The sequence below is a fragment of the Hypanus sabinus genome, chromosome 17 (genome assembly GCF_030144855.1).
Source record: "Hypanus sabinus isolate sHypSab1 chromosome 17, sHypSab1.hap1, whole genome shotgun sequence".
Lineage (NCBI taxonomy): Eukaryota > Metazoa > Chordata > Chondrichthyes > Myliobatiformes > Dasyatidae > Hypanus > Hypanus sabinus.
This window is the reverse complement of record NC_082722.1, coordinates 38,745,197-38,889,375: the sequence shown is the minus strand read 5'-3', so window position 1 is coordinate 38,889,375 and position 144,179 is coordinate 38,745,197. Positions and strand designations below refer to the sequence as shown.

At 40.3% G+C, this 144,179-nt stretch overlaps 1 protein-coding gene across 2 annotated transcripts; it reads left to right on the top strand.

Annotated features, from left to right (window-relative positions):
• The first annotated feature begins 34,749 nt into the window (after positions 1-34,749).
• Positions 34,750-129,509, top strand: nkd1 (NKD inhibitor of WNT signaling pathway 1). 2 transcript variants are annotated; one of them, XM_059992876.1, is made up of 10 exons: positions 34,750-34,868; positions 35,244-35,276; positions 35,424-35,548; positions 86,008-86,065; positions 103,415-103,518; positions 114,454-114,549; positions 120,343-120,490; positions 122,227-122,311; positions 124,526-124,656; positions 126,455-129,509. In XM_059992876.1, the coding sequence occupies exons 1-10, from the start codon at positions 34,859-34,861 to the stop codon at positions 127,042-127,044; spliced, it is 1,380 nt and encodes a 459-aa protein (XP_059848859.1). In that variant the 5' UTR covers positions 34,750-34,858; the 3' UTR covers positions 127,045-129,509. The 2 variants fall into 2 exon arrangements, with proteins under 2 accessions (XP_059848859.1, XP_059848858.1); XM_059992875.1 differs by lacking the exon at positions 34,750-34,868 and adding an exon at positions 34,879-35,138.
• Positions 129,510-144,179: the final 14,670 nt, after the last annotated feature.

Here is a 144,179-nt window from a genome sequence, read left to right as displayed (position 1 = left end):
TGGGTTAATTTTTTTGGTAGAGCTAACTGCTTTTTTTGGTAGCCGTCTAGTTTTGGGTTGCGAGGGTGGGGTGGATTCTCCAGTTCTAACACCACTCACTGTTTCTTTTGCTTTCCTTTGTTACTCAGGACATGTTTATGTTTTGATTCTACGAATCTATGTTTAAATTTTTGCTCCCAGACTGTTATTGTACTGCTTGACTTTTTATATGCCTGCTGCCTTCTATGCATTAACAATTGATAATGGCTAGTACACTTAAATTTGTGAGCTGGAATATAAAGGGATTGAATCATCCTGTTAAAAGAAGGAAGGCATTCTCACATATTAAACAACTCAAAGCTGACATTGCTTTCCTTCAAGAAACTCATATTCGTTGTTTTGATAACTCCCGGCTTTTGTCAAAGTGGGCGCGTCAGCATTTTCATTCATCCTTTGCCGCCAAAGCTAGGGGGGGTCTCCATTCTTATTAACTCAAATATTCCTTTTGAATTCCATAATAAGATATCTGATACAAATGGCCATTTTATTATTGTTTCTGGTAAACTATATAATACTAAAGTTGTACTAGCAAACTTGTATGCCCCCAATTTTGATGATGTTAATTTTTTTGAACGTTTTTTTCCCTCACTACCAGACTTAAACTCATACTTTCTTATGCTGGGTGGTGACTTCAATTGTTGATTAGATCCTAATTTGGATCGATCGTCCTCTGTTATTAGACCACCTACTAAACCTGCCTTAGCTATCCAATCGTTTCTCTCTAATTATGGTATCTCTGATATATGGCATTTCCTTCATCCTACTGAGAGAGATTATTCTTTTTTTTCACATGTTCACCATACCTTTACTAGAATTGACTACTTCTTACTTGATAACCAACTCATTCCATTTGTCTATTCTTGTGATTATCAGAGTATACTGATTTCTGACCATGCCCCAATTACTCTGTCTTTAAACTTTCCTGGTCTCCCTCAGAGGAATAAACACTGGTGGTTTAATTCAACTTTATTATCAGATGATGATTTTCTAAAATTTATTAAGGATCAGATAACCTTTTATTTTAACACCAAAACATCACCTGAAGTGTCATCCCAGATTGTCTGGGTTGCCATGAAAGCATATTTGAGGGGTCAAATAATCTCCTATACAGCAAATCTTAATAGAAAGTCCTGTGCAGATCGATTAGACCTCATCAATCAGATTAAAGAATTGGATCAACTATATGCTCAAACTAAGAATCCTGAACTATACAAGAAGCGTGTAGAACTTCAAACTAAATTTAATCTTCTGTCTAATCAACCTGTCGAACGCCAACTTCTTGAAAGTAAGATTCGCCTATACATTCATGGTGACAAATCTGGTAAATTTCTAGCCAATCAGCTGAGGCGTTCCAAAGCCAAACAACATATTACAAAGATCCGGAAGGAGAACGGAGATTTTACATCAGATCACTTAGAAATTAATGACGCATTTAAAAATTTCTGTTCTCGATTCTCGACTTTATTCCTCTGAATCTTTGAATGACAATATCTCTGTTGATCATTTTTTAAATAATCTGAATATTCCTTCGCTTTCATCTGATTTTAAAGCCAAACTTAATGCACCTATATCATCAGAAGAAATATCTTTTGAAATTTCTGCATTGTCCTCAGGGAAATTTCCTGGACCTGATGGGTTCCCCGTAGAATTTTATAAATCATTCTCTTCACTTCTTTCTCCTCAGTTATTCTCAGTATTATCTGACTCATTTAGTTATGGCAAATTGCCACCCTCTTTTAATGAGGCATCTATTATTCTTTTCTTAAAAAAGGGTAAAGACCCAACAGAGTGTTCCTCATATAGGCCGATTTCTTTGCTTAATGTTGATGTTAAAATCTTGGCTAAAGTTTTGGCTTATAGATTAGAAACTGTTATTCCCTCTATTATTTCTGATGACCAAACTGGTTTTATTAAAAACCATCTTCCTTTTTTTAACATTCGGCGTTTATTTAACATTTTATATTCACCTCCAACTGGGATTCCTGAATGTGTTATTTCCCTCGATGCGGAGAAAGCATTTGATCGTATAGAGTGGAACTACCTTTTTGCAGTTTTAGAAAAATTTGACTTTGGTCAAAGTTTTATCTCTTGGATCAAATTGCTGTATTTGTGCCCTACTGCCTCTGTTTTAACTAATTTTCAGAACTCCCAGTTATTTAACCTCAAACGTGGCACCCGTCAGGGATGCCCTCTAAGTCCCTTTCTCTTTGATTTGGCTATAGAACCTTTGGCGATAGCATTTCGAAATTGTCCTGAATTGACTGGGATTTTGGAGAGGGGGTGTTGAGCATAAAGTTTCTCTTTATGCTGATGACTTATTACTTTTTCTTTCAAATCTGTCTACATCCTTACCTCCGATGTTTTCACTTCTTGACCAGTTTAGCCAGTTCTCTGGCTATAAACTTAATTTACATAAGAGCGAACTTTTCCCAATTAATAAAGAAGCACAAGAATTAACATTTCGTGATCTCCCTTTTAAAGCAGTTCATAATCAATTTACTTATCTTGGGATTACAGTCACGAGGAAGTTTAAAGATCTCTTTTGTGAAAATTTTGCCAATCTTTCATATACTATAAAACAGAGTCTGTTAAAATGGTCACCTCTATCTATGTCTTTGGTAGGTCGTATTAATGTTGTTAAAATGTATGTTCTCCCTAAACTTTTATATTTATTTCAATCAATCCCAATTTTTATTCCTAAATCTTTTTTTGATTCCTTAGACTCTATTATTTTGTCATATCTGTGGAAGAATAAGCGCTCTAGAATTAATAAAGTCTATCTCCAAAAACCTAGAAAAGAGGGTGGCATGGTTTTACCTAACTTTCATTTATATTATTGGGCAGCCAATATACGTTGTGCTACCTTTTGGTCTTTTTCCCATGACCAACCCAAGTGCCCTAATTGGGTGGCAATGGAGTTGAGCTCCACTAAAGAATTATCTATCTCTGCACTTCTTGGCTCTGTACTTCCTAGTAGCTTGTCCAGATTAATAGTTAGTCCTCTTGTTAGACACACTTTACGTATATGGGCTCAGTTTAGGAAATTTTATGGTTTCCATGGTTTTTCCGTTTCTAGCCCTATCTTACATGATCACCTTTTTTTACCTACTACGTATGACTCAGCATTCCATGATTGGTATAGGAAGGGCATTAGACATTTTGAAGATCTTTTTATTGATAACCGCTTTGCTTCTTTTCAACAGCTCTCTGCTAAGTTCAGTCTGCCCAATGGTCATTTTTTTAGTTATCTCCAAATTAGACACTTTATTATTCCTTTAATTCCTAACTTCCCTGAAATGCCTGAGAAAAATGTTACGGACTTATTTCTTTCCATTAATCCACTAGGTAAAGGTTTAATATCAATTTTTCGAGATAAATTAGCAGCCTTACAACATGCCCCTGTGGATAAAATTAAAATGGCATGGGAGCAGGATTTAAATACCTCCTTATCTGATGAGACTTGGGACTCAATTCTCAAATTGGTTAATTCAACCTCTCTTTGTGCTCGCCATTGCCTTTTACAGTTTAAGATTGTTCATTGAGCCCATATGTCTAAATCTAAATTATCTCGATTTTACCCTAACATTAGTCCGCTTTGTGATAAATGTAAAAGGGGCGAGGCCTCTCTCATTCATATGTACTGGTTTTGTCCTAGCTTGGAGAAATTTTGGAAAGATGTCTTCATAACGTTATCGTATATTCTGAATCACCACCTAGAACCAAACCCTTTAATTGCTTTGTTCGGTTTCTGGGGCGAGACAGATTTACGTCTGAGTTCGACTAAATGTCGAATATTATCTTTTGCCTCTCTCCTGGCTAGACGTTTAATCCTCCTTAGAAGGAGAGATGTCGCCCCGCCCACACATGCTCAATGGCTTAACGATATTATGGCCTGCTTAGACCTTGAAAAAATTCATTATTTAGTTCTTAATTCGGATTTAAAGTTCCATAAGGTCTGGGGACCTTTTATTGAGTACTTTCATAACCTTCCTCTTAACTAAGGTTTTTTTTTCGGTCCTCTGCTTTCAGCTCCTTTTTCTTTTGGTAGTAGGCATTAATATCTTCTGTTGCTAAGTGTATTTACAGCTTTGGGGGTTTGATTGTCCTGATTTATATTCTCTATATTGTGTTGTGGTTGGTCTGGAGTTTTTTTTGTGTTGCGGGGCTTGGGGAGGATACTAATTTTACTTGTCTTCAATTTGGGTGCTTTCTCAATTATCTTTCTTTGTATCATATTGTTATTGTATGTTTATTTTTGCACTGTATCAATGTTCTTCATTTTGATCTGGGTTTTTTTTTTATCTGTAGTTATGTAGAAAATGTATTAAAAAACTAATTTAAAAAAAAAGAAATGGCAAGGGTAAATGGACCCTAATGGCAGTTGTATATGAGTCTCCAAACAACAGCTGGGATGTGGATTTCAAATTACAACAGGAGATAAATAAGGTGTGTCAGAAGGGCAATGTCATGATAATCGTTGGGGATTTTAACATGAAACTGGATTGGGAAAACCAGGCCAGTACTGGACCTCAAGAGAGAGAATTTGTAGAATGTCTAAGGAATGGCTTTTTAGAACAGCTTGTCGTTGAGCCCACTAGGGGATCAGCTGTGCTGGATTAGGTGTTGTGCAATGATCCAGAGGTGATAAGAGGGCTTAAGGTTAAGGAATCCTTAGGGAACAGTGATCACAGTATGATTGAGTTCACTTTGAAATTTGAACTTTGAGGAGAAACTAAATTCCAATGTGTCAATATTTCAGTGAAATAAAGGAAATTACAATGCCATGAGAGGGGAACTGACCAAGGGTTGACAGGAAAGACACACTAGCAGGAAGGACAGCAGAGTAGAAAAGGCTGGAGTTTCTATGAAAAAAAGGGAAGTGCAAGACAGATATATTCCAAATAAGAAGAAATTTTCAAATGGAAGAAGGGCACTACCATGGCTGACAAGTGAAGCCAGAGCAAAGTAAAAGCAAAAGAGAAGGCATACATGGAATCCAGAGCTAGTTGGAAGATAGAGGATTGGGAAGCTTTTAAAAACTTGCAGAAGGAAACTAAGAAGGTCATTAGGAAAGAAAATACGAATTACTTAAGGAAGCTGGTGACTAATATCAAAGAAGATACTAGAAGTTTTTTTAAGTGTATAAAAGGTAAAAGAGAGCTGAAGGTAGATATAGGGCCAATAGAAAATGATGCTGGAGATATTGTAATGAGAGACGCAGAGATAGCAGAGGAACTGAATGCATATTTTGCATCAGTCTTCACAGTGGAAGACATCTGCAGTATACCGGACATTCAAGAGTGTCAGGGAAGTGAAGTATATGCGGTGAAAATCACGACTGAGAAGATGCTCAGGAAGCTCAATGGTCTGAGGGTGGATAAATCTCCTGGACCTGATGGAATGCACTCTTAGGTTTTGAAGGAACTAGCTGGAGAGATTGTGGAGGCATTAACAATGATTTTTAAAAAATTGATAGGTTCTGGCATTGTACCGGATGACTGGAAAATTGCAAATGTTATTCCATTATTTAAGAAGGGTGGGAGGCTGCAGAAAGGAAACTATAGACCTGTCAGCCTGACATCAGTGGTTGGGAAGTTGTTGGAATCGATTGTTAGGCATGAGATTACAGAATATCTGGAGGCACATGTCAAGATAGGGCAAAGCCAGCATGGTTTCCTGAAAGGAAAATCCTGCCTGATTAACCTACTGCAAAATTTTGAAGAAATTACAAGCAGGGTAGACAAAGGAGATGTAGTAGATGTGGTATACTTGGATTTTCAGAAGGCCTTTGACAAGGCACTGCACATGAAACTGCTCAGCAAGATAAGGGCCCATGGAATTACAGGGGAGTTACTATCTTGGGTGGAGCATTGGCTGGTTGGCAGAAAACAGAGAGTGGGAATAAAGGGATCCTATTCTGGCTGGCTGCTATTTACCAGTGGCATTCCACAGGAGTCAGTGTTGGGACCACTGCTTTTTATGATGGATATCAATGATTTGGATTATGGGAATAATGGATTTGTGGCTAAATTTGCTGATGATACAAAGATAGATGGAGGAACAGTTAGTGTTGAGGAAACAGAGAACCTGTAGAGAGACTTAGATAGTTTAGAGGAATGGGCAAAGAATTGGCAAATGAAATACAATGTTGGAAAGTGTATGGTCATGTACTTTGGTGGCAGAAATAAATGGGCAGACTATTATTTAGAAGGGGAGAGAGTTCAAAATGCAGAGATGCAAAGGGACTTGGGAGTCCTTGTGCAGGATACCCTAAAGGTTAACCTCTAGGTTGAATTGGTGGTGAAGAAGGTGAATGCAATGCTGGCATCCATTTCTCGAGGTATAGAATAAAAGAGCAGGGATGTGATGTTGAGGCTCCATAAGGCACTCGTGAGACCACACTTAGAGTACTGCATGCAGTTTTGGGCTGCTTATTTTAGAAAGAATATACTGACATTGGAGAGGGTTCAGAGAAGATTCACGAGAATGATTCCAGGAATGAAAGGTTTACAGTATGAGGAACATCTGGCAGCTCTTGGGCTGTATTCCCTGGAGTTCAGGAGAATGAGGGGGATCTCTTAAAAATATTCCAAATGTTAAAAGACCTGAACAGATTAGATATGGCTAAGTTATTTCCCATGGTAGGGGAGTCTATGACGAGGGCACAACTTCAGGATTGAAGGACGTCCATTTAGAATAGAGGTGTGGAGAAATTACTTTAGTTAGTGGGTGGTAAATCTGTGGAATTTGTTGTCATGCGTGGCTGTGGAGGCCACGTCACTGGGTGCGTTCAAAGCAGAGATAGATAGGCTCTTGATTAGCCAGGGCATCAAAGGGTATAGGGAGAAGGCAGGGGAGTGGGGATGACTGGAAGAATTGGATCAGCTGATGATTGAATGGCAGAGCAGACTTGATGGGCTGAATGGCCTGTTTCTGCTCCTATATCTTATGGTCTTATTATGGCAATAGGCAAGTTGCAATGGGTCCAGGTCCTTGCTGAGGTCCTTATTATTACTGACTTCATTGTTGTGAAGAGGACGTATTTTTATTCTTCACAAGATATTTTAAGATAGGTTTTTGATGACTGCAAGTGAAAGGGGAATTTATACACAACACCACATAATTCCCTGTGAGTGAGTATAATGCTTTCATTGTAAAGTAATCAAATGGGAAATTGCTCTTTAAAAGAAAAACAACAATGTTTGATTCTGCTATTTTTGATAACATTCCTGCATGCTCATGATACTCCCATAGAGTTCAGAGCATGTGTTAACTAAAAGAGTCATTTGGATCCATAATATCAAAGCATTGATCATAGTGTGGAAGGGGACAAGGAGAAGTCGCTTTTCATATGACACACTGAAGTTGACTATACTATGGATCTAAATATTGCTTTGGAGAGAGGCCTCACTAGAAACTTGGGTAAAGAACAACAACGAAGGAAGAACACAAGAAAACAACCTTGCACAGTAAGCATTGGCCAAGGTCTGGTCACAATAGTGAGACTATTTCATGAACTGGAATGGACACACAGGAGAGAGCAGATGCTGGAGTCTGCAGCAAACAAATTTGCTGAAGGAACTCAATCGTTCAGGTAGCATCCATGAAAGGAAGTGGAGATCCTTCATCTGCCAGGGGTATGGGTTTAATTTTATTGTTGTACATCCGGAATTTATAAAATGCATTATCAATTTAGTTTTTCATGAATTTGATGCTGTTTATCTTTAGTGTGTCTCTGTAATCGCTTCCAACATTCGGTGACTTCCTTTACTATTTATTTGGAACTTTTATTTCCCAAACCCTACCCCCGACTTCAATATTTCATGTTTGTCCTGTTATTTGCAACGTTCTTCCTAAACCTCTTCTTGTCATCTTGACTGAAAAAAATAAATGCCCTTTGTAAGTTCTTCATTTCTGGCCTGGTTTTGGCTTGGAACACGTACTTACATCAGGGAGGAAGCAATGGTATCCGACTGTTCTGTTAGCATTGGTGGTCATTAAGAGTGTGTATTTTAGTAAAGAAATACTAACTCTAATGTAACACTCACAGTGAATAGAGCGAGTGAAAGGGGATCAAAAATGTAGAGATCTGTAAATTAGGATAAATTGATACCAACTTTAAAATAAATGAAAATAAAAACTATATTCTGTGAATCTGAAATAAAAATTAAAAACATATAACCATATAACAATTACAGCACAGAAACAGGCCATCTCGGCCCTTCTAGTCCGCGCTGACACTTACACTCACCTAGTCCCACTGGCCCGCACTCAGCCCTTAACCCTCCATTCCTTTCCTGTCCATATACCTATCCAATTTTACTTTAAATGACAATAACGAACCTGCCTCTACCACTTCTACTGGAAGCTCATACCACACAGCTGCCACTCTCTGAGTAAAGAAATTCCCCCTCGTATTACACTTAAACTTTTGCCCCCTAACTCTCAAATCATGTCCTCTTGTTTGAATCTCCCCTACTCTCAATGGAAAAAGCCTATCCATGTCAACTCGATCTATCTCCCTCATTATTTTAAATACCTCTATCAAGTCCCCCCTCAACCTTCTATGCTCCAAAGAATAAAGACATAACTTGTTCAACCTTTCCCTGTAACTTAGGTGCTGGAACTCAGGTAATATTTCAGTAAATGCTAGAAACACTCAGCATATAAAATCTTCAAGGCTCCTGATAGAAGAATAATGCAAAATAAAACTGAAGCTTTCCTCCCTCACCTTGGTCATGTAGAGCAGATCTGCTGAGAGTGAGCTGGCACCATTGGCTTCAGATTAAAACATGAAGTGGGTCACCAGTTTACTACTGCAATCCCCACCATTCTTGACAGGATGATCTAAATTGATCTCCAATATTTTACCTTTGATTCATAACAATGGAGATAGGTCACATCATTTTGGTCTTATCTTCAAGAATTATGGATAGCCCCAGACATGGGCTGGAAGTTGAGTAGGACCCAGAGACATGTAAGATTTTGTACAGAGGACTAACATCAGCTATTTTTTTTTACACAGCAAGGAAAGACTTGTGCAGGGAAGTGTCCTGAATTATGGCCTATTGTCATGGTTACACTTGACAACCCAATTTTCATCAGTAATTTCTTACTTGATTTCCCATATGTGGATCACCATGTGACTAAGATCCATAAGTGAACTTTCTATTGCAAGCTTTGTATCAATGAATGCCTTATGGTGTCCCTGTTACTCTTTTAAATGTCACAACTTACTTTATTTTACCTTTAGTCATCATTTCACACCATTTGGCTACCTGATCACCAGAGTACTTTATTATTACTTTTTGCCTTGAATGATCATGGAACATGATCTAAATATATGAGAATGCTGACGTTTCAATTACCCTGGTTGCTAATTCATCTGTTCAGGGGCAGAGTTGACTTTCATCGTGATTCTTAGTTGTAAGATCAATCCTTTCAAAGTATTGTATTTATTTTAATCAAATCAATAGATATAATTTCTGTTATTTGAAAATTTATGAGTTGATTCCCTCAGCAGGACATACTGAGCTGGATTATATTGATCCTTAGCTGGTTATTCTTTAGAGGACTGCTGGTTAACTGTCGTGTGGAAACCGCGCCAGTAAACTGGAACAGACAAGCTGGAGTCACATCTGAAGCTGGGATAATTAGTGCAACATCATTCATTTCAATCGGGCCACCAGCCTTGATTTAAAAGGTAAGTTGTGGGTAGCTGTTTGAGTTATTTCACATTATTTTATATTTTTAATGAATTTCAAGCAGTTATTTTCAGTGACTGACATTTCCCTGGCATCAGTCACAGATGTAAATGATGTCATAAGTAATGCACTGTTCCTTTCTTATACCAACAGAAATTGAAATGTTTTGACCTGCGACCTCACTAAAGAACTAAGGCCTCTGCGCTGAGATCACCAACGAGGTGCCAATTAAAACCTCCCCACCCTGACATCGATGTCTGGTATATATCATGTTCAGTTTTCAGTGCTCATGATATTTGAAACCTTATCGCTGGCTGTTCCATCCCTCATGGCAGCTTTTTTATGTCAAGTAAATCAAGGCTGCACATTGTGAGCTCTGCACCATTGATCACCCTGCACCCCACAGTGAGGTGGGGTCACTCCAGGCACAGGCCTCAATCAGAGTGAAGGATCACATGCAGGAGGGTCCTTCTCTTTTCCCTCACCTCCAGCTGTTCCGTGGCTGCGGTGGCAAGATGTCCTTTAATGGCCATAAAGGACTCCAAGGTAGTGTAGCAGTTAGCATGACATCGTTACAGCTCGATGTTTTAGAGTTCAATTCTGGCGTCCTCAGTAAGGAATCTCTGTACGCCTGCTGACGAAAAGTGTGGGAATGCTTGGGTTTTCCCCAGGTGCTCTGGTCAGCAATTGCTGGTGCTGCACGGCTAGAAAGCCTGTTCTGTGCTGTATTTCTAAATGAATAAATAAAATAAAAACTGTTTGGTGCCTTTCTCAGTGATCCGTGGAGTAATAGCTGAGGAGGTGAGCTTCATGCAGCTCTCTATATAAATCCTGCCTCCAGGTGTGGTCTGCCAGTGTGCTGCATTATTGGAGGAACATCGGAAATGGGTAGACAGAAGCTGGGAGGGCAGGGTGCAGGCACTTTTAGGCTCGACATTGTGCGAGAAGGTTGCAAGGTTTTGACCTGAAACATCGACAAATCCTTTCTTCCCACTGATGTTATTTGAACCATTGAGACCCTGCAGCAGATTGTTGTTGCAGAGTTTAATGCTCTTTTTGTCAGCTTTGTGATGTTTAGACACCAGATAGGGTGAATTCTGATTTCTAGGTTATTGCAAGGTTTTAATCGACTGTCAGGGAGTTGTCACTGGAATCTACCATCTGCTGCAAACTTAGAGGGGAAAGTCTGTAATGCTGGGTGATTATTACTGTGGTGAACTACATATACCTGTCTGGACATGCCCCCCCCCCCCCCCCCGCTGACTGCTCCTGTGGCTCCTCCCACTGACCCCGGTATAAAGGCGATTGAGGCCTGAGCCCTGCAGGATGTAGTATGGTGGTCAACCACTGCTTGTTCTTTCTTCCAGTCAATAAAAGCTGATATTTCACCTCACGTTTCAGAGAGTTATTGATGGTGCATCAATTACAATGAATTAACATTTAATTGACGGGAGGAGGTACAAGAACCTCAATATTTCAAGAACAGCTTCTTTCCCTCCTCTATCAGATTTATGAATGGTCCACGAACCCATGAAAACTACCTCAATATTTTTGACCCATTCTGATATGTCTATCCATGGTCTCCTCTACTGTCAAAATGAATCCAAACTCAGGTTGGAGGAACAACACCTTATATACCGGCTGGGTAGCCTCCAACCTGATGGCATGAACATTGACTTCTCTAGTTTCCGTTAATGCCCCTCCTCCCCTGCTTACCCCATCTCTGACATATTTAGTTGTTTGTCTGTTCTCCATCTCCCTCTGGTGCTTCCCCCCCCCTTTCTTTCTCCCTAGGCCTCCCATCCCATGATCCTTTCCCTTCTCCAGCTCTGTATCACTTTCGCCAATCACCTTTCCAGCTCTTAGCTTCACCCCACCCCCTCCGGTCTTCTCCTATCATTTTGCATTTCCCCCTCCCCCCACTACTTTCAAATCTCTTACTATCCTTCCTTTCAGTTAGTCCTGACGAAGGGTCTCGGCCCGAAACGTCGACAGTGCTTCTCCTTATAGATGCTGCCTGGCCTGCTGTGCTCCACCAGCATTTTGTGTGTGTTGTCAATATTTTTGCTCTCTTTTTGCACTATATATAGTATATATTAGTTGTCCATTAATTTTGATTATGGGAACCTGTTGGGAAAACTTTTGAAGTGGAAAAACCCTTGCACCGGGGCTGTTCCACTTTCTCGACTCCAGTAACCACATTAAAGTGGTATGAGTGATGGGCTCAACTGGAGACCCCTTGGCTGCAGTGGATGCCCATGACTTCTGTGCCTTGACGTGCCCTTCACTCTTCACGGAGCACTGCAGAACCTCCTTCCTGGCTGTTGGATTTCACCGGTGATCTCACCTGCCCAGTCCATTGAAACTCTCTTTGCGTGCTAGAATAGGTATATTCCTATCTCACTGGCATTTGAGCCAAACAGACTACTCTTGCCTAGTTTAGACTGCCTGTTGAAGCAGTGTACCAGGCAGTGGTGCTGTCACATGCAAATTGTGTGAATATATATATATATATACACACACACACACACACACAAACACTACACCGTGTTTCATGGAAATAGTTAACAAGGTACAAAAGAAGACACCACTTAACTGCGTAACAAATTATGTATTTAAGTGAAATACAGAACAAATTAGAATGCTATCAATACTACTACAGTATGATAAAATTGTGTATTAGTTCCTTATAGTTAGTGATGGTGGAATTCATCTGTTCTTTAGAATGTAAATGAACAAAATCGGGTGCAGACACCCAGTGTAGATAATGGTTTCAAACAATGCTCTCGATGACTGCATCCTTCAAATCTTCATTTTCATTGTAACCTTCAAGAAAGTTGTTGATATCTTTAAGTTCTTCATAGTTCCTAACTTGTTGAAGTAGTGAAACCATTTCATTTTCACTTGCAGCCATTCTGGCACCATCAAGCCTGAAAGCTTTAAACCTCAATGAGCAAAACAGTTCTGAATTGTCTTGCTGTTTATTTCTCAACAACTATCAGTGACAAAAGATACTGCTTTCTGAACACAAACACACATGACTAAAAATTGTTCGCACTAAGTCCAGTGTATGGCTAATTGCCAGACAAGTACACACGTCTGACATTAGTTACAAACATGTACGTACATACACACACACACATATAAAAATTTGTAGTATATTTTATGTATTGCACTGTATTGCTGCTAAAACAGATTTCACAACACATGCCAATGACTATAAACCTGATTCTGATTCTGACTGATGGAAAGGATAAAGACAATGGCTGAGAAATACAAGGCAGATGATTATAAACACAAAGTACACTGCAGATGCTGTGGTCAAATCAACACGTACAAACAGGTTGGAAGAACTCAGCAGGTCGGGCTGCATCCATGGAAATGAGCAGTCAACATTTCAGGCCAAAACGCTTCATCAGGACTGAAGAGGGAGTGGGCAGGGGCCCTATAAAGAAGGTGGGGGGAGGGTGGGAAGGAGAAGGCTGGTAGGTGCCAGGTGAAAAACCATTCAGAGGAAAGATCAAGGGGTGGCGGAGGGGATGCAGGGAGGGGATAGGCTGGAAAGGTGAAGAAAGAATGTGAAGGGAAAGCACTGTGTGTAATAGATGAAGGCAGAATCATGAGAGAGGTGACAGGCAGCTGGAAGAGGAGGCAGAGTGAAAGCAGGATGGGGGAAGGGAGAGGGAGGGAAGTACCGGAAGTTGGAGAATTCGATGTTCACACCAAGGGGCTGGAGACTACCTAGGCAGATGATTGTTATGGGAGCATCAAGCATGTATGTGTCATATGGATTCTAGTAGCTTCCAAAGCTGACCTTCCATGCACTGACGTTGGGTACCTTGATCTAGGATAGGATGTGGTGATTCTATGCATGGTGAGTCCCTGAGCATGTGGCTTGTAGCTAGGCTGTTTTAGTGTGTACCTGGCTGCAAGTGTAAAGTACAGAAGGAAGGCAAGTTTGTGCTCCATGGAGCCACCACTTGGTGATGTTTTGGGTCGAAACGGTGCATCTGGTCCTTTTTGAGTTTCAATCCAAAAAGGCCACAATTCATAGATGCTGATCATCCTGCTGAGTTCCTCTAGCAGCTTGCTTATGGCCTCTGCTGAGATATTTTCAAGAAGTGGAGAAAGCTGTGGGCCGGATAACACAGTCATACACAGAGTCTTTGGAATTAGAGTTTCATCAAATGCCCCTCAGCTCTTATTCCTTTCATACATTTGTATATCATTCAGCACAAAGAGTTCTCAGAGCAGTCCCATCAAGCCCATTCCTCTGATTTATTTCCCTGCAATCTATTCCCAGTACTCTGGCCACCCACCTACACTCTAAGTAATTTACGGCAGCCAAGAAACCTATCAACAAGAATGTCTTTGGGTGTTGGAGATAACCAGACCATCTGGTGTCACAGGAGAACATGCAAACAGTATCCTAGTCAGGATTAAACCCGTGTCATCGGAGCCCACACTTCCTGATGTACCACTGTGCATCCCTTTGCTTGTTTTTTATTATGCTCTGAAGGCAAGGCCCACAGGAGGTTTGACAGCCTGAACCATCCATCAGATTCTAAGAGATTTTTGTTCACTTTCTATTACTCTCTTCTGATGTCTCCTGACCCATCAGCTAATTGATTCTCCACGAATCATCTTTCCTAGTCATCCCAGTCATTGACCTTATTTTCCTACTCATGCACTCCTCTCTCTCCTTAACTGTTCCACCACCAGAAATGGTGACAGTGGCCAATTCTATGGACCTCATGCGCAATAGAGCAACTAAACTGCTTGTTTAGGAATGATCCTCCTCAGAAGGTCGAATCATGCTACTAAACCTAGCATATGGTCCTTGGTTTAGGTGTCCAAGATCTGAATTATAATCATGTCTTTAACTAAGCTGTTGCAAATATAAAGATTGCGCATATTCATCTTTACTTTCCTCATATCGTTCTTCCACTGCCTGACTAGACAACTAAAGGAGAATGAGACAAGGGTACTGGTTAGGATGAGGGGAGAGGAGAAACTAACAAGTACATCAGGTAGTGGAAAATCCGATAGCGTGTGCAATTCGTCAAAATAAGACTGGGTATAAGAATAAAGGCAACTTTAGTTGAATCACGCATTGCTGGTCTTGGGCTGATCAGCTGACAAGTTCCTAGAGAAGACACGTGTCCACAGCCAGTTCGTTTATGTTGCCTCTGCTGAGGTACCATTTTGTGCTAGCCAAGGTAATTCGCCAGTAAAAGTGACAATGGATGTATGTGTGCGTCAGTGCTGAGGTGGTGCTAATGGTGGAGCATAATAATGTTGGCTGTGAATCTCAAACTGATAGTGATTGCTGGTGGATAAGCACTGGGCTTCCTGTGAACTGAGCAATCTTTGGGGCTGATGATGCAATTGTTAAGGTCAGCACTTGCCGTAATGATGTATAGGGTCATTGCATCTTTTGTGGCATTATACCCAGATCCTCAGGGCTGGATTCCTGGCCTTGTATTCCACAGAGATCTGCACCCATTGCACCTTCTACATGCTTCTGGGTGGCCTCCCAGGACTGAAAGGTACAGGACTCTCTGTGATTTTCACTTCGACTACAAAGGCTTTCAGCACAGCATTCAAACCCTTGAATGGCAATTTTTACCTTTGCTTTCTGCATGGCAGCTAATACCTGCTTCAGCAACCTCCCATTTGTGAGCTCCAGGCACATCTGAAGCAGTGCAGGCTAGCCTTATTTGGAGCTCAGCTAGTCACGCTATTGACCATTAGGTAATGTGTCCAGCAGTTGGGCTGTATGCTTTTGCTGTCAGGATATAGAAATCGTTCAAGGCAGCATCCTCAGGTTTGACCTGTTGCCTGAATTGCAACGCATGGGCATAGATTCATCACTCATCAGCATCTTATGTCTAAACTCGGGGGTGGGGTGTTGTATCAAATTTAGTTCCCTCAGTATTTTCAGTTACAGTTGCTGATAAAGAATTATTGTTCATAGCTTAGGTGCAACATGCAGTGCAGAACATCGGCACCAGTGACAGAAAGTAGAGCTACTTAGTTCACAGACATGGTTGAAGCTTTAATCTTTTAAGTTTTTCAAGACCCCTCTCTTTAATCACTGATTTGCATCTATTAAAGGTCCTTGAAGAAGCAAACAGTAACCCTCGAGAAATGGTGAATAAATTGACACATGAAGGTATTTTTCTCCTAGATTATCTTCAGAAGATGCTTTTGATTGGTTTTCCCCACACTTATTATGGGTTGGCAAAAAAAAAATTCTCTTCTAAGTAGTTCTAAGATTATACAAAACAGCCTCAAAAATCCTGTTGCAGAAATCCTTCTTAGATTTTGATTGTCGGTCTGATTGTTCTGTACCTGCACCTGAATTCTGGTAAAGTGGCAAATGGAGCTCTGATGGACTCCATCCAGTCTTTGATCAACTTAACTTGCTGAACACTATTGAGGGTGAGTAGTCGAGCCATTCAATAATCCCAGATGCAGGAACAAAAAAGGGTGGTAAAAATAATTTGATCTAAAGAGGATCAAGATGTTTAATAAGTTGGCAATATAAATAGCACATATGCAATGTTTAAAACTGTACAGTGAACAGAGGTTAATTACAGCCAAATATTAATTGTGATTACTGTATATCTACAAATTAAGACTCATAGCTACCCTACAGCTTAGTGCTTATTTGTAGAATGCTGTGATCTGCAAATGGAGAATTTTCATCCATTACATCAGCCAATAATGAATTTGTTTAGTGTTTTGATGGCCTATTAAAGGAACCAATGCCAAAGTCATAGATCAGAAAATTCAAAGTTTCTTAAAATAAAGACCATACATGTAGATGACTGCAATAGGAGTCCTTGAACGCATAAGTAAAATTGGCTTCACTCCAAACTGTGCCCGCACAAGTGCTATTCCAAGTACAACTCAAAAGCTTTCCAAACAATTTTTTCTGGCTTCTAGCACTAGCTGACATTCTTAATCTATTCAAGTGACATGGCCACACAGAACTACAGCTTTGGCTCTGTTCTCTCCTGACAACTGCCTTTGAATCCATGCCAGTGGAAACTTGGACATGAACTACAGAACAAAAGGTAAACAAGTGAATATCCATGCCTTCCTGTACGAAGCTGCTGATGTTATTTGCTGGGCCACATGTCTAACCTTATGATGAATAAAATTCAGCTATCCCTCCTCCAAGTGTGGTGGCTGCTAATATGAAATGCATGCCCACCATCAATTCCCTTTGTAGTGCTAACAGGGGAAGAAAGGGGCTGGGCGGTGACACTGATGTCATGAAAAATCTTTCAGTTATTATCGTTTGTCACCTGGAAATCCATTATTGATGATTGTGATATCATGAATTTTGGTGAGTAGTTTGAAGGAAGACTGAGAGAGTTCAAGCCACACACCAAGATTTTGGGCGGATAAATAATACTGGCCACCTCAATGTACAGAGTGAAAGGCAAAGGTTCTCTGATTAGATCTCCTGACATCCTTGTATATATTCCATCAATGCAAATGACAACTATTTGTTGTCATTTATCTTAAAGTCAATTGTAGGATCTTGGGCATATCAGGCTGTCAGATTTGCTGATAGAATCAGAATATCTACTTATCAAGTAATTGACTATAAAACCAGCATGAAGGTACCATACAGAGGGAACCTGTATGGTATCTCTCTTACCATACAGGGATGTAAGAGGTTGAATTAATGTAGGATCCTTTGAACTCCACATAGGATCCTTGGCTGTAACCTGTGCTCCTCTAAGAATCGCACACGGTACATTGGAAGCTCATGTAGAGTGACAGCCGGTGGTAGATGAGTCACTCCCAGTGCTATGTCACAGTACATCATGGTCAGAGAGTCTTGGAATCAAGCTATCTGCACTGCATCCTTGGTCCACTGATTGGCTCAGTACAATATCACATGGCATGTTTATCCATGGAGTCACTGAGAGAACCTAGCCACCATCATTTACAAAAAAATTCATCATGATAATAGCACTGAGAAAAGTATTAACCCTTTAAACTCATTTCATCTGACAGAACAAAGCCCCCAAAACTCTTTCCAGGTAAAAACAGCGATTAACTCGTTTGCCTTCAATTCAAGGATCGTGAACTTATCTCGGCACTTTGTTGCCTTTGGCTTGGGTTCAACAAATTCAGATAGTAAGCACTTCCGGTATTTTCTGTTTTTGGTTCTGTTCTTATTTTAGAACTTCGATACTATTGTCAGTTTTATTTTCTTTAGATAATCTTGTCCCCATTTACACCTCTTCTAAATCAATATTTTGTTTCCTCACACATCTTGCTGTCATCACCTTTCAACTTGCACTCTTCCTTTTGGGTGAGACAGCTGAGTGTTCCTTTGTACACAGTCTGCAGTCTTCTGTGCTGAAGTTCTATACACAGAATGTGTAAATCTACATGAGGCACAAAAGCTCTACAACCTGGCATCCTTGTCAGCAGTAATGAAGGGCAACAAGAACTAGAGGGCTTATCCCAAGTCTCCTTACAAGTCCGAATGCTGAGCAAGGTTTGCAAAGACATTATTGTGTGACATATTAATTATAAATTCCTCCTTCATAATGACAAAATGTTTTTTCCACTCTGTATAAAGATAATGACACCTAAAAACATGTAATAGCCGGCATGATGAGCCATTGAAAATTTGTTTTCTCTTTCACAAAAAAGAGCTTTTCCTACTAACTTGTGAACTACAATTCCACTTACCTCTTACTAATAACTGTGATGTAAGATCAGTTTCAGCACAAATTCCTCCTGCCCTAAACAGATTGTGGAGCTGAAGACCATATTTCCATTGATAGAGAAGTGAGCACTGTACCTAGGACATCAGATAGAAGTAGACTTTTCCTTGTAAAATTTGGTGGGGATTTGGAATATCTAAATGGTTGGTGGGGTCAGAAATCATCATCAGGTTTAAAATATACTCATTTTCAGGTAATGACTAGAACCAAGAGCTGGCTTGAAGAATTTAGATAGTCCCTTTCTTGCTGGCAAGTCATTGAAGAGCAAAATGGATTTTTTTCTATCTGATGAATTTCTTTGATTGTATGGCTCAATGATTCTACGTACATTCTCAGGAAAACTGATTATTTTTGAAATTAGAGGGAACGTTTTGTTATGAGTCAGCTTCAAAATTGCATGCCTGAAAGTGCGGCACTCAGATTTACCTAATTACTTTGGGAGCTTGCTGGTCCATACTTGAATTTTAAATACCACGTACATTTACATCATCCTTTTTATATGGAAGTAGTACCTCAGGCTTACTGCATGCATGAGATTTAACCCTTCGGAGCAAACTTGGAAAAGAATTCAGTTAAGTAGCTGTGGAAAATGATGATTCATCAAAATTCAAAGGAAATGTGAGATTGGGAGGCAACAGTGGTTGAAAACATGGATGAAGTAATCCAGTGAAAAGATCTGAAAACCTCGAAATCAGCTTGATGGTTTGTGGTACATAAAGGGCCAGCCGACTGAGCAATAATAGTAAAAGATGGGTGTGTTTTAGTTTATAAGAATAAGAACTGAAGTCGTAAAATGTGCAGCATAAGTGAAGTGGTGGAAATGGTGAGGCCATCAAATAACAAAGCTCTGTAATGAAATGTTGCTGTGTTGAATATGCAGGGAACAGTTGCCATAGTAGGTAAAGAAGCTGGGCTATGTTCTAGAAGTAGAGTATGGTTATTAACAATGTACAGATGTAAAATATATGTTGATGAAGACCTTTAGCTCAGTTTATTATAACATGTGCAAGGAAACCAAAGAAGAGATTGTTTTTCTTGCATTTTTCAGGAGGATGGTCATAATTTAAATTTTCCAGTAACCCATAAAATGGAAGCTTTGACCAAGTAAAATAAGTATCCTAACCTCAACTCTGGCATTCGACCTGAATAAAAAAAATTCTTAAGTAAAGGGATCGAATCGTAAAGAGTAACAAATGTTGCAATAAAATACTACTCTACAAGACCACTGTGGTCTAGAGGGGAAGTAATTCACAAGTCTAGTGGGCCCTTCTTCTTCAGAAATATTAATATACTTTGGCTGCAAGTTAATATTTTTGACATAAAATGTAATTGGCAAAAGAAAGTAGCTGAACCACTGGCCAGGTATGTTCCTACAGCCTTGAAAACCATTACTGAACTCTATTAATTAACCGGTATCAATACAGGGATTGCCTAATGAAAAGAGCTAGGAACACAGGAAAATATAATCTCAAATTAAGTAAGTGGAATTTGGAAGGTGCTGTGTTTCTACTTCACAGAAGTAGAGAAAGATATACTGCTCCTTGCAGGAATTTGGGCATAGACCCAAAGCTAACATCTGAGCTAATCTGTAGGCTTAAAGAAATGAAAGCTTCGAGGTACCCGACATGCTTGAGTTATTGTAAAAATAGAGACACAAAGGAATTACTTGTCAAACAATAAGTTAATTAAGTTCAATGTGAAATAAAAAGATACATAAAGGCCAGTTCTAGATTGGGTCAGTCATTTTGATAACTGAAATCAGATGTAACATTATTACATTAAATTACGATTGAGCGATTAACATTGGTGGTTGCTACATCATTTAATATTGAAATGCACTTTATCTGTTACCTGCATCAAATACTCTTTTTTTTTGTAATAAGCAATATGGTGTTCCTCAATTATCACTCATGATACTCTGACATAAGGTAACTGACATTAAAGATGACACCTACTTACTGAAGCCTTTACATGACTGCACTGATTGCAACTCATCACATGAAGAAAACCATGCTCATTCAATCAAAGGAGTGTATTTTACATATTTCTTTGAAAGTTTCAACATATTGAACGTATTGTAAATCCAGTAATTTCTGTGATAAAGCACTTCTTGCTTTTTCAACCAACTGTGGAAATGCTTAGACCTCTTTTGTTATATTACCGTACATGCCTTGAGCCTAGTGCAGCAGTAAAGTTGAGGAATAACTTACAGCAAAAATGAACTTTGGTTACTTGAAGGCAGAATGCTAGATCTATGTCCTTAGTTGCATGCATTTCACTTGCACGTTTATATGGTTCTGAAACTGAGTTTGTAGATGTAGTGTATATTTTGTACATTCCTGCATGGTGGGAGGGGGGCTTTAAATTTAGGCCTCAATATTCTCATCATGTTTTTCAGTTTAAGCATAAAGCTAGCAATTCGTTTATATAATTCTCACCATAACAAGGTAAAGTGCTTAACTTCCATGATTTGTAGTATGCTAGTCTGATTTTTTGGTTTGTGGAAATTAGGTAATGACTCAATCCCTTGGAAGTGTGTTTCATGTGTAAAAAAGCAACTATTTCCTTTGTGAGTGTGGGCTAAAGTTTTCACGTCAATCCTTCAACCATCACATTTACAGACTTAATCTTCAATATTTTTCTTAAATGTTAGTTGTTCAGCTCGCACTATTGGAGCCAACCGTGTGCTGTTGTATTTGCTTTCATTACTGTACTTCAAAAGGTATTAATTGGACTTTATAGGCTCTGCAAAGGCCGGAGCATAGAAATTGGTACGACTGTTTCCTTGGCATTAAATTAGAGTCAAAATAGGATAGACTCAGAACTGATAAAGCAGCTCCAAACTCCACAATCTTCAGGGACTGTCATTACACCAAATGTAACTATCCTTCACTCTATCATTAGTATCAAGCTAGTGGATCACCCCTGGTTTGTTGAAGACTCTCAATGGGCATGCTGGATGGATGATAAATGAGCCAAACAACCAAGTGAAGTGGTAGCAGAGGGCTAAACAACAAAAGGAACTTGCAAAAGACAGGGTTAATGATCACACAACCAATATATCAGACTGGAGTCCTGCATCTAGTCACGAATAGTGATAGGCACTATTGAAAAGTGAAAACTTACACTAGTGAAAACCCCATCCTCAGCCACAGTGGGGCTTAGCTTGTGAGTGTCACTCAGCCAGAATCCTGAGTCAATGATCCATCTCATTTTTTTCCTGACTCTCACAGAATCTGGTCTTTACCCAATATAACTCGCTCCATGTGTCATTAAAATGATACAGCAAAGACTATAAGACCAAACAAGATCTCAACCACAATACTGGAGATCTATGTTTCAGAGCTAGCCATATCTGCAGACAAACTGTTCCTGTATAATTACAAGACTAGCATTCATCCAACAATGTGGCATTGTTGAGTATTTCTTGTACAGAAAAAAACACAAAAAATACAATTTAGCTAATACCTGCCCATTCATTTTACTGCCACTCATCAATGAAGTGAAGGAAGGTGTAGCTGACCATGCTATCAAGCTGCATTTACTGACAAAATAAGCTGCTCACTAATGCTTGGTCATTGCCACACCAGGACTATTTGGTTCCAAAGCTTATTACAGCATTTCTACAAGCGTGAACCAAAGAGCTGAACTCTGGACATGAGCATCATTCCCTTTACATGGAGGAGAAGCTTTGGTGGGTCAGGAGGTGAGTCACTCACTGCAGAATACTCAGCTCCTCACCTGCTCCTGTAGCCATGGGTTTTAGGTGGGTTAGTTACTGGTCAATGGTGACCCCCCCCCCCCCCCAGGAAGATCATGGTGGGAGACTTGGCGATGCGAATACTGTTGAATATCAAATTTCCGTGATTAGACCAGTGATGTTGCCAGGTGCTTACTCCATAAGAGAAGGGATCTTGCAACTTAATGCGAGGAGATAATGGATCTAGAAAGAAATAGTATCACAATTTAAGTACAATGATGACCTGCCTGAACGAGGTACTATAAAATTCCTAACCAGACAATGATGCTTGCTTTCTTAGCTCATTGTTTTACTGTGGTCCTGAAATAAACAGGCTTCTTACAAGTCTGTCTTTGATATATATTGTTGTAATACAGGGAAAGATGCAGTTCCCTAAATACAGAGCATCAGGACCCTGCAGACCTGATGAAGGTTCTCGGTCGAAAACTTTCACTGTTTATTAATTTCCATGGACACTGCCTGACTTGCTGAGTTCCTCCAGCATTTTATGTGTGTTGCTTTGTATTTTCAGCATCTGCAGGCTTTCTTGTGTTTCTAATATCTCAAATCTTGTGTAAGCTTTATTTGGCCACATGTGTGCTTGTTCTTCTTCTCACACAGATTGATGATTGCATGCTTGTTTGGTTTAATCTGGTATTTATGCCCATTTAAACAATAGAGACAATTCATTCTGTTTGAGCTCTTGTGGTTTTAATCTTTACTACAGTTCTAAAATAAACTGAAAAGCCAATAAGTTTCCCAAAGCTTTTTTCTTACCCCCCCCCAGATGGAAACCCAATAAAACTAGTTAAGCAATATGAATCACTGAAGTAGATGTTGTGCCAATTTTGAACAGCAGCACAGAGACGTGCTTAGCTGAGATTTGCGGTATCAGTACTACTCATCGGGAATCTCTCTGCAAGTGTGTAGTGCAGCTGAAACGCTGCCCAGCATGTCGTACGTTCTTTGCTGCTACTCCTGGACTATCATGTCTGTTGATTGCCCTCAACTTGGTGTCAGTATCTGGCTGAGGAAGGTAAGGGTGTGGACATTCCACTCACATCCCGTGTGTGTGTGCGCGTCGGTCTGGTGAAAGACCATCTACCACGCCCACCACAGTGAAAGCACCTGAACTAGTAGCAATAGTGGAAGCCACAAGAGACTGCAAATGCTGGAAACTAGAGCAAAACAAAACAAGATGCTGGAGGAAGTGAGCAGCCTCAGTGGGAGGGACAAGGAATTGTCAACATTTCAGGTCAAAACCCCGCATCAGGATTGATGGTGGAGAAGAGAGATACCTGACATAATGAGGAGAGGGGCGAGTGATGAAACATGAGCTTAAGGTGATTGGTGGGCTGAGGAAGGGTACAGTCTGACGGGCAGGTTGAGTCAGGTGGGGAGGGGAAATAGGGGCACCTGGATAATGTCTGAAGGCAGGGAAACAAAAGGGAAGGAAGATGCTGCAAGGTGTGGGAGGGAAGATAGAAGATGGAGATAGCTGCTGGAAGGTGACGAGTAGAAACACAAATGCTACCTTAATTTTTCTTGTTCTTTAAATATAGTAATTACTCATTTAGATTTTCTTGTGTTTTTTCTCAAGCGACTCGTTCTTTGTAATGCAGCCACCTGGTGCTTTCTGTTTAAACTCGTTAAGTTTATGTTGCGTCACTTAAGTGGATGCCCAATTAGCGCTGATTGTGGGGTCCTAGTTTTGAGAGCCCCGAGCCACAAATGTTGTGTTGGAATTCCTCTGAGTACACCCTGTTTGCTGTTTATACTCTGGGGACTGTCTTTCCTCTGCACTTGGGTTCTGGCATCGCAGGTGCACATACATAGTGACAGTCACAGAGGGATTGGTTCCTGCAGTAGGTGGAAAGAGGTGAGAAGATGTGCCGCATACTGGAATCACATTAAAGCTGGCAAAAAGGGCAAGACACTGTGTGTTGAATGCAGAGGCTAGTGAAAGTTGAGGACCAGGGGAACTCTAACTCTGGCGTGAATGGTAGTTGGGTAGGAATAGCAAGGTCTGAGGAGGAGACGTCATAATTTGTCTGTTGTACATCTACAAGATGAGTGGAAGATTAAAGGTATAAATTAGAACTCTCAAAGGTTTTTTCATTAGTCAGATGATCATATTGCACTTGCTGTTGTTTTAATTTGTGAGTGAACATCGTACGTAATATGACAGAATTCTATCACGGAGCAATGACGGGGCTCTCATCTCCTGCAATGGTCAAGCATGCCTCTGTGTAGTTACAGCTAGAGCCCTGTCACTGCAGCTGTGAGTTGTCAGTGAACTGGTCTTAAGTCATCATCTTACCTTGCAGTTTGCCTTCTCTTCTACAGGGAGGGAAAGAAGTGAGGGTGAAAGGAATAAGATATGTTGAGCGGAGAGATGGAAAAATATAAGGGACAGGAAATATATTGCTTAAAACTGTGGTTATATGTCAGTGATGCTTGTTAGATGAGAAGGAGGCACTGCTTTACTAGAGGTAAATGGCAGTACATACAAGGTGATGTGAGGTGAGGAATGACCTAGTGGAGCGGATTCTCCAATCCCATCAGCACAGATTACTCTGGGCTCTCACAGTCCTCAGTACAGAAGCATTTTTTTTTGTAACATTGAGAGTTGTGACCTAAAAGGGGGCAGCCTCATATGTACTCTGGTAATCTCTGCAGCCGTATCAGGTGTCATGCTTGGAATGTTCCTTTAAAAGTGGGGTTTGAATTGAGACTTGTACATCTTTATCATGAAGCCCATTTCACGTGCTGTGTTATAACAGCTCCGATAAATATGCCACAGAAAATTCTGAGCCTATAGCCCGCTGTTGAAACCCTGCTTCCCACAACAGCACTGTTCCTTCAATCCCACCCCCACCGTCCCACTGACAATCACTGCCCTCTTTCGCCAAATCCCAAAAGATCAAATGTTACATTTAAGCCCTGTGCACCAAGCCATCAATCTTTAGGCTACTCTTTCCTGTTCTGGTAAAAAGAAAACATTGATATCCTTCTTATTGCACTGCCTTTGTACAATTCCTTTCATCCAAAAAGTGTTTCAGATATCACTCTTTGTTCTGTTGGCTAGAATACATTCCTCGCCCAATGAAAAATCCTTAGAAATATTGTTTTATTTATACCATTCCCCAAGGTTTCACATTGTGTATTATTTTCTCATGCTCACAAAAGCACTTGCTGCTATAAAAGACAAGCAAAAGGGATTACTCAGCCAACAGCCTACAGTTTTCTTCCAAGTTTTGGGTCTGTTGTGCTTTTATTTAAGTGTTGGCTTAGGGATTTAAGAATTATTGTAAACCATGGTAAAAATAACCCTTTACCATCTACACCTTACATACTTGGAAGGTTTGAAATAGTTTAAGTTATTAGCAATTGTAAGCTGTTTCTGCTTTGCCTCGATGAATTTTACATTCGCTCGCTATCTGCTTTCGTTTGGAACCCCTCATAATTCTTTTCCCTGCCTTGAAGCAGTATAACCAGCCTCTTTTGCTGATCAGTTCCTTGGGAGTGCAAAAGGTGGTATAAATTCTATTTCTTGCTTCTTAATTCCCCGTCGAAGTGAGCTGCTATTTTTGCCCCTTCCGCTTCTGAATGACTGGAATAGCCTGCCACATAGAGAAACGGAGCATAGCTCAGCAAATATTTCTAAGGAAGGATTTTGACTCAGGCCACTTTCAGAACACTAAATATCACTCAGGAGTCCCCATTAAATATTGGCTTGGAGCCTGTGGGATCTGTGTACAGTATCAATTGACAGATTAGCCTTTCTTTACTATGGAACATTGTCCATTTTGTTTGCTCTTAATAGTAAACAGCTAGTGTCCAGTATAAATATAGATATGGACCTAAAAGAGAGATTAACTTAATGAACCCTGGAAACAGATGCAGAAGCCACAAAACCTTCACACCCCTCTCTCTGTGTTTAGAGAGTGTTCATTTACTAATTGGTTTGCACCAGTGTATTGTGCCTGCACTTGGTCCTATTGGAGAGGGCTGCGGTGTGCAAGAGAAAGTCTTATCCAGTAGCCTTTAAATTATTTTTTATTGTTTGTGCTTTCAGGTTGACGGAGAGGCAGTGTCAGTGGAGGGCACTTGTGCTTCTTTGAAGTGTTTTATCACTCACCCAGTAATCTGAAAAAGGGGATTACATTTTGTCCATTTGTAGCACAACACATTTCAATAGTGAGTGTCATTAAAGTTTTTTTATATAGAAGAGAGGTTCTTTAGTAACCCAGGAAATTGCTATTTTGACAAATAAGCAAACAAAGGATTTGATCTGCGAGATGAAAGAGCTGCCTTAATGTCTAAAATTGCATCAAATGACACAACTGCAGGTACTTCTGGAAGATTTTCCATGTAAAATTGTTCACTTAAAAAAACTTTCCATTTTCCACCGAATTGTAGAAAAAAATACTCTGATACTATTTAAATACTTAATTTATTAAAAATCTTCTTTGATGGTCTTTGGGTTTGATGAATGAGTTTGAAACATGTTTTTTAAATTTTTATTGAGTTACCAAGGACAACACATTTTCTTCAGTATTCCCAACTGGACAGAGTTAAAACAGTCAGGATCCCCCTGCTCATCACCATTCAATGGATCATCATTAAAAATTTATGGATAGAATTTGTGAAGATAGGATTGCAGTATCTTCCTAGCCAAATAGCACATCAACATTCTATCTATGATCATGCATGAAGATCTGCACTTTGTTAACTTACTAGAAAGCTGCCAGTACCTGTGACATGCTGATCTTTGGAGAATGCATAAATAATATACTGGATGATGTCTGTTTGATGTTCAGTAGCATTGATTTTATTCCTCTTTTTTAGCCTTTATTTTAGTGCTGCCTGTCCCAAAATATTCTATATTTTACTAAGTTCAGAACATTGTTTAACAAAGTACATCTCTTTCTTATTTCATTAACTCATTAAACAAGTAGTTTGTTAGGAGAGATGCAGATGCCCCACTTTGTTTTGACTTTTCTATTTATTTTAATAGCATGGTTAGACTTTCCAGCCAAAGCATGCTTTATGTCTGTCAAAAGACATGGACTGTTTACTTATTCACAATGAAAACTGTGGTAATGGCTGAGCTTATTGTATGGATGTAAATATTTTAAAATGTGGAATAAATTTGGTACAATTAGGAAAATCTACATTTCTGTGATTAAATTGTATGGTTTGTTTATTAGAACTGTGATTCCATGAGTCATTATTCACTTCTAATTTAGAGACAAAGTACTTTCTAAATTTCATGTAATTGTCTGTTGTGATGATTGTTAACTAATCATATAAATCCAATGTAATTTAAACTTTTGTGATGCATTATAGTCAAGAATTGCAAGTTCAACATGGGTTGATCTAACTGAGGTTCTTTTTTTATTAGTTTTTTATACATTTTACAAATTTACAAAACCCCCAAATCAGAATGAGGAACATTAATACAGTGCAAAATTAAACATACAATGACAATATGATGCAAAGAAAGAGAATTTTTTAAAAAAGCACCTATATTGAAGACGAGTAAACTTAGTATCCTCCCCCAACCCCACAACACAATAAAAAAAACTCCAGACCAACCACAACACAATATAGAGAATATAAATCAGGACAATCAAACTCCCAGACTGTGAATACACTTAGCAACAGAGGATAATAATGCCCACTGCCAGAAAAAAAAGGGAGCTGAAAGCAAGGGACCGAAAAAAAGGAAAAAAACCCTAGTCAAGAGGAAGGTTATGAAAGTACTCGATAAAAGGTCCCCAGACCTTATGGAACTTTAGATCCGAATTGAGAACTGAATAATGAATTTTTTCGAGGTCCAAGCAGGCCATAATGTTGTTAAGCCATTGAGCATGAGTGGGCGGGGCAACATCTCTCCATCTAAGGAGGATCAAGCGTCTAGCCAGGAGAGAGGCAAAGGATAATATTCGGCATTTGGTCAGACCCAGACATAAATCTGTCTCGCCCCAGAAACCAAACAAAGCAATTAAGGGGTTTGGTTCTAGGTGCTGATTCAGAATATACGATAACGTAGTGAAGACATCTTTCCAAAATTTCTCCAAGCTAGGACAGAACCAGTAGATATGAATGAGAGAGGCCTCGCCCCTCTTGCATTTATCACAAAGCAGACTAATGTTAGGGTAGAATCGAGATAGTTTAGATTTAGACATATGGGCTCTATAAACAATCTTAAACTGTAAAAGGCAATGGCGAGCACAAAGAGAGGTTGAGTTAACCGATTTGAGAATCGAGTCCCAACTCTCATCAGATAAGGAGATATTTAAATCCTGCTCCCATGCCATTTTAATTTTATCCACAGGGGCCCACTGAGGTCCTTTTTAAAAAATCAGAATCAGGTTTAGTATCAGTGGCATATGTTGTGAAATTTGTTAACTTTACAGCAGCAGTGCAATGAAATTCATAATAAATAAATAAATATAGAGAAAAGACTGAACAAGATAAAGTATGTATATGTCTATTGAAGAGTTAAGTTAAAATAATTGGTGCAAAAAAAAAGTAGTTCAATGTTCATTAAGAAAATGGATGGCAGAGGGGAAGAAGCTGTTCCTGAATCGCTGAGTGTGTGCCTTCAGGCTTCTGTACCTCCTTCTTGATAGTAACAATGAAAAGAGGGCATGCCCTGGGTGGCGGGAATCCTTCATGATGGAAGACGCCTGCCTAGGGCACCACTTTCTTGAAGATGTCTTGGATACTATGGAGGTTAGTGCCCAAAATGGAGTGTTTAACATTTTACTATACGTTACATGGAAAGCAGATCAACTGTAACAAACAAGTTTTTAACAAATGGTCACAAGCTTTAGTAACATGACAAACTATTCCCCCAATGTTGAATGAGGAATTGAGGGTAATTTCTGGTACTGAATATTCTGACTTAACCAGCTAATTTAGTTGTGCAATTCAACATACCACTTCTGCTCTGTGAAAATAAATCAAGGTGAAAGTCTAAATTGTACGCCGGCAGAGTCCTAGCTGGTAGCACTTTTACCTCTAAGTCGTATAGTTAAGGTTTGAAGTTCCAGTCCAGATACATGAGCATAAAAATGTTGGTTGACTCTCCAATCCAGTACCTAGGAAGCACCGCATTGTTGGAGTTTATCTTCAGATAAGGTGATAAGTGAAAACCACGCCTGGTCTCTTGGATAGATGTAAAACATTTCAAGTTGTAATTTACAAAGAACAAGGAAATTATCCCAATATCCCAGCCGATGTTTATATTGAATACATTTTAACAAAACAGATAGTTAATTCATTATTATGTTACTATGTACAAAAGTCCAATTTCCCGATTTGCAGCAATAATGACACATTAAAAACAAATCTTCTCTCCCTCCTTCCCTGCTTCAGTCCTTAACCTCCATTCCTTTCTCCCTTCTTTCCATCCCACCATTTCTGAAGTAACCAAATCTAAAATATAAGATAATTTACTTGCCTAATTTTGAATGACAGCTTGGAGACAACTTGTCTATAAAACTAGGCCAAGTTGAATTGGCCTGGAAGTAAGTCAAGACACAGGACTTTGATCTATATGCTAATTAATTATACTTTGTCAAAGCATTAACTTTTCTTCTGAAACCAAATGCCACATGAGCATCTGCTTATCAACATTTTATGCAACAGTTTACACTATTTTGTCTTTAATTCCAAATTATTGAAAGCATCAAAAGTAGAGGGTTTTTGGAATGATTAAACATGCCTTCATAAGTTTTAGCTCTGGCTGAATTCCACGGCTAAAATGAGATTCACATCACACAGCTCTATGGCAAATATCTGCAGCCTTAAATAAGTCATTGTTTATACTCTGAAATTTAGTCCCCAATGTAGCCTTCCACGAGAAAGCTCTCAACACTTGGGTGAAGACCAGGACATTTCAGAGACTCTTTTAATCTAAGTGACTGGCTGTCTTTGGAAGGAGGCAAAGCCCCACCCTTGGCTAACTGACTGTCAAGAATGCCTTTTCAATTGAATGACTTTCATACACACTCAAAATCACTTGGGGGATGTAAAGTATATAAAAATAGCATTAAACTTAATAAGAATATCAAAGTAAAACGTTAAGATTTAAAGGCAAAATAACTTGCACAGATGCTCAAGGCCGTGTTCTTGTTCAGCGGATGCAAGGCTGAGCTACAGACTCAGAAGAGATTCTGTAGAGGCTGGAAATTTGGAGTTACACACTCAAAATGCTGGAGGAACTAAGCAGATCGGGAAGCATCTTTGGAAAGGAATAAAGAGTTGATTTTTCAGGCTGAGACCCTTCATCAGGATTGGCTTTCATCAGGATCATCAAGATCGTGGACTTTGGGACTTTAGAAAGACACTCCTCACTGTACATAAATGCTCCCCTGTGGAGAGAGTTAGGAGCACCAAATTTCTGGGAAAGCATAAACGGACAATCTCGCCTGGTCGCTTAACATATCCTCTTTAGTCAACAAAACACAGTAGTGCTCCAATACTTGAGGAGATTGAGGCCAGACTCATTCTACCAAATTTTTTACAGGAGCACCAATAAGAGTGTCCTGACCAGCTGCATCACCGACTGTTACAGGAATTGCAAGGCACCTGACTTCAAGACTCTACAAAGATTTGCAAGGACTCTGAGAGGGTCATCAAGGATCCCCTTCCAACTATTGAGATATTTATCAGGATCGCTACGTGCGTGTGTCCTTAGCATTGTCAGTTATCCTTCCCAGCTGTCCATCAATCGGTTTGACCCTCTACTACAAGCAGGAGGTACCTTAGCATTAGGACAACGACTGTTAGGATGGGAACCAGCTTCTTCCCCAGGACTGTGAAACTGCTGTACTCTCTGCTGCAACCCAGGTCTCACTATGTATGAAGCACCCGTAGTACTATATTGTTTACTTTTTAATGTGTTGTAAATGCACCTTATTATTTGTGGTAATAATACTTTATGTGTTGTGTGTTGTGCACCTTGGTCTGGAGGAACATTGTTTCATGGTATACATGTTTACAGTTGAAATGACAACAAACCTGGGTTTGAGCTCGAACTAAGTGGTTTGTTCCTTTGTTTATTTAATTAATCAATGTTTTTAATCAACTAAACATTTTAAGTGCATTTATTATTTTATAAAAATTTTAATAAATTACCCTTTAAAATAATATGATTGTATTTTACCGGTTTCCTTCGTATCTGGGTATTGATGTGGTATTTGGTGATAAACATCCTTCAGACCTCAATGCTGTAGCTGTGCCCCACTGCAGAGTGGCCCACCTGCAGTGACTAGTCCTCAGGACAGAGTAACATTAGAAGCAGAGACAGGGGGCTCTGCTTCACACCTTTGGCATCTAGGATTCAGACCTGACACTGAGCACTGTCCATGTTGAGTTCACATGCTCCTTCTGTCACTATGTGGGCTCCGCATCTTCCCTCCCCCCCCCCACCATCAAGGTGCTCAGGTTTTTGCCCACACCCTGATGATATATGGGTAGGTAATGGCCGCTGTAAGTTATCCCTAGAACAGTGTGGATAGTAGAATTGATGGAAATGGACAGAGAATAGGTTAAAGTGAAAATTAGTGGGAGAATGAAATTTCTCTGTAATCTGTCAGAAACATAATGGGTCAAAAGGCTTCCCATGTTATTATAAATACGGAAAACAGTGAATGGACCACACCATTCAGCTGCATATGCCTGCTCCAAGATTCAGTTAGATCTTCCTTGGTCATTTATTTTGGTGGCACTTTTTCCACACTAATTCCATTCTCTTCGTATCCAACAATCTATCGATCTCTGCCCGCAGTGACTGAGCTGGGACAGCCTTCTGAGCAAAGAATTTCAGAGGTTCACCATCTTCAGGGTGCCAGCATTTCTTCTCATCTCACTCATAAATATCCAACTCTTTCACTTTGACAGTGTGAGCACTGCTTCTAAATAGTCCAGGAAAGTGAAACACCATCTCAGGATCTTCCCTGTCAAGCCCTCTTTTAAAAGGTACCTTTTCTCTTGTATTCAAATCAACTTGCAACAAAGGCCAATCTATGGCTTGCTTTATAATTAGTAGTTCTACCGACATATTAAGTTCTGTGTAGAAGCAAACCCAGATCCAGCTGAACACCGAAACGTTTTAAGCACTTATTATTTAAAAAATACTTAACCTTTTAATTTTTATCTACCAAACTAGGTTATATGAATGGGCAAAAATCTCGGACAATGACCAAGATGTTTTTGGGTCCTGTGACATTACAGTATCTTCTGTTTTTGGCTGTGTTTTGAGTACAGAGTTAATTGTGTCCCTTTAATGACAATGGACACAGAAGGATGAAGCTGAGACAGATTATTCACTCAACATTTCTAGCCACTGACAACTGGCTTTGAATCTGAAACATTAATTGTTTCTCTCTCCACAGGTGCTGCCTGATCTGCTGAGTGCTTCTAACATTTTCTATTCTTACTGCTTTTTCCATTCATGCTCTGCGGTTTGTTGACACTGAACACTCTGTGGAAATCTCCCCTCACTCACCCCCACTCCACAAAGTTAGCTATTTAATTGTCCACCATCATTAATGATTGGTCGTGTTAGCACTGCTGAGCTTTGAAGTGATCCCTTGGTTGTGAGATTACTTACTCTGTCTATAGCTTGCCATTCCCACAGTGTAACGTCCAAGTGGTCCTGTGCTGTACCTTCATCCAGCTGGCACCAGGAATACCTCTTAGTGGTCATAGAACCTCCTTCAATCTCCTTTTTTTCACTAATATAGATTTTATTTCATAAATAAAGCAATAAGTGTAGAAATTGCAGAGGCCCAGGTAGAAGTATTTAAAATGCTCTTAACCACAGGTGAGGTGCTAGAAGGCTAGAAGACAATGTTGTTTTGTTATTCAAGAAAGTCTCTTTGAATAAGCACAGCAATTAAAGGCCAGTGAGCTTAGCATTTTTGTAAAATATTCTAAGGGAGGGGATACAGAAGTACTTGAAAGACAGGGCCTGATTAGGGATAGGGAATCTGACTTTGTGCATGTAGGTTGTGTCTAACCAATCTTATAGAATTTTTCGAGGAGGTTACAAGGAACACTGATGAAAGAAAGGCAGTGAATGTTTCCCACATGGACCTTAGCGGGGCCTTTGACAAAGTCCTGCATGGGAGGCTAATTCAAAAGTTTCAATCACTTGGTATTCAGAATGAAGTAGTAAATTGGGTAGGAGAGTGGTTGTGGATGGTTGCCTCTCTTACTGAAGGCCTGTGACTCACGGAGTGTTGCAGGGGTTGGTGCTGAATCCATTGTTGCACGTCATTTATTAATGATTCAGAATATAAACTAGATCAGCAAATTTGTGGATGACACCAAGACTGGGAGTGTAGTGAAGCAAAAGGAAGGTTATCAAAGCTTGCAATGTGATCTGGACTGGCTGGAAAAATGGCCAATATAATTTCATGCGGGCAAGTGTGAGTGATGCACTTTGACAAACCAGGTTAGAGCTTACACAGTGAATGGCAGAGCACTGAGGAGAGTGGTGGAGCAAAGGGAGCTTGGGAAACATCCATGGTTGCTTGAAGGTGGTGTCACAGGTAGACAGGATCACAAAGAGAGCTTTTGGCACATTGGCCTTAGTAAATCAGAGTATTCAGTATAGGAGTTGAGATGTTATGTTGAAGGCTTAGATCTGGAATACCGTATTGTGTGCATTTCTGGTCACCTACAAACAAAAAAGTTATCAATTAGATTGAAAGAGTACGGAGGATTTTTAAGATGTTTCCAGGACTTGAGGACTGGAGTTATAGGGAAAGGTTGAATAGGTTAGGACTTTATTCCCCAGAATGTAGACTGAGGGGTACACAAAATTATGAGGGTGATAGATCGGATTAATGCAAAAAGGCTTTTCCACTGAGGTTGGGTGAGTTTAGAATTAGGGGTCATAGGTTCAGGGTGAAAGGTGAAATATTTAAGGGGAGCCTGAGGGGGAACTTGTTTACTCAGAGGCGATGCGAGTGCGGAACGAGCTGCCAGCGGCGGCGGTGGATGCGGGATGATTTAAGAAATGTTTGGATCGTTCCGTAGATGGGAGGGGAGTGGAGGGCTCTGGTCCAGGTACGGGTCGATGGGACTAGGCGGAATAACTGGGTCCAGTCGAGATGGGCCAAAATGCCCGTGACTGCGCTGTAATGCTCTGTGACTCTAAAGGAAATTATGTAAAAACATATTTCAGTGCGCCTAGGACTTAAAAAAATCACAACAGTATTCTGGAGCTTAATTCCTACATGCATTAGGGGAGGGGATTTGCAAATTTAAAAATGAAAGTGTGTGCATGTGTGATGGGTGGTAACCAAATACAGCACCTGGAACGTTATTTCCTTTCTGTGCCACTGGTCCGGAGCCTCTCCAGCATTTTTTCCAGAGTTTGTTTTATATGTGTTAAAGTGTGCTCTGTCTCTGCGTGGATTGATGTTCCTCGATCCTTGGCTGCTACTCCCGCCTGGCTGGAAGTGCTTGCTGGAGCCCTTTTATTTTGGAGACTGCAAAGGAACCAAGTTTCCTTTCATCTGCCGCCCGCCAACCAACAGTAAAAGTGGGGCCGGAGCCAGAAGTGCTGTAATCTCGGGGAGGTGTCAATCATGTCCCCTGGTGGGTGAAGTTTCTTTTTGTTGCCGCCTCTCTTCCCTCTGTGTGTGAGTGTTGAGTGTGCAAGGGGGAGGGTTGCAGATCGGAGAGAAAGAGCTGGGAGCAGACCCGGGGATCAGTCGCTGTGCCGCAGGATGGAGCGAGACTCCATCTAAACCGCCCAAAGCACGTAGAGTCCAGTTGAAGCGGGACTATCCACCACTCCAAATGTCCCCTAAACACGGGCAAATGCAGAGGAAGCGCTAGATATGGGTAAACTTCACTCCAAGCATGGTAAGGGAGCGGTGATCAAAGCGATTATACTCGTTTTACTGTAAAATAGAAGTAACCCACATTTCTTTTTTTCCCTTTCCGCTCTTTTACACCTTTACCAAACAGCCGCCGTGTGTAAAGCCAGAGAAAGCCCTGAAGGTAGGCACCTCTTCCTCTTTATAACAACAACAAAAAAAAGTTTACGTGTTGCAAAAGTTTTTCTGGGGGGCAAAGCAAGTTCCGTGCATGTTTGGCTAGAGCTGGCGTTGACTGGCAGGGAAGTCACGGCTCTTTCTGTTGGTCTAGGTGACAGCTTTGTGGTGAATGCCTGCCTGAGTCGCAAGGGGCTGGAAGAGTGGATCGTCAAACAGAAGAACGTCCCTGGACATCCGCAGGGTTTCCAGCGAGCGGACTGCAGGCTCTCCACCACGGTAAGCGGCTCCCCACATCCAGCACCCCCCTCGCTCCTCACTCCAGCGCAGCCCGGCGCGGATACCCCTTTCAACCTGTCCTCAAGACCGAGGGAGGAAAGGGGTCCGGGGGAAGACATGTTCACCCCTATTCCCATTGTTAAAAACGCTCTCCTGGGATCCGCACTGCGTCTGCGCTCAAAGGATATTTAACACTGTGCAATAAACTACTTCGGAGCCAATATTTAAGGAAATAAGTGGAATTAAAAGTGGCTGTTGCCTACTTCACCAGGAAATCACGCTGCCAATGGCGGGGTTTAGGGTGTATTGGAAGAACGGGCTAAATGATACCAGTTGGTACAATGCAGATGTCATATGGAAAGTGTTACAAATTCCTATTTATACACGCCTGTTTCCTTTTAACAATCCGGCTGCTCAATCGATGTGTGATCTGAAAGATGTTATTTTCATTCCCCCTACCCACTTCACTCCACCCCCCGCCCCAACAAAATGAAAGTGTCCCGCAGATGTCTCCATCCTAGGTTTTAAGGGGAAGCCGGTTCTGTAGTCAGTTTCTTCCAATAGTTTTCTTGGGGCTGGGGAGGGAGAAAAGAGGGTTGCTTGAGAAGCTACGACAGGCGCCAGTAGATTGGGTAAAGTCCAGGTGATCTCTGAAGAAAATATTATTTAAAGAGCTTGCCTCGCGGTTTTATAAATGTACTCAAACTAGAGGATATTTTTCTTACATCAAAGGGACTGGATTCTGGCAGGATGCCTGGTAGATTGAGATGTACATCTCTTCAGAGATTCATGTTGTAACTAAATGCGATTTTAATGTCTAGTGTTTTTTCTGTGATAGGTTGTGTGTCCGGGGCATGTAGTAATTGTGTTGTTTCTTTTCAATATTCTGTCTTGCCTTTGTAATTTTCTCTGGGATGTTGGTACGTATTTTATTTTGCATTCAAGTTTCACGGGCCAAACTGTAAAAAAAATGCACATCATTGAAGTGAATGAAACCTTTGTGGGGGGGGGGGGGGGAAACAAGGAGGAGGCTCGGTCATTATCTGTGCAAAGAGGAGTGTTGAGCTGTGATTCCGATGTCATTGTCTCATTGTCTAGTGAAAGCTTTGAAGTTGTTACAATTAATCCTTCCAAAACTTGGAAAATGCGTTCGCGTTGTCTGAGTGCGTTGATAGCTGCAATATCAAAGGCAGCTTACTTAAAATGGCAGCTTGCTTTATTAGTATACTCTTACATCTGATACAATTAATAGTTTAATTGACAATTTTTCACATTTAGGTATACTTAAATTTGTTCTCGATCAGTTTTCTGCTTAGTGTGATGTTTATTGGTTGCTCACCATGGAGATTTATGACATGTAAAAGGCTAAACAGTTACTTTAAATGCCCGTATATTTGTTTTAAATTCTAAAGATTTCCAATCAAGTGGAATTTGCCCAGAATGATGATAATTGGTTGATAAACCTGGCGTCTCCAAACGGGTTTGAATGGCTATTAAATCTGGCTGTAATAAGGCTGCTTGGAATTTGCTCTAATCCTGCATCTGGTCCCCTTCTTGGTGAATGAATGGATTACAGGAGACGGATTCACAGGTGGAGCCAAGAGTTTCTTGGCTGCTGCACATTTCTTACCACTGGGAGAAGGGTTTTCTTTTTAAAGGGCCCTTGTGCCTCCTCCATTCCCCCCCCCATCTCCCCCATCCCCTTGCTAGCGTGCTAATAAAAGAAAGAAAAAGAGAAAATAATTCATCTGCTTGAACTGGGTTCTTGTGAATGGAATGAAACTGTATCTTGAGTTCCTGCAGAGTGTTGGATGAAAAGTAGCAGAAGCCACGAACAACAGCCTCCTGACAAGCAATCTGAGGATCTGCAAATTCCATTCCCCACTTTGTTAGCTTTGCCCATTAGTGGTGAATGCAATGATGCGTAATTTTTCCATCCATAGATGTGTGATGCATTTCAATAATAGAAGTCAGACATCAGCTTTCATCATTCCAAATATGTAAAACCAGGAATTCAAAATAAAGTGTACTTTAAAAACGGGAAAAAAAATCAACTTGTAGCCAGAACTGAATACTACAAAGAATTTTTGTACAACTTTGCTTTAACTCTTTTTGCGCAGGCTGAAATGCTGTCATTCTTACTTGGGAAATAAAAATCATGGCGAAGGTGTCAAACTATAGTGCTCTGTTGTTATTTAATGCTGTTGTAAGACTCCCTGGGGGCTCGGTGAGTAAATCTACACCACCTGGTATAGTGCTGGAGCAGGCAAGGCTTGAAAGTCCTCCGCTGTTTTTTTTCTTTCTTGTCTGTCTTGGATTAGCTGATCATGGCTAAGGCAAAATGGAAGCACCATAAATCTGTACTTCAGGGGTAGGGAGTTTCCAAAATCTGCGAAACTTTTGATCCCTTTCCAATCAGTCTTACTGCAGTCTCTGCATGTGGAAGGGTAAATGAAAGAAGGATCAGAGTTGGCCTTGATTGTTTGCTCATGTTCCACAAGCACAGGGAATTTGCTGCTTAAAGTTCAGACTTGTCAAATGACCACTTGGGCAATAAACTGAAAAGATAACAGTGAATGCAGAACCATGCCTGCCTTGCCATTGTCTCTAGGAGAAAGCAATGGATTTCTAGGCTGTTTCTTTCCACTGCTAGTGCAGTATTTTTATCATCTAGTTTGATAGAGATCCTTAATTATTGAGACCATGTGCACTGCAGAGCAGGAGAACCAGGTCCATGTATAGGTCCATGGATATGCATAGAAGGAGTGCACTTTCAGCTCAGGCAGTTCATGAAATTTTTAATATTGAAAGAGTTCTGAAAGATAAATAGCATTGTTGTGAGCACAGAGTTTTTAGTTTTATACTTGTTATGTAGTTAATTTGCAATATGTAAAGTGCTGACAAAGTGACTACTGTAAGGTCATATTGTAAGGGCTAAAGTGAAAATTTTTGTAATGAGTGGTGAAAATTGGGTGACACACGAACAGCAAATGGGGGAACTCGCTTTCCTTCTTCCAATCCACACTCATTTTCCGAATCCATGTTTGGGTCCGATATTGTGAAGCACTGCAGCTGCCTTCTATTAGTTTCTTGCAGTGAGCACTTAGTGTAGTTGTACAGGTTTATGGGGACATGTGACTTTGGACAACAAAACGTTGTTAATGCAGCATCGTGACTGTGGTAAGAAATGTTTGGAAGGTTAAGCTCCCAAGTAATTTGTTTGCAAAAATTGTGATGGAAAGTTGTCAGCTGAGTTCCCAGAACACTTTGTACTGTATCAAAAATTTCTTATTTCAAAATATTTCCTCCACCCAAACCCAAAAGTTATTCATTTGTTTAGCTAATTCAAAGATTGTTCAAACCACAAAGTAGTTATGATACAATTAAATACATATTTTTCTGCATGTATTTGACTTTATATACTCTATGATCCTTTCAATTCTGGATTAAAGCTGTCGGGGAATTAAATAACATTGTTTTCTATAATAGAGAGTACAGAGAAGATTTACCAGAATGTTACTTGGGTTTCAGCACCTAAGTTACAGGGAAAGGCTGAACAAGTTGGGTCTTTATTCTTTGGAGCGTAGAAGGTTGAAGGGGGACTTGATAGAGGTATTTAAAATAATGAGGGAGATAGATCGAGTTGACATGGATAGGCTTTTTCCATTGAGAGTAGGGGAGATTCAAACAAGAGGACATGATTTGAGAGTTAGGGGGCAAAAGTTTAAGGGTAGCACAAGGGGGAATTTCTTTACTCAGAGAGTGGTAGCTGGGTGGAATGAGCTTCCAGTAGAAGTGGTAGAGGCAGGTTCGGAATTGTCATTTAAAGTAAAATTGGATAGGTATATGGAGAGGAAAGGAATGGACTGAGTGCGGGCCAATGGGACTAGGTGAGTGTAAGCGTCGGCATGGACTAGAAGGCTGGAGATGGCCTGTTTCCGTGCTGTAATTGTTATATGTTGTCTTAGAAAGATGAACTTTATTTGTCAAGATGAGTATTGACTCATCAATGGTGTAATGGATTGTTTGTGACAATGACTAACACAGTCCAAATATGTGCTGGGACAACCCACAAGTATCGCAATGTTTCTGGTGCCAACACAGCCTGCCCATAATTTACTAACCCCAACTCATAAGTCTTTTGAATGTAGGAGGAAACCAGAGCACCTGGAGGATATCCAAGTGTTCATGGGGAGATTGTAGAAACAAATCATAGGCAGTGGCAGTTATTGAACCCCAGTTGCTGATTGTTGACGCTGTAAATCACTGTTCTAACTACTACGCCACTGTTGTTTTTCCATTTTAGTACAATTTCATTCAACCTCCAGATATTTTTACCATGGCATTGATGTTTCATATCCATGCTATGTGAAGGCAAGAGATTGATAGATAGATACATGACACCCATGTAGACCACCACATAGAAGATGGACTAGCGACAACTGACTGTTATTGATTCCAGAAAAAATTACAGGGTCACAGTAGCATTACAAGTGCACAGATGTACAAATATTATAAGTAAGGAAGAATAAAAAATAAGTTACTTCAAATAGACTAACAGGAGGGGGGGGGGTCGACATCACTTCCCCATTATCTATAGATTGACTCATTATAGAGCCTAATGGCCGAGGGTAAGAATGGCCTCATGTAGTGCTCTTTTGGAGCAGTGCAGTTGTCTCAGTCTATTACTAAAAGTGCTACTTTGTTCAGCCAAGGTGGCATGCAGAGGGTGAGAAACATTGTCCAGAATTGCCAGGGTTTTCCGTACAGTCCTTTGTTCCACCACAGCCTCCGGTGTGTCTAGTTTGACTCCTAGAACAACTTTCTAATCAGTTTATTGAGCCTGTTGGCATCACCAGTATTTAATCCATTGCCCTCAGCGCGCCACTGCATATAAGATTGTACTGATGACAACAGACTGGTAGAATATGTGAAGGAGAAGCCTGCACACTCCAAAGGATCTGAGTCTCCTCAGGAAGTAGAGGCGACTCTGGTCCTTCTTGTACACGGCCTCTGTGTTGGTGCTCCACTCAAGTTTGTCATCCAGGTGCTCCCCCAGGTACTTTTAGGTCCTCGCCACATCCACGTCTTTGCCACCAATAGGAACAGGGACAGTGCAGGCTTAGCCTTCCTAAAGTCCATCACCATCTCCTTTGTCTGACTGATGTTGAGCTGCAGGTGATTCAGCTTGCACCATTTGACAAAGTCCTCCACCAGGGCCCAGTATTCATCCTGCCATCCTTCCCTTATACACCCAACTTTTGCTGATTCATCGAAGAATTTCTGCAAGTGACAGGACTCAGTGTGGTATCTAAAGTGCGAGGTTTGCAGAGTAAACAGGAAGGGAGGCAATGCAGTCCCCTATGGGGCCCCAGTACTGCTAATAGCCATGTCTGACACATAGCTCTGAAGCCGCACAAACTGTAGTCTATGAGTCAGTCCATTATCCAGGATACAGTGTAAGAACCAACCTGTATTGAATGGAGCTTTGCCCTGCTTATCCAAATGGGAGTAGACTCTGTTCAGCAGGTAGATGACAGCATCATCGACTCCAATGTGCTTCTGGTCGGCAAACTGCAGGGGATTGAGGGCTGATTTGGCCAGGAATCAGAGGTGAGCCAGGGCCAGCCTCTCTAGGGTCTTCATGATGTGTGAGGTCAGGGCCACTGTAGCACTGACATTATCTGTATAGTTAAATAATTGAAAAGCACCCACATACTGACTGTGTGAATGTTTTCCCCTTCCACTCAGAAAACTGTCAAACTTTCATTTCCTCTCATGCTTTAGTCAAACTGCAGTGTTTGTTTTAAAAAAACTACAGTTCAAAAAATTCTTGGAAAAATCAATAGGTCGGAGAGCATCTGTGGAGAAAGAAACAGTGAATGTTTTATGTTTCCAGTATCACAGTATTTTAATGTGCAGTAGATGTGGACCATTAATGGAGTTCTCAGTACTTTCTGTTAAAACCAAGTCGATGTCAACATGGTAGAAGAATCTCATTAACCAACCATTTTCCTGGCAATGGCTCATTCAAACACCATCATAAATCAAGCAATCACTGGGACCACTGTATGGGTGGGAAGGGGTCCAAAGTCACTGTATAATTTGCAGGAAGGCACTTGATTTTAATTGAACCTCTGTGAAACACTTCAAATGTATCAGAGTATGGTTAACTTTGAAGAGAGTATGCACAAGGCTATTTGAAATATTTTAAGTAGGAAGTGAAAGAAGACTGGATTTTCTTTTTACTTTGTATTCTGTCTCTACCTCCACTTTGCCTACTCCCTGCTTGTGGAGTTGCAGTTTTTTTTTATTGCATTCTAAACAATTAATATTTTTCTAATATTTATTATTTTATGTGATGCAATGCCCAATGTGCCAGCGATGACAGTAAATTGATATTACTTGGACACTTCTATTACTTAAGATAGTTTTTATCTGCACGGATCAGTCTATTATATAACACGTTTTTCACTGCGTATCCCATCTTTGTAGAAATCCATTCACCGACCTTGCTGAAAGGTCGAAAGGATTAAACGGATTGAGTTTATATTTGCTGTAGAGTCTGGTAGCAGAGGCAATGGTGTAACACTCACTTAAAGAACTTGGGTTTTCAGAAAGTAGCTGGTTCCAGCTCATGGTAGTAAAATCTTTTTGCAGCAGTTTTACATGCATGGAGATAAGCTATGCCCCTTTACTCCCCCCAGGGTGAAATTGGCTGATATGAAGGGGCAGAATTTTAGGGTGATTGGAGGAAAGTATAGAGGTAATGTTATAGATAGGAACATACATAATGCATGGAGTGTACTGTCAGGGGTGCTGGAGAGGCAGGCACATTGGGACAATTATGACTCTTAGGTGGATGAAAGAAAAATGAAAGGCTATGTGTGAGGGAAGTGTTAGATTGATCTTGGAGTAGGGTAGATGTCTGAACAACATCATGGGCTGAAGGAACTACACTGCTCTATGTCCGATATAAAAGTAAGTGGATACTGGGAATTTCTTTAATTTTATCAGTTGTGTGGTGGAAGCAAAAATCCTGAAGCTACTGTATTTAAGCAATAGTTTAATGTTGCAATGATTAACTGGGGGATGGTTCATTTGACTTATCCTGTCCAAACTGGCCTTCAGTTAACACTGCATCCTAGTTTTTGATCTAGTCTTATAGGGCTTGGCTGTAAAACTGCTCATCACCATTAACAGTGTCATCACCTTTTCAATGGTGATTTCCAGCTCCTGACACTCGCAACTCAATAAATATTAGTTTTTGTTTCTCAATGTCTGTCTAATCCACCTAACAATTAATCTGAAACTGGTTAACAAACAAAATGCAGAGCAAATATCCGTCCCATCCAGGATCTTCATTTGGCCTTGGGTGTGGTCTGATGTCGGAGGAACTAGCATTCATCTTCAAGTCTTGCATTATAAGTGCTATATTTCCATTTCATGATTTTGATTCATACAGCAATGAAAAGACAAGAAGTTTTATTGAAATATTTTATCTGGTTTCTGTTACTATTCATGCCTTTTCACTTTGTCATTCTTCAGCAAGTGTCTGTGTTGCTAAATAACAGTAATAGCGAGCCTCCAATTTACCTTCAGGTTTGGAAGTCTTTAGAATTACTTACAATTTACACCAGTTGAGTAGTCCATTTTGCCTATCTGCTCTCTGCTGGTGCTCAGGAGCCAGCTCCTACTTCCAAGTACACTTGGCTTCCTATTCCTATCTTTATGACATTGAAGGAGGCCATTCAGACCATTGAAAATATGATAGCTCACAATCCATTATCTCATTAACTTCTCCCTGTGATCTGTTCTTGCCGGATTCCTATTAACTTCACCCAGATTCTGCCAGTTAAAATAGGGACAACTTATAATGGCTAATTAACTTGCTCTCTTTGGGATCTGGTGGGAAACCCACACAGTCACAGGGAGAACGTGTAGACTCCACATGGGCAGAGGCAGCAGTAAAGATTGCAGGAGTTGTGAAGCAGCAGCTTGACCAGTTGCTCATACCCCTTGATTTCTTTCTTCTAAAAGGTTCCTCTAGATTTCCCAGTGTTTGCAACATCTCATGTTGATGCCACTTGAAACGTACTTAGTTTGTGTCTGTAAAAGAAGACAGATTCAATGGATTTTCATTCATGCTTCATTAGGATTAAAGATGCACCATCATTTTGTATAAGGTATTTAACTTAAAGCTATTTGGTAGATTAAGTAAGGAGAAACTATTCCTCTCAATGGATGGCTCAGTAACCAAAGGATAGTAGTTTGAGATAATTAGCAAAATCACCAGAGCGGAGGTGAAGAAAAATCTTTTAATTTAGATACAAGGACATTTTGAAGATATGCAGGGGAATAGCCAGAGAATGGGTCCAAATCAACAAGCTGGCATGGATTTGATGGGCTGATTGGCCCTCTGTGGTCAATTTGTGAACTCTGTTTTGTTATCAATGAAGCATGGGATGTGGCAGCTTGAGAGAATAGAGATCAGTTCCACGATGTCTTGAATGATGTTGAAAACTGCTACCAAACATTGACAAGCAAAAGAAAATGGTTATCGAAGGAGTAGTTTCTTTCAGGTAGACTTTCAACCTCCCAGCTGTACGTGCAGTAAAGTGAACATGACTTTCGATTCCGTTTGCATTTTCTGGTTAAAAGCATGCACACACGTCTTGAAAATAAAATTCTGCAACAAGCAAAAATGAATTTGCTTCAGTAAAAGAAATTCAAAGCCTCCACCAGTAGCATATAGTCAGTAGTTTACTGTTCTAAATCAGTGAGATCTACATCGTACAGAACTGCACCATGCAAGAATACACACACATGAGTGATTGATTCATCAAAGCTGTATTTCAGATATTTTCAATACGGCAGTGATACTGAAATATTTGAACAACCTCATACTAATTTCTCAGCAGATGCTGGTGATATGCTTACTAGTTTTGTTTTTTTTTTAAGTTCATCCTTGAGATACTGGTGTCGCTGGCAGGGCTGATACTTACTGCTGCTTTTCACATGCCTGCAGGTGCCTGTAGCTTGAAGGTACCAGTGCATTGTCAATTTGAACTGCTACAGTCTATGTTTTCACATTTAGGTAGGAAGGTCACTTTTAACATCTCAATGTTTATGAAAGCTCCATAACCTGGTGGATATCTTAGTAGCTCTGAATAATCAGCCCTTATAATATTGAACACATTTGAGAAAAGGCAAGCTTTAAGGAGGACCATAAACATAACAAATAGAGCACTGTCAAAGTGACTTCTTATGCATTAGTCTTCTGAAATTCATATACCCTGTGAAGTTATTTGAAGGAAAGATGGGGGAAGAAGAATACTTTCAAACGTGCCTTTTAGAATAGACCTTATTAAGAAGGCAACATTTAAAATTTTTCAGACTAGTGGCCTTGTTTGAATGGTTCAATATTTTGCAGCTCCCAGTAAATGGCAAATATACTGCTTTTACAAATATACTCCCAGCTGTTGAGTGTGTGCCTTGGTGTTCTCAACTTTATTTAGAGAAAAACTGAGATTTGTTTTGGCTCTTGAAACTTCAGTTTTGCCTGCTGTTGGAGAGTAAGGAATATATATATAGATGTGTGAAATAGGCATGGCTTTGACGTCAGAAATACAGACATTCCTAAGTTCTGTTGGTGCTTGCATTTAGGAAAAGAACATTCTGCTTTATGAAATAGGGACAGAGTGCTACAAAAGAATATAGATATGTTAAACAGGTGGGCAAAGATCTGGCTTATAAAGCGAGAAAATGTGAAGCTGCACATTTTGGCATAAAAAACAAAGAAGCACATAAAACTAAGAAGGGTGTTACACTAGTAAAACACAACACATGATGAGAATCAGGTGCATTGTCACTGACATCAGCTTGGAAATTTGTTTTTTTGGAAGCAGTGCAGTGCAACACATACAACTTACTGTAAGTTACAATAAAGAAATAAACAGTGCAAAAGGGGAAGAGCAGAGTGGTGTTCATGGAGCGAGCAGAAATCTGACAGCAGAGGGAGAGAAGCTGAAATATTAAGTGTGAGTATTCAAGCTCCCGTACCTCCTCTCTAATGGTTGTAATGAGAAGAGGGCATGTCTTGGGTGGTGTGCGTCCTAAATGATGGATGCTGCCTTTTTGAGGAACTGCCTATTGAAGATGTCCTCAGTGGCAGGGAGACTTGTGCTCATGATGGAGCTGGCTAAGTTGCCAACCCCTCTGAGGGCTTTTACCATCAAGTTTATTGGTGCCTCCATATGAGCTAGTAATGCAACCAGTCAATGCTCTCCATGGTACATCTATGAAAATTTGTTTTTGATGACTTACCAAATCTCCTCAAACTCCTAATGGAGTACAGCTACTAGTGTGCCTTCTTCATGATTGCATCAATATGGTGGGCCCAGGTTAAATCTTAAGAGATGTTGACACCCAGGAAATTGCTCACAATTTCCACTGCTGATCCCTCAATGAGGAGTGGTGGGCATTATCTTAACTTCCCCTTCTGGAAGTCCCCAATCAGTTTTTCAGTCTTGCTGACATTGAGTGCAAGCTTCTTGTTGTGATACCACTTAACCAGCCTATCTGCTTTGCTCTCGTATGCTTCCTTGTTGCCATCTGAGATTCTGCCAACGGCAGTGGTGTCATTGGCAAATTTATATATGGTGCTTGCTCTGTGCCTAACCACTCATTCATGAGTGCAGAGAGAGTAATGCAGTGGGCTAAGCACGCATCCTCAAAGTGTACCTGTGTTGATTGTCTGCGAGGAGGAGGTGTTATCACCAATCTGCACTGACTGTGGACTTCCGATTGAGGAGATTGCAGAATGAGATACGGTGGCCCAGGTTTTGAAGCCTATTAATTAGTCCTGTGGGGATGATGGTGTTGAACACCAAGCTGTGATCAATAAACAACAGCCAGTCATAAGGTAGTCCTCTTGCTCAGGTGCTCCAAAGCCCACTGGAGGGCCAGCAAGATTGCATCTGCAGTAGACCTGTTGTTGTGGCAGCTCTGGGATGCAGTGGGATCCAAGTGTCCTAGTGCATGATTTGAGAAAGGTTAGTATGTAGATACGGGGAATGGTTCAGAATATCAACAGTATGCTGTCATTAATTGCAAAAATAGAGAATTTATGGTTAGGGCAATGGTGAAACCGTTTCTGAAGTAGAATGCACAGTATCGGTCTTCTTACTTAGTGAGAGTTAGAGTAATGGAATGGTACAACATGGAGACAGTCCACTGTGCCTATACTGGCTGTTGACTACCTATCACCTGCTAATCCCACTGGCTCACAGTGTTCTATTCTAACACATTTCAACTGCTGTTCCAGTATTTGAATGGCTTGAGTGTCTCTGCTTCCATTACCACTGAGGGAGAGAGTTACAGATTTCAACAATCCCCTTATTAATATCCTGCACTGAACATTAAACCTCTGCCCTCTGGTAAGAGGATAGGTTTCTATCCAATCTATGCCCCTCGTAATTTTTTCACACCTAAATTAGGTCACCCATTAGCCTCCTCCGCTCTAAGGATAACAAACCCTGCTTATCCACTTCCTCCTCATGCTGTAGCTGAAATGCTTCATCTCAGGAAACATCCTGGTGGATCTCCTTTGGACATTCTCCAATACAATCATGTCCTTCCTGAAGTGTGCTGGCCAGAACTGTACATAGTACTCAGCCTGGCCTAACTAATGTTTTAACAACTGTAACTTAATCTCCTTTTTATATTCTATGCCCTGGCAAATGAAGGCAAGTATCCTGCATGCCTTCTTCATCACTGAATCCATTGGTGCTGCTGTCTTCTGGGTCCCATTGAATGGTTACACCAAAATCTCTCTATTCCCCAGTATTTCTTAGGGTCCCGCCATTTACTGTGCCATCTTCCTAACATTGCAACACCTCACATTTTATTCAGGATTAAATTCCATTTGCCATTTCTTTTTGTCTGTGGTACCTTCTGCTGTATATAATTCTGTTGCTAAACGTTGGCTTGCTCACTACCAACAACGTCAACAACCCTCATATGATCTGCAAACTTAATGAATTTTACCTCCATCCAGATCCTTATTGTATACAATAAATAGCAAGGTTCTGAGCATAATCCTTGTGGCATGCCGCTAGTTACAGGCTTCTAATCACTGTAACTTGACCAGCTCGTTTCTTATCACCATGCCAGTTTCATCTCCAATTTACCAAATTCTCTATTTCATGGACACTTACCTTTCGGACCAGTATCCAATATCTGAGGCCTCACCAAACATTATCTCTGCATACTTAGTCACCTCCAAGAAAAACTCAGTCGAGTTGGTCAGTCTGAACCATCGCAAACTGCGGAACACTCAGAGTATGTTTCTCAATAAGTTCCATACCAATGTTGTTTAATTCACTGGCAGCAGTTCAGTGAAAGTCTACCAAATGAAAACCTGGAGTATCTTGTGAGAAAAAGTTGGAGATGCTAAACCTGCACCTTTTAGAGTTTAGAAACCTGTGAGGAGAGTTCTTAACCTGACAGATGTGGAGAGGGTTTTCAGAATCAGGTTAATTATCACCAGCATGTGTCATGAAATTTGTTAGCAGCAGCAGTTCAATGGAATACATAACTGGGATACATTTTTGGAATGCTTTTTATATGGGAGGTTCAAGAACTGTGTTGGGGGGGGTGTCCATATTTTAGAAATAAGAGGTTGCTCGTTTAAGGCATGCATGAGAAGAACATTTTTCACTAAGTGTATCATGGCCATAGAGCAATGAGTCTTTGGCCTGCTTCCTCAATAGTAGGAGCCTGGTCTTGGAATACTTTTAAGGCAGAGGTAAATATCTGATAAGTGAGTGAAAGGTTGCCGCTGGTAGTCAGGAATGCAGGTTTGGAGTTGTATTACATGTGCCGTGATCTAATTCAATGACAAAGCAGTTTTAACAGGACAAGTGGCTTATTCATACCATTAAAGCTTATCAGTTCCTGTTAAGTGGGATGTAGACCAACAATATGCATTTTATTATTTTTACTGAAACTCACATAGAAGTGCAGTTTGAGCAGGGTCTGAATGACAATGTTGAGGAGTTTTGTGGAGTTGTCTCCTCCTGCGTAGTAGTCTTATATGAATCATGCATTCAACACCCAGGTTATATTCCAAGTCCATATTTCTTAGGCTGATGAAGAGGAACTGAAAATGTAATGGAATCTTGGTGTAGACATTGCAAGCTTGGAATTTCGCAAATACAAATTCTCAGTGGTGGGAAGAACAGAACTTCTTGAAAGATGGAGGTTTGTTTGTAAGACACACCCAGTAGGTAGACACAGATTGTAAAGGGTTTAAATGTAGTTACCTTTTATTGAGGGGTTCTGTGTGGAACCGCCGACAATGCCCTCCCAGTGGTCATCTCATCGCTGACTTCATTAGAATATAGAGGTGAGAGATGAGGTGGAATTCAGATGGTTCCTTTACCACTGATCGTCTCAGTATTGATAAGGTCATATGTCCTGTCCTGGAGGGTTGATAGCAATCTGTATTCAGTCCTTTCATAATAGCCATGAGTGGTGTATTTTGCATGACCAATGGGAATCATAGACCTTGATAGGGTAGATGCAGGTAAAGACATTGTCTGTTGTCTTTACTTCACCTTTGAGTTTAGTAACTTCTAGTACTTCATTTGTATTATCTTTTGAATGATTATTTTTAATTGTTAATTACTTAATCTAATTTGAGAGAAGAAGGTGGCTGAGTGTTCCCTTTGAACCTGTTGCCTGAGGTCGTGTTGTCACTTGAAACCTGTTCTCAAGATTATTGTTAAGTGCACAACTACAGTGCAGGTACATTGATCAAATGCATGTACAATGTTCCTAATGAAATGACCATGGCAATCATGGATGACACTGTGTTAATTGCAAGTACGGAGGAAGAACTACAAAACTTAATCAATACAGTTGTTGAAGAAAGTGCAGAAACGGGTCTATGTATCAATGGCAAAAAGACAGAATGTATGGTGATATCCAGAAAGAAGGAGAATCCTGTCTGCAGGCTGAGGATAAACGGGGAAGACATAAAACAAGTACAGAACTTTTGCTACTTAGGAAGCTGGATGACATCAGATGGCAGGTGCGACATGGACATCAAAAAAAGAATGGGATGACAAAAGGCACCTTTACGAGAATGAAAAGTATACTGACCAACACTAAACTAGGCATGAAACCCGCCTCAGAGTACTGAAATGTTACGTTCATCCAGTGATGTTATATGGCTCAGAATGATGGACAATATCTAGTAACATGAAAAAACAAATTGAAGCAGCGCAGATGTGGTTTTTGAGGAGGATGCAAAGAATATCATGGACGAAACAAATACCTAACGAGGATGTCATTGACAGAGCAAGCACAAAAAGAGAAATAATGTATGAGATCATGAAAAGGCAATGTAATTTCATTGAACATGTGATTAGGAAAGAGGAGTTAAAATGCACGGTAAGATTGAAGGGAAGAAAACAAGAGGAAGGCAAAGACAAATGATGATGGAATACCAACGAATTGATCCACTTGACCCGAAACAGGAGTGTGTGGGCCATGGCAGTCAAAGCTCAAACTGGACATGGCACCTGATGATGATGATGGCAACCAAGGTTCCCCATCAATCATCCCAGAGGACAACAGGAAGATAGTGTGGTTGCCGAAAAGGCAGAGGGAGTGAGCATGCGGCAGAGGGCTGGATCAAGCTTGAATTGGTCCTAATGGTCTCAGCATGATGGAGCTCTGAGCAGCTGTGTGCTGGAAATATTGATGTATCAATGTGTGCATGCTCTGTTCTTAAAAAAAACCTCACATTTCTTACAAAAAGTTCTTCAGATATTAAAACAGGAACTGGTCCTTCAGCCCACAATGTTGTGCCAAACCAGCTAAAAAGTAAACCAATTCCCCCCCCCCCCACAAAGAAACTAACCCCTCTTACCTACACAATATCCATATCCCTCCATCTTCCCCACATTCATGTACCTATCTAAATGTCTCTTAAAAGTCTCTATTGTATTTGCTTCTACCACCATAACTGGCAGTGCATTCTTAGCATTCACTATTCTGCGTAAACAAAAACTTAACCCTCATATCCCCTTTGAACCTACTCCTTCTCACCTTCGTTGCATTTTTCCCTGGGAGAAAGACTCTCCATGTCTACTCTATCTATGCCTCTTAATATCTTTATAAGCCTCTATCAGATCTCCCCTCAGCCTCCGCCGCTACAAAGAAAACAGCCCAAGTTTGTCTAGCTACTCATGATAGCACGTGCCCTCTAAACCAGGCAGTATCCTGGTAAACTTCTTCTGCACCTTCTCCAAAGCCCCAACATCCTTTCTATAGTGAGATGACCATAACTGCATGTCTGGTCCAGATGTGGCCTAACCAGAGTAATACCTGTACGAACCTAGCTGACAACCTCAGTTCTCGGAGATGTAAAGTTTGTCTTTTATGTATGGAAGTACTATTTAGTTGTTCTTAGAGCAATACTCAGTTTGATGCCTGATGCATTCACTTTTCCTGCTCAATGCAGTTTGGGACCCCCACCCTGTGTTAATATCGTCCACACGGTTTATGTTAAGCTCATAACCAAGGTCAAAGTTTTTGACTTTATGGTTTAAGTTACATTGGAATTTTTGTGATGTTTAAGCAGACCCTTGGAGACTATTACCCTTGATAGCTTGAGGGTCTCTGCTATACTGGGTCAATGGCTAGAGTCACCACAAGGAGCTCATTTCCCAGTTACAGAGTTTAGCTTCTCAATTCCAGCCGAAACCAGCAAGGCAAGTACAAACCTCTGATTACCTAGTTGCTTGTTAATGATCTATCATTTGCCTAATAGAATAATTTACCTTGTCAGTTAATGGAGTGATTTTTTTAAAATTTTATTATTTTAAAATATTAATTTAAATGAAAAGTATCCCCCAAATTAAAAAAAATTACAATATATGTTTTCTATGTGAATTTAAAATAGAGAAGGAACTTTCTATAATGTTTACTTTGTCCTTTTGGAAAGCCTCCCCGTATAAAATGTGATATTGTAGAATTAATGCTCACTGTTGCAATTGGATCTCTTAACCACAAGTTATTTATTTGGATAAAATTTGATGTAGGCTGCCAAAATAGAAAATGTTGAAAGTACTGAAAATGCTCTATGGATAATATCTGTAGTATTTAATGGATAAACATAATTTAGAAAAAATATGCAATTGATGCGTTAACTAATTAACTCCCCTACCACATTCATTAAGATCACGACATCAATTGGTTGGGTAATAAGTTGCAGAGGATAAGCTTGTTCCATTTCTGATCGAAGCTGATCACAATCAGAGTGGCAATTAGCCTCTTTAGTTTATAACAAAGGAAGGAACTATCAACTATCTTTTTGTTCCCAATTCTCACACTGAGAAGTGCACAGGAGTAGGATGTCAGGTGAAAACAGAAACCCAGTGAAGATTCTTACTGCCAGCCTCCTTTCTCAGGCAAATTCACACATTGACGTTCCCTGACTAGGCTCTTGGGTGATGTGTTAGAAGGAGATGCGGAGGTGCTCGACGAAGTGGTCCCCCGATCTGCGTTGGGTCTCGCCGATGTAGAGGAGGCTGCACTGGGAGCACATTAGGGACCACTTCGTTGAGCACCTCTGCTCTGTCCACCACAACGAACAGGATCTCCCGGTTGCCACCCACTTCAGCTCTGTTTCACATTCGCATTTGGATATGTCCATACAAGGCCTCCTCTACTGCCATGATGAGGCCAAACTCAGGTTGGAGGAGCAACACTTCATATACCGTCTGGGTAGTCTCCAGCCCCTTGGCATGAACATTGAATTTTCCAACTTCTGGCAATTCCCTCCCCTCCCTTCCCCCCTCCAAGTTTCCCTCTGCCTCCTCCTCCGGCTGCCGATCACCTCCCCGATGGTTCTGCCTCCTTCTATTACCCATAGTACTTTCACCTTACATTCCTTCTTCACCTTTCCTGCCTATCCCCTCCCCGCTTCCCTTCCACCACCCCTTGATCTTTCCTCTGATTGGTTTTTCACCTGGAACCTACCAGCCTTCTCCTTCCCACCCTCCCACCTTCTTTATAGGGCCCCTGCCCCCTCCCTCTTCAGTCCGGATGAAGGGTCTCGGCCTGAAACGTTGCCTGTTTCCACGGATACTGCCCGACCTGCTGAGTTCCCCCAGCGTGTTGTGCGTGTTGCTTTGACCCCAGCATCTGCAGAGTATTTTGTGTTTGAACTACTGCTGTTAGAAGATGTAGATTCTTCCTGTAATTTATAATGCACATCTACCAGTCTTAATTTTCAACTGGTCACAATTTTAGTTGAGCTTTAATAGTTCGATATAATAGTTCATCAAAATATCATTAATGATTTTTGCCTTGATTTGTGCCTTTCATCTTTTTCCTATTAATAACTACATGAAAGCACATTTCAAAACATTATTATGTTGGAACTTATTGAACCTCTTTATATAACTAAGTTTTAAATTACCTGTTTTCCTTTGATTAAGGAAATGCTTACTGTTTAAATATTCCCTATTTTTTGTCTTGTGTACTGTACGGAGCAGCTGGTACTCAAAGAAACCCCAAAGTGGTGATATTTTAAAAAAAAGCTTTCTCGTGAAAGCCATTCTTCACTGTTTACAACTTTTGAAAGACCCATGAATTCTCAGTCAAGTGGTCTATTTTGTTGAGATTGCTGTTGACTGCACAGTTAGAGGGACTTTAAGAATTCAATGTGTTGCCTCAGTTGCGTAGAAGAAAGGATGTAGCTGTTGTGTTGCTGAGTTTTGCATTTTACAGGGAAGCATGCGTCTTTGTGGATCACTGGGTATAGAGTTTGCATGCAGCTTGTTTGCTTCAGTGACGACTTAAATACATATCCAGTATTAATGGCCCTGCGTTTAAGAGTATCTTGTGAAAATGTGCATCGAAAATAGCACTTGAGAGGTCATTTATTTTGAATGCCTTAAGACATTAAAATACATATTTTAATTGTTTTTTTAAATCTGCAATCTCTTCCTTTCCTCTTGAGATTCTTTTTCAGCAGGAAAGCATTTCCACTTTAGTTGGAGGCTCTGTTTTTCTTTGGTGATGGACAGGAAGCTATAAATGAAGGAGGTTGGGGAGGGAGGAGTGGGAAATTTGCATCTGAGGGCTTTAGACAGAGTATATACAGAAGGAAAATCTCAAACTGTGATGAAGAAGTAACATCTGTACATCCTTGACTCTTGTATCTGATTTTAAAATTTAGGGGATAGGGGAAGGTTATGATTTGTAAGCTGAAGTTAGTGAAACCATTACATGATATTGCTCATGTAACTGATAGGCTAGTATTATAGTGAAGTGCATTCCTTGTTTTGCAGTCCTGACTGTAAATGAGATGGTGTTGCTACCTGTGGAGACATGGAAAACTAATTAAAGGGATAATTCTTTCAGTAGCAGCAGTGTCCACTAAGCAAGTATAATTGTAAGTTGCCAGATGTACTGTGGAGTTCATGCTGCAATATAAATTGAGTAGTTCTTGCAATGGGAGTTTAGGAATATTAAACACTCACTGACTTTTTTTGTAGAACAGTTCTTATAATTTTGTATTTTAAATGAAGCATATGATGAACTTGTTTTGTAATTTTGTAATTGCACTGTTTTTGTCATTATGTTTCACAACAGGTAAGCAAAAGTGTTTGCTGAAGCAAATTTCTCCTTTTCTGTACGTAAAGATGAAAAATCTTTTGCTCTCCTTATGTAATTATTCAAGTTTCTCTAACTTGGACTATGTAGGTGCGCAGTCAGTTCCAGAATAGCATCTAGTGCATGCACTTTGCACGTGCCATATTGTTCAGGGAAACATGCTGAGTTGGAAGATGGTCACGTCAGTCAGTGCGCTGACTGACACTAGTATTGGCATTGCGGAGCTCCACGCTCTACATAATCGAGCATCCATTAGCAGCAGGATGGACTCACCCTGGCTAGTGCAATTTTGAAAAGATCCTCTGCTCTTGGTGTATAGATGGTTTTATTCCTTCAGGCTGCTGCTGTAGTTGCGTGAGCTTGAAGGACTTTGTTATGGTCATTCAGATTGCTAAAGTTTACATGTGCTGACAAACCTCTGGACAAAACAGGCATGAGTACAGTGGTGTGCTCATTGATATGTTCATAGATATTTTCCAACTAGCATTGCGTAAGGGAATGAACAGTGGGCATGCACAGCAGGGCTAATTGTTAAGAAAGGTGGGAGGAAGAAGAGAAGAAGCCAGGAATAGGGTTGGTTGTCCTTGAGGTGTGGTGGTCGAGTTGGCTTATAGGTGCTGCTCAAGGGGACGTCAGCCAGAAACCATTATCTGTTCAGGGTGTGAATGCATTCTCGTGTCCAAACCTCAACAAGTAACGACAGGTAAAGTGCCCGTGCATCAGAAACAGTACCTTTGTTGAAATATGTCACCAGTCCCGGCCACAAATTCAACACTAATCAAAGATCACAGTGCCTATGGTTGTTAAATGAAATTTTTTTGGGTCATTCTTGTTGCGGCTGGAGTTGGAAGTTAATTGGGACTCATCGAGACCTGTGCATTTTAGCTCAGCTAAGCAGCTGCCCTAATTAGTTAAAGTTTTATGGAAATAGTCTTAAAACATATAAAAATAAGTCAAACTGCCATTTAAATGAGTAACAAACAATGTATTTAAATGAAATGCAGAACAAATTAGAACACTAACAATACTATATAGGCATCCGTTAGTCTCAGGAGACCATGGATTTGCGCCTTGGAAAGTTTCCAGGGCGCAAGCCTGGCCAGGGTTGTATGGGAGACCAGCAGTTGCCCAAGCTGCAGGCCTTCCCCTCCCCACGCCGCCGATGTTGTCCAAGGGAAGGGCAAGGGCCGATACAGCTTGGCACCAGTGTCGTCGCAGAACAATGTGTGGTTAAGTGCCTTGCTCAAGGACACAACATGTTGCCTTAGCTGAGGCTCGAACCAGTGACCTTCAGATCACTAGACCAATGCCTTAACCACTTGGCCACGCGACCACACTGAACAGTAACAATACTACTATAGTACAATGAAACTGTAGTTCCTAATAATTATTGATTGAGGAATTGATCCACGTTCTTTTGACTGACTGTAAATGAACAAAATCTGCGCTGACACCTAGTGCAGATAATGGACTGCCTTCAAGCAATGCTTTCGATGATTGTATCATCCAAATCTTTAGTTTTCATTGTAACATTCAAGATGATTGCCAATACCTTCAAATTCTTAATAGTTCCTAACTTGTTGAAGTAGTGAAATTGTTTCATTTTAACTCTTGGCCGTTTCTTACACCTCCAAGCCTGAATGCTTTTGAATTGTCTTACTGCTTATTTCTCCCCAACTATTAGTGACAAATTTTTGAAAATAAACACATGCAGCTGACGCAATTTAAAAATCATTCACTTTAAACATGGTATAATGTTAAACAACCACCCAGTGCACATAACTGACTCTAGTTTGAAACTTCAGCAACAGTCTCCCATCCCAATTAAGCAGCATAGTGTCCCAAATAAACAAAGGGAGTTCTGGCTATCTTCTCGATTAGGGTTTGTTGTTTAAGAGTTGTCCCAAATAAGCGGCTGCTCCGATTAAACGATGGCCCAATTAACCAGAATCTACTATTTTATGCACCTCCGTGGTTTGCTATTCTGTGTTGATCAGGATGGCTGCAGCAATCTCTGTTCTATTCTCTTTCCAAACAATTCTGTCTGCACTTCATTTTCCCTTGTCAGAAAGCAGCAGATGGTACTAGCACATGGGTTTGCAAGGATTCTGTGCTCCCCTATAGTTCAGACCACCATTGTCTGCAGGCATGTTGTTTGTAAGTGCACTGCAAAGAAAAGATGTCACCACTGAAGGTTTTCTGCTTGGGTACAGACCACAGGCAGTACAAATACAGATCAGTGCCTGATGTCCTGCCTAATTCCATGGAGGTCTGCAGTATTCAAAGTTCAAAGTAAAATTTATTATCAAAGTTTGTGCGTGTTCAGGCTTCCTCCTCTTGTAGTTGGTGTCCGGCTCTTTGGTTTTGCTGACATTGAGTAAGAGTTTGATGTTGTAGCACACTCAGCCAGATTTTCAATTTACCTCCTAGGTGTCGATCCGTCACCACCTATAATTCAGCCAACAACAGTGGTGTTGTCAGCAAACTTAAATTTAGCATTGGAGCTATGCTTACCCACAGAATTGTACTCAATATCACTTTCAGAGTAGTAGCCACCTTGGTAAACCAAAGAGTACCGGCAAGTGAATATGGCAATCATTGGATGACATCACAAGGAATCAGTCGGTGTACGCTACCGACATTCAGGATTAAGGCTGCGTTATCTGGGTCACACGGAGGAAGCCTGCAGTACTCCCCAAAGGTGGTGTACGTTAGAATGCGTTCTGCCTTTTGCCACTCAGTCTCCTATGACAAGGTCATTATCTTGCCAGATGTCCTGTGGTGGGTATCTAAGGGCCAAATGTTTGTGGGGTGAGGGGAAGGGCAGGGCTGAGCAAAGGGAGGAAGGAGAAGGTGGGCGGTATCTTCTCCTTTACACTTGCAAAGTTGTGCAGCTACGCCTGACTCCTCGTTATTCTAATTGATTGAGGTCCCATGTGTTATGGTGAATAAAAAGCTGTGTGCACGAATTGTTAGGCAGGATCACAAGACCTAGGATCAGAATGAGGCCATTTGGCCCATAGGTGCTCTGCCATTTGATCACAGCTGATTCATTTACCATCTCAACCTCGTTGTCCTGCCTTTTCCCTATTTGACACCTTTATTAATAAAAGAAGCCATCAACTTCTGCCTTAGACATACCTATTAACTTGTCCTTCACAGCCACCCGTGGCAATGAATTTCACAGACTCACCACCCTCGAGGTAAAGAAATGAGTCCTCATCTCCGTTCTAAAGTGGTGCCCTTCTGTGCTGAAGTCATGAACTCAGCAGGTCGGGCAGCATCCGTTGAAATGAGCTGTCAACGTTTCGGGCCGAGACCCTTTGTCAGAACTGAAGAAGTAGGGGGCAGGGGCCCTATAAAGAAGGTGGGGAGAGGGGAAAGGTGCCAGGTGAAAAACCAATCAGAGGAAAGGTCAAGGGGTGTGGGAGGGGAATCAGGGAGGGGATAGGGAGGAGAGGTGAAGAAGGAATGTAAGGGGAAAGCACTATGGGTCGTAGAAGAAGGCAGAATCATGAGAGAGGTGATAGGCAGCTAGAAGAGGAGGCAGAGTGAAAGTGTGATGGGGGAAGGGAGAGGGAGGGAATTACCAGAAGTTGGAGAATTCGATGTTCATACCAACGGGCTGGAGACTACCCGGATGGTACCCAAACGTTGACTGCGCATTTCAACAGATGCTGCCCGACCTGCTGAGTTCATCCAGCTTGTTTGTACGTGTCGATTTGACCACAGCATCTGCAGTGTACTTTGTGTGTGTTGAAGTAATGCCCTCTGCTCCTAGACTCCCCCACTATTTGAAATGTGTCTGTGTGCTTCCAGCGTTGTTTGAGGGTTTATTTGGAAGAACGTGAGGATAAATCAGTCCCCTCTTCAGTCAGCTCCCCAAGTACAGCATTGGTAACCCAAGGAACCCTAACTTGATATGTGAGGCCCACCTTCAGTGTCTCGAGTATATGTTCCAGAAAGCCCATTATAGCTTACTGCAGTCGCAGTGTAGTAGTGTAAGCTGCTGAAATATGCAGCTATTGAACAGTACCCTTAGCAATGGCTAACATAGCCACCGTCCAAATGAACAGTTAGAATGAAGGTGATGTAGTACTCACGTCAGGAAAAATGGACTCAAATTTATTGTATATTTTGACTCTTGTGCCTTATTGTGCATGGTGTCAGTGCAATCTGAAACGTTTTCAAAACACAAGTGTAAGGTAGTTTGTAATTACATTAAATTTATAAGGTATAAGGCCCTAACTTGGATTGGAGACAAAGTAGTGGCTTTACCATTGGGGCTCAACCCAAGATGTGTGACTCCATTGAAAGGGGATGTCAAAAAATTTTAGGAGATTTCTGTGGCTTTGGATTATTGGGGAATTTAGTTAGTACGCTAAAAAAATGTTTGAATGAATGAAGATGGCCCCAACTGTGGAATGACCAGGCCAGGTTCACTCCATCACCTCAAGATGATTTTGCTGTCAAGTCATCAGGTGCAAGTATTTCACTGAATGTGAATGAGACGAGTGTTTATTCAATAAATTTTGGAGCCACAAAGCTGTACATGCGCTGCAAATTTGTAAAACCTTAGCCTTTGATATTGGTTACAGTGTTTATGTATTCTAGATGCTCCTTGTGCACCTGTAACAGACAATTATCTGTTGTAAAATTTACAATATGGTACTTTCTATTTCTGTTATGACAATCAGATGGCAAGCTTTGTAGATTATTGTGCTGTTTCCAATTTTGTCCCCATTCCCCTGTTTCTCCTGCTGGGATATGCTATCGACAAGGGCCACCTGTCTCATTTGGTTGGCTGTGTGCCGGCCAGTCATTCTGCAGTGGAGAAACAGCACCAGGGCCAGAGAATTCCTGTCCTCACTTACACTTTCTGTTGCTTTGTCAAGTGCATATAAATATGGAGTACTTTTTTTCGTTGGGCATCCTTTTTGGAGAGTTTGACATTTGCCACTACATGGAGTAAATGAGGGAAGTGCCTCAGATGCTCTTCCTTTGATTTTAGCAGAGTACATGATGAAGATGTGTATGTAGATGTGTTGAGATGAAGGAGGGACAAATGGGCATAAACACAAGTATAGCCAGTTTGGGCAGGATGGCTAGTTTCTAAGCTGCAAATTCTTTGCAATATTTTCCCAATAAAAAGACAACAAAGTAACTACTGTTGTTGCCCATTGGAACCATGAGTGAAATTAGCTGACCATAAAAACAGAATTGAAATGAAATTTTTATAGTCACTCTGCTGTAGAGAAAATGTGTTAATGGGTAGTCAGTTCTAGCTGCATATTTGTACTGAATTATTATTAATTTGTTAATTGGGAAGTAAGTTTTTGTGAGTCCTGAGGGCTACCAGTTTTATAATGGATGTTTCACTGAATATATTTTATTTGAGATAATTATTAATTAAATAACAGTGAAGCTTCAAAGGGTTAAGGTGAATCTGTGCGTACTGGGAGTAGAAGCTGATATTTGAAGCCTTGATACTCCGAGAACCGTGTTACTTGGCTGACCCTATAGTTTGTAATATCTGAAAAACGCCAAAAGATAAAGTGTAAACTTTGAGATAAACGTCTGGATGTTGTAAGAGGAAAATGTAGACATGAAAGTGATTCCGAGTCTCTGCAACAAAAAGCTGTCAGTTTGAAATAGTGCTCTGCACAGTTTTCCAGTTCAAGAACTGAAGTGGTAAAAAAAATTACATACTAGAGATGAAAATGTGTATTGTGGCTGCCTTTCCATTTACTTTATCGTGCAGTGTACTTGACAGATTTTCCTGTTTGGAATATCAGCCAAGGAACTGGTCCCTTTAGAGGTCAGCAAATTGCTTGTGCTTTAATAAAGAAAGATTTTGGATCATTTATCCTGAAGTGTTCAAGATTGTACCATTGTTTTGTGCAGGACTGATCTGGATAATTTCTGATTTCTTAGCAACGTACTTCTAAATGAGTTGAAAGATTGAGAAGCACATTGGTGTTGGCCAGTAGCTCACTTTGCAATTGCCCTGTTCCATATGAAAATATCTAGACTGGAAGGTCCTGCATTTTATCAGCAGCATGTGTGTGAGTATTTTAACAGTAGAATTATTAAATTATTTTTTAAATCTTCATGAATAATGGAAAGTGAATGGGAAGACTGCTTTATACTTTAACTGCTCTCTACTAAGTCTAGATGTAGATATAATGTAAATTTGATAGAAAGTTCTTCAGTGTTTCTCCCTTCCTCCTTTCCTGATATAAAGAATCAATGATACAAAGATATGAAGAATAGCCATGTGAATGAGCTGCTGGGGAGAAGCTGGGACTTACAAAACTGTGCCACAGCACCAACATTTGGAAGAGAAAAGTTAGAAGAAAAAGAGAAGAAAGCAGAATGGGTACAAGGTCAATGATGTTGATCACATAATGTGCTCCATCAAATTTCAAGTTTAAATTTCTTGGTAAAATTGTTATGAAGGAAAATCTTTCATATCCAATTAACCATCATTCTCAAAATATTACTATCTCAGGGTGCTGGCAACTTTTTAGTATTTTATTCAATGGATGGTCATTAAGTGTGAGCCAAGGTACTTGTATAGGACAATGAGACAGGATTTGTCCTTCCCAGCAAGCCGTGACAGCTGATGCATCAGCAGAAACACTATTCTTGTCTGTTTTATTTCACTGTTTTTGGAGCCATTTGCTGTGCCTCTGTCCTACTTCTGGATAGGCATCAAATTAGAATAAGATCAGGAACATATCATTGGCAGGTTAACACATTATGAAATACATCCATCTGCTGAGCCATCACGGGAGTTCAGGAAAGAAAGCTGATCGTGAATTTGAAGTGTATGATTTGAGACAATGCAGCACTTTAGATCTCCGATTTGAATTATACAAATAAAATGACAGAATCATTAAATATAATTATTATTTTATGCATGAAAAAACCAAATGATTTCTACATAGGGTCACAGAGCACTATAGCACAAAGGAAGACGCTTTGGCCCATCTATTCTGTGCTGAAATGCTCTTCTACTAGTCCCATTGACCCACTCCTGGACCTTAGCCATCCATGTACCTATTCAAACCCCCTAACTGTTGCAATTGCACCACATCCAGCATCTCTCTTGGTAGCTCATTCCACACTCACAGCACCTTTTGATTGAAGGAGCATATTTCTCTTTTTACCCTTATGATCTCAAGTTCTAGTCTTATCCGACCTCAATGGAAAAAGCCTGCTTACATTTACCCCAGGGGTCACCAACCTTTATTGCACTGCGGACTGATTTAATACTGACAATATTCTTGTGGACTGGCCGACGGTGGGGGGTGTTAATCATGACCAGAATATAGGTGATAAGTCAACCATGAGTCACTAATAAGTGGCTAATACACTCAGTTTCGTTTCTAAAAGGGTTTATCTAGAGAATTTAATATTAAACACACATCGCATCTTTTCCTTGTATGAACATATAAAATCATTGCAACACACCAATATCGCTGTATCAGTGGGAGCCCTGGGCTTGTTTCCCTGCAACAAGATGGTCCCAACAAGAGGTGGTGCGAAAGAGCGATACTCAAAGCAGGTTCCTTATGTCCAATCTATTCCTCAGTTTAGTTTTTGTTCTTCTTTTGTGCACTTCCTTCTGTCCTACTTGCTCACTTTTTTTCTGCTCAAGACACTCAATGGGTTTGTCTTTAAGTGCAGGGTGCTTGGACTTAAGGTGCCGAAGCAGTTTGGAGGGCTTCATTGCCTCATTAGTCAGCCTCTGGACCCGAACTCCAGCCTCCCGCTCGCCCGCCACCAGACGCCTTGGCCAGGTGCGGCTGGTCGTGGGAGGGGCGAGAGGACAAGGTAAGGGCCGGAGGTCCCCGTGCCGGGGCTGCGATGGTCGCAGTCCGGAGAGAGAGGAGGATTGTGACAGGGTGCGAGCCCGCCTCCCACCGCCCCCCTCAGTAGGTAGGTAGGATCTATCGGCCAACAAAAGTTTGGCTCGAGGGATGACTTTCAGTAGATCGCAGCAAGGTAGCTTTAAGAAGCAGCGCCTATCCGTCTGCACTCCAGGCCAGTTCCAACGCCACTTCTTTCCGGTCTATGTTTCCTTTAGGTAGATGACCAGAAGTGCACACAGTACTCCAAATAAGGTCTCACCCATGTGTTACTCATTGCAAAATATCACTTCTTGTTAAATTAGAAGAGAAATCCTTAAAACGGAGTGCAAAACCTGATTTGCAGTTTACGTGCTGTAGAAAATTCTTGAGAGATCGAGTGAAGCACATGATCCAGATAAGTCAATAATGAAGTCATTTGGCATCTTGTTATTACAGAGTTTTCTAACGAGTATGAATTTTCTTTTACTTCAGTATCAGTTATGCATGGTTTCATGGTTGGATTCATTCAGCGGTTTGACTGGTCCATTACATTTCCACATAATTTGAAGTTCTGTTCTCTGACAGGACAGTTATATAGTTACATTTTATCTTCACTAAGTGACACTGAACTGTGGAATGTCAGCAAGGACTGCCTGCCTTTTAAAGCTTATTCTGTATTAATTGTTTTTGTCAGTTGCATTGCCATGAATTAAGAACAATGTCAGCAGGGGTTTAAATATGGACATGTTTGGAAGTTTGCAGGGATCTGTTACTTCTGATCGAGCAGAGAGCGCCTGCTTTGTTCCCTTCAGCGTAGTATTTTTCAAGATGTATTGATAAATGATACTCTTTTGTTAGATAGCTCAAGAGTTAATATTGCAATTCGTCCCAGCACAAAAAAAAACAGGATCCCAAATTAAAACCGAACTGAACAAAACAAATGTTTGCTTGAGTTTTCTCTTCATGTTGAATTCCAAAGATCTGTTGCACCTCAGGGGTCTTTCCTAAGAGCTTTGAAGTGGCTTATAAGGGATTGTTATATAAGGTTAATTAAGAGCAAAAGAGGGAGAAAATCAAATGGACCTAATCCAGTTTAAAAATCTATACTTCAGATTTTTTGTATTTCCTTTACATGCTGACAGAAAACACCCGTTTGGCCTGATTAATTTTCATTTACATTTGCGGTCACAATGTATTTCAGGAAGTCACATTTAGCATCAAAAATAAACACAACAGGGGCAAATGTCAGGAGAAAGATTTGAGAATGGTAAAATCAGGGAACCAGTAGAACCTCAATGTGAAAATCCAGCCACTTAAATTGAAATTTCACACCTACTGGTGAGAGAGTGGAACCGCCTTCTTTTTTAAGATTCTTGTCAGTGGTTAATGGTGAAGAAAGAAGCTTCTTTATTTAAAGAGCAGGCATTAGGAAGGTATATGATTGTAAAATGCAAGCACTAACTTCCTTCCTGGATAGTATAGATTGAAGAGGGAGGAGCCAGTTGTGCTTGTGATGTTCACTGAGTTTACTGTGATTATACTTTAGTCTTTTCTTTGATGTTTTCCAAGGCTGTCGACCAATTAACCCTATCGGCTAAGTGTAGAATAGGTAGGCATAAAACAATCCATTGATGCAGTCCAGGAAATCTCAAAAGGGATCCAGGATATTTCTGTGGTGTGGGCTTGTGATCAAAGGGGAAAACAGAATCCGATCTCATTATAGTCAATTCTTTTGTTGCTAAACCCCTCCTGTGATCTGTCCTTTGCTTGGAAGCAGTTGCAACTTTTAAGTCAAGAGAGGATGCAGTGCAGTTTACAGCTGTCCCAACCTACTATAATAGAGATGAACTATACATTGTGCTGCACGTCAGTAAAGTATGTATATGCTGCACAAAGGTAGCCAGTTTATTTTAGCCAAAAGGAATATTAGTAATGTTTTATTGTAATTGCTATACGTCACATTATTTACTGTGAATTAGGGCTTTTATGAAAGGTTACACTTGTGAATCAGATTATTGATGCCCATGGCAGGGTCAAACACACCTTTCCCTTTTGCAGTTTAGAGGAATGCCCTTCTTCCTTTAGTCCACATACGGAGAGTTTTGACCGTAACCAGGCTCCAGATCTCAATGTTTTCATGTATAAGAGAGAAACAGCAGAATTGCCATTGAGCTGCCAAGCAAAATTGTGTTTGGCCACATAAAATCATTGGGACGTGGCACGTGCGTCGAAAGAAGGAGCCCACTGGGCCACCCACCTGATAGACAATGTGTAAAGTTAAAATGGCACCTAAGTATTGAAGTTATTGTGATCCCAAGTGTAAAAGGTCTTATGATGATAACACTTGTGACAATTCATTCATTGCTTCCAAGCCCACAGCCAATGGATAAATGCCCCAGAGACGCCATGCAGCTAATTTAGAAAAAAAACTAGAAAATAACTTTCAATGATTAGCTGATAATTAACATTATGAAACAATAAGAATTCTTTACTCAAAATTACTGTGCTACAATCAAATGCTGAACAATGTGTAATATATAAAAATATAAATATAAAATTATATATAATATGCTGTACATAAATGTAGTGATTTTTATGCCTTGCATTGTACTGTTGCCAATTTAAAGCTTAATTTACCATTTTATGTCAGTGATAATAAATCTCTATGTGCAGCTCTATAGAAATTTCATCACATCTTGGCAGGAAAGTGTATAGGTGTTCCTTCCATATCTTACTGGAATGGGCTTGACCCCGGTTTGGCAGCATTTGATGTACTAACCTTTTTGCAATGAGTACTCTGTCTTCCTCTAAAATGTACTTTTCTCAGTATTGTTTCTGTTCCTTTCTAGGCAGATAAAAGGTTAGTGGTGTCATTGATCCTAAGTGTCTCCTGACCTGTTGGAGGATACCTAACTAATGACATTATAAACAACTGACAGTTTTGCCATTTGCAAATGACATTTGGTAATTGACGAGAGAGAGAGAGAGAGAGAGAGAGAGAGAGAGGGAGAGGGAGAGGGAGAGGGAGAGGGAGAGAGAGAGAGAGAGAGACTTTACATTTTCTTGAATATCAGTAGATATCCACAAAGCATAAAGTAAGAGATACTGCCCACCCCTTTAGTTGAGTGATTTTTAGCTGTTCGGTAAATGAATATGAATGTCAAATTGCTTCTAAAGCATCAGATGTCTTTCATCAATTCTGTGCACAGAACTCATGTTCTTGGATCAAATTCTAAATTTCATCCGCAGATTGTGTGGAATCAGAGACAAAATGTTTATCAAATCTGTTGAGCACTTAATGGCATTCATTAAGCCAATACAGTGCAAACAGCAGTGACTCTGGGCTTTGATCAGTCAAGCGGTCTTTCTAGTGGGCTTTGGAGTCAAGATGTTTCCCTTTCATCATCTGGGCTTTGCTGGAGATGACACGTTGATTAGAAACACAGATGGCTGCAAAAGAAAAGTGCTGGTTGGGGGTAGGGTACATATCAAGCAGGAAAATTAGACCTGACAATTGGCACACGGTTGGAATGGGAGCGGAGGAAACAACAGCCACCCTCATTCTTAAAAACACTAACTAATTTACTTATTCTGTGTTCAGTTTGGAAATAATTAATGTTCATAAATAGTGTCTGCTGACTCCAGAGAATTTTAAAAGTGATTAATTTTATTTTACAATTGATAATTTCCAATGATGCATCTGAAGTGACTAATAGTTAACTGCAAATAGTAAAAAGGATTATTTGTTGTTACTGAAACAAACAGAAGGCAAAGTTGATTTTGGTATATCTAGAAATACAATAAACAGTTTTAAATTCCATGCCAAAACTGAATATTTTCTGCACAGAGGTGGAATTTGTACTGAGAGTAACAGTGAGGTTATCAGCTTTCACTGATACTTAAAAACAATTTGGAGTATGCACATCATATAAACAAGGGTGCATAAAGTTCACTGATTCACTATGTTGCAACAGTTTGGGTAATGCTGCAGTTTTTGCTGAGGCAATAAAAAAGAATCAGTAATTTGATAAGAATTTTACACTGTTTTTGTTTTAACAATGAAGTGGTTGCAACTTGTAAACTAAAGTGTAAACAAGATTTTAATGATATTCTTAAACTTTGGTAGTGGCTCTGCTTCCCCTTCAACCTTGAAAATCTAGTATTATATGTGTGTAATTCAATCTGCTAAGATTATTTTAAAATGCTATGCCCTTTAAAATGAATTATATAACCTTTGTCTATGCTATTTCGTGTTGTGACGTAATTGACTATTCCTGATTTTATTTATTCAAAATTTAGTTAAATAAAGCATATTTGGATTAAAATTTCTTATTGATTTACTGTGGGAATTCTTCAGTATAATTATCTGCTTACTTGTTAACCAATTTGCACAGATGCTAAGTCACACCCAAAGCCAAGTTGGGAAGTGGGGCATCTATGCCACTGAATCTGTTGAATTGTTGTGGCATTTTATTCATGGAAGTAAGCCACAGGCACCATCATCAGTCATGAACTGAAAAATTCATCCCAATATATGACAAGTGAAAACTTGAAAGCAAGAAGTACATCCAGATGCAGTTTTTAAAAAGTGTGACTGCGAAAATAGTATGTATTTCTGTATTGTATGTAATGTGAACAGACAGAAACAGAAACAGTACCAAATCAAGCAGCATGTGAGGGGAAAAATTACCCTTTCTCCTGTCTTCAACCCTCCTCCTCTTCATGGACACTCCGCTCTGGATCTCTTAATTGCACCTCCAACTTTCACCCTGCCCTCAAATTTACCTGGACCATTTCCGACACCTCCCTCCCCTTTCTTGATCTTTCTGCCTCTATCTCTGGAGATGGTTTCTCTACTGATATCTACTATAAGCCTAGAGACTCTCACAGCTACCTGGACTATTCCTCTTCCCACCCTGTCTCTTGCAATTCCTCCATCTCTGCCACATCTGCTCTCAGGATGAGGCTTTTCATTCCAGGATGAAGGAGATGTGTTCCTTTTTAAAAGAAAGGGGCTTCCCTTCCTCCACCATCAACTCTGCTCTCAAATGCAAGTCTCCCATTTCACGCACATCTGCTCTCACCCCATCCTCCCACCACCCCACTCAGGATAGGGTTCCCCTTGTCCTCACCTATCACCCCACCAGCCACTGGGTCCAACATATAATTCTCCCTAACCTCCAACGGTATCCCACCACCAAGCACGTCTTTCTCTCTCCCCCCCCCCCCCACCTTTCTCCTTTCCGCAGGGATCACTCCCTACACAACTCCCTTGTCCATTTGTCTCCCCCATCCCTTCCCACGATCTCCCTCCTGGCACTTATCCTTGCAAGCGGAACAAGTGCTACACCTGCCCTTACCCTTCCTCCCTCACCACCATTCAGGGCCCCAGCCAGTCCTTCCAGGTGAGGTGACACTTCACCTGCGAGTCTGCTGGTGTGGCATACTGTGGATGCTCAGTATCTTGAGCAATGCACACACAAAATGCTGGCGGAACAAAGTGGGTCAGGCAGCAGCTATGGAGAGGTTAAGGTGGATCAAGTGAAAGGAAGATGTGTGCTGATGGTTTGTGGAGCATTTTAGAGAAAGTGGGCGAGAAGGGCACATAGGCATGGTAACGGAAACACTGAGCGAGTCTCTTATTGTTTCATGGGCAGGTGATAGGAGAACGAGTGCTGATCATGGAGCAGCACATGGGGAGCTTTGCTGTGAAATCCATGAGGAGTGAAATGGCAGAATGCAGCCAGGAAAAGCCCAGTTGTACTTTGACTATGAAATCGAGGCATGTGTTTTGATGCAGTGCTTAGGATAAAAAATATTAGCAACTCGGAGCAAACAGCCTGTGTTTCTTAATAAAATTTGGGCTATCATGTGTGATCATTTTGTTTGATATTTTTCTACCATTGTACCTTCTCATTAAAGCATGCATCACCTGAAACTTTGAAAGATCTGTTTCTCCCCTTGATGCTGCTCAATCTACTGCATTCCAGTTACTTCAGTGGTGGTAGGACAATATGCAACCACCAGTGTATTGTTCATTTAGTGCAAGTGATACATGATGAATTTCACGAGTGTTCTGATGAGCTCTTTGAATCAGATAGAGAGATACCGCAGGGAAGCAAGCCCTTTCGCCCTCTGAGAGCAGACCTGATCATCAGCCGTCCTTTCACAGATTCTTCGTCTTCCATTCTTCCCACATTTTCATCAACTCCCTCTGGATTCAGCCACTCACTTACACAGAGCGGTTGACCGACCAACCTACACATCCCTGACGAGGGAGGAAGCTGGCGTGTGCAGAGGAAACCACCATCGTCACAGGGTGAACGTGCATATTCTGCATAGACAGCACCCAATCTGTCTTTACTATTGAGCCACTGAATGATCTGCTGAAGGACATGCATGGCATCGTGTGAGGCATTAATCTTAATAATTTTACAAGCTAATGAAATACTTCATGTTTCTTTAAAAACAGATGTTAATGTGAATTGATGATGAACTCCTCTCTTGGTATAATATTAATATTTCATTTATGTTTTGCAATTGTCAAGACCACAGTCAGTATTTTACGTAGCTTCATTAAAGTTGTAGTTTATGCCACTAAGGTTTGCCTTGCTGTTGTGCTGTTCAGGATTTTGATATAGTGCCAGATTGCAGTATTACAATCTTTCCTCCACTTACATGCTTTATTAGATTGTCTAGATTCCTACTTGTTAAAATGATGTTTTGCCCACTCACCAATGAACCTTTCTCTGGGACGGAGATCCCTTCCTCCTTAAGATGAGTAGCCCAGCCGCAATCAAACTGGCACAAAAAGTAAACTGTGGAACTGTGCGTTCGCAAGTCTTTTACTGTGTCTCTACATTGCTCTTTTATTAATCTCCTTTTACTTTGCATGTGTTTCAAACTGGTTCACACCCAGAACATGTACTCGACTGAAAAATAAGGACTCTACCCAAAGAGCATTCTAATAAGTTGAAGATGGTACCAGTTTGAATGAAAAGGGTTGTAAAGTTGCGGAGAATATTACTGGACCTAAGGATTGGATATATTTTTAAAAATCAAAGGAGGGTGAAAGTATTGATGCAGAATGAAAATAAGAGCAGCAAGGAATATGAATATATGTTGCAATTATAGTCATCCCTCCTTATCTGTGGGGGATTGGTTCCGGGACCCCCCGTGGATACCAAAAAATGTGGATGCTCAAGTCCCTTATTTAACCTGTCTCAGTGCGGTGGTCTTTAGGACTCAGCAGAACCCTGGACTTAACCTGTCTCAGTGCTGTGGACTTTAGGACCTGGTGCAGCTCTGATTCCGCAGTGTTTCTGTGCATGAAAATAATCACAATCACGATTGTAAATAAGGTGGAAGTAATAAAGTGATCAGAAAGAGGTGAAACACCATCGGTCATTGGAAAAACATTAGGCTACAGTTGGTCAATGGTCGGAACAATTTTAATTGAGCATGTGAAAGGCCCTGCCCTGATGAAAGCTGCAATTATTACTAAGCAACACAGTGGTTTAATTATTGAAATACATATGTTTCTTATGTGTTTTATATGCATAGAAAGGTAAAATATATACCATATACTAAGAAAAACATGTTACTAACTGAGGCTAAATAATACCGGATGTACCTGTTCCGACTTCAAATCCAACTTAAAGACAGACTCAGGAACAGAACTCATTCATAACCTGGGAACTGCCAGTACTTTTAAATCATCTCTAGATTACTTATAATACCTAATACAATGTACATGCTGTGTAAATAGTTGTTATACTGTATTGTTTAGGGAATAATGACAAGAAAAAATAGTCTGTACATGCTCAAACAACGAATGCTGGAGAGAGAACTTCCGGGTTTTCCCAATCCGCAGTTGGTTGAATCTACGCATGCGGAATCCGCGGATAGGGAGGGCCGACTGTATTAGTTTAAGTACATGCAAAGAAAGCAAGCTATGTTACAACAGCAAAAAGAAAAAGTTTTGAAAAATTCTCCCAATTCTGAAAGGTGAAAGGAAATTGAAAAAATAATAGATGGGGAAGTAAAAATGGGGAATTGCAAACCATTTGTTAGAAAACTGTTGGAATCTATTATTGTTGGATGTGAGAACAACACCAAGAAAAGTTAGGCAGAGTTAACAAATGCAGTGTTGCAGTAACAGATTTACTAAAGCTCTTTTGTGTATGTTAGCAACAAAAGAAGAGCTAACAGACATAATTTATTTTCAAATGACATTTGATAAGGTGTCATATTACAGATTACAGTCGGCCCTCCATATCCGTGGGTTCCGCATCGGCGGATTCAACCAACCGCGGATCGAAAATACATTCAGAATAAAATATTTCCTGTAGTCTCCCTCCAGCACTCGTTGTTTGAGCAATTAAGTGATCAAAGCAATTCCTTAAAGGCTAAGAGGGAGGTAAAGTGAAGTGGGCCGAAGGGTCGGTAAGAACAAATTGAGCATTCGCACAGTAAAGCAGAAAGAAGCTGAAATTCGTGGAAGTGTTAGTGCTGCCCCTACAAGGGCAAAAATGGCCTCTCTGGTTCGTGATAAAGTGCTTGCAAAGAGTAAGAAAGCATTGTGTGGCTAGAGGACATGTCACAGAAGCATATCCCTGTTGATGGCAAAACTATGAAAAAGCACTTAGCCTCTGTGAGTACCACTGTGAGGGGGTTGAGGGGAACGAGAGGAAGGAGTTTAAGGCTAGTAAGGGATGGCTGGCTAGCTATGTAAAGCGCTACAGTCTCAAGAACTTAAAGATCATGGGAGAAGCGGCATCCGCTGATTTAAAGTAAATGGGAAGATGTGCGCATGTTATGTGCAAATACTTTGCCATTTTATATAAGGGGCTTGAGCATCTGCGGATTTTGGTATCTGTGGGGTGTCCTGGAACCAATCCCTCGTGGATACCAAGGGCCGACTGTACTGCAAAAATGTTTCATGGCATTGAGGTGAATCTATCATGTTTAGAGAATCAATTAAGAGAAAGCAGGAATGCACATTTTTAGCTCTAACAGGAGGTAAGTCTCAGGTCAGTATTAGGCTTCAACTGTATGAAATCTGTATTAACAGAATGACAATATGTGAACACAAAGTGCACTGCAGATGCTGTGGTCAAATCAAGACGTACAAAAAAGCTGGATGAACTCAGCAGGTCAGGCAGCATCCGTTGAAAGAAGCAGTCAACGTTTTGGGTCGAGACCCTTCATCAGGACATCAATATGTGATGTATCTAAATTTGCTAATGATTCAGAGATGGATGGGAAAGTAAGTTGCAAGGGTGATATAGACAGGGTAACAGAATGGACACAATGATGGCAGATGAGATGTGTTAAAGTATTCACTTCAGCAGAGGTGGTACAGACATGCAGCTGGTAGAACTGTCCCAGCCGGTTCTGCCCTCTGTATGGAGGTAGCAGATTTTCCACGTGCTAAGGAGACTTGAGTATAGAGTTTGAGTAAAGTCCACTTCTGATAGTATTTCAATCTCAGAGATGCCCTTCGATCGGTATTGTCTATCAGAGCCCGTTATAAAAAGTACAGTCCAATCAGGTTATGCCAATCGCTCCTATGATGTGTGAAGAGAAACCATGGGAGTTCATCTCGCACTACACCAGACTTGCTGACTCTCCTTCACTTCACAGGAATTACATGGATAGCTGCCATTTACTAAGCAGAGTGATTGTGCTTGTCTTGAGTTTCTCTTCTCCGCAAACTTCTATTACAGATCTGGCTTAAGTGTTAAAATTTAAGCGCGTAAAGATTTTCTGACATGTCCAACTTTGTGGTGGGAAAAAATGGGCAAGGGAGAGAAAAGGGGTGGCTTTTGGTAAACTGAAATGAAGAATGAGTGGTTTTCACTTGATTGTCTTCAGTCAGCCCTGTGGCAAGCTCGTTGCGTTTAATCGTGTTTACCTTAGCATAAACCATGACTGTCAAAGATTTTTGACTTCACCGTGCATTGTTGAATGGGAAGTGAAACTATTCACAGCATAGAAATAAGGCTAGTGAGGACTGTTTGCTGTGTATGTCTTTTCAGAAACACACTAATGTTTATTTCAAATGATAGCCTGCAGCTATTAAAGTACTTGTACTGTATGTGATAACATAATTTTAATTGATATGCCAATATATACATCAAAGCATGTCAGTCTATCAGCACCTCAGAAATGGGCACATTTCCAACAACGTCCAGAGATACCTTGGCTGTACTTCATTAGTTAATTTTTATGCTGTTTGAATTTGACTCTCTGGTTGAGAGTTAGAAAGGCGATGTGTATAGTGACTGTAAATAGAAACAAGTACATTTCTGGTGGAGGTGTAGTTTTGAGTTTCAATGTGGCGTGATTCATAAATATTAAAGGGCTTGTCTCTTCCTATTCTGTGCAAATTTGGTGTTCTTTGGAGGTTAAGGAGTTTTCTCTAATAAGTGCTTTGCAAATTGCATATAAATCAATCCCTTATTGCTGTGAATTGTATTGCTTGGTTATGAGATTTTGTGAGAGGATTACAGATATTGGGAAAGTGCAATTACTGACTAGCTGTTTTTTTACTTCAGCATGCGATGCTTAATCAGTGAGTATTCGAGATTGACTCATTCCTTTGAACAGGTCATTGGAGTTGTTATGTATTTGATCACCATGTTACTTTTGAAGGGGTCTTATTAATGGTTTTACTTAAAGGCATGAAAACAGAGAGTAGACAAACTGATTGACGACAAAACTTCTTGCAAACAACAATGTTTGTAATTGGATCGTGATGCCCAATGTTATCTTTAGTTTGTTCTTCCGATTGGAGTCAGGAAGATGGGTAATTAGTATTATCTTCAAGGTCTTGGAAACTTGGGTAACTTGGGACCTTCTGGTGTCAGGGAAAAGAGATATGGTGAATTCAGTCATTATATACACGTTATAGCAAGCTGAAATTGAATTCCCGTTAGTGTTCAGGAGTTAAGTGACTTTGACTTTAAGTGGTAATATGGTCAGTTTGCAATCAGACATTGGTGTTAGTTGGGTGGTTAGTGGCTTGAGGGAGCAGATGAGTTTAAACAAAATATTTACTTGGATTGACTTCCCATCTCAGGATATGGACCTGATCCAAAAAATCCGAATAGATGCAGAGTCGTACAGGAGCAAGCAATGTCAGTATTCTTAAGGATATGTGACCTAATTTACTGGGCAACATCATGGCACAGCGAGAGATGATGTCACATATGCAAATCATGTCATCATGGCTGCAATATGGCCTGGTATGGGAACACCAATGTCTTTGAGCGGAAAATTCTACAAAACGTAGTGGACTCGGCCCAGTGCATCATGGGTAAAACCCTCCCAGCCATCGGGCACATCTACATGAAACATTGCCATAGAAAAGCAGCATCCATCATCAAAGATCCTCACCGCCCAGGCCTTGTACCTTTTTCATTGCTGCCATCAGGGAGAAGGTACAGGTCCTTCAGGACTCACATCACCAGGTTCAGGAACAGTTTCTACCCTTCAACCATCAGGCTTCTGAACAAAAGAGGATAACTACACTCATTTAAGCACTCTGTTATATTGTTATTTCATGCTTGTTATGTGTTGCTATTTATTTATATCTGCATTTGTGTAGTTTCTTGTTCGTTGAGCCTGTTTACAGTTGCTGTTCTATAGATTTGTTAGGTATGCCCGCAGAAAAAGAATCTCAGGGTTGTATGTGGTGACACGTATGTATTATTATAATAGATTTCACTTAGAACTTTGAAGTTGTTGGCTGAAATTCTGGAGGTCATGGTCAAACCGAGAAATATCATCATTGTTCCTTATTGCAAAAAATATGTATTCAGATATCCACATCCATCTGAATTTCCATCTCATTACTTGTTCTTGCAAAAAGTGAACAGAAATTATTGGAATAGTGTTTATTTTTTTATCAATTTACTTTTGCATCTTTTTTATAAGGAATGTTTTACTTAATTAACCCATGAGATGTCATTTTCAAATAATAACTTTATTTGGAATAAGCAAAACTCAGTGCAAATCAAAAAGTTGCCCAGGAAGTTAACTATATGCTCCACCCCTTTCATTTACCTTTACATTGAATTGTCATAACTAGATGGTGGAAAGAACACAGGAATTGGGGAAACAATAAAAACCTGGCAAGTTATTTATTGAGCTGCTACAACAGGGTGAAAGAGTTGCAGTCACCTATTGTGTAAACCTGCCTTGCCGTGAATTTTGTGATGAATTTGGAATAACTTTGAAAAATGAACACATCTGCCTGTCCGTTCGCAATAATCCAAAGCAGATATAATCTATTTTTTGATAAATATTTGTGGCTGCTGTGCTGAGGATTCTAAATAGATATTGCCTTTGCCTTCCCTGTTAGTAAATGTGCATCTTGAATTGCTCAAACCCTTGTTGGAAGGACCAGATTCTGCTAATGCGCTATCATTATACACAAAGACTCATCTTTTCCGTCTGTTGTTCTTCATGTATTTCTCAATTTCTCTTAACCAGAAGACAAGTTTAATTTGATCCCCTTGGTCATATGCTCAAGTGAGTCTTCAGGAAGTATAACTGTGATTCCCATACAAACCTTAGAAACCAAAATAGTAGCAGAAAGCTGCTGAGGACTTAATGGTTCTGAATTCTAAAGTTCTATACCAAGGACTTTCCCAAAGATGGCACTGGCAGTAAATGTAGCAAGTTATTTGATATCAGTAGCGGATTCTGAACTATGGAGTCTTCAACTGCTTCCCATCAGCTTGTTCTTATGAATAGTTGGGAACGTGGCCAGTGAGATAAATATCATCAGTCCCAGGGACAAAGATACGGCCAAAGCCTCATTTTTTGGAAAAAGTTCTACCCTAACTCTACCCAAATAGACTCAAAATCCAGGTCAAAAAATTGACTCGTTGCTCATTAGTAGAGTATAAAGGTTCCTAACATACTTGGAGGATTTAAAGAAACAATGTAATGAATAAAAGCCATTGAGAGTTGAAATGCATAGACTCTTTCATCGTTTTAACCATATAATCCACTTAAGTCTCTGTGTTTGAAGTTTCATTATGTGGTGCATGGTCAAATTTTAATAGGGGCTTTAAAGTCTTAGAGCTTTGCATGGCTATCAGGAACCTCTGTTTTAACCTTGCTGTGCCACATCTGTTAACTTTTAGAGATTGAGAAACAAAATAGTGAAGTCAGTTACAGACTAAAATTATACTTTGAGTTTTAAAGATCAAAAAAAAGGTGGTAAACCTTTACTTTTGTCGTGCTGTTCTCTTTTGTCCACGGGAATGCTGGATCTTTTACTCAGGATCTTTCTCTGATACAAAGTTGACGTTACTGAGCTAAACTGCAGTAAGCGATCAGATCACAAGGCAATGTGACTTATGTAAGTTTGCAGAAGGGACTCCATTGGCAATTAGGACATATTTTCTCAAACAAAACATATCAAGATGATGAACTCAGCAAGCTAGGCTATCCATGAAGGTGAAGGTGAAGTCTATGTTTTGGGCCGAGACCCTTCATGACGACTCCAGGCTTACTGAGTTCCTCCAACATTTTGTGTGTGTTGTTCAAAATTCTCAGCATCTGCAGAATCTCTTGTGCCAAGTTTCTTTATTTTAAAGTCTTTTGATAGCTAATCTGATTCTACCAAAGGAAGATCAGACAGCTCAGTTTGGAAGTAGTCTGGCACCTCAGAAGGTACATTGAACCAGTAACATGTGGTCGAGCTTGAAGGACTGAAGAAATCCCACTGCCTGATTGTGAGTTAGCACCCTGCGATGAAATCTATTGTTTACAGGTCTCCAAGACATTATGTGAAGGGGATCTCGTCTTACACACACAACTCTGTAAATTGGCAGATCAGGTTGCAAGGTTTGTGATGGTCTGAAAGTGACCCCATCTTTCTGCCTACCAATTCCTGTCCACAAAGCCACCCTCCCCAATGTGTAACCATGCACTCGGCTCAGCTGGCTTTCTGAACAGGTTCACAAGACCTGGCCTCAATGATAACGAAGTGCCCAGCATCAGGCCCTCAAATCACCATTGGTCCCTACGCACTGACCGTGTTTTTTTTGCACCTGGCCTCTATCCATGTTTTAGACCTAAGACTTTAATTTTGGTCACTGCTCAGGTAAATAAACTGACTGTCTTATTTTCTGTTTGTATGCGCAGGATCTCAAAAAGCAGTAGCTGTTACACGAGGCTACAATGTCCTTGCGTTTCATTTTTACTAAAAGTGGGAATTCTTGTTAAGAGATCTTACTGGAATGTGAAACGATACAAAGTGCGCTCTGCTGTTTGGTGCTTGCATGTAGCCAAGATGGATTTAACTGTTGTAATTTCATCCCTCACAAATAGAGGCTTTAAGTCACAGTATCCCCACTGCGTGCTTCTTGAATCATCTCAGAACTGAAATGTATACACAGTGTCACTAGTTTTTCCATGATCCTATTAATAAACACTGACTATTGATTTAAATGACAGCCGCGTACAGTTCAAACATTAAAGAATCCAGGTCAAATCACCGACTTGCACATTTGAGTGCTGGCCACCCAGTGAGAGGAGCCTGTGGGCCCAATTGAGAGCAAGCGTACAAAAATTCCTAGTAGTCATATCAGTGCTGATGTTTCTGTGGATCTCACTCTGTCTCTGGGCTTGCTTTACACACTGAATTCAGGCTCGTTTTTGATCCTTTGTCATGGATGGTGCATGTCGATGTAAATGACTGATGTCTTGGTTGTACAGTGATCAGGGCAGGGGCAGGGGGAGCAGCAGGAAGTGCACTTGCTGCTGAGTGTCATCTGATGTAATGGCCAAATGGCTGGATTGACACTCTTCTGCAGAATGCATTCAGCTTTCAGTTAGACTGATGCCTAATATTGTTTTCCTGTGTTTACAATTATAAATTACAATGCAAATGAAAACTGACTTGCACTGAAAGGTTTATTGCAATTGAAAGCATTGATGGTCCAAAATAACATGTTTGCTTTTCTTCTGTTAAACTAAACAGGATTACAATATCTTATTTATAGTCCTTTCCTATTTCATCTCTTTTTTTTTTCTCTCTCAGAGAAATGAGTCTGGTCCAGTCCAACTTGAGGCCAGGGTCTGGGCTTGTTTCAAAGCCAACTTGACACAAATCCAACCCATCTCGGATTCTTTGGGTCGTGATTTGTTAGACAGGCTCTCACAAGCATTGTCAGATGATGCAGTTGCTTTTAAACCCATTATGTCTCATATTGGCCCAGATACAAAGGCGTGTTCATTTTTAGTGGCATTTGCGAAGCAGAAGAACAAACTAAAGTAAACCTGGATCTCTGTAGCTCAGCTGTTCAGAGGATAAATTCACCCACCTGGATACAACTGCAGCTTCTTTTCTTTTCTGTGACTTTATTGGTGTTGAGGTGACAGTTTCAAAGAACATAAGGAGACCAAGTGAAATTCCCCTTCATAAGCTCTATTCTTTATTCCCACATGAGATAATTGGTTGAAAATACCATGGCTGGTTCAGGTTCAGAGTATTAAATGGCATCATCAGGAATCTCTAAAATATAGTGCAATGAATCAGTCGTGAACAATGAGATTCCCAGTTCACATTTATGTTTCAATTAATTGGATTGTAATAAGTACTCGGGGACAGAAATTTGTCTCTGGTCACCAGCACACAGTAGATGTTTTAATTAATGGTATCAAGCATTGTGAAGGAAAACAATAGGCAAGTAATACTCTAGTATCCACAAGTCAGGAGTTGGGAGCCCTTTAACAGCCATTGGCAACTTCACAGAGGAAATGGGCAATTTATATCCCAGTCACTGACAGCTTGAGATTAATTTCACAATATGCAAATGCTTGTTAACCATTCAATTGATTTTAATTTCAATTTTTCATAATGATGTTTCTCCTTGTAGGGTAAAGGGACTGGAGACAGCCAGAGTAGGGGCTTTAGAGCTACATCTTATGTATCATTTCCTAAATGATTCCTTTGACTTTTTCTGACAAATGCACTTTAATAATTGTGAGTAACAAGGCACTCTGTGTACATTCGTACTTACTGTCCTGGTGAGGGTTACTTCTACATTTCACAATCGGTAATTTGTTTGTAGAGGTGCTAATGGGAGGTATGGTACTAATAAATTTTTCCATGGCGACAGAATAGCCACGTGGGTTTATTGTCTGCCAGTTTGAAGAGGAAGTATTGTTTTGACAGTAGTTTTGTGGAGGGACTTAGTCTATTCCTTTCCTGGATAGTTGAACATATTCACAGTCTTTGATGATTCAGTTGGTGGAATTTCCCATGGGATATGAGAACATGTTTTCTGGTTTTATGGAATTTTGACAGTGGTCAGTTTATTGACTTCAGATTTTGAACTGATCTTCTGCAGAGAAAGGAGAAATGTTATACTTCATCTCTGTAGATTTTGGTGTGACTGTGACGAGCACATATTCATCTATCTAGCGGTTTTCTTCCTCTATCTTGCTCTTTTCTTCTGAAGGTACTCGTGGTAGCTGGAGTTTTCCTAAAACATAGGTGACCATTTCAGTTTAAAGTTTTAAACATGAAGTTTCAATCATAAACAATGCAGAAGATTGACAGTGTTCTTGATGGATAGTGCAGCAGGCTCAGTGGGTCCAGTGTCCTAAGCCTGCTTGTGATTGGTGTTGAGGTTTTCCAATACTTGTGAAAAACCTTGGAGCCATTGCAGCATCTGCTCTCAACATTGCCTCCATTCCCAGGGATAAGCCCAAACTGAGATTCACTGGCGTAGCCCCACGCTAATGGTGCCTGCCATTTTAATTTGCCATTCAACTCCCACTCTGACTGCTGCATGATTACCTCAAAGCCTGATGCAAACGCAAGGAATAACACCTCCTCTTTCTTCTGGGCACATTGCAGTCTTCCAGAACTAAGATCAAAATCTCCAACTTTAGGTGGCTGTCTGTCTCCTTCAGCTTATACCAGAAATGGCTATTTTATCATCAGATAGGTTCAGTTTTTTTCTTTATTCTATTCAGTTAATCGAGTCTTCTGGACACATCCCAGAGCCTCACAATTTATAATACAATGTACAAAGAAGCTTAATGTGCTGATATTGCTAGTTAGGAACAGGCATGGAAGTGGGGAGCTGACTTCAAGAGTAGTCTTGGAAGAAATTATGGGTTTGAAAGGAAGAGGTGTGATGGTATTGGGTTTGCTGACCACAAAGTTCTAAACTCAAACGGAGCTCTTAAGCCCTATTGGATATAAATAGCCACGAGTACTATGGGGAGATTATACTGTACCTACACAAACTTCAAAGACTAGTTCACTTCCCTGTTTATTCTCCATTGTGAAATTAGCTACCAATATGCAATATTCAAGCAGTGTGTCCCCTTTCCCTTCCTAGGAGAAGATACTTGTAGCTAATAAAGTAGTTTAAAATACAGTTCACTTATTTACATAAATACACATTTAAATCCAAACAACATTCATAAAACACATTTAAGACACACACATTTCTGTCTTGAACATTTCCAAATTACAAACCGTTTCTAAAACACAAACCATTTCCAAAACACAGGTGCAATTCCTATAAACTAACAAGCCATATCAACGATGCAGATGAATGAATTGCCACTGCAGAACATGAAGCCAAGGTGAATGGACTCTCGTTCACCCCATTTTTCTTCATATTTCTTGATGTTCCTTATCTCATTCCTAATGATAAGCCTGAACTCTTCTTTACATTTATAGTTTCTTACAAGTTCAAAGTAAATTTATCAAAATGCATATGTGTCACCATGAACAACTTTGGGATTCATTTTCTTGTGGGCATACTCAATAAATCTATAGAATAGTAACCGTAACAATTTCAATGAAGCACTGCCCAACCTGGGCTTTCACCCAGTGTGTAGAAGAGAATGAACTGTGCAAGTACAAAAAGAAAGAAATAATAATAATAAATAAATAAACAATAAATAATGAGAATATGAGATGAAGAGTTCTTGAAAGTGAGTCCATTGGTTGTGGGAACATTTCAATGAAGTTGAGTGGTTATCCCCTTTGGTTCAAGACCCTGATGGTTGAGGGTAATAACTGTTCCTGAACCTGGTGGTGTGAGTCCTGAGACCTGTATCTTCTTCCTGATGGCAGCAGTGAGAAGAGAGCTTGTCTTGGGTGCTGGTTGGTGGGGGGGGGGGGGGGTCACCTGATGATGCATGTTGCTTTCCTGCTACAGAATTTCATGTAGATGTGCTCAATCATGGGGAGGGTTTTACCCATTGATGCACCAACAATAACTCTCGGAGACGGGAGGTGAACGATAGGCTTTTATTAGCAGCAAAATGGAGCACGGCATCTCGGAGACTGAGGGGGGAGCGGTGCCTCAAATCGCCTTTATCCAGGGATCTGTGGGAGGAGCCACAGGAGCAGTCAGCAGAGGGGCATGTCCAGACAGGTATACATAGTTTACCACATTCACCCCCCCCCCCTTTGTTTTAAAAGAGAGTCCCCATGGGGTGAAGTTTCTTACAAGTATATTTGCAGGTTAAGTCTATAAGGCGGTCAAGTCTGTTGCTGCAACCTACGTAGCACCGGCTGCGATTGCACAGGTGCCGGTGGTGATTGCACTGGTGATGGTGGTTGTGCTGGTTCCGGCCTAACTGGAGGTGCCAGCCCGTTAGACGTCAGTGATCCCTCATGCGTGTGTGTGGCGCCCGGTATGGGAATGTCGTGAGGAGTCTGTGTAGGGCTTGGTGTGCGCGGTGTCTCGTGGGTATATACATCGGTGGGTCCGGGGTTCATAGTCACCGTGGAGTGTTCAGGGTAGGGGTCTGGTGCTCCTGCGGGCACTAGGTCGCAGACAGAGACCGTGTCCTCCCGCCCACCAGGAAAGACCATGTAGGCATACTGGGGGTTCGCATGAAGTAGGTGAACCCTCTCGACCATCGGGGAGTATTTATTGCTCCTCGCATGTTTCCGGAGCAGCACTGGCCCTGGGGACGTCAGCCAAGCCAGTAGGGTGGTCCCAGTGGCAGACTTCCTGGGAAAAGAAATGAGTTGCTCGTGAGGGGTGGCATTGGTGGAGGTGCTTAACAGGGAGCGGATGGAGTGGAGTGCCTCAGGGAGGACCTCCTGCCAGCGAGTGACTGGCAATCCCTTTGACCTAAGGGCTAAGAGTGTGGCCTTCCACACAGTGGCACTCTCCCTCTCCACCTGTCCATTTCCCCGGGGATTATAGCTTGTGGTCCTACTAGTAACAATACCCCTAGCCAGCAGGTACTGGCGCAGCTCGTCACTCATAAACGAGGACCCTCTATCACTGTGGATATAGCAGGGATATCTGAACAGAATGAAGAGCTGGCACAGGGCTTTTATGACAGACGTGGCAGGGGATGGCAAAGGGGAACTGCGAGTACTTGTCGATAATGTTGAGAAAGTAGACATTGCGGTCTGTGGAGGGAAGGGGGCCCTTAAAGTCGACACTCAGTCGCTCAAAGGGGCGGGTGGCCTTGATAAGTTGTGCTTTTTCAGGACGGTAGAAGTGCGGTTTGCACTCAGCACAGACTTGGCAGTCCCTGGTCATTGTCCTGATGTCCTCAAGGGAGTAAGGCAGGTTCCGGGCTTTCACGAAATGGTAAAGTTGGGTGACCCCTGGGTGGCAAAGATCTGCATGGAGGGCGTATAGCTGGTTGAGCTGCACGCTGGCACACGCTCCCTGGGATAGGGCATCAGGAGGCTCATTGAGCCTTCCAGGCCGTTACAGGATATCATAGTTGTAGGTGGAGAGTTCTATTCTCCACCTCAAAATTTTATCATTGTTGATTTTGCCCTGCTGTCAGTTGCTAAACATGAACGCAACCGAGCGCTGGTCTGTCAGCAAGATGAACCTTTTGCTGGCGAGATAGTGCCTCCAGTGCCTAATAGCTTCCACTATGGCCTGGGCTTCTTTCTACACTGCGGAGTGCCAAATTTCAGGGCCTTGAAGGGTATGAGAAAAGAATTGTACTGGCCTGCCTGTCTGATTGAGGGTAGCAGCCAGCGCGAAGTCAGAGGCGTCACTCTCTACTTGGAAGGGAATGGTCTCGTCCACCGCATGCATCGTTGCTTTGGCAATGTCCTCTTTAATGCGGCTGAAGGCTATGCAGGCCTCGGCTAAGAGGGGAAATGCGGCAGACTTGACCAGGGGTGGGCCTTGTCTGCGTAGTGAGGGACCCATTGAGCATGATAGGAAAAGAAGCCCAGGCACTGTTTGAGGGCTCTGAGGGTGGTGGGAAGAGGGAGTTTCAACAGGGCACACATACGGTCAGGGTCAGGGCCAATGACCCCGTTCTCCACGACATACCCAAGGATAGCAAGTCGGGTGGTTCCGAACACACACTTGTCCCTGTTATAGGTGAGGTTAAGAGCTTTGGCCGCTTGGAAAAATCGTTGGAGGTTAGTGTCGTGATCCTGCCAGCCGTGACCGCAGATGGTGATGTTATCCAGATATGGGAACGTGGCCTTCAGTTGGCACTGGTCCACCATCCGGTCCATTTCCCTCTGGAAGACCGAGACACCATTTGTGACACCAAATGGGACGCGCAGGAAGTGATAGAGCCTGCTGCCCACCTCGAAGGCAGTGTAGGGGCGGTCCTCTGGGCGGATGGGGAGCTAATGGTAAGCAGATTTCAGATCTATTATCGAGTACACCTTGTACTGAGCTATCTGGTTGACCATATCCGCGATGCGGGGTAGGGGGTACGTGTCAAGCTGCGTGAACCTATTGATGGTCTGGCTATAGTCCACGACCATCCTATTTTTCTGCTCGGTTCGAACAACGACCACCTGGGCCCTCCAAGGACTTGTGCTTGGCTCAATGATCCCCTCCCTGAGCAGCCGCTGTACCTCTGACTGAATGAAGGCCCTGTCCCCCGTGCTGTACCTCCTGCTTTAGTTGCCACAGGTTTACAGTCGGGGGTCAGATTGGAAAACAGCAGTGGGGGAGGAATCTTGAGGGTGGGGAGGCTGCAAGTGGTGTCAGTAGCACGGCTGTTGGCATGGTGCTGGGTGGGATGGGCGGGTCGGTGTGTGTGTGTGGTCAGTAGTGGGGTATATGACGAAGTCCCACAAAACTGAGGATTTCTGACAGTGATTGGTGGGAGGGGCCCTTCATACTCCATTGTCACACTTTTCAGGTGGCTCTGGAAATTGAGCCCCAATAGCACAGGGGCACACAGTTGAGGCATGACCAGTAACGCAAAGTCCCGATATTCTGTGCCCTGCACCACCAATGTCGCTACACAACCCCCCCGGATGTCTGTGGAATATGACCCAGAAGCCAAGGTGACCCTCTGGCTTACCGGCCGTGTCACGAGTCCGCAGCATTGCACTGTGTCCGGGTGAATAAAACTCTCAGTGCTGCCTGTGTCAAACAGGCAGCTAGTCCTGTGCCCCTCCACCAGGATGTCCGTCATTGACCTTGTGAGCTGATGTGGGGCACTTTGGTCAAGGGTCACAGAGGCCAGAGCTGAATCGCCGTCTAGGTGCCTGGTAAGCACCCGTGGGTCGGAGGTGGGGCGAGGTGGTGCCAACAAAGATGGCCGCCCCCATGTCTTGCATGAGGCGGGCAGGCAAGATGGCAGCGACCAAGATGGCAACCCCCATGCCTCGCACGCAGCGCTGCTCGACCCCGCCCGTGGTTTGGACTTACAGGCCTTGGCGAAGTGGCCCTTCTTTCCGCAGCTGGAGCTGGTAGCTTCTCAGGCCGGGCAGCGTTTTCAGGGGTGCTTTTCGAGTCCGCAGAAGTAACACTGCACGGACTTGCGACTGGCAGCAGCCGTGATCGATTCGGCGGCGGATTGCGGGGTCAACAGCGTCCATGGGGCCGATGGGAGATCGTGCGCCTGGATAGCGTCAGCATCGTGCAGAGCGGCCTCCAGCGTGACGGCCAGCTCGATCAACGAATGTAGGATAAGATCGGCGTGCTCCAGCAGCCACTGGCGCACGTACACTGACCTGATCCCTGTAACGAAGGCATCTCTTACTAGCAGCTCCGCATGTTGTTCCGCCGTCAATCCCCTGTAGTCGCAGGCCCGCATGAGTGTCTGTAGGGCCCGGACAAACTCAGCGCTCGACTCTCTGGCCCGCTGCCACCGTGTCGCTAATTGATGTCTTGTGTAGACGGTGTTCACCGGCCGCCGATATTGTCTTTTGAGGGCATCCATCTCACCCCGGTAGTCTGTTTGGTCTCTGATCATGGAGTAGTCCTTTGCACTGACTCTGGAGAGGAGAACCCTGTGCATCGTGGCAGGGTCGGTCACATGAATCTCCTCCAGGTACGATTTGAAGCATGCTAGCCAGAGTTCGAAATCGTCACCGGCTTCCTGGGATTGTGGGTTGAGATCCAATCTGTCTGGTCATAAAATGCTCTCCATGTTTTAAAATTGCTGCTAATAAAATTGATGCATCATCAATAACTCTTGGAGACGGGAGGCGAACGATAGGCTTTTATTAGCAGCAAAATGGAGCACGGCATCTCGGAGACTGAGGAAGGAGCAGTGCCTCCAATCGTCTTTTTTAGGGGTCTGTGGGAGGAGCAGTAGGCAGAGGGGCGTGTCCAGACAGGTATACGTAGTTTACCACAGCCGTGATGGACTAGGCCATATCCACTACTTTTTGTGTGATTTTCCACACCAGTCTGTGATGTAGCCAGCCAATAGACTCTTCACTACACATCTGTAGAATCTTGTCAAAGTTTTGGATGTCATGACGAATCTCCTTGAGTAAGTACTTGGGTGATTTCCTCAGATACCCTTTTTACACAAATGGTCTAAAAGTTTTTGGAGACTTGGATCCCAGCTGATCACAATCAATGCTGTAAAACTAGCTTCTCTGAGTACACAAAACTCCACTTACTAATAGATTAATTCTTCATCTGGTCTGCAAGTTTCTTGAACAAAGCAACTTAGCAAGTGTTGTCTTTTTGAGGCAAATTAGATAACCCATTGTCCAATATTGCACCTCTTGAGCAGCAATAGACCGGGTGCAGTAGTCTAGCAGTCTGCTCCATAGACAGGCTGTTTGCAAAGCTATGTTTTCAAACTCCAAGCTGATTACTGCTTGCCATTTACATTTCAAGAACTGGAAGGCTGGCTCCCATTTACAATCAGAAGCTAAACAAAGGACATATTTGAAAGATTGATCCTATTAGTGACAGTTGCTTTGTTTAGAAAGCTAAGTTTGGCAAAATGAGGCACACTGGCCCACAAAGCGAATATCCATCACAGTAGAAGGATAGGAAGAGGAAAAAAAATCTTAGAGGAACTCAAAATGAAGCAATTTTCCCTTTGAGGAACCTCGGTATGTTTTTTTTAAACTTTTATTATTTGGATCAGGATTACTGCTGTCTTCAATGTAAATTTAGCCTTTCCCAATTCTTCTCCTATTGTATTCCAGTCTCCTACTTGTACATGCAACACTGTCATGATCTTCTGTAATGATCAGAATCAAAATGGTTCACTGAAGTTACCTCCCTCGCTCCTAGTTTTAACACTTTTCATGTGGGTGAAGCTTAAGGAAGAACTCATTCTGTCCCAGTGGAAATTTGATGCTTTTTGAGTCTTAATCCAGAATTACTGTGATTAAAACTTATCAATAAGCAATTGACTGTTGCAGGATCAGTCTCCTTCTTATTTGGGTCACAGGTTGCTTTTTCTGCTGTGAAACTGGACATCTGTATAAGTTGGATGCATAGTATAAGCAAATGCTTGTCAAGTGATTGCCATTTAGAGCATTTTGTGCTTGCAGTATGATGTGTTTTGTGGATTTGATTATTTTTACAATTATTGCTCTGTTATAAGAAAAGTGAGTTCCTTAAGTACAGAAAATATCAGTTAAAATTATACAAAATTATTTCATTGCTATGCTTGGAAATTAAAATAACTCTGGCATTTGTGTTGCAGGGGTCGACCGGTGAATTTAGCAGAGAAGGATACAGTGAAGAACTTTATCCTTTAGAAGGTAATTATCAACACTTTGTAAGAAGAAATAGCTTTAGTTTTTTTTTATTTTATTGCAAATCCCATTTGTGACATGGTTACTGCTTTCTTTAAGTGTTTTGAGATGACTGTTCTCTTGTACAGTACATTTCAAGCAGATGTGTGGGATTAATAATTTTTGTGTTGCATTCTGTAGAGAACAATTAAAATCTGTGGAAGAATTAGCACTGCTAAATTCAAAACATGCATTAAAATGTATTCTGGTTCAAGGACCAACAACGACACAAAGGCATCTCCGTGCAGACCATTCCAGATTAAAAAGAGGTTGGGTCTGCATCAATTTTGGCTCTGTTATCTCTGTTATCTTCTTTATAAATTGATCCTTCACAGAAGATATGTTTTCTTACTAAGTAGCCATAGGAAAGATTATAAATACTGATCTACAATAAGTCAATAGTTTTTAGGGATTAAGTTACATTTTACATTGTGTTTTTTCTAATAATTAGAAAATATGTGACTGAAAAGCTTTATCAAGCTATTTTATCACTAAAAATACAATCATTGTTAAACACAATTCAGTTTTTTATATGGGCATTGAATTTTATATTGGACTTGAATTAATGAAGCTGTATCAAACATTTTGAGCCCTGGATTTGATTATTGCCAGAACTATGAATTTATTTTGATGGATGCATTGCTATGGCTGTTTTAGCTAAATATAGTTGAGTCAATATTTTAACAGCAGTGTATAATTTGGAAGTTATAAGTTTAATGTTCTTTTATCCCTGGTATGTTCAGCACTCAGATGTTTACTGCTTTGAACAGTAGCTTTATTGTAGGATTAAGCGTATCCCTGCAAACAGTTTAATTGTGAGTAGAGAAATTGCATTTGTAAATACACCGAGGCATGAATACTAGAGAAATCTAATGGCTTCAGAATAGCTGACATAGTCCACAAAAAAAATTAAGTACTCAGGGATAGTGGCTGCTTACTTACTAAAGCAGGTACTTAAACTTTCTTTGTTCCCTGACCCCCTTCTCCATCTGATTGATAGGCACTTCTTTATGTTTATTTCTGTTTTCATCCCATGTTTTTTTTCTCTTCACGTTTGGGACTTTCTCTGTTTGTTCATGACATTACTCTCTCCTCACATTTGCCCATTAATTCCATTCCCTCCCTCATTCTCCCCCAATTTGATAACACTCCAAGTTCTGCTCCGAGCATCTTCTTTTGCCTTTATGGCTTCTATTTACCACTGCCTCCACACCCTTCATCAACATCAGTTTTATTTCCTCTTTCACCCTTTGCTTTCAATGATTTCTCCTCTCCACACTCCCACCCAATTCAATTCAATCCAGTTTCAACCCACCACCCACCTACTTCACTTTTCAATTTCTCCACTATCTCAGTGCGTCCCAGTTGTAATGACAGGGAATGTTGTCATTGTGAACAGGTGCTCCCTGTTAAAGGCAGCAAGCCGAGCACGCTGGCCAAGTCATCAAATTGTAACTAGATGAATGGATGCATGTTTAGCGGTATTTGGCCTTTTTCTGGTTTAAAAAAAACACGTGAGAAAATAAATTCTTAATACAGAGCCTCCAGTTCCTAATTTCACTAGTGATGGTGGAAATAAACTACTCCTTTGGAATCAGCCACAACATTGCTGCTGGCATCAGGAAGGTGATTCAGGAACAGTTATTACCTTTCAACCATCGGGCTCCTGAACCAGAGTGGATAACTTCACTCACCTCAACGCTGAACTGATTCCAACCCTTCAGGACTCCCTTTCAAGGACTCTACAACTCATGTTCTCAATATTATTTATAAATTATTAATTTATTATGATTTTATTTTTTGTATTTGCAATATTTGTCAGGCTCACTGGCCTATTATTTCCTGTTTATTCTTAAAGCCTTTCTTAAAATAACAGAACAACATTAGCTACTCTCCAATCCTCCAGTACCTCACCAGTCGCTAAGGGTGATTTAAATATCTCTGCTGGGACCCTGCCGGTTTCTGCACTTGCTTCCCACAGGACCCGAGGAAACACCTTGCCAGACCCTGGGGATTTATCCACCCTAATTTGCCTCAACATAACAAGCACCTCCTCCTCTGTAATCTTTTATTCTGACAGGCACTTGCATGCTTTGAACTCTCATATGTCTCCTTGGTCTGCAAAAACCTCAGGTGGCATCTTTCCTAGCTCCTTCCACATAGAAGGAAATGGTAAATAAAATCTACTTACAGCTTTCAACCTGCTGAAGCCTCTCCTCCTCAAGTCTTGAAGTGCTGAGGCCTCAAAATCCTCATTCTAACACTGTCTGCTCCAAAAAATAACATCAACACATGCCCCTGCCTTGTATTAAATTGCACTTGCTAATGAATGCCAAATTCTGGCTGCTGTTTTCAAACGCTGAATCTCCCTCTAAGTGTTGCTTTTTAATGCACACTTACTGACCTGCATGAGTCACTCCTTTTCTTGTTCCCGATCTCTGATTCGCTGCTGCTCAAAATGTGAACAGAAAGAAGAATTAATAGTATAGTCTTATTTCAACTAAACAGTTCGCAAGTGAGGTTAATGTGAATCTGATCACAGAAAGTCTGGACAACATCAAAAGGTTACAAGCATTCAGAAAAATGGCCCCCCCACCCTTCCCCCATGACTCATTTATTAGGTTGAAGAAAATAGCATATGAATTAAAGCTAGAGGTTGCCAGCTGTTCAGAAGTCTTTCAATTTCACTTCATATCATTAGCTTTCACAGCTCATTTTATAATTACCATAAACTCAATGGTCACAAAATCCAGTCATAAAACTCCTCTTCAAATTGGATTTAAGTTCCTGTTGAATACCGTGCCGTGCTCTGTTGGTAGAAAAGATGGTAGCGGTGATGATGTTCATGATGGTGATGGTGTTCATGTCTCTGAACAAATCGACCAACGTGCCCTTCATACAGCAGGAACGATGGCAAATCCCTGACGTGTTCCTGTTCTATCACTCTAGATGAAGACTGGAAGGCTTTATACACTTGGTGGCTATCTTTAGACCTCTGCTTGTGTTTTTTATGGCTGTATTGATGCTGCTGACTGAGTTACATGGGCAGACATGGAATATTTGTGCCTGTCGCCACAGGGGTAGAGTTCATTGGCATATAAGGGCTCTGCGGGGTCTTGTTCTTTGCAACCTTCCCAGCTGCTCCTGAGACAACCATATCTTTGCCCAGAGTTTTGGGAGATTTAACTATGTGCTTGCGATGTCCTGATTGAGTAGTCTTTGCTGTGATTCCATCATCCTGTTGTACGAAGAATGGCTAAGATGACTGTATCCTGGATCGATGGTTTGAGACCTCCTATGGTGACTGAACATGACTTCAGGTTCATGGGAGCGAGATCTGGTTTGATGAGAAATCTTCACAGGATTTTCTTTTCCAGAAGTCACAGGAAATAAATATTTGCATTAGGCTGTATCTCAAGTAAAGTTGTTACAGCATTGGTACTGAACTTGAATCAACTTTGAAATCATTTTTGTTTCATTTTTGTGTGTTCTGCTTTCAGTTTTTTTTCATCTGGTTCACTCTGGTAACATGGGCTGCAGATTTTCCAGGACTCTCTCTGCATTCACAGCTGTCCTAAACAGTTTATTTCAGGCCAGTCTGACCCCCTTACACCAAAAAAGCCACAGAGTTGGAAATGGATGCTCATTTAGTGACTGAAACCAGCCACAGAAAGATTAATGACTTTGATTGAAATGGAATAGACATTTCCCTAATCAACAACAGCTGATGAATTCCATTGGCTGACATTAAAACTTACGCTTTCAAAGAATGCATGTTGCTTTACCATCAGGCAGCAAACGTAATGAAGTCTTCACCTCCAATGGCCTACCCTGAAGAAAATTCCAAATATTCACTCTATTTAATTTTCTTAAATTAACCCCAACTTTGAATGTGGAACCAAACACTATCGAGGCTGCAGTTTTCAGGCAATATATAAATACAGTGGATTGCAGTTAATTGGGCTATTCGTTAATCAGGGCAGCCGCTGAGGAAGTAGTCAGGATTCATTTCACTTATTTGGGATGCTATGCTGCTTTATTGGGGCAAAAGACTATTACTGAGCAGTTTCTAACTAGCGTCATTTGCGAGCACTTGTGTTGCCGTTAGGCAGTATACCATGTTTAGAACGAACAGTTTTTAAATAGTGTTAGTTGTATGTGTTTACGTTAAAAAAATAGTGATTTTTGTCACTGATAGTTGCAAGAAACAAACAGTAAGACAATTCAGAATGGTTTTGCTCACTGTGGTTTCAAGCATTGAAGCTTAGAGATGCCAGATGTGGCCAGGAATGAAAATGGAGCAGTTTCATTATGCCAACAAGTTAGAAACTATGAAAAATTTATAGGTACAGCAATAATTTTGAATGTTACAGTGAAAATGAAGCTTTGGGGGATGCAATCATCGAAAGCATCGTATGAAGGCATTCCAATATCTGCACCAAGTGTTTACACTGGCTTTGTTCATTAATGTCAATCAAAAGAACATGACAGTGTCCACTGAAGGAATTCCTCTGGTTACCGTAAGGAACTAATATAATTTTATAGTACCATAGTAGGATTGTAAGTGTTGGCGCATGGCCTAGTGGGCAAGGCATCAGACTAGTAACCTGAAGGTCACTGGTTCGAGCCTCAGCTGAGGCAGCGTGTTTGTGTCCTTGAGCAAGGCACTTAACAACACATTGCTCTGCGACGTCACTGGTGCCAAGCTGCATGGGTCCTAGTGCCCTTCCCTTGGACAACATCGGTGGTGTGGAGAGGGGAAGGCCTGCAGCTTGGGCAACTGCCGGTCTCCCATACAACCCTGCCCAGGCCTGTGCCCTGGAAACTCCCGGCGCAGATCCATGGTCTCTCAAAACCGACAGATGCCACCACCAGTAGGATTGATAGTGTTCAATTTCATTTAAATACATAAATTGTTAAGCAGTTAAACAATAGTTTGTCTTTTTTATACCTTTTAAACTACTTCCATGACATTTTGGCTAATTGGGGCAGCAGTTTAATTGGGCCAAAATGTACTGGTCCCAATGTGTCCCAATTAACCTGAATCCACTGTGTACAAAAATACACATGCCCATGAAACAAAGAGAAGTTATTGCTGATTTTGGAATAGAATCAGGATATCATAACTCTGCATACGTACCTTGACCTGAAATATGGATGTCTGCTGTTCATCTCCTGAAACACTGCGTGACTCCCTGAGTGCTTCCAGCTTTCTGTTTTATACCCCATCGGCCATTGTAGAAAATACAAGAGGCATGATGCAACGTGAAACGTGGAATTACTATCAGTCGCATTACTAGAGTAATCCACCCACGTATTCAGGTACAAAAGAGGCAATAATTATGCAGTATAGAGACAGTGTATAGTGTATGAGTTGCTATTTTGAAACCTGGGCTCTTTTCTTTTGAACTTCTGTCATTGATTGATGCTATAGCAAATAAGAAACACCTTCATCTCTTGGAGATGTAGAGAACTGCAACTCAAGTCACACTAATTACCTTTAATCTATTTTCTGAACTTCCTTTCAACCTGACGCAAGAACTAAAGTGATGGCATGGGAACGTAATGCTAAGTGTAACGGTATGGTAGCATCAGTGACCCAAGTTCAATTCTCACCGCTGTCTGTAAGGAGCGTACATGTTCTCCTCATGACTGCGTGGGTTTTCTCTGAGTTGTTCTGGTTTCCTCCCACCTACCACAGATGTGTTGCCTGACAGGTTGCTTGGTCACGTGGGTGTAATTGGGTGGTGTGGGCTTGTTGGGCTTGGAGGGATACCTCTGCATAAAATGAATAAATAAAATATACGAATTAAACTGTCGTTTGTTGTAGGGATACCTTAAAAGCATGATGGGGAATCTAAAGTGTGATTAATGGTCCTGAAATTGGAATTTATGTACTGACCAAGCATCTTATATACAGTGTAGCCATACTGCCTTTAGCCCAATGTGTCTACGCCCTCCATATATTAACTGCCTAGAGTAATTTTCTCTTCCAGCTGGACTTCCGTTGTAGGTGATTATCCCAGATCCCTTATCTCTTTCAAGGGAGCTAATACTAAATCCGAGTGCAAACTTAAACAAATGCAAAATCTATTGAAGTAAAATCAATCATTTTCTTCAGTGCAAGACAGGTGGGCAGGATGTAGGCAGTTGATTTACATTATGCCTGACTTTTACTTCCTTTTGGCCATCTTGGAAAACAGGGCATGATGCCATATGATATATTATCAGCCATGGATCCACTTAGAAGTCCATGTCATTTCCCATATTTTTAGAGTTTCAAGGTAGATTAGCTCTATATGGACTGAGAACAAGACTGAAATGTGATTGAATATCAAACACGAGGAAATCTGCAGATGCTGGAAATTCCAGCAACACACACAAAATGCTGGTGGAATGCAGCAGGCCAGGCAGCATCTATAGGGAGAAGCACTATTGACATTTCGGGCCGAGATCCTTCGTCAGGACTAACTGAAAGGAAAGATCGTAAGAGATTTGAAAGTAGGAAGGGGCAGGGGAAATGCAAAATGATAGCAGAAGACTGGAGAGGGTGGGGTGAAGCTAAGAGCTGGAAAGTTGACTGGCAAAAGGGATACTGAGCCGGAGAAGGGAAAGGATCATGGGATGGGAGGCCTAGGGAGAAACAAAGGAGGAGGGCAGCACCAGAGGGAGATGGAGAACAGGCAGAGTGATGGGCAGAGAGAGAAAAAAAGGGAGGGGAACTAAATAGATCAGGGGTGGGGTAAGAAGGGGAGGAGGGGCATTAATGGAAGTTAGAGAAGTCATGCCATCAGGTTGGAGGCTACCCAGACGGAATATAAGGTGTTGTTCGTCCAACCTGAGTGTGGCTTCATCTTGACAGTAGAGGCGGCCATGGATAGACATATCAGAATGGGAATGGGATGTGGAATTAAAATGTGTGGCCACTGGGAGATCCTGCTTTCTCTGGCGGACAGAGCATAGTCAGATTTGCTATTTTTATTTATTTTATTTTATTTTATTGTCTTACTGTTTATTTCTCGATTGCTCTGTAATTTTACTAATGAGCTATTATGAATGTAGTTATAAGGGGGTTGATCTGTAGTAATTATTTTCACGGTGGATGAAGCTGCCGGAGTTGATTAAGAGGTACTTGCTCTTCGGTATGAAATGCACAATCTTAAATCATTGATTGGATTTGCTGTTTTAAAAATGGTTGCTGTAATGGCAAGGTTATATTTAATTAAATTTTGGATTGTGGATGTCCCAGATTCCTTATGTCTTTGGTATCTCACATTGGTATGCATTAGCAGGAGAAATCACCTTCCCTTTTCAGTATTTACCTCTGGATTGTTGGGAATGTGTTGGAATCAATGGGAGTGTTTCTTGAAATAACAGCCTGGCTTTTTTGTAACATGATATCAGACAATCACCCTGCATACTGCATGCTTCCTAACACTGTTGAGGTCTTTGGACCTCACGGTGATATAGAATATGCTGTTTAACTCCAGCCAGTCTGGCTCAGGTTTTGTACTTGACTTCAAGGTGACAGATGTACATTTTGCATACAGCTGTGTCTAACAACATCCAGAATGTACTCTTAAATTTTAAAATAACACTTTAAATGATTCCATGAATAAGCAAGCTACTAAAGCATATAATTAATGGAGAGGGAACTTGGCTCTTTCCAATCAAGCTCCGTGTGAACTTGACATTAGAATTATATTCATAAAAACAGGATTGACTAGAAGATGCTTTAGAGGTGTTAAAGTGCCATTGCCCTCACTGTTAATGGTCAAATGTTTTCTCTGCAAAACATAGAAATCTACAGCGTGTTACAGGCCCTTCGGCCCACAATGCTGTGCTGACCATGTAACCTACTCTAGAGGCTGTCTAGAATTACCCTACCGCATAGCCCTCTATTTTTCTAAGCTGCATGTACCTATTTGAGTTTCTTAGAAGACCCTATTGTATCCACCTCCACTACCATCGCTGATGGTGCATTCCACGCACCCACTATTCTCTGTGGGAAAAACTTACCCCTGATATCCCCTCTGTACCTACTTCCAAAAAGATGATGATATTTTGTAGAGAAGTTTGAAACAGTATCAAGCTGGTTTACAACTTCACTGATGTGATAAAACATTGGAGCTTGCACATTTCCCAAATGGTTGCGCCAACACATTGGCATCTTCATGCTTTTGCGGAGGTGTTCGCAGGGAAGTGTTTCAGAGCTGTGAGGACGATAGGTGACACTTGCCGATGTGCATGGCCACCCTCCAGGCCTTTGGCCGCTCTGTGCTCTGTGCTGGAGTGCCTGCAGCCCCCTCCACATGCTGGGAATGACCAGTGAGGCAGAGACTGCAGCTGAAGTCCATCAAATGGAAAATGAATGCGAGAAGTGAGGCAGTATTTAGATAAATACAGTGATAGGGACTGCACAGCTAGGAGATCTGCTGCCTCACAGTGCCACTTGCCTGGGTTTCCTCTGGATGCTGCAGTTTCCTCCCACATTCCAGAAACGTGTGGGTTATTGACCACTGTAAATTGCCCTAGTGTGTAGATGAGACATAGAATCTGGAGCTAGTTGGTGGGACTATGGGGCAAGTAGAATGGACTATGAAAATAATTAGTGTAAAAACTGACTCATTGGGTTTTGTGGTATATCTCTATATGATTCTATTCTATCTCATTGGGGCAGTTCAATGTGACCCTTTCTTTTCGTAGCTGTTCATTAAATGGGATAGGTGGTACTTGTAGAATTCCAATTTGTGCCAGAACGAACCAAAAAACATATCCTTAGGTATATTGGTTGTTAATGCAAACGATGCATTATACTATATGTTTTGATGTACATGATAAACAAATCTGAATTTGAAAAATGATGGCAACAGGAATAGTTATACCTTTATGTGTGTTTTTTGAAAATGCGGCCATGTACAACCATCAACACTGCATGGAAATGCTTGGTCCACTTCCTCTATTTGCAATTTTATCTTGAAATTATCAATATGAAGTTTCTGAGATTTTGGCAAGCTGTATACAACTTTTTTAAAAATTTACTTTCTATAAAAGTGCATTATACAAAAAAACCAAAAGACTTATTTATTATTTTGGCGATACAGAGTAGACTAGCCCCTTCCAGCCCTGCAGGATGAGCTGCCCAGTAACCCTCAATAATTCCAATTTAACCAGAACCTCATGACAGATTTGGAATGTAACTTTAATCAGTTGTGAAAATGTGTGATATGATACTCCCTGTCTTTGTTGCCAGGAAGGAAAGGTTGCAAGTTCTTGAATTGAGAGTTTATTTGGTGAGAGACTGGTGCATTAGTGGCCCTTTTGAACTGTAGAATGAGCGAAAGAAACTTCAAAATATTGAGCTGTAAGAACAGATGTTGGCTCAGTGAAACTCCAGCTTTAATGCTATCCGTTGTACCTGGTGCTGTATTTAATATATATAGAGAGTGTAAAGAAACAGTTCATCTCTGGTCGTCTGCTATACCTAACACATAGATTTGATTTTAGAATGGAGGAGAGAGACAATCAAGAAATTGTGCTGAAGCTTTTTTTTAAAAAAAAAGTAAAAGAGTAGCTCCTCTACTTTTACTTCTGGCCATATCAATCACATCTGCTCTGGCTGAGATCAGTGGTGTGTTACAATCAACCAACTGTAGGACTGCTTCAACAGAGAGGAGTCGTTCCAGTTTTTGCTTTGAATTGAAGTGTTTTTTTTTAAAGCTATAGGTGGACTAGTATCACTCCCCAATTATTACAACAGCAGAGTTGATACAGTAATTTTCATGATATAAAGTTGGAAATTACTAGTGGTAATGAATGGTTGTTAAACTCCTCTCTGAAAAAATAAATTTGAAGTAGTTTCCCTTGACAACGGTGTGTTCTCCAGCTGGGTTACTGTAACCGTAATGATACCGTTTTTCTATCGTGCATTTTGCACGAGTTCTCAATTTTCGTAGTAGTTGTACTATAAATGGGAAATATAGTAGTTTAATTTGTTTTTGTTTAGATCAATATTAAGAATTCAAATTTTTATCATGTCTTCACATTTGATAATACAATGGAAAATTACATCAGTAAACCACTTTTATTGAAAAATACTCACCTTTTCCCAAGTATTTTAATCAAATTTTGCAGCATCTATCACACATATAGATTGAAAGTTTATGTGACTATGGAAATTATGTCACTATACCTAATTCCACCCATCTTGCTTTACAACAATCACTTTCAAGTCTAGGTGGTACATTTATTGATGTGAACTGTGTTTGAAAGATTCATCCAAAAACTGGAAAAATGGATTTGAAAAAATCATCACTGCAGATTAAATTATAAAGATAAAAGACTCTGGGCTGTGTGTGTGTGAGTTCTTAATGTATTTAAAAGTTTTAGGCCCTGAAGGTGGCAGTTTTTTGTATCATTACTCCTTAAATACAGATTAATAATGGTTGGTTCACATAGCTGTAAGTAACCCCAAAGAAGCATGTTGGGAGTGATTTAATTTTAGCTTTGGAGATGGGTGGGGGGAAATCTTCTTTGATCTTCAAAAAAAAGTTCACTCTTCTGGCTAGCATAGAAACAGTGTTTAAATTTTAACTTAATGAATTAGTTATTCTATTTAATTCTGTCTGATCTACAGCCAAAATGCATTTTCTTAGCATGAGAATTGAGAATCAAAGAGTTTCAAGTGAATACGGTCAAATAAAGCATTTACATTTACAGTTGCTTCCTAATAGGATAAACAGAGGATAATACATAATTGGCAGTTCAATCTTAGTGATCCAGACCATGATCTGCAATACATGTAACATAACTAGACTTTTAAACTAACTTAAAAAGTGATCTTTTTCACACAATTTTGTCATTATAACTGAAAAAAATGTTTTTAATAATGTATTTTACTGGATATTTAGAGCTGTAGCTAGTTTTCGCAAATCTAAAGGAATGGCATTTTTATGAAATTCTAAGATGTGCAGTTCTGATATAATGAAATTGAAGCTATGTCAAGAAGTAAACATATATCATCAAGGCCATTAAAACTGAAATAAAATGGAAAGTATTGAAAGCATTCAGCAGGTCAAACAGTATCTGTGGAAAAGGAAACAGTTTAATGTTTTGGGTCAAGACTGTGTGTTAGAATTGGGAAGGAGAGTTAACAAGTTAGTTTTCAGTGACCGAGAAGGTGGTGAAGATTTGGGTGGAACAAGAGGAATACCTCGAATAGGGTGAGACTAAGTGACTTGATGTGGCTGTTAGAAACATATTACTTTTCTTTGTCTGTGCGATGTGTTTCTAAATGCTGAAAAGGCAAGGGAGGGGAATATCTAATTAGTTATGGAATCTTGTTTGAGCTGGCAGAGATCGCAAAGGGAAGTAAAACACTATTCTCAGTGCAAATAACCTTCTTAAATTCCTTTGCCCGGTATTAATATTGTACATAGTGATGATGTGGATTAGAGTTTGATTTTATTTTGTGGACTGAGAGTTATTCCACATTTGTGTTGCAATCAAAGAATTAGTTGCAGCCAAGCAATACCTGGTTTATTCCCGCTGGTGCCCATCTGATTATCAGAGACAAGACAATTGGGTGCAGGTTTAGTTATATCCATTTAGAGTACACAGCTTTTGGTGGTCCCTTAAAGAGAGTGTGAAGGGAAAAATGTGCCTTTACAATCCAGTGGAATGGCTCTAATGCAAGTTTATAAAATGTTCAAAAGGACCCCAGCAGTCATGTTCCATAGAGTGCCAAATCCTTCAGATACAGGAGCAGAGAGGAGCCATTCAGCCTATTAAATCTGCTCCACAATTACATCATGACTGATTTATTATCCCTCTCAGCCTTATTCTCCTGCTTTCTCCTGGTAGTCTCTGAAGCCCTTAAGAATCTGTCAGCCTCTGCTTTAAATATACCAAATGATTTTGCCTCCACAGCCACCTGTGGCAATGAATTCCATAGTTCACAACCTTCTGGCTGAAGAAATTCATCCTCATCTCTACTCTAAAGGGGTATCCTTGTATTCTGAAGCAATGCCCTCTGGTCCTGTACAATTGATGTGTCCCAATTAACCAGAATCCTCTTCATTCTATCTAAGCCTTTAAATATTCGATAGACTTTTGGGACAACATGATTTGGTCCCATCCAACTCCTTTCCACGTCACATTGATACAAAGAAGCTTTGACAAGAGTTACTGTACCCTGACTCACATTTTGCAAGAGCAATCCACTGAAAACATTAAAATTACTTTAAACATCAGATTTCGATATAATTCATTACTTGTATGCTTCCTATGTACCTCTCAACTCCTGTTGTGCGGCTTTCTTTTTCTTCTAGCTGTCTTCCTTTGATAATGATTCAGTGAGGATTAAAGGAGACTGTTGTAAAAGGGGATATGGTTTATTTTTCATATTTTTGTGTCTAACTGGATTACAAAGCTTGAGGAAGAGGCTTAGTGCATCATTCCAGAAAATGAAGTTTTAAAAACCAGATGTCTGTTATGAAATTTAGAAATTTTCTGTTAGCTTATCATGTGATCCAATGTATATGTACTAATCAGCAATGAATTACTAAAATATCCATCAAATAATCGTTAACTAGGCATTCATTTAACAGCATTTCTAAACAAATCTGTAATTTTTACCAAGTGTACATTGTCATACAATGCAACTGTAGAAACTGAAGCGCATCTTGCCGGTGACTTGGAACATAGGAACATAGCAGTTCTTTTTTTTTAAAAAAAGTTTCTTTGAAAATTTTGTGGGGGACAGACACTGAGAAGTTCAACACAGAAGTTTTCAGAAGAATGTAAATTTGTGATGAATAAAGCCAGGTTTTGAGCTGCAAAGATTATTAATGCGGTTGCAGCAAGCTGCCACCCAATCAGGGGACTGCGTTCATAATTGGTTATGTTTCCAAATCTCAAGCGTGAAATGGATGCAGAATAAATTTAATGAACTATATTGAAGTTTTGGGTTTGTAAATGCATACGTTGAATAAGAAGGATGATTAATACTGTGGCACAATAATTAGGATTTTACTTTAAGGTCATACACAATGAAATGAACTGAAACTTCACCCCAGTAAGCTGCCACAGAGCTTATCGGTCTTACTAGCCAATGATTGCAGTTGGAGATCTATTAAATTAAGGGTGTGTCTAATTCATCTGCTTCAGCTTTCAACTGACAAAATTGTTCAATCTGTTGGCAGGTTACCAAAATTAAATCTCTTTTTCTTGTGCTTTGCATAATAGGCATTATTTCTGATAAATTATTCATAGAAAGTAAGTAATGACTATTATGTAAATTCAAATATTTCTACTGTATAATAATTAAATTATTGAAGACTGTTCATTAGAGCACAATTGTTCGCTATTGCTAAAGCCAGATATTGCCTTTCTAGACCACCCTGCATAATTGAGCCTGTAGCAAATCAGAACCAGATCGAGATGATAAAAGCTAAGCTGTGCTTACGTTAACCTGGATTCATTCCAGTCGGCAAGGTTTGCTTGATTCTCTGCAGCTCATCACGGATTTTCCTTTTTACTTCTTCGTGAAGACCCTATAGTTTGGAAGCAACATGTTAATCCTGGGATACCTCATTGCAAAATATTAGTGGGAAGAAAGAGCTCCCAAACATATCTGGGGATTTCAAGATGGAACGGTCCTGTATATTTGTTACATTACAAGCTGTAACTCATCAACACTCTCAATCTCCTCATTATACCACCTGCTGTGATCAGGAGAGTTGTGTGAAGTGGCCATTTGGCAGTCCTGATCCCACAATAAAGCTGAAACAATAAAGCAACTGACTGGCTTACCTTCAAATTGTATTGTACTCAGTATATAATCAGCAAGCCATCACCGAAACCTTCAAACTTGTCTAGCAACCTGCTAAGTGTTGTATCAATAGTGCAGTTCTAGCAGCAATTTCAGTGAAAAATGTTCTTGGTGATAGAGTTGTAGTGCTAATCCCAACAGATCGTTGGGCTGAATCAGTTGAAGACTTAAGACAGGTGTCTCTGGTGCTCAGTTCCTCACCTCAGATTAACTTGGACTGTTAGGGGAAATATGAATATTCTGACTAATGTGTGCTTCCTCTCATCTCAACATCTGATTCTGTGCATAACAGGTTTTTGGGTCGAGTGCACTGCAAATTCCACTATATTATGTCTAATTGCTAGAGTTCCCGTGGCCTTGCTAACAACTTGAATTTTCTCTGCAAATTTCTGTGGGAGCAGAAAAGCTCAAGGTGTGCTTGATGAATGGGAAGTCCTGTCCATTCGCAGAAAATAATGGAGTGTGCCGTTCACTTTAAATGTTACCGACATCGCTGAAGATTAGTGAAGAGCATTAGAGAGCTCCTAGGCATCGCTTACCAAAAGAATGGGACTTTGGCATGGCACAACAAAAACTTCTTGAATGGAACTTCAGCAAGCTCTGCGTTGTGGGAAGCTGAACCAAATCCTGGCTGGTTATCTGTGAGTGAACCATGACAGAGAATGGCCTAATTCTGCTCCTATGTTTTTGTGGTTACAATTAATTCAGATCAAAGCTACTAGGGAAGCACATTACTTCCTTCACTTTAATACACAGCATCTGTATGGAGTTTTGCTATGATGGATCAAGCGACAAGGAACAAGAATACTGACTCTTTGGGATGCATCTTAAAGAAACTGGATGAGAAAGGATCATATGCTTGATAAAGGAGACAATGAGAGATCAGATTCATTGGAGACATAAGAAACTGCAGATTCCAGAATTCCACACTCAGGGTCACTTGAAGCCATGGGAGCAGATGGTGGATTGTTGTATAAGCCGGGTCTTGCAAAGACACAGCCTTAAAGAGGCAATGGCAAAGCACTTCTGTAGAAGACCATAATCATGAGACCATAATCATCTATATCATATAACACAGCATATAATGATGCTGATGGCATATATGTCACCGCATACCACCCTGAGATTCTTAAATGAATTCCAACAACTGCAGTTTCATTTATTTTCCTGAGTAATGTATTGTTGTAGGGGAGATTAATCACCAAGTGATTAACTGTGTGACTCACACACACAATTACCATGTGTCGGATGTTAACTTCCATACTACCTTACTACATGCAGCTGCTTGGGCAAGTCAAGATAAATGCGTGATAGAACTGACTCCTTTACACTGCCTCACCCTGATCAGACTGGAGCAGATGATGTGAAGTGGGAACTTCTGGACTTAATGGTGATTGTCAAAGATCTTGATAACCTGTGAAGAGCTCACTTTTGAATGTAATTCATCACTAGTTGCACAGTGTGATAGAATACTACAGCACAGAAACAGAGCATTTGGCTCAAGTTGTCCATGCTGGCCAATTTCCCCATCTAGATCAATCCTATTTAGACCTTATCCCTTCAAACATTCTCATGTGCCTGTCAAAGTTTAAATGATATTATTGTATCTACTGACCACCCTCTGTGTGAGGAAGCTGCTTCTCAGGTCACTTTTAAAATCTTTTCCCTCCCTCCCTATCCTCTCCAGTTTTCAATTCTCTTTCCCTGAGAAAGACTATTGAAACTTGCTTTAGTGATGAATATTGGTTGGGGAAATAGATAGGGCCCAGCTGAAGTTGGATGCTCAGTGACCCCTCCTAATCATTTTTGTTGTAATTCCGACAGATAAAGCAAAATAGTGCTTATGTTATCAAGTAAACAAAAAGAGTACTAAACTAGATTGTTTAAATATTTTAATATAAATAATTATGATGGCAATATTACATTCTTCAAGAGAATACAGGTATCTAAAATTCAATAAAAGGATTTGGACAAAGCTCTTTGGCTCTTCATGTGCTATTATATGAGCAAGAATGTGGATCTATTTATATACAAATCTCCCTAATCCATGTCCTTGGACTAGGGAAGACAGAAGTCAGCCAGGGTTTCTGCTGTACTATCCAATAGCATGTGAGGTCTTGCCCTTTGGGTGAGGTAATGGAAGATTTTGGTATATGTCAAATTGTATCCTGGAATGAGTGCTGTCTTAGCAGTGTGAGAATGGTGTGGAAAAACGAATCAGTTTACAGTGGCAAACATGTATTTGTTGACAACTTTTAAGATTGTTTACAGAATTGTTTAAATGACATTGAAGTTGCTTACTTGATGCATTAGTGCCACTTGGACTTTCCCTTTAGTGCTGTTGTTAATCCTAATGGTCCCCCAGACTGCAATAATAAATCCATTGATCAATCTTGTGACTTATAAGAAAATATAATGCCCGAATTTTTTTCTGTAAGGAAATTAGAGAGTGAAAGAATGGATTAACTACATTTAAGAAGTAAAGCAGTCACTTGTGGGTTCAGGAGTGAATTATTGATGAACAGTAAGTATCTAGATCTCTTTGCTGGAGAATCAGAGACCTTTAAGCTTTAATTTCTTAACTTTAGATCACAGATGAAATATAAAATCTACTGTTTAGGAGACTCGTTTCAGGACTTGGTAAACATTGTCACAACAGTACCATTGAAATTTACGGGTATTCAGGGGCTGCCTTCTAGATTCTGTCAATGATGTTCAGCGCTGTATAGTTAACAATACTATAGAATACACTTGAATATTTGAGCCAGCTGCTTTTTTAAGCAACATGCTGAAATGTAATCAATTAATAAATAATGGGAAAAGTAAATGTATATTTATTTTAAAATGCAAAATATTGCAAATGATTTAAGTTGAGAAAATCTAATCTTTTAGAACAGCAGGAATTATATTGCGGTGGTAAGGTCTTGTAAGATTCTGCAGATCAAAGTTTAGAAAAATCATCTGGAAGGCTTGTTAGTCTTGGTGAAGCCATTGTTTTCTTGAAGTGATTTTGTGTTTCTATGTATACTGTCAAATCATTTGGAGTGCTGAATTCAGGACTCGACACTTGATCTAAATCTAATTGAAGTAATTATGGAACTTCAAAAAGTTGTTGGAATATTCTTTATACTGTCTGCATTGTGCAGATGATGAAAGGGTACTTTTAATGAAAGACCCAAAAAATATGTGAGGAATTGGAGTATTGGTTAGGGTGATATATTTGTTGCATTGTGAGACACAAGTGGGACATTTATTTCTTTTGAGTTTTCTATGATAATCTCTTGACATTTGATTCTTAGCATATTTTGCTATGTTTTGCAGTAGTTTTATATTTTGGATATTAGCATTTCTAATTAGTATTTATATTTTTATCAGGTTTATGTAAAATGCATAAATGTACATTACTGCTGTTGAATGTATCTATTGAAATGATCTCTTGGAATGAACCTGACTACTAATGCAATCTTTGATTTTGTCATTTGAAGTTGCCCTGCCTCCAGAGACTACGGATGGCTTCGTCAGTGCAAATGAGAAGAAGATGGAAAAGGGGGCTGGACAGACTGGCATGAAGAAACAATTGAAATTTGAAGTGAGTTATGTCTGCTTAACAATGTGTAACATGTATGAGTCAAAGATCTTGGTGGTTTTACTGTGCTGGAAACTGGAGGGAAATGTGAGTAATTGAAGACATTTTATCTTTATGAATATTTTATAACTGCATTCACTCACACATTATCCAATTTATAATCTGGAAAGGGAAAAAGCAAATTTGTTATCTGTTTCATTTTTAAGATAAATTCTAAATGCTAAAGATACATATTCTAACTTCAGTACTTCATACTGAACTATGACAACAAAATATTGCATCAGGACAGTTGATGTGCTATGGCTAATTTAGATTTTGCCCAATAATGTGAAACTTCAATATAAATAAATCCAGGGAGTGTGAGACAGCTGTAACAATAATGTCTCTTCCATACTATCACTTGAGATGTAAAATGAGTCCCCTTTAATTCTGTCAAGGCAGAATCTTAAAGAACAAAGATACTATTCTTTATTCAAAGTAATTCTGAATAATTTAAAAGAATACATGGGAGACCTGTATTAATGTGACTCATTCCATATCCTTTTCAGAATATCACAAACCCCTTTATAGCCAATGCTCTTGTGTAGCATAAGAAATAGAGGCATCAATTTCTATACTGTTGTTTCTACAAACAGATTTATGATGAAGTACAATTCAAGATGGTGAGATAATATGTTGGGGAAAATACTACACATCTTCCTCTATCCCACACCACCTGCCTTTGCTTCTTTCTTGGAGTGGTATCATTGGGTCCTTTATATACCCCAGAGAGATTCCAGTTCTTTACTTAGAGTGTGACTTTTTGATTTTGTTAAAATTCTTGCAGTGGCCATAGGACTGACTTTGATGGCACAAAACTATTGTGTCATACCAATGGCCTTTGGGACCACATGGCAAAGGAAGCCATTGAAATAAAACTAAAGGAAAAGAATTTTAACAAAGACAATAGTTTCTATAAATAAGAAATGGAATTCAATTGTAACAAAGGTGGGAAAGCAGAAACTTGATTGGTTGTGGACTAATCAATCGGAAGGAACAGACGACGAGGATATAAATACCACCGGACTAGACATTCCCTGGGATCATCCATGATGAAGATGGCAGAGTTTGTCATTGAAACAACGGTTAAAATCAATACCTGTTCCCAGTTGGAAGCCTGAGAGGAGAAATTGTCACAAGCTGCAAATATTCAGTGGGGCAATCAGCATTGGTGGAGAGAGAAACATGTTTAACATTTCAAGTTGATGTTCTTTTATCAAGACAAATGAAATATTCTCAACCAGTAAGACTAACTGTAACGTTCTCCTTCGCGTGTAACTGATAACGTCGAATTTAACGTCGAGATAAACCAGTTAATAAGAACCAGATCGCAGTAAGATTAACCATTTACTGTTCACTCTTCACATTAACATATGGTGAAAACTGTTGATAAAACAATACAAGATTGATACAGTATTTGTTCCTTCCTTAATATCACATTTCAAGTGTAAATACTTGCAAAGGTGACTATAACTACATTACACTAAGGTGCAGTATACAGGGAGAGTTTACCTGCTCCATTGACTACTTTAAATACACTTCCATGCAAACTATCCGCGACTCTTTAACTAACGAAAGCATAAACATTATCTACCGTCGTTACTTCTAACAGGATCGGCATTAACATCTTAGTTCAATATATCGATTATCTATTAACTTACAGCGTTGCTCTCACTGTGATTTCTCATGCCTGCAAACAATTTCTGCTCAGGTGAGCCTCGTGGTAAGCCCCCACCCTCGCGCTAATTTCAAACCGGTATTTTCCCACAAGACGCGGCGAAACCGGATGTGACGTCATCGCATGCCGATATATTTTACATGCAATGAATATACTTTAAACACTTCTAATTCTAACTAGAAAATACTATTGAATGAATTACTAAGCGAAAATATTATAAACTGAATAACTGTCGTAAAGACAGCACACTAACATTACACTTCCTTCCACAGATGTTGCCTGCCCAGATATTTGCAGCATCTTCTGCTTGTATTTAAGCGGACAAAGGGTCAATTTGTTGTAAGAGTAATTGGGAAAAGCAGAACAAATGTAAATGGGAGAAGCAGGACAGAAGCCCCCTGAGAGATAAAGCATAGACACTGGAAATTTGAAATGAAAATGCTGATTTTTTCAGATTGTTGAACTCATTGCTAGGTTCGAAAGACTGTAAAGTGTCCAGTCAGAGGATGATGTGCCCTTTCTTCACTTGGCGCTGTGCTTCCTTTGTGGAAATCTCAGACAGATTGATATATTGGAGTTGCAGAGCTTGGGCCTGAGTCAGCTGAATGATGGATGAATTAAAGTTAGAAGAGCTAGAATTCCAAAGGAAATCTGAGAATCCTCTGAATTGTCTGACTGAAAGACATAAAGGCATGTGAACTTACTAATATTTCCCAAAAGATCCCTTGCGACTCCTAGGCAAGCCTGGACATATTAAGGGTGGATTCCTTCCGTACATCCATCTATACTCCAAGTGACATGAAATTTTACTGTTACTGATTTTATTTTAAAACACTTTCTATACACCTCATGGACAATAGGAGTTAACTTCTATTACAAAATGAAACACTGCAAAAGGAAACATCAGATTATCTTTCAGATGTTACTTTATAAGGAAGCTTACAATAATAAGAAAATATAGTGAATCTGTTATTTATGTCTTTGGCTCACATTTTTTCTTGACTATGTCAAGCATCAGCAATTTACAAAATTAATAGATATATTTTAAGGATATTCATCAAACAAGTAGCCTAGTTATAGGCTATGGGAGGTGTAATTTGGTGAACTTGCTTTCAAACTTCACTAATATTTGGACTGAAGGCTTCTGAATTAACAATTTTCTCCACTACTGTATCTTGGGTATTAGTATGCATACATTTACCATCTCTTGAACAAAATTTTGGACATGGCCAACTCCTGCTAACCATAAATAAAACTGAGAATTACCATCAGAGTCGCACCATAAACTAAGTTGCAATACTCAAGAAGCTGTTAAAGCATTGTGTGAGTAAGAATCATATCATGATGGTGTGTATTAAGTGATGACTGGAGTCTTACATGCGTGAGTAATATCCTTGTTCGTCAGCACACCTGCGTGCCAAATACATTGTATTTTCCTCTTTAGATGATGCACCTTAGTGTAAATCATAGAGAAAAATGTAGATGTGTCAACAGTGGTAGTTACATGGAGTTATTATTGTGTATGATCAATCTAAAATACCCTGCTAGTTATTGATATATAATCATAAAATATGTTTTAGTGTTTATTGCAGCATGTGGTGTGGAGGTGAGCACAACACATTACTCACCAGTCTTAAGATCAGGTTTTGATTCCCCCTGCTGTTTGTAAGGGGTATCTACGTTCTCCCATGACTGCATGGGTTTTCTCTGGGTGCCATGGTCCTCACACATTCTAAAAATGTACAGTTTAGGGTTATTGATTTGCAGTCATTGTGTTAGTGCTGGAAGTATGTTCACCCTTGCCCAGGCTTATCCTTGCTGATTGACTTGATTCAAAGTTCAAAGAGAATTTATTATAGAAGTACAAATATTTCACCATATACAACCCAGAGATTCATTTTCTTGTGGGCATACTCAGTAATCCATAAGAATTAGCCATATAGAATCAATGAAAGACTGCACCAACTTGGGCATTCAAAGAGTGTATGCAAAAGATGTGTAAATACAAAAAGAAATGACAATAATAAATTAAGCAATAAATGTTGAGAACATGAGATAAAGAGTTCTTGAAAGTGAGTCCATAGGTTATATGACATTTCAGTGACGGGGCAAGTGAGGTTGAGTGAAGTTATCCTCTTTGACTAAAGAGCCTGTTGGTTGAGGGGTAATAATTGTTCCTGCACCTGGTGGTGTGAGTCCTGAGGCTCCGGTACCTTTTTCCTGATGGCAGCAGTGAGAAAAGAGCATGAGCTGGGTGGTGGGGCTGCACAATGATGGATGCTGCTTTCTTGCAATAATGCTGTGTGAAAATGTTCTCAATGGTGGGGAGGGCTTTGCCCTTGATGGACTGGGCCAAATCGTTACCTTTTACAGGAATTTCTGTTCAAGTTTCCATACCAGGCTGTGATGCATCCAGTCAACATAGTCTCCACCACACAATTAGAGAAGTTCATCAATTTTTGATGTCACGCCAAATCTTTGCAAACTGCTAAGGAAGTAGAGATGCTGTTGTGCTTTGTGCTTGCACTTACGTGCTGGGCACAGGACAGGTCCTGCAAAATGGTAACACCAAGGAATTCAAAGTTGCTGACCCTCTCCTCCTCTGATCCTCCAATGAAGACTGGCTCATGGACTATGGTTTGTTCCTCCTAAAATCAATAATCAGCTGATGTCTTGCTGACACTGAGTAAGAGGTTGTTAGCCAGATTTTCCATCTCCCTCCTATATGCTGATTGGTCACTACCTTTGTTTCGGCCTGTGACAATGGGGTTGTCAGCAAACATGAATGCGATATTGGAGCTGTGCTTAGCCACATCATCATAAGTGTAAAGCAAGTAGAGCTGGGGGCTAAGCACACAGCCTTGTGGTGCACCTGCGCTGATGGAGACTGTGGAAGAGATGTTGTTGCCTGGGTTCTGCAAGTGAGGAAATCAAGGATCCAATTGCACAAGGAGGTGTTGCAGCCATGATCTTGAAGCTTCTGATTAGTTTTGAGGGATTGATCGTATTGTATGCTGAGTTGCAGTCAATAAAGAACATTCTGATGTAAGCATTTTTGCTGCCCAGGTGTTCCAGGGTTGAGTGAGGCAACAGTGAAATGGCATCTGCTGCGGACCTGCTGCACTAATAGGCGAATTGGAGTAGATCCATGTTGCTTCTCAGGCAGGAGTTGATGTGTTTTATCATCACCCTCTCGAAACACGTCTTCACTGTGGGTGTAAGTGCATCTGGACAACAGTGATTGGGGCAGGTTACCATGTCCTTCTTGGACAATGGTTTGAGTGAAGGTCGTTAGTACTTGGCCGGATACCCTGTCTGGACAGGATACTTTTTGTCGATTTACTCTCCTGATGACTGTTTGTGTGTCAGCCTCAGGCTGAAATCGCAGGATCATCGGGAATGTGGGGAGTTTGTAAAAGTTGCTCTGTGTTTTAATGATCATAATGAGCATATAAGCTAATGGTCACCAAACGGTTTAAGCCCTAGATCCCCTACCTCGGCCTTAGTGAAAGGTAAGATCAACCACAAATCGATCAGTTACACGCATGCGCACTGGGGCAGAAAAGACTGGAAGTAAAACCCCGCAACCTGGAAGTAGAAATAATGCATGAACACCAGGGGTCACCACCCTTATTTGTAGCGCGGGCTGGTTTAATATTGACAATATTCTTGCGGACCGGCTGATGGTGCGGTGGGGGTGGGCGGGGGGGTGTTAAACACAACGGGAATACAGCGATACTCGAAGCAGGTTCCTTATGTCCACTCTATTCCGCAATTTAGTCTTCGTGGCTCTCAGCACTTAGCTTCTGTCCCGCTTGCTCACGTTTTTTCTGCTGATAAAACTCAACGGGTTTGTCTTTAAGTGCAGGGCGCTTGGACTCAAGGTACCGAAGCAGTTTTGAGGGCTTCATTGCCTCATTAGACAAACTCCCGCCCACCCTCCGCCTTGGCCAGGTGTGGCAGTTCCTATACCAGGGCCGTGGCGGTCGCAGTCCAGAGAGAGTGACCGACTGACCAAGCGAGCAGTGCGACAGGGAGCATATCCCCCCCCCCCCCCCCGCCCCCTGTAGGATCTGTCAGCCGACAGAGGGATGACTTTCAGTCGATCGCATTCAGTTAGCTGCTCTGATACTTATGGAACCCTGAACCCGAATTAGGTTGTCAGTGAATATTTTAGCACTGGGTTTCCCACGAACATTCAGTGTGCTAAATAGGTTTAGAGGCGGCACACATCTGTCCGCGCTCCATGCCGGTAGCATTGGCACTTCTCGCCGGCCACACGGAGCGGCCGGTTACCCGAGGCCAACCAGTGATCCCCCGCGCGAGGGTATCACTGTGTTTGGGCAACTGATGACGTTGCGTGTATTCAAGTTCTACAGTGGGTGTGACAGGGAATGAGGAAAGGTGCAGCTGACTCATATCGTTTCCTCGCGGCCCGGTGGTTGGGGACCACTGAAGTACACTGTAGTGCGTGGCGGGGAACTACACGCATGCAAACTGGGCAGAAAGAACGGAACTAAAACCCCGAAACCCAGAAACAATCTATCAACAGTATTTGTGTATTTAAGTTTCTTTTTTTTTGGGCATCTACTAGGAAAGTCTCAAAGATTGACCAGTCAATCGCGATCGACGGGTTGGTGACCACTAATATAGGCCATTGAACTCATCTGGAAGCAAAGCCCTGTTGTTGCCTTGATTGAACTTTATAAGAGGTGATAGTATTCAAACCTTGCCACAACTGTAGAACATCCTTCGTTGGTTCAAGTTTAGACCAGAATTGTCACTTCACCCATGAGATGGCTTTCCAGAGATCATACCTAGATCTCTTGTAACTTTCCTAGTCACCAGACTTGAATGTCTCCAGTCTGGCCCTCAGCAGAGTGCAGATCTCATGGTAATCCAGGGCTTCTGGTTGGGGAAGATTCTGAATAATTTTCTGGGGATACATTCATCTACAACTGTCTTTATGAAGTTCATGACAACCATGGTTTATTCATTCAAATCCATAGATGAGTTCTTGAACCTGGCCCAGTCCACCGATTTGAAGCAATCCCATAGCCACTCCTCCCGCAGTCACCTTTTTGTTCTAATCTCTGTGATGCACCATCAATAACTCTCTCTGAGACGTGAAGGCGAGATATCGGCTTTTATTGACTGGAAGAAAGAACAAGCAGTGGTTGACCACCACACAAGATCCTGGAGACAGAGAGGCCGGGCTCAGACCTCAATCGCCTTTATACCGGGGTCTGTGGGAGGAGCCACAGGAGCAGTCAGCAGAGGGCGTGTCCAGACAGGTATATGTAGTTCACCACACTCTGGAGCTTTGCTTTTTAGCCTCTACCTGTATGCAGGTAGGAGAAGGACAGTCAAGTGGTCAGATTTCCTGAACTGTGGCCTGGGCATGGAACAGTAGGCATTCTTTATCTTAGTCCAACACAATGGTCTAGTATGTTGGGGCCTCTGATGCTCCAGGTTATATGCTGATGATAATTGGGCAGGGATTTCTTCAAACAAATCTGGGTGAAGTCCTCAAATGAAATGATGCATTTCAGTCTGTTTGATGTTCATGTGACAAATAAAGCTAATTTTTTTTCCTTTTAATAGAACTGTTCTTAAATAGCCAATTAGAAGTTCAGTACTTGCAGGGAAAAGCTGTTCCTATTTGGATAAGTCTCTAAATAACCTTCTGGAGACTACAGGATTAGATCTTAAGTGGGAAAAGAACTCTTGGACGATACATTTTCACAGGTCTATTTCCAGCTGGCTGGCATTGAGGATTGGCAATATTCCTGCTCTAGGATATTGATCTTGGCACTCCGACATTAGCACTGGCCAGCTGCTACTAAACCTTTGACCTGTTAAAACTCAGGAATTCGAAGCAGTGCCCATGCTGATCATTACTGGCCTCAGAGGCTGTTATGTTATAGTAGACCTAACCTTCAGGTTGGATCTGAATTCAACTAATGTGGACTGACATATAAAGGACCTTCTCTGGAAGTAGATCTGTTTAACATAGTTTTTCCATGCCTTTCTGATGAAGTACATACTTTGTAGACCACAAAGGCAAAGACAAATACATTTCATTTGAAAGCAATTGCCGCTCAATATCATAATTGTAATAGAAGTTCTTCTAAAGGCTAGTACCTGAACTAGCAATGTGGAATTTTGATGTATAGACTAAGAAAGCCACATGCAGAATCTTTAGTCTGCACAATGGTGGGACTTTCTAGATAGATGGAGAAAAATCAGCCACTATCATTGTTTAATCATAGCTACTGGAGAGAGAGAGAGAGAGAGCGAGAGAGAGAGAGCGAGAGCGAGAGCGAGAGAGAGAGAGAGAGAGAGAGAGAGAGAGAGAGAGCGAGAGCGAGAGCGAGAGAGAGAGAGAGAGAGAGAGAGAGAGAGAAGGGGGGGAGGGGGGGAGGGGGAGGGGGAGGGAGGGAGGGAGGGAGGGAGGGAGGGAGAGAGAGAGAGAGAGAATATATGAATCAAAAGGAACTGGATGATAGTGATGATAAACCTGAGGCACTTCAAACAGTATTGCAGTGTGGAGCTTCTGAAAATGATCATCTGTGAGGCCACAGAATGCAGTAACTGGGGTCATTGCCTCCCAACTCAGTTCTTTGGAATGTTTGGACCATAGAACACTACAGCACAGTACAGGCCCTTCAGCCCTCCATGTTGTGCCAACCCGTATAATCCTAAAACATGTACTAAACCCACACTACCCCATAACCCTCCAGTTTTCTTTCATCCATGTGCCTGTCCAAGAGGCTCTTAAATACCCTTAATGTTATAGCCTCCACCACCATCCCTAGCAAGTCATTCCAGGCACTCACAATCCTGTGTGTGAAAAAACTTACCCCTGATGTCTCCCCTAAACTTCCCTCCCTTAATTTTGTACATATGCCCTCTGGTGTTTGCTATTGGTACCCTGGGAAACAGGTACTGACTATCCATTCTATCTATGCCTCTCATAATCTTGCAGACCTCTATCAAGTCTGCTCTCATTCTTCTACACTCCAGAGAGAAAAGTCCCAGTTTTGCTAACCTTGCTTCATATGACTTGTTCTCCAAACCAGGCAACATCCTGGTAAATCTCCTCTGCACCCTCTCCATAGCTTCCACATCCTTCCTATAATGAGGTGACCAGAACTGAACACAATACTCTTAAGTGCGGTCTCACCAGAGATTTGTAGAGTTGCAACATGACTGTTGTAGGCTGAGATCCACATTGGAATAAGCTTTGGTCACTCACCACCTCTGGTCTATTCTGTATTCAGTGACTTCATGGCTGTCAGTGATGTGAATGTGCCTTTGCCTCATTTCCCTTAATCAATCCATTAAAGTCATATTAACTGATTCAACATCAGTTCCCACTTTCCCTGATAATCTCCAAACTATTCAACTGTAGATTTCCATTACTAAGCTCCTTGCACTAAGTGCTTCATAGTAGTATTATTAAACAAAGTTACCTGAGTCACATTTCTTGGCAGACAAACAGAAGTTTTAAGGTCATCCTGAAAGAAAGAGGCCAAAAGGTTCAGGAGAGGAAATCGAATGAGCCAATATCTCAGCAGCTGCAAGTTTTACTGTGTGTGGTGAACAGATTAAATTCAAGGGTTAGAATCTGAAAGTGCTCCAGTCTTAGAATGTAATAGGGATGGAGGAAATGGTACAGGTTTGGTGGGAATAATGCCATGGTGGAATATTTTTTAAAAATGGACATTGCAATTATAGGTAAATAGGTATAGGCAATGTGTAAGTGAAGTGCTGTTAATCCAAACGTTTATTTTAGATTACCCCGTGTGAATATAGAGCATAAAGGGAAAGGTTGGTTGTAGTAATGAATAATCTGTTTCAGGTAGTTATCAGGCATTAAGTTGATGTTGATGGCCATGGGATAAATTTTGCTATGGGAGCTTAAAATGACAGCTTTGGACATTCTGATTGTTGGGAAAATATCTGTCCCAACAATACTGAGTGTGAGGAAAGCTACCAGGAATTTCAGATACGGTAAAGAGTCATGAGAGTTTATGGAAAGGTGTCATTAGCATACGTGCAGAAATAGATGTTGCATTTTAAGATAAAGCTGAAAGATGAGAAGTAGGAAAGGTCAATTATAGATTGTGGAGTAAGTCAGAAATAATAATTTTAGAAGCAGATTGAAACTATCGCAGCTGGTTCTCCATTTTAAATCGGAAATCTCGGAATGGAACAGGCAACAAGTTGTCAAATCTGGCCTGACAGTCGTGGAGAGGCAATGACATAATGTGCTGTGGTCAATTTTGTCAATGGCCACAGGTAGTTTGAGGAAGATGTGCAGGGATAGATCAGTTTTCTTATAAAGCAAGATGTCATTTATATTTCCCTTCAGAGCCTTTTCAGGGATAAAATGAGATCAGAATTGGAGGAATTCAAACAAAAATTTTCAGATAAAGTGAGAGGTGATGACATTTCAGGAATGTTGCAGGGAAAAGTGAAGTATGTGATAGAGAGATGTCTGGTAAGGATAGACATCATTCATTCTCTAATCAGCAGAAATAATTTCTCAAATAGATCCATCAGCCCTTAACATCATTTTTGGAAATTTCTCAATAAGCTAGATAATGGGGAACAGAGTTCTTTTATAGTTGTCACTCTATCATGTCATAAACTCCTATGTTTAGCAGTGGGAGATGAGTCTGATCTAATCTGAAATAGTTCTGTTAATTTGTACATTGTATAATTCCAGCAAGAATACAGTGAATTGAGGGTAGAAGTTTATAGCATATGTCAAATTTCATTCCACTTTAGTCACTTTTGGAAATCGAATCACTATTTGAATATGAAAACACCACCATATTACATGTGAATTTCTAGCAATTTAGCACACTGTATGAAATAACACATTTCATTTTGATATTTGCATTACTTATATAAAATTGCTGAGTATGTGATACAAATTTTTAAATGGAATTAACCATATACCTTTCATTTCATAGATATGCAGTAATCAGGAATCAATGCATGCATTGGTGAATGTGAATAATTATTTTTGATATTATTGTGATTTATTTGTATGAGATTATATCAACTTTAAAGTTATCTATTTGGCATTGATTCAAATGAATTGTAGGATAATATCACCAAGTGCAATTTGGTGACTATTGTAGTGCAGAATGTGTCAAGACGTTTTGCTGAGAGAAAGTTTCAAGTAGCCCTTGCATTGAATTTTACAGGAGTTGGAATGTGATGTATCCGTAGAAGATGACAACAGGCAAGAGTGGACATTCACTCTGTATGACTTTGATAACAATGGGAAAGTCACCCGTGAGGTAATCTAACCAAATGATACATTGGCTTTATATTTTGTTACGTTCTCAAAAAGATATAGTTAAATAATTATCTGTCTTAAGACATGTCTGTTTCAATTGAATACAAATTGTAAAGTAGCATACTTCAATATGATTGAAACTTTTGACAGTTATGAAATGCATCATGAGCAGATCATTGCAATGAATGGTTGTTTGAATTACTAAGTACTCACACAGAGACTTGTCTTGTTCGGGATAGGTAGTTATTGGTTTATAGCTGTAACAGATCATTGCGAATTCTGTGCACAGAGTCTGCTGATGTTCACAGGAGGATTTGGTTCAGACAGTACTTAGTAGATATCCTCCTTTGTTTAACATTTATGAACATTGGAGAATGATTTATTCATCTACAGCTTGGTAATTTCTTGATAATCTAGAGGTTTATATGACTGCTAAGTGTATACTAATATACAGTTCCTAATAGATACTGAATTTTAAATTTCTGTGCACTATTTGGGGAATTAATTTTGAAAATCCACATTTTCCTCCTTTTGTGCTATTGCAGCTAAATCATGTTGCTTCATGAGGGAGGAAAACTTATGTTTACCTATGTTTACACATATTTATTTCACTTGAAAAGTTCTGTTAGAACTGCATGTGTTGATATTTAGGTTAAAAGTAATTATCACCATAACAATATTTCCAGTGAAATGAAGCAGAAATACCACCAAGCTTACCTTTGTTTTATATATCTATATATATATATCTTGTTCAGCATAACAAAACTTTCAATTTCCAGATACATTTACATTTCTTCCCCTCACAGCTATCAGAACACTTCCATCAAAATATAGACATCCCACAACATCCTATACAAAAGTCCATATTGGACAGGTTTACATCTACATATTGCAGAAAAGGTTGCCATGTTTTATAAAATCTATTAGTTTTTGAGTGTACCATACATGTTAAAAAGTCCAAAGGAATGTATTCCATGATTAATTTATGCCAACCAAAAAGTCCAGAGGCCTTATTGGATATCCATCAAAGTAAAATGTTCTTCCTTGCACAAAAAGTCTGGATGCTAAAAAGTTTCTTCTGATGTGCATTAATAATACGACTGCTGGGTAGGCCTAAGAGAAAAGGCACTGGGTCCAGTTCAAGCTCCATCTTCAGAATCTTTTCTATTTCATCCAAAATATCACTCCAGTATGCTTGAAGTTTAGGACAAGTCCAAAAACAGTGGGTGAATTTCCAGTATTTACACTTAGAACACATTGGAGAAACCACGTCTTAAGTTTCGAGAGACGATCTGGAGTCAGATGGGCTCTATGCAGAATTTTGAGTTGCAATGCTCTAGTTCTATTACAAACTGAAATTTTCTTTGCATTAGCACAGGTGTCTTCCCATGTTTCAGCTGTAATTTCTACTCCCATTTCTCCCTCCCAGACCCTTCCCAGCTGCTCAGCCTTTCCACAAGAACATTCCCTCAGGATGCTGTAAAAAAGTACCGCATCCTGTACTGGGACAGGTGAAGACTTGGGAGACTTACCTTTTACAGGTCATAAAAGCCCAGTAAAAAATATCCCAGATGATCATAGATTTATAATGCTTGGAAATAGATTAACTATGTAAAATAATAAAAGATTTCATATTTCACTGTAGTTATTGAGGCCACTGTATTATAATGACCTGAGCCAAATCTAAAGAGACAGGACAGTCAATCACTATCAATCTATGTTGTATGTAGGTACTTCTCTCTGGAAGAGGAAGACCCTGGATATGCAGATTTTGTTTTACTTGGTTCTTTTAGCGCAGCTTCTCTTAAATATGTGAGACCACCTGCTGGAAGCAGAGGGAGCCCGTAGTAGCTTTCCTTTGACCCTATAGAGATGCTGTAGCTCTTAGCATGCCCAACTCGGACTGGAACCATGAGCTCTACATAGGAGATGGCAAAATTAATTCATTAATATTTAAACAACTAGGATAGAAGAATAATATCTTCCATGTAATTAATCAGAAATGACTGAATGGCAGAGCAGACTTGATTGGCCAAATGGCCTAATTCTGCCCCTTTGTCCTATCATCTTATAAGTAAGATCTTATTAATATCCATTATTTTCTATTGAGCTACTAAAAACTTACTGATAATGTTTTATTATTTCTGAACAAATTTGTGTAATAGGATCTTAAACTTGTTTAAACCTATTTGTGAGTTACATGCAGAATTACTGTTTGTGATTCAAATTTGCTATAATATGTAAAAGTAAATTTTATTTAAAAGGTGTCATGAAAACAGACCTATATAACTTTTTTTGCTCTGCTTTTGTACTGATAGAAATTATTTCAGTAAGGCATCCATCTAGACATCACGGTGTATGAAGAATTAAGATTTGTCATCACATTCCCATTTATGGTTAAGCAATTCACTTACAGTTGCATTTGATCCATAAGATTTATTTAAATTACAGTTTTTCTTTTAACAAATACATTATGCCCTCATATAATTGGAGATTTGTGACCTTATAATGAATGAGTGTATTGCAATTTTCTATAAATGTGATTCTTTGACAAATATTGGCAAAATATTTTATTTGGCATTTTGTGTTCAGTTTTTTTACAACATAAGTTCAATAAGAGTGGATCTTTTGGTAGTGATTTGTGAATTCCATAAGAATGAATTTCCATTTCCTGCCCATAACACAATGGCCCACTAAACAGATGTTAGAAGAATGAAGCTGTCAAAATGTATCTACTGGAAGAGGAATTAGGAATTAGAATGTATAGGCATCCGTCAGTCTCGTGAGACCACGGATTTGCGTCTTGGAAGGTATCCAGGGTGCAGGCCTGGGCAGGGTTGTATGGGAGACCAGCAGTTGCCCAAGCTGCAAGCCTTCCCCTCTCCACACCACCGATGTTGTCCCAGGGAAGGGCACTAGGACCCAAGCAGCTTGACACCGGTGTCATCGCAGAGCAATGTGTTGTTAAGTGCCTTGCTCAAGGATACAAACATGTTGCCTCAGCTGAGGCTCGAACTAGTGACCTTCAGATCACTCAACCGATGCCTTATCCACTAGGCCACGCGTCAACACTAGGAATTAGTATCAAAGCAGGTTATTTGTAAATTATTAGTAACGCTAACCTTTGTCAGCTCCCAATAAAAGCTATTTTTATCATTATTTGTGTTTATTAGAAAATAAATTAGCAAAGATTATGGATTGAAAATTGCAAAGTAATCTCACTATTATCGTGTTTCATTCAAAGGCCCAGCTGATTGGTTTTTGGTCAGCTGAGAGTTATTAATTATCTTCACAGGGATCTCAGTTAAAATAAATGGAAATTCAAATTACAAACTATATAAATTTGATGAAAAAAATTGCAGAACACTTAAAGCGATTTAAAACTTTTTGTTGGCTGGAATTGTCTGGTGATTTGTATGGGATGGCAGTGAAATTTGTAGTATAAATAAAAAGGTTGTAAATGAAGAATGTACTTAAACACAGTGGAAGTCTTGTTTGTATTTCTATTACATTAATAAATCAAGAGTTGATATTGTGTTGACTATGTGTTAAATTGTTTCAGCTAGGAAAGACTTGACCCTATCTCATTTGTAGAATGCTCTTATGGATAAGAAATATGAAAAAATTTCTTTCTTGTGTTTTTGGATTATATAGATTATCGTAGGGGGATCAAAGAATTATTCCACTAGTTTGGTTATGGTGCTACTTGCATTAAAAAATATACTCCATTCCAATTTTATATTCGCTTTTCAGGGCCTGTGAAATATTTGCAGTACTTAAATCTAATTGCAGGTGCAGTGGATTCTGGTTAATTGGGTCATTGGTTAATCAGGACAGCAGCTTATTTGGGATAAATAGAGAACAAAAACTAATCAAGAAAACAGTTGGGCTTCTCTTCATTATTTTTGGTCACTGCCACTTAATTGCGACAGGAGACTGTTGCCAGTTTCCAACTAGCTTCAGTTGCCTGCACTTGCATAGCTGTTAGACACTAACACTGTACCCGGAGTCAACAGTTTTTAAGTAGTGTCAGCTGTGTGGTTGTGTTCAAAACACGGTGATTTTGTCAAGAAATAAGCTGTAAAGTATTCCAGAACTGCTGACATGCCAGAACTTGAAACAATTTCACTACTCTAACATGTTAGGAAATGCAAGGAATTTGAAGCTATCGACAGTCATCTTGAATTTTATAATGAAAATGAAGATTTGGAGGATGCAGTCATCAAAAGCATTGTGTGAAGGCAGTCCATTATTTGCACTAGATGCCTCTGCAGATTTTGTTCATATACAGTCAATCAAAAGAACATGGGAGCATATACAGGATCAATTTCTCTATCGATATTTATTAGGAACTAGTACGGTTTTACAGTATTATAGTATTGGTAGTGTTCTAATTTGGTCTGTAGTTCATTAAAATACATAATTTGTCACAGTTAAATGGTAGTTTGTCTACTTAGTACTTTTTTTAAAACTGTTTCCATGAAACTTCAGCTAATTGGGGCAGTTGCTTCATTGGGCTAAGATGTACTGGTCCTGATGTATCCCAATTAACTGGAATCCACCATATTTGAAAACAGATATGGGAATGAATAGCACTCGTGATAGGAGTTGTTCAAGAGGCCACATTCCCTGCTCGCAGCAAGCATTCTGTGGCAGATCTGGTGCTGCCAACATTTTCACGATTAATCAATGCAATAAATATTTAGCTGCAGATCTTGATTTCTGCTTGAGGACAGAGGCTCATATCACAGATTGCTAAATGGAAATTTTGGTTTTTTTGAAGATAAAATTGGCTCCGGAACTGAAAGACCTGCAATCTCAAATCTTAAAACATACCATAAGGAAATGATACTGTGATGTTTCCAAAATCTATTTGTTACACCTAATCAAATCTTTGCCCCAGAATTTCTAAAGTCTTGTACTCCCTATCTTCTTGTTTTTAGTCCAGCTTTCCTTTTGTGCTTTCCCCATCCTTCACCAGCTTTCCTCATTGTTTATGGTTCCACAGTTGAAAGCAGCCTCACATATTGCACACAAATTACTGTTGCACAGTGAATGGGGTTAGTCACTGCCAGTACATGACAGAGAATTCTGATCCTAGAGGAATTTATTTGGTAGTTCCTATGTAGCAATGTTAAAATTGCTTTTGAATGACTTTCTTGATTGTTCTTCGAACTGGCTTCTGATTTTGCAACATTTGTCAACCAGACAATTTTGTGTGCTTTTTGATTGTCTGCTATCGTCTATCATCCATTACAGTGGGATGCATTTACATTGTTGGTATATTAATAGCCCAAACAGAGCAGCTTCCCAGCAATGGATTCTATTTTGCACTGCAACTTTAATGAAATGTTATTGGTAATAATATCTGCTTGCATGTGCTTTTAATGAAGCAGTTTGTGACCTTGAAATGAGTTGCACAGGATGTGAGCATGGTGCGATCTTGCTCATAAAAGATTCTTCTTTAATTGACAACCTCCTTCCAAACGGCCAATTTGAAAGTGAGTTAGAATACTGTTATGTAAAATAAGGAGATTGATTTCATCCAATCATACTATATTGTCAGGTTTCACAATATTTGCATTCATAGCATCCCAAATATTGAGCTATGACACATGAAATCATCCATTTTTTTCCTCCTTGTAACAGTTTTAACAAATACTTAAATATATTTTAAAGCCACGCAAGCTATTGTGCATAAGAAAATATCTGGAAATTTATTGTTTACTATACTGTAATTTGGGCGACCTTATTGCTAAGAATACTAAAGTGTTTTTGCTTAATACTTTTTCAGGATATCACTAGTCTTCTGCATACAATCTATGAAGTAGTAGATGCGTCTGTGAACCACTCTGCAAGTAGCAGTAAAACACTACGGGTGAAGCTGACTGTGACGCCTGATGCAAACCGGAAGAAGAAAGGCAATCAAGCATGCCAGGCCGGTAAGTGAAAGACTTTTATACCAGGCAGGATATTTGTAAGCGATGCAATCACAGAAATGCTGAAAGCATTTGAAACGTCAGGCAGCATCTGTGAAAAGAGTGACGAGAATTATACAAAATCACGAGGGAGATGGAGGGGGCAAATGTGCACACTTTTTCCGAACAAGTGAGGAATCAACAACAAGAGATTATGGGCTTAAGATGAAAGGGGAAGGAATTAAGAGGGAACTTTGGAGCAACTTCTTTACACATTGGGTGGTATTTAGATGAAATACGCTGCCAGAGGAAGTGGTTGGGGTAGATACAATAACAACGTTTAAAAGCCATTTGGACAGGTGCATAGATTGGAAGGGTTTAAAGGGATACAGGCCAAATGTCGGCAAATAAAACTAGTTTAGAACAGCACCTCGGTTAGTATGGATGAGTTGGGCCTAAGGGCCTGTTTCTGTGCTGTACTATTATCTCCCTGACTCAGAATTAAAATGTCAGGTTGTAGATACTTACTGGGTGTTTCTAATCATTTCTGGTTTATTTCAAATTTCCAACACCTGAAATGTTTTGATATTCATTAATTATAAATTATAATAGGTATAAAGATCTATCTTTTTGGTAAACTAAAATAAAATAACTTTAATTAGTAGTCAGAACTTTATGACGATTAAGGTTTCTGCACTTCAACAATATAGATCTTCTAGCCATCAGAGTTAGAAATGCAGTCATTTGACGGACAGAAGAAGATAAATGCAGTGAGTCTAACATACAGTGAGGTGCAACATACAGGGTGTGTGTGTGTGTTGGTTGCTCGGGAGGGCTGTGCATTGGTTGAGTGGAATGAACCTAAATGTTTGTTGCTTTGAATTTCCCGCATTGATGTTTAAAGAAGAGATTTATTTGATCAATCAAAGCAGGAGATTGGAACATATACAATTAAATAAACTGGCTATGAAATTTCAAGGGATACTGATGGAATATAAGGGAGGTTTCTTACTATGTCTGTCTGCAGCAGGCACAATACTATACTGTACTAATGAAGAACAGCATCATGCTCAAAATAAGGGAAAAGTGCTGAAAAGGAGATTTGTGTTATTCTTTTCAGGCATTAACGGTATTCCCTTTCCAGTAATTGGAAGTAGGGCTAATGTATTTCATTTGCAGAGAAACTTAAAGATTGTGGACATAGTAAACCCTTGATGATTTGGTATGCACAGGCACAGAGGGAATGCATTCAACAGCACAAGGAAACGAGAGGAGAAGTTCAGGGAATTGTGCCTGATTTTTCTTTTTGAAGCTCATTAAGATTGGAAAATCACTTATGTTCTATTTCTTGGAATAAAAGCAAGAAACCTGACCTCTAGATTTATAGGCCTATCAACCTGGTAGGAAATGCGTTGGAATCTATCATAAGGAAAGCCATTTAAATGCACATAATGAATAACAGCAATGACTTTGAACAGGAGGTCATTTTGTGCAAATCAAATTCCTTTGAAGGCATAACTGAGTTAGTTCGGAATATTTTTATACATGATATTTATTGATCTTACATGGCATATTGCAATATTCAGAGTAGATAAATAACTGGGGCAAATTTATGGCATGCCTCTGAGCCTCCGTTCCATTTTAACATCAGTATTTACAATTTTAATTTTGAATTATGTTGCTTGTGAGAATCTGTACAACTCAGAACTCCATCCCCCCACCAAAAAAATGTAATGACCTCAGTTTTCCCCCCTTCTCAGATGTTAGCAGCCCATGGCAAAAAGCTGATAATAAATGTGTGGAGGAATCAAAGAATACAGAGAAGAAACCTCGCACACCTCTCAGGTAAACCAATGTTCTGAACCTTTAAAAAAACAAACTAGTGCCAATTAGGTTCTTCCTGTGTGTTTAAGTGACTGAATTTTGTTTTTAGTTTCCTGTCCTTAAAACTATTAAAGGATTCAGTGATCCCTTTTCTATATCTTACTCTAAGTCATCTAAGCATTACAAATTAGATCATGTAAAGGTGCATAATTGCAAAGGCTCCCATTGTGGAGTGATCCTGGACTCTCTGCATTACTTTAGAAATGTAACCGGCTACTTCCTAGTAAGGGTAGTGTTTACCATAAGACATAGGAGCAGAATTAGACCATCTGGCCCATCGAGTCTGCTCCTCCATTAAATCATGGTTGATCCTTTTTTATCTCCCCTCCTCAACTGCAGTTCCCGGCCTTCTCCTCATAACCTTTGATGTCTTGTACAATTAAGAACCTATCAATTTCTGCCTTAAATACACACAATGACCTGGCCTCCACAGCTGCAGGTGGCAACAAGTTCCACAAATTCACCACCCTTTGGCTGAAAAAGTTCATCCGCATCTCTGTTTTGAAAGGTGCCCCTCTTTCTTGAGGATGTGCCCTCTTGTCCTAGACTCACCCACCATGGGAAACATCCTTTCCACATCTGCTCTGTCTAGGCCTTTCAACATTTGAAAGGTTTCAGTGAGATCCCCCCTCATCCTCTGAATTCCAGCGAGTACAGACCCACAGCCATCAAACGTTCCTCATATGTTAACCCTTTCATTCCTGGAATCAATATACATATCTTGATTTCCAGTTTATAAAATACATTTAATGTTGTTCCATACACAGTGCTCCTTGTGGAATAATGAAGGAGAAGATTGCACATGTTGTTCTTGGAAGAACTGTAGCTGGGCAGAGCCAGCATGATTAGGTGTACATAAGCACAGTGTAGGAATGGGTCTCCACTCTGGCAATTTCCAAACTTTTATCTTCGAATCTTTATACCCACCTTCATTATATCCATCATTCCCTTTACCAGTGTCCCAACACTCCCTACACAGCTGGCTGAGTTATCCAGTCATTTTCTTTTATGCTGAAAAGATTCTTCTCACCCTACCACCGCCCTCCATTAAGCTAATAATTTGTACTCTCTCTCCAGTCTCCACGCTTGCTGCACTCTTATCTATCTCCCCAAAATCTTACCTGATCATCATCCGCTCACCCACTGCTAATCTCACTGGGGACCCGGTTCAGGTCAGTGACCCACACCCCAGACTCCAATCCTGACCTTTGACCAGTATCCCTGGCCTACTACTTTGCTTATTCTATCCGAGTGCAACCAAGACTTGACCTTTTACCCTCAGGGTGTCTATCATTGCCATCTCTCTCACTGCTGACAGCGTCAGTCTTGGGTAAGACCCAACAAAATGCAGGAGGAACTCAGCATGGCAGGCAGCATCTATGGAAAAGAGTACAGTCGATATTTCGGGCCAAAACCCTTTGGCAGGACTGGAGAAAAAAAGCTGGGAAGTAGATTTAAAAGGTGGGGGGGGGGAGGGGAGAGAGAAGCACAAGGTGATAGGTGAACCCTGGAGGGGGTGGGTCAGTGAAGTAAAGAGCTGAGAAGTTGATTGGTAAAAAGGACAGAAGGCCCTGAAAGAAAGAAAAGGGATGGAGGGGAGGAGCACTAGAGGGAGCTGATGAACGGGCAAGGAGATAGGTGAGAGAGGGAGAAGGGGATGGGAAATGGTGAAGGGGGGTTGGGGGAGCCACTGAAAGTTTGAGAAATCAATGTTTATGCCATCAGATTAGAGGCTGCCCAAACGGAATATAAGTTGTAGTTCCTCCAACCTAAGTGTGGCCTCATCACGACAGTGGAGGAGGCCATGCATGGACATATTGAAATGGGAGTGGGAAGTGGAATTAAAATGGGTGGCCACTGGAAGAACTTGCTCCTTTGGATCTTGGGTAACACCTCTCCAGTCATGGGGAATGCAGCTCTTGTTCACTGAGGTCCTGGAAGATACAACAACTAGAGAGACTCCTGGTGTGGCCTGGAATGATTGTATTGTCATTAAGGTTTCTAGGTAGATTATTCTGGAGCATTATATAGTTTTAAAGAGCATTACTTCTTCACAGTTTACTGGGAGCCTAAGATTAACTGGATATGTTGGAGTTTGAAGTAGAACTTACCTAATACTGCATTTTGATTGGTTGCAAAGGATTGTATTAACCATAAGTAACCTCTTTTTCTCAGACGTCACAATAGTGACCAGCATCCTCAGCAGGATAGCTGCCATCAACACTGTGTTGATGAAAACACGGAAAGGAGAAACCACTATCTCGACTTGGCAGGGATAGAAAACTACACCTCAAAGTTTGGACCAGGTATGTTGGGACAGTCTAGCCCTTGAATTACTTTTGCATGTTGTAGTGTTGTCACTCTTTATTTGCTCTCCTACAATTTTTATACTCAATAGAGTATGGTTAATTGGGACCAGTACATTTTGGCCCAAATAAGCAACTGCCCCAATTAGTAGAAGTTTTATGGAAATGGTTAAAAAGGTATAAAAAGGCAAACTGCTGTTTAACTGAGTAACAAATTATGGATTTAAATGAAATACGGAACAAATTATAGTTCCTTATTGTTATCATTGGAGGAATTCCTCCAGTGTATCCTGTTATGTACTTTTTGATTGACTGTAAATAAACAAAGTCAGTGCAGACCTACTGTAGATACTGGACTATCTTCATACAGTGCTTTTGATGATTGCATCCTCTAAATCTTCATTTTCATTGCAACATTCAAAGTGATTGTTGATGCCTTCAAATTCTTCATAGTTTCTAACTTGTTGAAGTCATGAAATCATCTCAGTTTTCATTCCCAACTGTTTTCGGCATCTCTAAGCCTCGATGCTTGAAACCGCAGTGAGCAAAACTGTTCTGAATTGTGTTACTGTTTATTTCTTGCCAACTATCAGTGACAAAAATCACTACGTTTTGAACACAAACACATGCAACTAACGCTACATAAAAACTACTCATTCTGAGAACAGTGTAGATTCTAACAGTGACACCTGTGCCCGGGACTGACACTAGTTAGAAACTGTATGGCAATAGTCTCACCCCAATAAAGCAGCATGGTATCCCAAATAATCTAAGGGAATCTGGCTATTTTCTCAATTAGTTTATGTTCTTTAAAAGTTGTCCCAAATAAGCAGCTTCCCTGATTATCCAATGACCTAATTAACTGGAATTCACTGTATTTATATATTGCCTAAACTCTGCAGCCTTGATGATAGAAGTTAGTTCGACATGAAAAATTAGGGTTAATATATGATAATTAAATAGAGAATAATATTTGGGATTTTCTTCAGGGTAGGCCATTGGGGGTGAAGACTTCATTACGTCATCTGCATGGTGGCGAAGTTACATGCATTCTTTGAAAGAGTAGGTTTTAATGTCAGCTAATAGAATTCATCAGCTGTTGTTGATTAGGTAAATGTCTATTCCATTTCAGTCAAAGTCATTAATCTTTCTGTGGCTGGTTTCTGTCACTAAATGAGCATCCATTTCCAACTCCGCTGCTTTTTTGGTGCAAGGGGGTCAGACTGGCCTGAAATAAACTGTGTAGGACAGCTGTGAATGCAGAGAGAGTCCTGGAAAATCTGCAGCCCATGTTATCTCGCCACCTTCAGTCAGGTCTCCATTTTACTCTTTCTCCCCCTGCATTTTCTCTCTCTTTCACCACTAAGTCTCAGTGTTAAACCTGGAACCTCCCTAATTTATGTGACCTCTTTTTTAAAGGGAACGTGAATAGTAACATTTATACAAGAAGGCAAGTTGGTTAGTGACATCGAATATTTAGAAATCGGATATGGAAGCAAATGTCTGTTGCAGTTTGGATATTTTGCTGGGATGTATCAGACAAAATAATATATTCTGTGAATTGCATGCCCTGTATTGTCAGCACTGGGAATTACAAAGAACACCTCCATGAAAAGAATTTCAGAGAAATGCTCATTAGAGGGTTTGGAGTAAACCAGATTAAAAAACACTGAAAACAGAACACATAGACAAAACAGAGAGAGGGGAAAAAAAACATTTCGAAGTTGATTCAAGTTCAATACCAGTGATATAGCAACTCTACTTGAGATACAAACTAATGCAAATGTTTATCTCACAGGGTCACCTCCTGTGGCTTCTAGAAAAGAAAATCCTGTGAAGATTTCTCATCAAACCAGATCTCGCTCCCATGAACCTGAAGTCATGTACAGTCACCATAGGAGGTCTCAAACCATTGATCCAGGATACAGTCATCTTAGCCATTCTTCGTACAACAGGATGATGGAATTACAGCAAAGACTACGCAATCAGGACATCGGCAAGCACTTAGTTAAATCTCCCAAAACTCTGGGCAAAGATATGGTGGTCTCAGGAGCAGCTGGGAAGGTTGGAAAGAACAAGACCCTGCAGAGCCCTTATATGCCAATGACCTCTACCCCTGTGGCGACAGGCACAAATATTCCATGTCTGCCCATGCAACTCAGTCAGCAGCATCAATACAGCCATAAAAAACACAAGCAGAGGTCTAAAGATAGCCACCAAGTGTATAAGGCCTTCCAGTCTTCTTCTAGAGTGATAGAACAGGAACACGTGAGGGATTTGCCATCGTTCCTGCTGTATGAAGGGCACGTTGGTCGATTTGTTCAGAGACATGAACACCATCACCATCATGAACATCATCACCACTACCATCATTTCTACCAGACATGAGCAGAGCACAGCACGGTATTCGACAGGAACTTAAAACCATAGCATCCAATTTGAAGAGGAGTTTTATGACTGGAGTTTGTGACCACTGATCTATACAGTATTGTTAATGTTAATTATAAAATGAGCAGTGAAAGCTAATGACATGAAGTGAAACTAAAAGACTTCTGAACAGCTGGCTACCTCTAGTTTTAATTCAGATTTTATTTTCTTTAACCTATTAATTGAGTCATGAGGGGTTTTAATGTTCTGAATACATGTAACTTTTTCATGTTGTCCAGACTTTCTGTGATATATTTTCTGTATTAAGATTCACATTAACCACACTTGCCAACTCTTCAGTTAATATAGGTCTATACTGTAAATGTTTCTTTCTTGGCTCAAATTTGTTGTTGCAGCCTTTTGAGAGGAAGCCTGAAGAAGGAGAGCACTGTTAGGTGTTCTGAGAAATTGGTTCCATTATTGATGCAACTTTTCTTAGTTTATCTAGTTGCTTACATTCAGTGATTTCTGAAATATTATTGATTGAATGTTTTTCAGCTGAGCTTTTGGAATACCCAAAACAAAGGTGTATCTCCCAGATTAACTTTATTTTATCTGTATATTTGCATTGAGTGAATTGAATAGCCAGTACTGTGGATGTAATTTCCAAACTTCCTCTGCCAGTGTGTTTACTTTGGTGCAGATCAGAGGTTTACCATCAAATTCTGCGTGGTGTAATTTATGTGTTTGACTTTGCGCAACGTGCGAAGTGTAAGAGGTGCGTACATATGCAGTAAATTCCAATATCGTTCACAAACTCTGTCAGTCTGCTGCCATCAAATAGAAAAGCTTTAGATAACTATAGTGGTAAACCCTGTATGATGTGACTGAGTTACACAGAAGGTCGGACACCCTTTATACATTTCAGAGAAGTTGCAAGTATATACTCTATCTCAGGTGCATTTTCTCTTAAAACTGTGGTTTGAATATATATTTTTTGGAAACACTTGTCTGTCAGTGATGGTAGACTTCTTTGTGAAGGCCGGGACATAATATAGTGTATCCATTACGAGTTTTGAAGTTGTGTCTCTGAAAGTTATTGAAATAGCATTGGAGTTGATCAGGGGAAGATATCTTACCCACTGTGGTGACATGCTGGATTCTGTCAGGAGTCGGATGTGATGAGTCTGTTGCACAAATGGAAGGAGGTCTGGAGCAAAAAAGATATCCTGGTTATTCTATGGTTGGTGCTTTGAGCTCTACTACAAAGAAATTCTAAATCACTACATGCTGCTGCTAATGATTAAGTGTCCAGCCCTATTCACTCAGCAATAAATGTGTCATTTCAAATGATAATTTTTAGTCTAGGAATAGGATAGTAATAAGCTTTGGTTGTTACCAGACAGGAAATGTAAGAGAAAAATCAGATTTGGTCTTTTATTTCAGTGAAAGTTCAGTTGATCTTACTCATGGTTTTGCATTTAAAATTTAAAATTGTCATGTATCTAACTATAATGAGAAGCAAATTGTAAAATCTATTGCATTAATTAATATAATCAAAGTTCTTTGCTTTTAAGTTGTGTAATAAACTTTTTCTCCTGGAAGTTGGTGATATATTTCTATTGATTATTTAACATGGAGGGCTGGCTTTGTTGCCAACAGTTCAGACAATAATTGTATACCGATGAACACATATTGAAGTGTATGTCTCGCCCAAAGTTTCAAAGTTATCAAGAGGTACATTGCTGTGTGAATTGGACTTTATTTCACATCTGTGAAAACATATAGGCATAAAAGACAAATGCCTTGAACAATTGTATCATTGCTCATGGACCATAGAAGAACATGTTTAAGATTGTATTGTTTTATTTACAACATCAATCTTGAAGAAAACGTTATAAATGCTTTTTCAGATTCTTTTCAGATTTATGAAGAAATTAGAAGCCACAAAACTTGTTTCATTTATTCGGACTTAGGCAGAGTTGAACCTTGTTAGGTATGTTAAGAGTGCTGCTTGTTTAGCAGTCCTTCCCTTCTAAGTATACTTTGTATTTATGGAATATATATTGGACTGAAAAATCACACGTCTGCTAAGCATATTGGCTTTTTGTGTCCTAGTGTTTTAATTATTAGTAACCCTGTGTTATCAAAGTTTAATGCAATCATGACTCCATCATTAATATATCTTACACATTTGTGTACATTCCCAATGTATAATGTTTTCTGACAGCCATGTATAAGAACAGTATTTAAATTTAAATCTGTATTGAGTACATATTGTACCACTCAGTTGTAAATCTACTTGTGTGACACAGTTCATAATGTTCCATTCTGAAAGCACGTTTTTGCAGTATCCTTAATTGAATATATCTTCCAGTATTTTGTATAGTATATATGGATGGTTTTGACTAAATGCTTTATTTATTTAATAGTAAAACTGTGCCAACAGAAACCCCTTTTCATTAAAGATAAACTAGTTAATTATATTAAAAAAAAATCTGTGTCCTTGAGACTAATTATTTTACAAAGTTCACAGTACCTCACTGTAGGAACTAATAGTTTCTGATTTGTTTCTATGTGTTTTTGACAAATATGCAAATTCTCATTCACTGATAATATATTCTATGAACTTCATGTATCATTGCATGCACAGTCAGGTTTAGAAAGTTGAGTTATTCATCAAAATAATGAAAACCTGGAGGGAGGGGATGTCATTCAATTAAAAATAAGAACTGAGTATCAATGCTTAGATTCCATGATTGTTACAATTTGGTGTATAGTTATTATATTCTAATGATAGATGGCAAATTTAAAATACTTTAACGATCTCGTCACATAAAAAATAAACAGAACAACATGTAAATATTCTGGGATGAAATACTAAAGTGCTTTTCATCCCAAAGTACAGCTATTTGTTGCAATAGAATATCTAAAGTTATGGTCAGATTTTGTTTACAGAAATATAATATGTAAAAATAAGTGGTAATAAAATAAATTGCCCTTCACGTTATAGTGCATTAATGGTTAATAAAGTTGGGGATCTGCTCATTTTAATACACCAAGACCTTTAATGTGAGAGGTCAGAAATTACCTATATGAGGGAGAAGTTTTTCACACAGAGACTGGTGGTTATATGGAACAGAGGAGGTGATAGAAATAGAACATTTAAAACACATTTGGACAGGTACTTTGATACGACAGGGGCAGAGGGATCTGCTGTAGGCCAAGTGCAGGCAAATGGGATTGACATTGATAGGCATCATGTTGGCATAAAGAATTTGGGCAGAAGGACCTGTACTACCCAATGCTTATAAGACCTCTACAATCACAAGATGAAAGGTTCAATATATAAATATCAAGAGCGCACATCAAAATATAAAACTTAAATGCTCTTGTTAACAAATATTTCTAATCCCTGTTCCTGTGTCTGGGATGTTCATTTTGACTATTTTATTAAATGCTAATAACCGTCAGAAAGAACGGCTGTTGGGTTTACGGAGACTGAAAGCAAAACAAAAGGTAAATTACTATTATGTAGTACAAGAGGAAAAAAAGACTTTTTGGTAATTCTTATGCATTGAAAAGAACTGAAAATAAATCTCAATGCATTTCCCTATTAATGGTAGCATAACCAACTAAAAGTTCACTGGTACGTTTTGGACATTTGAATAGGTTGTATTGCATTTCTCTCAGCACCAAATTACTAGATAATAATGGAACTATACTTTGTAAATAAATGAAGTAGGATCCAAATTACTTAACTATTATGAATACGGGTGGCTGGGCCATTTGTTACAAAATCCCTTTTGTCATTTATAGCTTTACCTTGTTACCCTTTAGTTTTTTTTAAAAAAAGGAGACTGAAACCTAATACATCCCCAGAACCTGACGACTTATCTTAAGTTTAAATATGGTGGTTTTGGAAATGATGTTTGATTGTCCTGTACCAAAATTCCACAGAGTCTAAAACAGTTTGGAAGGTAACATATTTATCCATGCCATTTTAAAAAAAGAAATTAGGGAGAAATGGGAGGAGAAGATGCGATGGCCTAAGATTAGTGACTGAGTGGAAAAAAGTGCAATTTCATTATTTAGTAAATGGTTGCAGTGAGCTATAAAATAACAGCGGAATTTGGTAAAGGCCAACTAGGATTGATGAAAGGAAAATCATGTTTGACAAATCTGTCAGAGTTTTAAGTGGCAAGTAGAATAGATGAGGAAAAAGACCTTTGGACAACACACACAAAATGCTGGAGGAACTCAGCAGGCCAGGCAGCATCTATGGGAAAAAGTACAGTGAACGTTTTGTGCCAAAACTTTGGCCATAGATGCTGCCTGGCCTGCTGTGTTCCTCCAGCATTTTGTGTGTATTGCTCGGATTTCCAGCATCTGCAGATTTTCTCTTCTTTGTGATTTGAAAACCTTTGGACATGTGCTTTAGACTTTTAGAGGGCATTTATTAACATGTCACACAAACTATTAACCATTTTAGAGATTATGACTTTGAGGACATTATAATAAAATGGGCAAAAGATATCAGAACTAAATGTTTTTTTTGTTTGGGAGGTTGTAATTAGTAGAGGTGCTGCAAGGAACATTTTTGGGACAGCCATTGTTCATAATCTACAGCAATGATTTGCTTGGGGGTTCAAATTCAATATCTCCATGTTTGTGTATGATTTGGAGGCTGAGTGGAGTTGCAGACAGTGCAGACAGTCTCAGGGAGTTGAGAATAGCTGACTGAGTGGGTGAGGACATGGTAGATGAGATAGAATGGAAAAATTGCGATTCAACCTATTCTCAAAATTCTAAGTAAACGTGTTTTCGAATGATCCGAATGTCCCCATATAGTACCTTAGTATTGATTTTCTTGCAGGCATTCACAGTAGAACAAAGAAATACAATAGAATCAATGACAAAGTACATACCAAGGAAGACAAACTGTGAAAATACAAAAAAGTAAGTAAATAAATAATATTGAGAACATGAATGGTAGAGTCCTTGAAAATGAGTCCATAAGATGCGGAATCTGATCAGAGTTGAGCTGAGTGAAGCTATCCTCGCAGGTTCAGGAGCCTGATGATTGAATCTGCCTCTTTCTAACGGGAACAGCAAGAAGAGCGCGTAGTCTGGATGGTAGAGGTCTTTGGCGTTGAATGCTGATTTCTTGTGGCAGATGCTCCTTGTAGGCGTGCTCAGTGGTCTGGTAATAAAAATAGAAAAACAATGTGTTTTTGGAATAAGTGCTGATGTTCAGAGGGATTTGGGTGTTATCAAGGAATTGAGTAAAACTGCTTGGAATACTGTGAGAGGAATGGTCTTTTTAAGTAAGAAAGAATATGCTTGTGAACGAGAGTGTACAGCAACATTTCCATGGATTTATCTCATGAATGGCAGGGTTGTTATAAGAGGAAAAATTAATCACACCGTGCCTTTAGAATTCAAAAGAATGAGAGGTAATCTTATTGATCTCATATCCTGTTACTCTCTTAAAATTACAAAATATCAGTCTTTCCTCTTCACTAAGCACAAAAGCCTTTGACAAAGAATTACAAAGACTTATCATTGTCTGTGTACATATTGGAAAATATTAAAAGATCTGAGCAAGCTACACTCACATTTGTTGTGCTTGGGAATAGTTCGTCAACAAGATCAACCGAAACCCAACTGGTCTATTTGCACTGCATATCTTCTTTCAATGCCATCCTCTATTAAGACAAGAATCACGTTAATTCTTCCAAACAGTCATTTCAATTGAGATTTTACCAAAATCTGAGAGGATGGAAGGTTTTGTTTTGTCTGCCTATTGTACATAGCATTGGAATCCTTTGAGAGTTACAGTTCGTCTGTAAATGATTGGCCTTTAACTTAAACGCCATAAAATGGAAGATCTATATTAACAATGATTTTTAAAATTGTAGCATTTGGTTCTACTGCTTAACTTCCATAGACGGGAAAAGGTAATCAAATTTCATCACTTGTTCCTCCTGCAAAATTCCCATTTTATGCAGATCTATTTATGAAGTGTTAAAAATAGTACTTTTCTGCTAATCACATTTTTAAAAAGATTTAATAAGCCTTATGTTCTAAAGCTCTTGATGGGGACCTGAGAAGGGCAGAGAACCCTGAGGACCAGAACTTTCCTCAGTATGTCTCTTCAGCTAATGTTTTGGTATGGTCCATGAATCCATGAATGCCATCTCATTATTCTGTTTTTGCACAGTTTATTTATTTCTGCACTTTATAGATTTTATGTCTTTTCACTGTACTGCTGCTGCAAAACAATGTCATGTCATATATCAGTGATAATAAATCTGATTCTGATCCAAGAACAAACAGGAACTTGCTTTCTGGAAGAATATTCACTGTTGGACTTCCTGGTAATGGCTGAGACATGCCAATACCTAATGGATTGTTGAAGGTCAGCATGGACTTAATGAATTAAAGAGCTTATTACCAAGTTTTATCTCTCAGTTAAGGATAGGCATTATTTGTTGGCCTTGCCAGAAATGACCAACAAGAAAATAATTTTATTTTATTGACAGAACATTACTTCTCCTTGATAGATCACAGATTGGTCCCAATTGACTTTCCTTCCCTTCACCACAGTTCTCTGATGACTCCAGTAAGTAGAGGGAATTCTACTTTCTTTTATCACAAGTAAACCATTTTCAAAGACCTCATCTGCTGATTATAACCGAAGGAATCACTTCAGCTTTCATGAAGTCAGATAGAATTATTTAGCGATCACCTAATAAATCTAGGAAGATGTGAATTCTCTATGCTGTAAGTTTCAAAGGGACAAAGCTATAGTGGAATCAAGTCTTGAACCTAAACATATCTAATCATGAGGGGTGAATTATCTGAAGCTGATTGGGGAAAGGTTTGTTCATTAAAACAATAACTCTCCATGGAATGTATATTTATTTCCAATCAACAGAGAGAGAGAGAAAATATATAAATGCATGCACAGCTAATGAAAGAAGTTAAGAAAAGTATCAAATTAATAACAGAAAAGTATAAGGTTCCCAAAGAAGAAGAGCAATCTTGTGACTAGAAAAAATTTAGGAAGTGGTAAGAAATTAATTAGCAAGTTGATAAAGGAGGAACTGACAGAATATGAAAGCAAATTAACAAAAAGTATGTAAGATAAAAGGAAAAGCTTGGTGTAAAAATGAGTAGCAAATTTAAATGTAAGAGTTGAAGAATCAATGACAGAAGATGTTATTGGGAAATAAGGAATGGCTGAATCATTCAACAAATACCCTTTCCACCAGTAAGAATACAATGATTGCAACACTGAAGGAAGGGAGTGCACTTAAAATAAATAATTTTGCTGTGGTAAAAAAATGTCATTGAATAGCAAGTAATTTCGCTATAGTAAAAAGAAAGCATTTGAAGATTTAAGGGGATGAAAACAAGAGTTATTGTCAAGAAAATAGACATATGAATAACGATCTTCCAAAATTTCCTTGATTCAGGCACAGTTCAAATGGATTTGAAGGAAGATATGATTTCCCTTCTATTTTAGAAAAGGAGAGCGAAGAGAGGAAACTATAGACATGTTAGTCTGACATTGACAAAATGCTGAATTCCAACTTTTTTTTAGTCAGACAGAATCAAAGGATAATAATTTGGGTGGCAATGTGAATTTGAGATAAGTTATGCAGGATCTTACTGAATGGCAGAGAGGGTCAATGAACTTTGCCTTATTTCTGCTTCTCTTCTTTACCTTCAATTCTTCATAGAGTTTTGGAACCAAGCAGACTGAAAATTAATCTGCACAAGATATTCTTCAGATGCTGGAAATTCAGAGCAAGATAATGAGTTCTTCCGAGATTTTGAAAATCAGAATGTGATCAGTCAAGGTCAACATTGCACTATATGAGGAGAACTATTAGACAAATCTAATAAAAGTTTTTTGAAGGTGTAATTGGCAGAATAGATAAACGGAAATGACTGTCCCAAACTACTGCTATTGTCATCATTGCCAACAAGGTGGGGCTAAGTTTCCTAGCTTGACTCAAACTCCATTTTTTTTTCTTCAATGCATATCTGTATCTTGTAGATGTTCTGCCAGGTGATATCTTTGTGATTTAATTGATGAGCAAATTTGTTATTGAGTTATTAACCACATGGAGCGTCAATAGTTGCTAAGACGGGGAAATAGATATTAGTGTGACTTGCTCAGAAACCTGGAATTTTTTACACCATTATCAAAGCTCTTCCATTTTTCTATAATTATTTCTCTATAATGGCATTATGATCGCTTGATGCAAAGTGTTTCCTTACACAAGCTTTTGTCACCTATCCACTGTCATCCCTATTTGGGGATCTAGTATTGCACTCTCTAATTGGGACTTCTACGTACTGTTTAAGGAAACTTGACTGAATTCACTTGACAAATTCTATCCTATCCAACCTTCTTACAGTATGGGAGCCCCAGTTAATCTGTGGAAAGTTAAAATCACCTACTATCACAACCTTATGCTTTTTTCAGCAGTCTGCAATCTTTTTACAAATTTGCTCCTCTAAATCTTGCAGACTGTTGGGTGGTCTATTATATAATCCCATTAATGTAGTCATACCTTGCTTATTACTCAGTTCCAACCATATAGCATCAATAGACAAGTTCTGCAGTCTGCCCTGTATCTGCATTACCATGACATTTTTACTTAACTAGTAATGTCACCCCTCCTCATTTAATTTCTCCCGCTCCGACACTTCTAAAACAACAGGACCCTGGAACATTGAACTGCCAGTCCTGCCTACCCTGCAACCAAGCCTCACTAACCCACATTTTGACCCATGCCCTTAGCTCATCCACTTGTCTTACAATACTCCTTGCATTGAAGGATACACAAGTCAGAACATTAGTTGCACCATGCTCAACCTTTTGATTCCTGACTTTGTATGCAGCCTTAACAATATCTTTCGCCACTTCCGGTTCACTATCTGCTTTGTCACTCTGTTTCCCACCCCCCCCCCCCTTTACAATTCTAGTTTAACCCCAGCCCCATGCAGCACTCACAAACCTTTCTGTAAGGATATTCATCTCCCTCCAGTTCAGGTTCGTCTGTACCAGTCCCACTTTCCCTGGAAGACAGCCCAATGATGCACAAAATCTGAAGCTAACCATTTTGTACCATCTCCTTAGACACATTTTAAACTTTATGATATTCCTATTTCTGACCTCACTAGAAGCAATCCTGACAGCGAAACCATGGATGTCCTCTCCTTTAACTCAACACTTAAGTCCCTGAACTCACTTTGAATGACCTCATCACCCATCATCCTATCCATGCCATTTTGCCATTTGTACCTACGTAGACCATGGCCCTGGCTGTTTACCCCCACCCCCCACTTAAGAGCATTGTGGGTTTGGTCCAAGTTGCCCCTGAGCCTGGCATCTGCAAGGCAACATACCACCCATAGAATCTCATGTCGTGTTCCGCTGGCCAACAAATCCTCTGTCACTCCAGCTCTCCTCTTCTCCCGTCTTCCCTTCTGAGCTGAGCATCCAGTCTCCACGCCAGTGACCTGACCACCCTGGCTTTCCTCTTCTAAGTCATAGCTCTGGAACAGTTCCTTCATCTTACCCTTCCTGAAGTCCACAATCAGTTCTTTAGTCTTACTGATGTTGAGTGCCAGGTTGTTGCTGTGGCACCATTCCACTAGTTGGTATATCTCACTCCTGTACGACTTCTCGTCATCACCTGAGATTCTACCAACGTCAGCAAATTTATAGATGGCATTTGAGCTATGCCTAGCTACACAGTCATCTGTGTACAATGTCTTGTGCATGTGACTCAAGATGGCTTCTTTGGTTTGTTAAGAGTAGGAATGCTTCTTTGGCTGATAAGTGTTTCTCTTGCAGTTGTTTAGCTTCAGACTTGCTGATATGGGGATTGTATTCATTTGTTAACCAATGGGGAATGTTATTTTGTCTTGTGAGGCTGGGAACTTGGGGGGGTTTTCGTGGGTTTTTGAGAGAGTCGGGAGGAAGACGCCGAGGAAGGTGGACGTGCGCTGCACTGTTTGGTTGACCATTGGTGGTGGTCCCGGGTGTGAAGACGTGGAGGTCGGAGGAAAGTGACGAGGGGTCGAATGGTTCGATGGTTGAGCTCCAACGATGTGCATTAAACTGACTGAACTTTGATAAGTTGGCGCCTTTTGCTTTTTCTTTTCTTTCATATATATTGTATTGCCTAGTACTCTTTTAGTTTTAGTAAACTGTTTAGAGTGTATTTCATAACGGTATCTGGTGTGAATTTGATACTGTGTGCGGGCGCGAGGCATAAACTTGATTCTCACAGCACCTGCGTGTACGGGAGGTGGGATTGGTGTGTGGCTGGATCTCTTTTCCCCGACATATACCAGCCTGTTGGTTAAGTGTTACATCTATATATAGAGAGTAGAGCAGTGGCCTAAGCAAATATCCCTGAGGTATGCCAGTGTTGATAATCAGCGAAGAGGAGATGTTATCACCAATCCACATAGATTGTTGTCTTTCGGCTGGGAATTCAGAGATCCAATTGCAGAGGTCCAGGTTCTGCAACTTCAGTATCTTGTACACCTCTATCAGGTCACCTCTCATCCTCCATAGCTCAAAGGAGAAAAGGCGGAGTTCACACAACCTATTCTCATAAGGCACACTCTCCAGTCCAGGCGACATCCTTGTAAATCTCCTCTGCACCCTTTCTATGGTTTCCACATCCTTCCTGTCGTGAGGTGACCAGAATCGAGCACAGTACTCCAAGTGGGGTCTGACCAGGGTCCTATATAGCTGCAACATTACCTCTCAGCTCCTTAATTCAATTCCATGATTGATGAATGCCAATCCACCATATGCCTTTTTAACCACGCAGTCAAACTGCGCAGCAGCTTTGAGTGTCCTATGGACTCAGACCCCAAGATCCCTCTGATCCTCCACACTGCCAAGAGTCTTACCATTAATGCTACAGTATATTCTGCCATCATTATTTGACCCACCAAAATGAACCACCTCAGACTTATCTGGATTGAATTCCATCTGCCAATTCTAAGACCAGTTTTGCATCTTATCAATGTCCTATTGTAACATCTGATAGCCCTCCACACTATCCATAACACCCCCAACCTTTATGTCATCAGCAAATTTACTAATCCATCCCTCATCCAGGTCATTTATAAAAATCACGAAGAGTAGGTGTCCCAGAACAGATCCCTGAGGCACACCATTGATCACCAGCCTCCATGCAGAATATGACCCGCGTACAACCACTCTTTGCCTTCTGTGAGCAAGCCAGTTCTGGATCCACAAAGTAATGTCCCCTTGGATCAATGCCTCCTTACTTTCTCAATAAGCCTTGCATGGGGTACCTTATCAAATGTCTTGCTGAAATCCATATACACTACATCTACTGCTCTACCTTCATCAATGTGTTTAGTCACATCCTTAAAAGAATCAATCATGCTCGTAAGGCATGACTTGCCTTTGCCAAAGCCATGCTGACTATTCATAATCATATTATGTCTCTCCTAATGTTCATAAATCCTGCCTCTCAGGATCTTCTCCATCAACTTACCAACCATTGAAGTAAGAATCACTGGCCTATAATTTCTTGGGCTATCCCTACTCTCTTTCTTGAATAATGGAAAAACATCTGCAAACCTCCAATCCTCTGGAACCTTTCCCGTCCTCACTGATGATGCAAAGATCATTGCCAGAGGCTTAGCAATCTTCTCCCTCACTTCCCACAGTAGCCTGGGGTACATCTTGTCCGGTTCCAGCGACTTGTCCAACTTGATGCTTTCCAAAAGCTCCAGCACATCCTCTTTCTTAATATCTACATGCTCAAGCTTTTCAGTCCACTGCAAGTCATCCCTACAATCATAGAACATAGAATATTACAGCACATTACAGGCCTTTCAGCCCACAATATTGCTCTGACCCTCAAACCCTGCCTCCCATATAACCCATCACCTTAAATTCCTCCATATACCTGTCTAGTAGTCTCTTAAACTTCACTAGTGTATCTGCCTCCACCATTGATTCAGGCAGTGCATTCCATGCACCAACCACTCTCTGAGTGAAAAACCTTCCTCTATTATCCCCCTTGAACTTCCCACCCCTTACCTTAAAGCCATGTCCTCTTGTATTGAGCAGTGGTGCCCTGGGGAAGAGGCGCTGGCTGTCCACTCTATCTATTCCTCTTAATATCTTGTATACTTCTATCATGTCTCCTCTCATCCCCCTTCTCTCCAAAGAGTAAAGCCCTAGCTCCCTTAATGTCCGATCATAATCCATACTCTCTAAACCAGGCAGCGTCCTAGTAATCGCCAAGATTCTTTTCTATAGTGAATACTGAAGTAAAGTATTCATTAAGTACCTCTGCTATTTCCTCTGATTCCATACACTCTTTTCCACTGTCACACTTGATTGGTCCTATTCCCTCATGTCTTATCCTCTTGCTCTTCACATACTTGTAGAATGCCTTGGAGTTTTCCTTAATCCTGTCCACCAAGGCCTTCTCATGGCCCCTTCTGGCTCTCCAAATTTCATTCTTAAGCTCCTTCCTGCTAGCCTTATAATCTTCTAGAATCCTATCATTACCTAGTTTTTTGAACCTTTCGTAAGCTCTTCTTTTCTTCTTGACTAGATTTACAACAACCTTTGTACACCACGGTTCCTGTACCCTACCATCCTGTCCCTGTTACATTGGAACATTCCTACTCAGAACCCCACACAAATATCCCCTGAACATTTACCACATTTCTTCCGTACATTCCTGCCCCTGCACCATCCAAGTCTCTGTAATGGCCACAACATCATAGCTCCAAGTGCTGATCCATGCTCTAAGCTCATCCGTTTTGTTCATGATACTCCTCGCATTAAAATAGACACATCTCAAACCATCAGACTGAGCACGTCCTTTCTCTATTACCTGCTTCTCCTCCCTTTCACACTGTCTCCAAGCTTCTATTTGTGAGCCAACCTCCCTTTCCTCCGTCACTTCAGTTTGGTTCCCACCCACCAGCAATTCTAGTTTAAACTCTCCCCAGTAGCCTTAGCAAACCTCCCCACCAGGATATTGGTCCCCCTCAGATTCACATGCAACCCATCCTTTTTGTACGTCACACCTGCCCTAGAAGAGGTCCCAATGATCCAGAAATCTGAATCCCTGTTCCCTGCTCCAATCCCTAAGCCACGTATTTATCCTCCACCTCAGATTTTAAAAACATTCTTTAAAGCAGCTTGAAAAGGTATTAAATTCTTTGCAAAACTGTCACAAAGTTTGATAGTCACTTACAGGAGTTGAGAATGTGCTCTCTACCTTGCCTGCTGTCAAAGGCAGTCAAACTGTTCTCAGCCATAAACCGACTGGGGCCTCAACATGGAGGCTCAGGATGTGTTGGACCCAGGCATCCATTCAAGGTTAACGTGGACGTGGGAAGAGCACGGGGAAAATGTCAAATCTAGACAGTGACTTGAATTAAAGTTATTTATTCTTTCTTTTTTTATTAGACTCTTGGAGCAGTGGGGATGCCAGGCTTGATAGTGGAATGCTTCTCGTGGGATGTGAGAAGGACGGGAGACCTCCGGTGTCTCTGATGACTAAACCTGCAAGAAGTGCCTCCAGCTGCAGCTTCTAACTGATGGTGTTAAGGAACTGGATGAATTCCAGATCATCTGGGAGGCTGAGGGGTTGATAGACAGGGTGGTGCAGAATAGGCAGCCAATGCAGAGTAGCCTTGTGGCTGTTCCCAACAACAATGGTTATACTGCTTTAGATACTGTTGTGGGGGTGGGGGGGGTGGTGGAATAACCCGGCAGAGTAAAGTCACAGTGGTCATGTTTCCAGCACTGAGTCTGGCTCTATGGCTCAGGAGAGAATGGGTGAAAAGAGGAGAGCTGTAATGATAGAGATTCAGTGGCTAGGTGAAAAGAAAGGAGGTTCTGTGGATGAAAACAAGATTCTTGGATAGTATGTTGCCTCTCAGGTGCCAGGGTCAGGGACACCTTGGACTGAGTCTACAGCATTCTTAAGTTGAAGGGAAAGCACCCAGAGGTCACGGTCCATGACATGGGTCCCAATGACATAGGTACCGATGACATAGGTACCAATGACATGGGTCCCAATGACATGGGTACCAATGACATGGGTAAGAATGACATGGGTAAGAATGTCATGAGGTCCTGCAAAGTAAGTTCAGGAAGTCAGATGCTAAGTTAAAGGACAAGGCACCCAGGTTTGTGATCTCAGGATTGCTATCCATGCCATGTGCACATGAATACAGAAATAGGAAGATCATACAGTTTAACTTGTAGCTAAGGAGATGGTCCATGAGGGAAGACTGCAGATTTTTGGACCATTGGGCCCTCTTCCAGGGAAGGTGGGAACTGTACAGAAGAAACAGTTTGCATCTGAACTGGAGAGGGACTAATATCCTAGCGGGATGGTTTACTAGTGCTGCATGGGGGAGGGTGGGGGTGGGGGGGTTAAATTAGAGTTGCAGGGGATTAAGAAATGAGAACTAAAGTGCCAGAATAGATATTGGAGTGGTTGTAGAGAAAGATATTGTCAAGCCTACAAGGCTACATACAAAGCCAGGAATTAAAAGATCAAGCATGGCGGGAATAATGTTCTGAGTTGTGTATATTTCAATGCAAGGAGTATTGTAGGAAAGGCAGATGAGCTCAGGGCACGGATCAGCATGTGGAATTATGACATTGTGGTCATTAATGAGACTTGTTTGCAAAAGGGGCAGTACAGGCAGCTCAGTTTACCAAGGTTCCATTGTTTTAGATGTGATAGAGCCGGAGGGATTAAAGGGGAGGGGCGTCATTACTAGTCAGTGAAATGTCACAGCAGTGTTCAGTTGGGCAGACTGGAGAACTCGTCTAGTGAAGCTTTATGGGTGGAACTGAGAAACAAGAAATCTATGGCCATGTTAATGGGATTATATTATAGAACGCCAGTCCACAGGTTTTAGAGGAGCAAATGCGGAAAGAGAGTGCAGACTTTTACAAGAAACCTAAAGTTGTAATAGTAGGTGATTTTAACTTTCCACATATTAACTGGGACTCCCATACTATAAAAGGGCTGGATAGGAAAGAGATTGTCAAATGTGATTAGGAAAGTTTCCTTAATCAGTACATAGAAATACCAATAAGAGAATAAAAGAATTGGATCTCCAGTTAGGGAATGATACAGGGCAGGTGACAAAAGTTTGCATTGGAGAACACTTTTTATCTAGTGATAATAATACCATTCGTTTCAAGTTAATTATGGAAAAGGATAGGTCTGTTCCTCGGGTTAAGATTCTGAAATGGAGGAAGGCCAATTTTGATGGTATCAGAAAGAATCTGGCGAGTGTGCATTGGGACAGGACTTCTGGAGAAAGGATACTTGGTGAGGGGGAGGCCTTCAAAAGTGAAATTTTGTAAGTATAGAGTCTGTATGTTCCTGTCAGAATAAAAGCTAAGGATAACAGGTTTAGGGAATCTTGATTTTGAGAAATATGGAGGACCTGGCTATGAAAAAAGAAGGTGCATAACAGGTATAGGCAGGTAGGGACAAATGAGGTACTTGAGTAAGGAAATGCAAGAGAACAGTTAAGAGAAGAACAAGAGGGCTAAAGAAGGCATGAGGTGCTCTAGAAGATGAGGTGAATGAGTATCCTAAAGGCTTCTACAGCTATGCTAAGAACAAAAGATTTGCAGGGGACAAAATTGGTCCTCTGGAAGATCAGAGTGGTAATCAAATGTGTGGCGCCAAAAGAGACAGGGAGATCTTAAGAGGATATTTTACATCTGCATTTACTCAGGAGGCAGACAGTTTAGAGAAGTGTGGCAATGCTGCAGTGAGGTCACAGAGTCTATACAGATTACAGAGGAAGGGTTTGGCATCTTGAGGCAAAATAGCGGGAGTACTCAAGGACATTTTCAACCTCTCACTGCTTCAAAAAGGCAACAATTATACCAGTGCCAAAGAAGAATAATGTGAGCTGCCTTAATGACTATCACCCGGTAGCACTCACATCAACAGTGATGAAATGCTTTGAGAGGTTGGTCATGACTAGACTAAACTACTGCCTCAGCAAGGACCTGGACACATTACTATTTGCCTTTCACCACAATAGGTCAATGGCAAGCACAATCTCAGTGGCTCTCCACATGGCTTTAGACCACTTGGACAACACAAGCACCTACGTCAGGATGCTGTTCATCGACTGTAGCTCAGCATTTAATACCATCATTCTCACAATCCTGATTGAGAAGTTGCAGAACCTGGGTCTCTGTACCTCCCCCTCCAACGGAATCCTCGATTTCCTAACCAGAAGACCACAGTCTGTGTGGATTGATGATAACGTATCCTCTGCTGGCAATCGACACTGGCGCACCTCAGGGGTGTGTGCATAGCCCACTGCTCTACTCTCAATATATACATGACTGTGTGGCTAGGCATAGCTCAAATACCATTTATAAATTTGCTGACGATACAACCATTGTTGGTAGAATCTCAGGTGGTGACAAGAGGGCGTACATGAGTAAGATATGCCAACTATTGGAATGGTGCCGCAGAAATAACCTGGCACTCAGCATCAGTAAATCAAAAGAGTTGATGTAGTTGTAAAGAAGGCAAGACAGTGGCTATACTTTATTAGGAGTTTGAAGAGATTTGGCATGTCAACAAATCTACTCAAAAACTTCTGTAGTTGTACTATGGAGAGCATTCTGACAGGCTGCATCACTGTCTGGTATGGAGGGGCTACTGCACGGGACCGAAATAAGTTGCAGAAGGTTGTAAATCTAGTCAGCTCCATCTTGGGTGCTCACCTACAAAGTACCCAGGACATCTTTAGGGAGCGGTGTCTCAGAAAGGCAGCGTCCATTATTAAGGACCTCCAGCACCCAGGGCATGCTCTTTTCTCACTGTTACCATAATGTAGGAGGTACAGAAGCCTGAAGGCACACACTCAGTGGTTCAGGAACAGCTTTTTTCCCCTCTATCATCCAATTCCTAAATGGACATTGAATCTTTGGACATTACCTCACTTTAATATACAGTATTTCTGTTTTTGCATGTTTTAAAAAATCTATTCAATATACGTAATTGATTTACTTGTGTAGTTATTATTATTATTTTTATTTTTTTTTCTCTCTGCTGGAT

Coding starts and splice junctions, on each gene's coding strand:
- nkd1 (XM_059992875.1), top strand. CDS start 35,114: ATGGGTAAACTTCACTCCAAGCATG. Junction 35,139..35,243: donor TAAACTTCACTCCAAGCATG/GTAAGGGAGCGG, acceptor TTTACCAAACAG/CCGCCGTGTGTAAAGCCAGA. Junction 114,550..120,342: donor ATGGGAAAGTCACCCGTGAG/GTAATCTAACCA, acceptor ATACTTTTTCAG/GATATCACTAGTCTTCTGCA.